Source organism: Erithacus rubecula, assembly GCF_903797595.1.
Source record: "Erithacus rubecula genome assembly, chromosome: Z".
NCBI classification, from domain to species: domain Eukaryota; kingdom Metazoa; phylum Chordata; class Aves; order Passeriformes; family Muscicapidae; genus Erithacus; species Erithacus rubecula.
In genome coordinates, this window is record NC_136661.1 from 8,419,757 (window position 1) to 8,563,935 (window position 144,179).

General features: G+C 37.7%; 3 protein-coding genes and 1 long non-coding RNA gene across 7 annotated transcripts; 3 read left to right on the forward strand and 1 right to left on the reverse strand.

Annotated features, from left to right (window-relative positions):
* The first annotated feature begins 8,304 nt into the window (after positions 1–8,304).
* On the forward strand, positions 8,305–88,886 carry FCHO2 (FCH and mu domain containing endocytic adaptor 2). 3 transcript variants are annotated; one of them, XM_079330011.1, is made up of 28 exons: positions 8,305–8,487; positions 17,281–17,372; positions 23,076–23,150; positions 24,442–24,583; positions 24,675–24,827; positions 28,674–28,778; positions 30,675–30,773; positions 31,783–31,879; positions 47,884–47,928; positions 49,614–49,686; positions 52,654–52,678; positions 59,021–59,075; positions 61,192–61,370; positions 61,935–61,949; positions 62,339–62,363; positions 63,029–63,071; positions 63,342–63,436; positions 66,702–67,211; positions 67,820–67,923; positions 70,791–70,920; positions 72,473–72,532; positions 76,172–76,283; positions 76,872–77,027; positions 77,932–78,064; positions 81,474–81,673; positions 83,706–83,770; positions 86,206–86,370; positions 86,598–88,886. In XM_079330011.1, the coding sequence occupies exons 1-28, from the start codon at positions 8,461–8,463 to the stop codon at positions 86,618–86,620; spliced, it is 3,003 nt and encodes a 1,000-aa protein (XP_079186137.1). In that variant the 5' UTR covers positions 8,305–8,460; the 3' UTR covers positions 86,621–88,886. The 3 variants fall into 3 exon arrangements, with proteins under 3 accessions (XP_079186137.1, XP_079186138.1, XP_079186139.1); XM_079330012.1 differs by lacking the exons at positions 61,935–61,949; positions 72,473–72,532; XM_079330013.1 differs by lacking the exons at positions 61,935–61,949; positions 66,702–67,211; positions 72,473–72,532 and having other exon boundaries at positions 8,309–8,487.
* Positions 88,887–92,916: 4,030 nt separating this feature from the next.
* LOC306814211 lies at positions 92,917–96,908 on the reverse strand. Its single transcript, XR_013777113.1, has 2 exons — positions 96,083–96,908; positions 92,917–95,456 (listed from the first exon to the last, which is right to left on the reverse strand). It is a non-coding gene; the product is annotated as an uncharacterized lncRNA (long non-coding RNA).
* A 5,062-nt stretch (positions 96,909–101,970) lies between these two features.
* On the forward strand, positions 101,971–116,880 carry TMEM171 (transmembrane protein 171). Of its 2 annotated transcripts, XM_079330057.1 has the most exons (5): positions 101,971–102,112; positions 107,469–107,597; positions 108,253–108,748; positions 109,783–109,924; positions 116,557–116,880. In XM_079330057.1, exons 2-5 carry the CDS (start codon positions 107,562–107,564, stop codon positions 116,783–116,785), a joined length of 903 nt encoding a protein of 300 aa, XP_079186183.1. In that variant the 5' UTR covers positions 101,971–102,112; positions 107,469–107,561; the 3' UTR covers positions 116,786–116,880. The 2 variants fall into 2 exon arrangements, with proteins under 2 accessions (XP_079186183.1, XP_079186182.1); XM_079330056.1 differs by lacking the exons at positions 101,971–102,112; positions 107,469–107,597 and having other exon boundaries at positions 108,034–108,748.
* A 3,718-nt stretch (positions 116,881–120,598) lies between these two features.
* Positions 120,599–125,504, forward strand: TMEM174 (transmembrane protein 174). The gene is made up of 2 exons (XM_079330059.1): positions 120,599–123,956; positions 125,371–125,504. The coding sequence occupies exons 1-2, from the start codon at positions 123,322–123,324 to the stop codon at positions 125,471–125,473; spliced, it is 738 nt and encodes a 245-aa protein (XP_079186185.1). The 5' UTR covers positions 120,599–123,321; the 3' UTR covers positions 125,474–125,504.
* The last annotated feature ends 18,675 nt before the right edge of the window (positions 125,505–144,179 follow it).

The window sequence follows — 144,179 nt, forward strand, 5'->3', positions numbered from 1 at the left end:
TTCCTGGCAGCTGAACACATCAGTGGCTGTGTGGGAGGGGATTGGCAAAGTTTATCTTTCTTTCAAATAGACATTCCCACTCACCTTATGTTCTGACAGCATACCGCTGTCAGTAGTTTGTTCAAGCCTTCCACCATCAGCTCAAAGCCCAATTTTAAGCCATGGCCTCTAATTTTGAGTCCGGTTATTTACTACCCATATTTTAGAATGTTAAAAGAGCGAAATACATTTTGAATAAGGGAAATGAATGTTGCAGAGCTAGTGGGATTATGCAAATTGTACATCATGGTATTTATTTTTTTTAAATGAAATTGAAGTTGTACTTGAGTGAAGAAGCATTTCAATAGGCATAGAGTGTGTATTTATGTGTTTTAGGTACCCACAGAGTGGTTGTTGGTAGCTTTTGTTATCCCAGAATGATTCACAATGAAACATACTGCATTATAAAGAGCTGATCTTTCACAAGCATTTACTCTTGTTCTTCTTAAAATGAGCAGTGTGGACTATTGAAACCTCTCAAAAGACATCAAAATGTTAATCTGAATGACAGACTTAAAATTAAGTGGTTTCCTAAAATCCATCCAATTTAAGAAAAATAGATGTAATTATGATGCACATGTACTAATACATACGTGTATAAGTGTAGGCCTATAGGGAATTACTTTTGAATTGTGGTCTTTTGGTTTTGTTGTTTTGTTTTGGGTTTTTTTTGTGATGTCAACTCTTTGTCTACCAGTGAAAATTAAAATGGAGGTATATATGTTTAGGTATAGGTGTCTTCATGTATAAATACTACTATTCAAATCTTAATTTGTAATGTTAAAATATATGGAAATATATATTTCCATACTCAAAATGTATTAAAGCTGGAAATAAAATGTTGTTATACTGAAAATTTTGCCTTTTTTTTTCCTTTTCTTAGTGCCCCTTGTAAAGGGAATGGTCATAAATTTCCTGTATTAAATATACAGGGAACTCGAAGTTTTCCTGTGTTTAAAGCATGTGTTAATTTGGATGCGTAACTGCTGCAGTGTTATTGTAACTTACACCTATATTTTTAAATTTTCCATTATTTCTCTCTACACCCCTTGTGCTTAATAGAAATGCTGAATAGAATTTTATTTCTCTGATGAAGTACACAAAAGGAAGTGAGATTTATTTACTTGTCCTTTTACCCTGGAATTATTCTTAAGCAATGTCTTTATGGGGTAGTGTATATTTAATTTACAGGTTTCTCAAGCTATCTTTTATCTTTACATTTATGTTGACTTATTGACAAGTTTCTGTGACACAGGTGTAGAAACTAAAGGGTTCTGTAGTTTGAAAACTCAAACATGGTGAAGAATACCATTTAAACAAAGATTTTACCTATAAACTAAACCACAAAAAAAAAGTGCAAAATTGTTTTACAACTAATTTTAATGTCTTATTTTCCTAGAAATGCATCTTTTGGTGTCTCCTTTTAATAAAATCATTATTTCAAATAAAGCTTTTGAGTCATTTTACATGATGGAGGTTTTTTTCTCAAGATATTGATGGTCATTGTCTTGCATATATGTTTTTCATTCTGAAATGTACATGCTGAAATAACATTTTGAAATCGTGTGTAAATATGCACCTTTTCCTTCTAGCTTTGGAAAATCGGATTAACCATGTGACAAACTAAAAATTCAAGTATTAATTTTTTAAAATTCTTTACATATCGCAGCATAAGGCAGTAAGACAGTTGCATCACTTTCTCTAGTAGTACTCTGCCATAGGAATATGTAGCCAATTTTAATTTTGTTTATCTCCGTCCTTCTTATCCTTGCACATGAAACCTGTTGTCATCATTGGGCCAAAACCAGATGGAAGCCAGCTGGAACCGTAGACCACAGCTCTAATTGTGTTGCAAGCATTCACTCAGTGGGGTAATTGATTCTCATTCCATAAAAAGGCAGTGTTTAACACAGACAGTTGCCTGATGTAATAACTCAGAGTTTAGTTATTCTAATTAAGACCCATAGGTATCTTGTATGCGATTGTACCTTTAAAACAAACAAACAAACACAAAAACCCCACAGGGAAAAAAAAACCCACCAGAAAACACAAAAGATAAACCTCAAATGTCTTCTGTGTGAGCAGACAGGAGGCCTTCCAAATCATTGCTGCCCTTCTTCAGAAGGAATTAGGCTTTAAGAGTTTTTCTTGAAGCGACATGGACAATAAAGTTCACGTTTTTTCTATTTGCTAAAGCTGGTGGCTGCCATTAGCAGGCATTAGTGTGTCAATCTATGAATGTTAAGAAACAGGTAAGAAACACTTTTACAGCTTTACTTTTGCCCAAGTGCAAGCCATTCACTGACCATTCTGTTTACACTGACAGTCTGATTTTTAATGTTCGATCCTAATACAGGATTTGTACAGCCAAATAGTTTCACTTTTTTGTGTTACGATATTTCATTAGCTGCTTTCTACATAGGCAGCTAAAGTACTTGTCCGACCAATATCTCTCATTGTTTAATTTACTGTCTTGCATGAACTCAATCCCAAGCAATTTCTTTTTCGTTAGTATAGTAATATTTCAAAGCTGTCTTTGGTTTAAGAGTGCAAGCACCGTCTATTCTTATATATGCTGTGCTAAGAACACTTTCTTGAGATACCATGTAGTGTTACTAGATTGGCTTCACACCCTTCCATGAATTACCTTTTCTGTTTTGTATTATAACAGTGGAAAAGCACATTGTGATCAGAACACAGCCATAATAGATGGTGTACTATGGAGCACTATGTAGTTACATAGTTAGAGCTTGCTCTTCTGAAGACTTTGTGTTTCTTCACTTTTCATTAAATTTCAGTGTATTAGATACTTCAGTCTTCTTTTCTTCATTTAGGTTATTTTTACTAGTTGACTGCAAATAAGCTGCTGCTCCAAGTTCATTGATTGACAGATTGCAGGTAAGTAAGCGTGTGTAATATTAAAAATATTAACGTGTCAAGAGTATGAATTCAGCTAACCATTGAATGTACTCCTTAGGGTGCAGCAGCATAATAATTTATCCTTTTAATTCCCCATCCTACATAGAATACAGATTCAGAACTTCAGTATGGTTTAACTATAGTAATGTACCTTCTGAATATATTAGAAATCTCCCAGAATTTTTCATGCACGACTGAAATGGTATAAGAAGTCAGAATTGAATCTACAACCACTCAGCTATTCTGGTTTGTTTCTGCTAATGGTTACTAACACTTTCTGAGCCTTCCATTTGATTGATGGTTGATTTGATGAGACATGCTTTTGGCAGAAGAGTTGTAAAGGTGGACCATTAACACCAAGTGACTCACTGTGAAGCAATGCTGTTGGCTTCATAACTTAAGTAATTGAGTTAATGAATGGGATACAGTCAAGCTTGGTGTCCAGATCAATATAAGCATGCAGTTAACTATACAGTGAGTCAGATGATACAGTGTAATGGCATCCATAATTCCGGGGATGTAGTGCCATTTAAAGTCGATGCAAATTTTCAACAAAATGCGTATTATTCATAACTTTGAAATAATTTTGATGAAATATTGCACCAAACTTAAAGAAATTCAGTTGATCTCTTACTGTAATAACATGGCTATGACTGTCAAGAAATATTTTTATTCATCTTTTACTTGGAAATAACATTAGGAGCACCCATCCTACCCAAAGCTTATATAGGCCATAATCTCAGCAGTGTTCTCTCATCAGACTACATTTTCAGTTTATGCGAAAATTTCAGAAAAGGACTTAGCCTGTATTAAGATTATCTGAGAGAATTCCCTTTGAATAAATGATTTCATGTTAGCTGTATTTGCTGCTAACTTCATAGTCTCTTTTCCCAGATTTTTTCCCCTGAGTTTACCAGCTCTAACCTTCTGCCTATGGGATTTTGTTATATTTTCTGTACAAAAAATCTGCAGTAAGTATCCAGTAACAAAGGTAATGTGTAGGTCATAAGCAAGTGAATTATTAAGCTTCTTGATTATGTCTGCAGTATGCAGATACCGTTTCTTGGTTAGAACATAATCCTGTTGGGTTTTTAATCCTGCAAGGTAACCAGACAGTACTGACCAAACAGAAACAGCTCTTGAAAAGGACTTAGCTAACGATTCACTCTGTCTTCACATCATCTTTTGTTCTCCACCACAGTGGTAAACAACTCTGACTTTTCATATCCCATTCTGCTGCTTGCAGTCTTCCAAATACACCTACATATTTTTGAGTAGTTCTTTTAGCAAAGACAATAAAGAAAGAAAATGTATTTTCAGGGCAAATTCTCAATGTAGTATATTAAATACATGTATGGAATATAAGATACCTCCATCTGCTTCTTCAGATCCTCTTTAAAAATAAAGAGTAATGTTAGAGTATGTATTTTACCTGAATCTGTTTCTTAACTCTTTTATAAAGAGGTTTAACTGCCAACCAGCTCGTTGGCAATTCATTATGACAATAAGTTCATATAATCAGTGTCATTTTTGGTAATTGTTTGGATTACTTTTTTTTATCTTAAAAGTATACATTCAATTGTACATTCATATATTAAGGATTTTACTGATTATTGAATATGGCTATTTTACCTTGAGTTTATAATTAATTTTCAGATGGCTTAGACAAATTAACTTAGTTGCTATAAGTAAAACCAAAATAAAATCTTTATTTCTGTTGAAAATATGTTAATATTAACTCTTATAAAACCGAAAGCTGGGAATATGGGAGAATGGCTATGTAGTGGTTCAGATGGCAAACTGCTGGGGTCTTTATTTTTGCAGAGGCAGAGCTCTTACTCTGGCTGCTTGATTTGGCTCTTGGCTTCTTGGTTTAGAGCCGAGGCAGTGTGAATAGAGGCTTTTTGGGTTTGCGTTCTCTTTTGGGTTTGTTTCTTTCTGGTCTCAGAGAAGCTGCAGTTGGTGGTCTTGGTCTGCCCCAGGGCAAATTCCATCCAGCAGCAGCGCCTGGCCGAGGAGAGAAGACCCCGAGCCAGCCCAGGCGCCGTGCCTTGCCTATCCTGCCATCTCCTGCGAGAGACAAGTGAAGTCCCTCCACGAGCTCCAGGGCTGTGATCTGCAGAGTGCCGGCTGGAGCTCCAGCCCTCGGAGATAAGCAGAGCAGTGAGCAGAGGGAGGACTGGCACTCTTTTTCCTTGCCCATGAGACATTATGGGTAGGGGAAAGGTATCTTGTCGGGGTGGAGCACTGTGAGATGTAGCAATATTGTATCTAGCAATTGTTTACTGTTATTCTTTGCCTGTTACTGTTCCGATTGTTAGTAAATTCTTGTTTTTTCACTTGCCTCTACTCGTATTCGTTCCTTATTGGTGGAAAAGAGTTGCTTAAGCCTATAAGGGGAAGCAAGTAATTTCAGAATGCTTTTTCTTAAATTCATTGATACCAAGACATAAAATGAAAACAGTGAACTAGTATAGCTAAGATGTCTCTTTTGTTCTTCACACCCTTCCAGTGAGGTTTCTTGTGATGGTTCTTTAACCTTACACTCATGTGGATGAGAGGAACTATTTTAAACTATTAAAAAATCAGCAGTCCAAAGAACTATTTCAATATTCTGTGAACACCACTGAAAATATGCAAGGAATTATTGTTTTATTATACAGGACTCACTGTGTATTTATGACTTTCAAAATAATATCCCTTTCTCTCTGCCTCTATTACAGAAGGAGAGCAAAAGCAAGACTGTACTGGGACAGTCTGCCTAACCTAGTATCCTATTCTTGGCAGTCAATACCTAGGGAAGAAGATAAGATTAAAGAACTGTAAATGACACTATTGCAAAGTATTCTAAAAAACTTCACTAATATGCAGATCAGGGACTTCCAGAATAAGGGATATTATCTCTGCATTTAGTAATCCATTATGGATTTCTCTATGTAGAAAAATCTTGAAATGTAATCTAGATACTGATCATGATCCATATCAAAGTGTTTTTTCTATATAACTGTACCTATGGTGGGGCATGCCTTAACATTGAGATTGTGCATTTCACTCAAATTTATGTGGAAAGCTGTTGAAAACCTGAGGGTGAGTTTGATTTTTCTGTCACAGTAGAATGCTGAAGAACTGCAGCAGTTGCTTCATGTATAGCAGCACATAAGGGAGAACTGTATAGTTTCGAAAATATGGAAGACAGGAACATTTCTGTAGAAAAATGTAGAAAATAATGTAGAAAAATGTAGAAGTGGACCTGAGACTCCTTTCATCATAGCACAGTATCTGTCCCTATGAAAGGTGTATTGCTATCTGCTGGATCTGCTAGAAAGCTTCAGCTTTGCTCATGCAGCATTTATCTATTGTTTGTCCTTGCAGATTGCATTGCATATTGCAAAATGTACTATAATTGTGTCTTTTTTTTTTTTCCCAGATGAGATCATAATGCAGACTGTTTACTTATATTAAGTAAAAAGAGGACTAAAGAAAGTTTTCTTCAAGTGTAGTCCTATAGTGTTACAAACCAGAGCAACACAGTCCCCAGGCAGCTGCAAAAGACAACTCTTTTGTTGCAAAAACCAGGCCTTTTTAAGCAGTTAGCCTTTTATCAGATACATACTTTTGAAATACAGCAAACATCATCCAACCAAGCACCATACACCATGAACCACAATGTGAACATGGGAGGGTTACATAACTTGTTTTTCTGCCTCTAATTCAGCTAAGTTGCTCCCAGCATCCTTTTCTACTTAGCTAAAGTAACAGGACTGAGCCATGATTTCACAAGGCCTTCCTTTTATAAAGTTTTACCTATCCACAACACTATAGTATGCTATTACTGTTTAAAATGACAGAACACATGCTTCTCTTATCAAAAGAGAGAGATCGATTTAACAGTCTTGGGACTTTTGAAGAAATTTGTACTGAGAAAAAGCTACAGAGGTTTTCTCTTCATTGACAAGTTATCAAGCCTGACATACATTGAATCTTTGGGAGAACATTGCCAGAAAGAGAGGAACTTCTTAACTTACCTTGGAGCTACAGAAGTGATGGACTAAAGCTACAGCCATTTATCAATAACTGTAATACCATTTAAGAATGATACTGCTAATTTTCAATAAAAATATCTCTAGTAAAGGTAGACTAAATTATTTAGCTTTGTAAATTTCTCAACTATTTTTTTCCTAACCGTTTTCTTTTGTGAAAGTCTTTACTCAGCATGTTCTTGATACAATTTGGTGAACTCATCAGGTTCTGAGGGATGACTTGAATGTTCTGCTCCATGCCTTGCCTAATAACATACAGAACCAAGTATGAAAACCATTAGTGTCAAAGTGAAAGAAGGTGAGTTTTTCACACCAGAACTAATAGGGTTTCCATAAGGAGGTAGTGAGCTCCTTGAACACCCAGTTGAGAATATCAGCTTCTTACTTTTCTGTTTTGGATAAAACTTTGTGCCGACAAAACCACAGGTCAAGTTGGAATAAAGTGCTTACCACATGTTTTCATTGGGCAATGAGCTGCAGCTCTCACATTGCTACTTAGACCTGGCCCTCTATTTTTAGTTGATAATGAAAACCTGACTGCTGTCTTGGGTAAGGAATCACCCTATTATGCTAGAACAGGAACTCTCTGGGGTCCCAGAAAAAGTCCAGTGGTGGTGACTCTGCCACAAAGAATACAGACTGGCCACACCTGAGCGGCCCTGTGTTCTGGACCTGTAATTGCCATCCCCCCCTCTGGCTAATAGTCTGTATAGAGTCAATGAAGGGTCTACAGACTGAACCGTAATTGAAGAAGGTGAAGACCTGAATTAATCAGTTTCTCCATACTCTTTGGCTTTAGATGAGGTGTACCTTTATTAGAAGCATGCCAATGGGACTGTAAAATCCTGTGGGACAATGCTGCTGGGAGGGCAGACTATGCTCTATCAGCAAAATTCCCTGCAGGACTGAATATCCATCATCACCTTCTTCCAGGGACCTTACCCTACTTGGCTGAAATGAGACTTGGCTGTGAAGCCACTTTACAGTCACAGAAGATTCTGAGTCGGAAGGGACACAAGAATCATCGAGTCAAACTCTTAGCCCCATGAAGGACATCCCCAGGAATCTCATCGTGTCCCCGAGAGCTTTGTCCGAAGGTTTATGGAACTCCGCCAGGCTTGGCGCTCTAACGCCTTCTCCGGGCTCTGGCGGCGCTCGGCCCCGCTCCGGGTGAATCGCAGCCCGGTCTCCTCCGCGCCGCCCGCCGCTCTCAGCAGCTCCGCCCGCGGCTCCCGCCATCCCCGCCGGAGGGCGCCCGCCACCCCCAACCTTTGCCGCGCCTGCGCAGTAGCGGCGTGAGCCGAGCGCAGGCGCGGGGCCGGGCCGGGGCGGGAGCGGCGGCAGCGGCTGCTCCGTCACGGGAAGGGCGGAACGCGGCGGCGGCGCCCGTTTCCTCCGTCGCGTCTCGGCGGCTGCGGCGGCCGCGGCCGGGCTCGCCGGTGGCCGAAGCGGCGGAGGAAGGATGGCGTTCTTCGTGGAGAGCTTCTGGGTAGGCAGCGCCGCGGGCCGGTGACGCCGCGCCGCGGGCGGAACGGACAGGGCGCGGCGCGGGGCAGCCGCGGTCCCCGCTGCGAGAGCAGCCTGGGCTCTTACGCCACCCCCGGGACTGGGCCGGGGCCTTGTGGCGGCGGGTCCGTGCCCGCCGCGGCGGGGCTGGGCCGCGGTGAGCGGGGTACCTGCAACCCGCGGCGGGGCAAGGGGAGCCGCCGGCCCTGCCCGCGCCGCCGTGCTCGGGCTCCGCTGCGGACAGACGGCGGGAAGAGGGATGGGGTGGGATGGAATTGGGTGGGATGGGACGGGTGTTTGCCGTGAGGCGCTGGGCCGAGGGATGCGCGGACGCCGCTCTGTGCACGGGGATCCGGCGCTGGCAGTCGGCGCGGTGGCGGGGGCCGCTCAGGCTGCAGCGGGTCTTGGCGCTGTACGGGAGCTGCTGTGCAGCTTCACATTTGTTTCGCTCGAAGGCAGAGCCGCCCCTCGGCGCTCCTCGCCTTTGTACCGGTACTGGTCTCCGTGTGTCCGTGAGGAGCTGCACCCGAGCGGCAGCCGGCTTAGGAAAACAACACGCTTCCCAGCCTGCTGTGGACCTGCCATCGTATAAGGCATTTCTGCGCAGATATCTGTGTGTCTATGTTCGTAGATATATTTCGATAAAAAGTCACATTACGGATTTGGATTGAATTCGTGTAAAATGCAACTAGTTGTCATTGTGACCTTTGCTAGTTTGAAACATTTAAATAAGTGTTCTCCTGGTTACCGGGCTGTTTACAAAGTTACCACTCTTTTAATTTTCCTAGGCGCCTCTCTATCAAGAAGTAGGAAACAGAAATTGTTGTTGCTTGAGGCTGAAGTAAAAAAGAGACAAAATATCTTTTAAACGCCAGCTTTTTCAGTTCTGTGCAGCACTCATGCTTAAAGTTTAGGAAAATCTAATTTCACAATTACACTGTTCTTGAATATAAGGCATAGATCAAGTTTATGTTTTGTTTGCAGTCATGTGTTTAGTTTTTACTCCTTTGCTTTCAACATACTATTAAAATTTAATGGCCTAATTTAATGATCTAATGATACTAGATTTGCTCTCTTGCCATACAAATCTGCTGAATTTGAAGCTTCAGTGAGATCTCTCAGGGAGGTCAGTATTAAGCTAACGTGGAAGAACTTTATCTTTCATAAAAATAAGATTAAAATTAATATAAAAGGATGTATTTTCTTTGGAAAACTTCTGTCTTCTAAGATTAAAGCAAAACAGAAGTTGTTTATTCAGCTATCACAACTGACATACTTTTCTATTACAGTTTGTTATGTACTGTGGTATATTCATTTAACTGTCTGATCAGTTGTGGTTTGTTTTGTTAGTAAGTCGGTTATATTGGTGAAGGCAGTGGGCCATTCCTGTGCATTCTGTTTCCATGTCTTCACAAATGCTTCCAGCAAATACGAGATAGAAGATATCCACCTCAAATTCCTGTTCTCTTTTTCTGCTTTACAGAGTCTCTGCCTATAATTTTGTTAGCAAAACCCCGAGTGTGGCTTATCAGTGAGTGCCAAGATAGGGATGATTCCTTCTGTTAGTACAGAAGGATGTCCAGAAATGGCACAAGGTAGAATTTTGTTCTTGTGTTTGTCTTCCGGTGATGACAAAGACGTTAAAAAGGATCTTAACTTGCAAAATTTGACTAAGAAACTTTTGTAATACCATAGGCAGGGTTTTATTTTGTGTAGAAGTAAATTTAAAAGGAATAGTGAATGCTCCTTCTTTACTGCTGTGGGTGAATATTTTTCAAGATTAACTGTAATGTTGGATTTGTAATATCTGAAAATATTGAATTTCTGTATATCCTCAAAACAAAGCATAAATTATAGACTGGTGCATTTTAAATCATTAGTCATCTTCATTTGCACTAACATTTCAGAAAAGTTATTGTTCAGAATTGCTGCTGCTTTGGAAGACTTGGGAAACAATCCATGCAGGCTCTGAATTGTGGTGAGAAAGTTCAGATGGGAATTAGAAGATATGTGAAAATGCACTGGATTCATGACTAAAAATAGTGAAGAGTAATTTGTAAGGAGAAAGGAAGGTCAACCTATGTATGACTTCTGTGGAAGATGAACATATGTAGAACTTCAGAAGGATTGTCTTGTATTTATTCCTTGTCCTTCTACCCCAGACAAAATATTTTTGGAAATATGGAATAGGATAGTTATGCTTTTTAAAGTACTGATTTGAAAATGTATCTAAAACATAATTAATATTTAATTATTTGACATAGATGCTGTAATAAACTTGTGGCTGAAATTGGCATTGGAAATGGAAGTCTGGATCTTGAGCTCTATGATGCTCTCCCTTGATTTAGTAATTTGCTGTAAGTAATAGGAAAAGGGTTTAAAGGACTTGAATGATTTCTCCAGAAAAGCGGAGTGACATGTGTAGGAGTGTATCATATTTCTTCTGAGTTCCTAAATGTGCTCATGTAAACAAAACAAATCTTTTCTTCTTTGTTGCAAGTCTTGAAAATCATCCTAAGGCTTTCCTCTTCTGCTACTTTAGAAAGTGTTTAAATAATTGCACATTTTGGTTTTATTGTTGTTAGAGGATGTAAGAAAATTGGATGAGCCTGCTGTCTCTCCAGTGTTCTGTAAGAGATCAATGAGAGATAAGACTGTTTTCAGAATGTGTAAAGGTGAAGTGCTGGAACTTCTACTGTCACTTTAAAAAAATTCTATCACTTGAAAAATGTACTGGTCTGCTAATGCAACGTGGCATTCTAGAGCAATTTTCCAGGCCAGAATTTTATTTTTGGGTATCAAATTTATGAACTAGTAGTACAGGCTACAGGTGGCTTTGATTCTTGTGACTGATTTTTAGGCGTTCAAGTCACATGTCCAAACATTCCCAACTCTTAATTAGAATTGTCATAAGACATTGTATGCTTGCTGCTGTGTATGTGCTACATCAAAACAATGTCTTTAATGGTAATACCATCATAAACTATTTCTGTTAAACATAGCTACATTTTGTCATTTCAAGTTCACTGTTACTGGTACATAAAGTACCAGTATAGAAAGTATTCTTTATCATTGACTTACTGTTTTGTTAACAGAAAACATTGCTTAAACTTTGACATTGTATTTAAATTGACCAGTGTCGGTGATTCTTAAGACATAGTTTAAAAGAATAACTGTTGACAAATCAAGAAAAAAAGCACCCTCCAAACCAGTCAGTGATTGTTTATAAATTGTTTAAAATTAATTTGATTAAACTATTTGGAGTTCTATGAATAGTTGTAGCTGGTTTCTGTGCAACTCTTTGTTTGGTAATTCTGGGAGTTCCAGCATACAAAAACATACTTAAAAATTTGTTTTTAAAAAGTTTTAATTATTTTTAAAACTTGATTGCTTCACTTATAGCTTTTGAGAATGGCTGTGTTTAAGATTCCTTTTTTTCCTAGATACTTTTGTGGGGCATAAAGGTTGGCAGTATCCTGGTTTAGTAATTGTAGCTTTGTGAAGAGGCTTGCTCTGTTAAGGGTAAGGTGTGTTGTCATACAAACTTGTGAGTATATGAGTGGCATGAAGACTTGCCATGCTGACATCTGCCGTTATATTCATATTTTTATGCAGCACTGTTCTTTTGCTGGGCATACAGCTGAATGCTCTGTTTCAGGAGAGCTCTTGTGCAATATTTGCTTAGTACCCTCTCTATGTGTGCACCTAGCATCAGTTGGCAGCCTCTCATCTGTTAGTTTAAAAATCATTTTTAGTTACCTATATATGATGGGAAATATCTGTTCTTCCTCATATGCATAGAGCTTTTCTGGAGCTGATCTTTATTTGATATTTTGGAATGGAAAGGTGGAAATTGAGGTTGACAGGTTGCTTTTGTGTCCAATCTTCTCAAACTTTCAGAACTGAAGAAGCTGCACTACCTGTGTAAACATCAGGTGACTGCTTATCTTTCACATTTCAATGCTCTCAATTTACTGCAGCTGTTTCAGACACTCAGGAATTGAAACTTATGGACAGATAATTCTCAAAAATGTAACACCATAATATTAATCACACAAATATTTTTATCTATTCAGGACCGAATAAATTAAATTACTTTAAAATTATTTTTTATTAGGTAGAAAGCATGAAATGCATGTTATTTATTTGAAACTGTAACAAGGATCAACAGTTTATAGAATATGACAGCAGTGTTTGCCAGAACATCTGAAATGAATTTATGTATTTCTGAACTTAGTATCTGGCAAGTCAGAATCACCATAATATAACCATTTATTTGTACTGGGTAAATAAAAAGGAGCGTAACAGAGCATAACCTTTTTATACTAATAGATGTTAATGTTGGAACAGTTTTAATCCAAAGAAGACAAAGCTTGCACTCAAATAATTGATGGGAAGTATAGAAAATAAATGCTGTTACAGATTGCCTAGAAATTTCTGGCTATTTTACTAAATGTAGATTTTAAATACAGAATTCTTTTAATTACAACAAACAAACATTCTTAAAAACTTGAAGTATTTTAAGTAGTTCAGTACCGTAGAGTTCCTGTAATCTGTTTCCTGTTATGCACAAGTCATGGAAATGCTGATTTCTGACTACACATTTGCTGACAGGGCTACTTTCATTTCCATGAGGAAATCTTTGCAACTAGTTCTTGATGAAGGGAAGGGGAAGACTGGGTTGCTCTTGCTTTCCATGATTTAATTTGGTTTGTGTACAAAGTTGGTGAATAATGTTTCATTGTAGGCTTATTTAAGTGTTTGTGTTTGAAGTCTTGCTTTCTCTAATGGCTTGCTGTCAGGTGACATCTATGCTCTAGATACAGAAGATTGTTTTTACAGTTGTATAGAAAAGGAAATCTCAGAACAAGCCCCATCTTCTGAAGAGAGTTTTGTTAGCTCTGGGTAAGAAGGAGAAACCTGCTAATGGACTTCATAGGAATTAAATAGTGCCTGTATGGAGAGAGGGTCACTTACATTTTGCATTCTCATACACAGTTTTACATTTGTTTTCTATTGAATAATGACAGGATCACCCTCAGCAGATGGTGGTTTAGCAACAAAATGACATTCAGAATGGTCTTTCAAACTGATCTGGAAGTCTGTTACCTACAGCCTGATGTTATACATGACAACAGAAGATTATCTTTCTCTGCTATGCAACCTGTAGAAGTAGAATCTGCATGTAACTTCACTATCTCTTATATCAGTGGATTGTAATTGTTTGTGAATGAAAGTAGAAAGTTTAATCAGTTCCCTCTACTATATGCTACGTTAATTTATTTTTAAGTAGGCCGGTATTGGTCTTCCAGTGATCACAGATAATGCTTCTGCCTCTAGGAAGGAGCAAGTAAAAACACCCAGTGAAGAAAAAGTGTCTAAGACACATAATTTACATGTACAGAATTCTATACAGTATGTGTGGGAAGGAGAAATGCTGAGAAAAAACAACCGAAACACAAAACAGTGTTGATGGCATATGTGCATGTAAGAGGATAAATTGAAGAACTTTTCCACCTAGCCACCACATACATCTGTCTCGTTATGCCAAATACAGAGCCTTAACTGATTGCTGCTTTTCCTGAATGTATCTACTGAATGGAGAAGTTGTGGAATTTTAGTTGTGGAATTTTGTAGATTTTTCTAAAGCAGGAAAGCATCTCTCTCTGCATACAGACACCACAATTTGGTTTAGGTACGCTGATGTCTCCAAATGTGAGCAGAATTGTCATCAGGTTAGTTGTCAGAACTGTTGGTCATGTGACGGGTTTTGAAGTCTGGATGTTTATGCTTTTAGGTAGACCCTGATATAGGTAATATAGGTTGTACTTCACATTATATTTACAAGTGAAGACATGTTATTCAGTTAGGCCAGACTTAAACCACATAGGCCCTCAAATCTGTGGGCCTGCTTTTGACTTGCTGCTTTGTTTAAACTTTAATGTATTTTGCACGTAGGCTCCTAACCTCTGGTAACTATTGATAGTGTATAAGAGATGAGGCTTTCAGGGGACTCAATAAAGGAAAGTATCTGTTCTGTTTCTCTGTCATGCTTTCTACTATTCATTGTGAAGTGAGGAAAAAAATTAGGACTGATTAGAAAACCTAATTAAAGTGAAAATATTATTTCCTTTGCAGCAACCTTCAGTTACAGTTAGAGAACAAGATAATGATGGCAGTTGGTTGTTCAGGCTCATTCCATTCTCTAAAGATTTGCACGGTTACATTTCTGACGTTTTATCAGGAGGGCTGCAGCCAGTGGCTGGTTCATGGCTGTGCTACCCTTCCTGCACTTCTAAATAGGCAGGAAGTTTATGGAACTCAAGTGTAGAAAAAGCACCTTTAAAAGCTTCCATTATGAAAAGTTTAGAAGCAGCCTATGTTCAGCACATTTTGATAAAATGTTGTTTTAGCTGAAAGAAACACCTTAATGCAAAGAACATTTCACAAAGAAGAATATTATTAGTTTTTTTACTTATTTATCAATATTTATCTATAAATTTGAGTACAGTAACAACTTCGGAGAAGTTAAATAAGAATTATATTCCGTATTCTAATTGGAAATACCGGTGAAGTCTTAATTATAATGCAGTGGCATTCAGGGTTTATATTTAGTAACTACAAAAAGTTAATAAGTTAGTGCACCAGTATTCAAAGTTACTGTGGGCTTTAAACTACAAAGCAAAATTGTTTAGATAGGGCTGCATGGGGAAAGTAATTATTTAGACTGGTACTTGAGTAGGACAGCATTCAAAAAAAGTTGCATTTTCTAATTGGTGTTCTTATCTTGCTTTTACTTTTCAAGTTTGTAAAAGCCTTGCTCTGAGAAGAGTCCTTTTACAGTTTGCTGTATTTTCATGTGTTCTGTTTAGTTTTGCTTGTACTTTTTGCAGACTGTAATTGCACTTTTGCCACACTAATCTGAATTTGCACTTTTTCAGGTGCACTTTTAAAGCTTACTTGCAACCATGGAAACTAAGATTTTATAGGGGTTTTTTTTCCATTGGTTTTGTTTTTCCAATGCTTGGAAGAAGTAAAGCAAATAATCCTGGCTAGTGATCTATATAAAATTGCCTTCAGTTTTCTATTATTTGTAAATTTGTGTATCTGTGTGGTGTCCTTTAAGGCAACTTGAAACGTAGTGGAAGTGGACTCTAATGCTGCGGCTACTGTGAAGTTTTTCCATCCACCCATGACTGCTCCTCCTTATTTAAGACAGCAGATCCCTGCATGCCTTCTCCTCCTAGCCCCCCCTTCTGCTGAGCAATGCAGCTTGTTTGTGTCCTTGCAGTGATCTGGATCAGTGATTCTTGCTTTTATTTGCCAGCTTTATTTTTCAGCTGTATAATTTCCCTGATAAGGTTTGCTTTATGGCTGCACAAACAAATTTTTACAGAACTGAACAGGCAGAAATGTTTGGAAGGGTATGGAAGCAAATTCTCAGGCTTTTGCTGGCGGTATAGAGCTGCCTCTGTTAAAAGTCCAGTATTTTAAGAAGGATGTGAAACTGTTTGAATGCATCCAGAGGAGGATAACAAGGCTGGTGAGGGTGCTGGAAGACATGTCCTGTGAGGAGCCACTAAGGGATTTGGGCTTGTCTAGTTTGGACAAAACGAGACTGAGAGGTGACCTCACTGCTCTCAACAGCTTCCTGAGCAGGGAAAGTGAGGAGGACAATGCTCATTTCCTCTCCCTGGGACCTAAAGATAGGACATGTAGGAATGATTGAAAATTATGTCAGAGAAAGTTCAGATTGGACACTAGGAAGCATTTCTTTACTCTGGGAGTGTGGTCAAACACTGGAATGGGCTTCCTAGAGATAGTGAGTCAGTATTTAAAGGACATTTTTGACAATGCCATTAACACCATGATTTAACTTTTGGTCATCCCCAAAGTGCTCAATCAGTTGGGCTAAATGATTGCTGGAGATCCCTGAAACAGTCTATTCCATTCTATACTATCCCATGCTGTCCTTCTTTCCCTTCCACTCTGAACGTGCATGCAGTTTTCCTGAGGGCACACTTTGCACCTTATATAGAAGCAACAATATGGATCTGAAGCTTCTGTGAAGGAGAAGGGGAATGGACAGTCTGACAGGAAAACTTCAATAGTATCACTGCTATTATGCCATGCCTTGCCTTCCTTTCATTTCTGTTGTTGCTTTTTGCTGTCAGGAGGAAGTTCATCATAATGCCAGATGTCATAAGCTGGTTGAGTTTATTAATCAGTGCTTAGAGCGGTGTCTCAGTTTTAATAGTGGGGTGTGCCTTACTCTCTGGAAAACCTCTTAAAACTAAACTTGAGAATAGACAAAGAGAGGCTACTAGTGAGAAGGAAAAGATTAGTGATTATTTTGTTAACTAGTTTTGCAAAAAAGCAAGGGAAGAGAAATGAAGTGTGAAGGATTGAGGAAGTAGGATATCAAGTAATCCTAACTGAATTTCGTTCATGTAAAATAATGAGAGATATGAGAAGATAGAGTACAGCATTTAGAATGTGTTTAATATGATGGGAAGTGAAAGAATACAAGACACATAGAAATCTACAACAAAAGTATCTTTGATATAGACTAGAAATACTTAATAGAAAGGTGGTGGTAGCAGCTGAGGTGATTTTAGTTTACATTGGATTCATGGGAACTAACGACAGTTGCTAAAAAGCGGAAGCATTAGAAATAATTAACTTTCTGATGAAGTGATAAAAATGAAAAGCAGTTTTTGAAATGCATAAGCTCAGCATGTTGCATTTCATAGCTCTACCTTCTGTTTATCTTTAGGGAGAAAGGAACAATGGCTTTGATGTCCTCTATCACAATATGAAACACGGACATTTGTCAACAAAGGACTTAGCAGATTTTATTAGAGAAAGGTAAGTGTTCATCCTGTATTTTTAATATAGTATCTGTGGATTTTATTGTTTTCATTGCATTTAACAGTAACATGCAAAATATGTAAACAAAATTCAATTATCAAAACTCAATTATTGTTTTAATATACCTCTCATATTCTACAAAAAATATCTATACTTATTCCAATCACTTAGAACTGATTAGGAACTCTTAAGCATCAGTTAGTAATAATTTTTCAGGTTCCATTTAAAAGATGAGAGTAAAAATCTAGAAGTGTCATATTAGGTGTCCAGCTGTTTATTCAAATTTATCCAAATTTTTTATTTTGGTTAGAAGAAAAATGATCATTTAAAGTTACAAAAATTATCAGTCTTACGAAGTTTTTACTATAGATTTGGTATTAGGCTATTAGCAGCTGCTAGTATAAACTTCTAAGAAATTTTACTTTCAGAAAGGTTTGTTAAAGAGAGTGATACATAGGGGCAAGAAAATAATATGCAGAAAATAACACAGGTCCTCCTATATTGGATGGAAGGAAGAGGACTGAAATCTGAAAATGTGACAACTTCTAAAACAGGTGACCTAATGTGAAAGAAGACTGCTGCTGCTCTATTGAACACATGGATTTCCCTTCTGAACAAAATTACCTCTATGCCTACTTAGGAATTTTGTCTTTCCTCATTTAGTAACACTAGGTAACACATGGAAAATAGTTGCAAGGTACTGACTGAGGGCCTGTTTTAGTGCTGGCTTCTTGCGGTAGAAGCTGTAGAAAAAACTGGAATTATTCTTCAAAATTTAAGTTTTAGCCTCAAATAGATCTCAGTACTTTCAAATTTCCACTAAATATAACCACCACAAATCTGACAGATATTCCATTGCACTAACGTTAGGGTCATTTCAAAGTGAATTGGAGAAAATTACAAAAAAACTTTTCACTAAGTAGAAATGGGTGAGTTCCAGAGTCCGAATGGGATGTCTCCTTTTGGAAAGACTGCATAACACAAGGAATCTTCTGTTTTGCAAGTCCCCAGTTTCAGGGAATGCATTATGTAGCCACAAAGGGTTCTAGTGAAATCCGGAATTGGATCGAAATCCTGAATTGGATCAAGCAGATCAGACAGAACACTGTTCATGTTTAGTACAAATGATTAATGATTCACAAACTTGCACTTTTAATATTTGCCTTTCCTTATCTGTGTGAGTTCCTGAACCTTTCCTTTGAAAGCTTCTTTTATTTTTGGAATTATCTATTTTTGTACCATCTTACATCATACTTGGATACATTTAAATTTATTGGTTTTGCATCCTTTGTGTTTAGATTTACCTCCATGTTTAGATGAGAAATCATCTTGCTCTATCTTTATGTTGTATTCTTTGGGCATGCTCCATTGGTCCTAAGGTGAAAGGTCTTAAGTAAATGGGTAAAAAACAACTTGCTGCTGTATCTGAACTTGGTTTCTTTGCTTTATAATACTGACATAAGTAAAACTTGACAGTTAAGTAAAACTTGACAGTTCTTTCTACACAAAGTCCCTAGTAAAAAGAACATGGCATTCAGCTTTTTTTCCTATCTATAAGCTTCTGCAAATTAATTTTTTATTTACAATAATTCTAAATTAAATACTTATATTTATATAACTTTTAAATTCTGTCTTTGCAGTCAATAAATAAAATCTTTGGAGATTTTTATGCGTGTTAAAATGTTTCAGCTCAACTTTCTGCCAATTATTTCTGGTGTTTTAAATAACATTTAAAGGTTAATGTCTGTGGAGGAATACATGAGGATCTCCATGGATACTTTATCCTCAATGAGAGTTCAAGAAATGTTTTTTCCTGTGCATGGATCAGGATGTGCCAAAGATAAATATGCAGCCATCTTACAGCATTTTTTTTAAGATCTATGAAAAAATTCCAGTTCTCATTAACTCTCTAAGATAGACTCTGAGTATAATTTGCAATAATTATTGCAATAATAAAATATTGCAATTTACTTTATGAAGCTGCAGTATTGTTCCTTTTCAATGATGCAGACCAGCTGCACTAAATTCAGTCCTTTCCAGTGACTTCCATCAGGATATTAAACCTTCCTTGTGTATTCCTTAGCCCTGTTTTTCTGCTGCCTCTCAATAAGCCAGCCTGCAATTAACAAAAAGCAGTTGAGTAACAAATTGATACTTCTTTTCAAGTAAGGGATGAATGATCAGTCACAGACTAAGCTAATTGTAGTTTGTGGCACATAGTTTAGATTCAAAGAAATAGAGAGATTAAAATTGTTGGTGTCCTTACTTTAATTAAAATATTTGAGAGTCCATATGCATGCAGTGAAGCCCTTTGCTGCTTTTGTGAAGTTTTTGTGGGATGTCATTCAGCTTCCTGGGAAATAAAAAAGGTTCAGTAGAACATAATTTTTCACATGGGCCAAATTCTTGGTCTCAAAAAGAATTTGCATTGGGCAGTATTTTGCAGTATTTTACGTTTCAGTTGTCTTGTCCATGATCTATTTTGCACATTTGTTAATTGCAAAGAAGTTAAGAGATGTTGCACACAGTTATCTGTTGTCCTCCTCTTGCTGCAGATTATAGTCTGAATATTGTTTTACAGTTCTGTTTTCTGCTGGAAATATGTTAAGGGGATGAGCAACATGTATTAGGAGCCATCTAGATCTAGTGTTTTTATGCCTTCATTTTGGTGTACCTGATTTTCTGAACTCCTCCCTAGCAAAACTAAATTTACATATGTTTGAATTTTGAGTCTGTTCTTCCATTCCTTTTTACACATTGGCCTTCATTTTTTCTTTTTTTTTTTTTTCTTTTTTTTTTTTCCCAGAAATGGATCTATAAGAGAGTAAAAACTGAAAACTAGAATAGGTAGAGACAGATCTGAGTTGGTGATAATGGTTTTAACAAGTTGGAGTACTTACCCTTTCTAGATAGAGCAGTCATCTGGTCAGCCGGGCTTGCTGGAGTCTCCAGACTAGCCAGAAAATATACTTTTTATGAAGTGATTTTGCATGGAAAGGAGAGATGTGTCAGTGCGTTTGGATGTACAGACTGCTTTGGGCACAAAGGACACATTGCTGTGTGAAGCCCATCTCTGTTAGTTGTGCTATTCAGAATAGTGTTTTAGTTGTGTGTAGCCTAATTGGGAAGAGTGTTGCTTCCTTTTCTCCAGCCTCAGAAATGGTAATGAAAAATGTGTAAGATATGAAATAACTTTCTAAATTACTATCTTAGGCATTTCTTTTTAACATATATTGCAAAATTTCTGTAAGAACATTCCAAGATTGTGAAGTTTGTTTTCTCTGAGAAAAACAAGTGTTTGAAATGTATTAATTTGTAATAATACTGCTATGCTGTATCTGCTGTTCCTGCTTGATAGCCTAGAAGGAGTAGAGGTTTTCCTGCTTGTCTGTGTTCAGTGAGTCAATACCAATACAATTTTCACTCTTTGAATTTTGTTCTTGAGAATTTGTTATTGATCATGTACTAGAATAACTGAGAGCCAGTTGGATCTGTGGTTCAGAAGTTTGTCATCTGAAGGAGTGAGCTTTTTGGCAGGCAGTCTGCTTAATGTTGGTAAATCTTGAATGGGACAGGTTATCTATCTGCTGAAAGATTACGCACCAGTTGTTAAAATCATCAGGTCACAGAATGTTTTGGGTTAGAAGGGATCTTAAAGCTCATTGAGTTCCAATTCTCCCTGTTGTGGTCAGGGAATCTTTCACTAGACTAAATTGCTGAATGCCCCATCCAACCTGTCCTTGAATAAAGGCCATGCTTCCTTGATAAAGCATGTAGAAATTTTTGTATCTTGAACAAGTCAAAATAAGAAGATTGAGCTGCCTGCACAGTTATTTTCTTCTTTATATATGGGGAAGATTTTGTAAGTGAACTGTCATGTGTTTATGTGCATTTAAAATCAAAACTTTTTATATCTAAGAAATCACTCTGCTTTTCTAGAAAGAAATAAATACAGGAATGTGTTGTTTTTTGTTTTTTGGTTTTTTTTGTTTTTTGGGGTTTTTTTGTGGGTTTTTTGGGTTTTTTTGTTTTTTTTTTTCCCTCTGGGAGTCTTTCTGATGTTTTTTCTGCAGCAATTACCTGTAAGCATCATAGAATCTTCTAGATCAGATGACATGAGCAATGCATATGTTTCTATTTAACTTTTAACTGTTTAGGAGATCCCAGGCAAAAACACATGTTCAAATGGGTGAAAATTAGTTACTAAGAAAATCATAGTCTGTTTGTTACTTGTACAACAGAGTGCTCTGTAAAGTCATTTATTAAGATGAATGTACTAACTGGTCATCTTTCAGTTCTTAGTGTTTTTAACTGATGCAGATGAATACTCTGTGGTGAATTGCAGAGCTTCAGTTTTGTGCAGATTGCTCAGGGAAGTATGCTGTAAATTGGTTCAGAAAAAAGGGATGTGGATTTTGGTCAAAATTCTTGTGTCTAAAGAGGAAAAATAAGGCACTAAGTTATAAAATCTGGAAAACTTTCATAGCAGATATGGATGGTTGGTATGTGGAAGGAGGATGAAGTTAATTGACTTTCTTTTGTGGTGAATAACTGCAGTAGGTGATTTCCAAAATTAAATTTATCTGTTGCATGGTGCAGTTTAATCTCTTTCTCCAGAGAGATTTCCAACTAACTAACTGGATGGTTATTTTGGAAGTTTAGTAGCTTTTAACACATGCTCTTCTGCTTCAGGTGAATACCCCTACTTATTTTTTTAATATTTTCACAAGACAATTAATTCTTTTTTCTTGTAAGCTGTTGTTGTACAGGAGAGCTAAAAAATTCTGTCTCAGGTTATAGTTATGGCATAACTTGAGACAGGGATAAATTCTTCATCTGCTTTTTTTTCTTCTCTTGTGTCCTCTGTAAAAATAAAGCAGGAAAGAAATTGCTCCAAACTTTTCAAGAAAAGGCAATTACCATATTTCCTGAAATCTAGGATGCTTCTAAATCTAAGTTGTCACTACATAATGAATATTGGTTTAGGGTGAAAATTTAAAATACTGTGTATCTTTAATAAAGGAGGGTAAGGAAGATTGATAGGGAACAACCTGCATGGAGTCACTGCTGTGATAGGTGATTCTATAGCAATTGCCTCTGTGGAGGCTCTGAAATCTGTGCCAACACTTATATTTTACATCTCCAAAAGTTAAGTGTGTTTGAGTGAAGGAAAATATAAGAACACTTTCAGTATATTCTAAACTGAAATATCACTATGTGAAGAACTTAAAGGAAAAAACAGCCTACCCCCAACAAGAAGACTAAACAAGATCTCATTTTGTTTGATGTGATTGCTCAGTAAATATTGTTTGTTTATAGTAAAGTTTTTATTGCAAATACATTTTGTTTTGTTACTTTTAACATTCTCCTGCTTGGACAGAGCCGGATAATGATTGTTATGATGCTTTATACTGTCTGTTACTAAGGAAAGTTAATGGCAGTTGAGAACAGCAAGTAGAGAGGAAGGAATTGTCCTTTTCAAGCTTTGAGTTCCTGTAATGTTTTGCACAGGGTTCTTAGATTATTTTTTTAGATATACTAATGTCATTTTTTTTGTATAGCTTTTGAGAGATCATTTGAATTTAATAATTTCTAGTTTTTAGCTCCCATAAAAGTCTCCTCTTTTATACCCTTGGAATATATATTCAGTCTTCATACCTTCAAAGTTTTGATTATGCTTTTGGTGGCTTTCTTTGGCAGGGCTACAATAGAGGAGACATATTCAAGGTCGATGACAAAACTAGCCAAATCAGCAAGCAATTACACACAACTTGGGTAAGTAAGTGTACATAAGAGACAAATAAGTGACTGTATGCATGCTAAGAATCAAGTTTGATTCTGAATATTTTATTGATGATGTTGAAAGTTAGTGTAACTTTGCCACTTTTAGAAATGTTTATTAAGTCTTTAGTAACCATGGAAAAATTTGTGCAGCTATGACAAAGACAGTGCAATTCTTTGAAATTGAATAAAACATGGAAAGCCCAAATACAGATAAACTTTCTTTTCCTCTGTGTTTAAAGCTCTGTTCTTTCCAGACACAGTGACTTCTATTACATCCTCTAGAGCCTATGGAAATTATTATGAAGAGAGAACACCTGCAAATATGGCATTGAATTTATTTATTTCTATTATTTTTGTTTTTTGAGTGTTATTTGTTCTCAGAGATGTTCAGAATGAGACTTTTCCATAGGTCTATTCCATACTTAAATGGAAGTTTTATACACAGGGTATGTTTTTAAAAATTAGAATGATGAATAGTTGTTGTTTCATTAGAAAGATTAGGCCAATAAAAACTCAGACCTCTGAGAAAAAAATATATATTTTTTTAAATTTATAATAATTCAATGTAGAAATGAGGAAGGCTTTCATGAGTAGATAATTTGATAGTAGTTGTTTCTGGTCATTAAACTAACAAGCAGACACAGAACCTTTGAACATAAGAGCTTTAAAGCCTATGGCTAGTATTGATTTTTTCAGCATTAACTGGAATAGCAAGGCAGAAGTATATCTTTGGAATAGCTGGAGAAAGTCCTTTCAGCACAGAAATCTGAATCTGAAAAATGGTCCCACTCTTTGTTCATCTTTGTTCATCAGTAGATCCCGTTTAGTGGCAGATCTTCCCCATTATTTTTTCCTCCATCTTGTGGCTGCAATGATACAAGACAACTGGAAATGTAACTAACCAAAAAATACCTGATTTGTTCACACTGTTTAAGAATATACATGGCAGTACTTACTACATGTTAAATTATTGTAAGCTGTTCTTGCACTTTCTTGAGGCTTGGTATTATTGTGTGCTTATCATAGTATGAAATGAAATTTGCTGTGTTTTATTATTGGAATCAATACAAGTAAAACAAAAAACATGGAAAAATTAGTAGATAGGATGCCAAGTACATTGGGAGCTTATTTAATAAGAATTTATGACAGTTGTTGGGTGTTCTGTTTGTTTCAATTTTAAGGGGAGAATGATCAGAAACTTACTGATTATTCTTTAGCACTACTAAAAAAATTGCTAACTGCAAGAAAAATCAGCAGATTAAAATTACTTTCCTCCATCCAGGACATTTGCACCAGTTTGGGATGTTTTCAAAACTTCAACAGAAAAACTAGCAAGTTGTCACTTGGATCTTGTGCGGAGATTACAAGAGCTAATAAAAGAAGTTCACAAGTATGGAGATGAACAGATCAAAGCTTATAAAAAGGTTATTAATTCTTTCTCTTATGTATGTCCAATGACTTATTAATATTAAAATTAAAATGGTTTGGTTTTGACAACCATGTGATATTTGGCAGACTAAAGAAGATGTTTCAGGAACTTTGGAAGCAGTGCAAAATATTCAAAGTATCACTCAGGCCTTGCAGAAATCAAAAGAAAACTACAATGCAAAGTGTGTGGAACAAGAACGCTTGAAAAAGGAAGGAGCAACACAGAGAGACATTGAAAAGGTAGCTCTGTCACATCTTTCTTTAATTGTGTTAGTAATTGTCTTATATGTTCACATTGTGTTAGTAAGTGAAATGCTCAGAAAGGGTTAAATATAGTTAAAAGTTGTGACTCTTTTGCAATATGCATGGTATCGTGAATACCTAGATATGTTTTATTTACACTTACTTCCTTGTCTGTTCTTACTGTACTGTAGTTCTAATTCTTCACCTTGTAAATACCTGCATCAAATTATAGTTTTGTGTAGAGGCTTTAGCAGAAATTGTGCTCAATTGTTTGTTAATATATTTCCTTCCATGAATACTCAGTGCCATTGTTACTGAACTCAGGAGTAACTATGTTATGCCTGCAATGAGATAAAGTAGCTGAGTACCTGAGTATTTGAAGTCTGTTCAATAAATAAAAAAAAATGTCATCGACACTTTCAGTGCTGTTTTAAAAGGTTTCAGTCTCATGGACCAAAGACTCAAGTACACTTGAGCTGTACTTAGTACTGTCCTTGGGTTATGTTGGAGGCATTGATCCATTCACAAAATTACTCAGTGTCTGAGGTTGACAGGGACCTCTAAAAACTTATCCTGTCTATTCCACAAGCTCAGGCAGGGCTCTGTCAAGCCAGTTACTCAAGACCTTTTCTGGGCAGATTTTTAGTGTCTTTTAGGATGGAGATGCCACAGTCTCTCTGCACAGCCTGTGCCAGGGCTCACTCACTTCACAGGAAAAAGGAGTTTCCTGATGTTCAGAGGGAGGGAACCTTTTGTATTTTCCATTATTGCCCATTATCTCTGTGCCAGCACTGGGCACCACTGAAAAGAGCCTGACTTTGTCTTCCATGTACCTTCCCTCCAGGTATTTATATCCATCGGTAAGATGCTCCCTAAGGCTTCCTGTCTCAGGCTGAACAGTTCTAGCAGTCTCAGTTTTATCTTATTTGAGAGACATTTCCATCCTTAATCATCTTCATGCACTCTCTCCAATATGTCCATGTCTCACTTGCAATGAAAAATCCAGAACTAGACACAGCTCCAGGTGGGGCCCCACCAGTGCTGAGTAGAGGGGAAGAATCCCCTTCCTTGACCTGCTGGGGAAAAAGTTTATTTTTCCTGGTTTTGGGAATCTTAACTAATAAAACAAAGAGGTCACCTTTCCTTGTCTCTAATTATAACTTCTATTATTAAATCTTCATTTCTCTGGCTATTTCTTTTTCAATTAACTGGTCTGTGTAGGGCATTGTTTTTGTTAGAATGATCTTTTTGCTTTTAGACCTGCTATCTTGATGGAGAAGATAATATTAATTAGTGTCTTTTGACTGATGACAAGTGACTGTTGAATATGTTACAATTGTGTTATGTTGGTATAAAGCTAACTTTTTTCCCGCCCACCTTCTGTCTCAAATGACAGTTCACACTGGATTCTAGACATGGATCACATTGTTGGCAGATGTTTTCCTGGCAGTGTATTCAAAGTATAATTTTTCCTAATTCTTTAAGTAGAGTTTCAGTAGGAAAGGTTGACTTGAGGAAAGGCTTTTAAAGATGTGGCATTATCTTTGTTCATTTGGTAGCAAGAAAATGTTCAGCATGACATGAGAAAGGGGGTAAGAGGAATCACTATAGGAGGAAGGTAATTTTTTTACTGTTCTATGCCTCTTCCTTAGATACAATTATGTTGTAATTGAATGCTCTGCAAGTACTTAAAATACGTTTCCAGTGGGAGCAGGTAATTGGCACTGTCACATCTCTTCAGTCATGCCTTCAAATTTACACTTGCAATTTTGTAAACAGAATGACCAAAGATTGTATTGATTAATATTTCCTTTGGTAGGAAATAGATTTATTACTTTCAGTGAAGCATGAAAACTATTTACTAGCAAAATCACAAATTAACTGCTTGCTCAGAAAACAGGGGATCTGCACCAGTGTACTAAGAGTTTATCACAAAGCCAAATGTTTGGAGAGATACCTTATTTAGGAATCTAGCGAGGTATCTGAGTCCTTGCAAATCTCACTGTAGCTGGAAGTTAATACTAACTTGCGTAATAATTTCCTGTTGTTCTCTGACATGTAAACTTCTCTATTTATAGTGACTTAACAAAAAATAGATCCTTATTCTTTCATATACTCTAAATCTGGTCACATACTGTAAATCTGGTAAATACAATTCTAGAAATTGCTGTACCTGAGAATGGTTACATCCTGTTTTTAGAAGAGATTACTAGTTAATCATACAGTGTCCATGTGTTTTATCATCTTTCTGTCCTACTGAGTACTTAGTCTTTTGATTGCTCTTCAACATGTAATACTGGCATTTTGCTCATCATTTAACATGATAGAAGATGGAGAATGTTTTTGTTTTATCAAACTCCTTTGCACATACAGTTCAATTAAAAAAGCTTTATCAAAAAAATCACCCATTTTTGCATCTTTTAGCTTGCCATTTCCTTTCTTTTCAGCGATTAAATTTGGGATCAATTTCAAAGCAGTCTAAATTTTAAAAGCAAGATTTCATGTTGTATTTTCAGCATGGTAAATGGCAGCTGGGAAACATGATAGTGCTGTGTGCTTCTCAGTGATTCTCCTGTGTAAATGTGTAAGAGTGAGAATCATGAAGTGAAATTCAGGATAAGAGGATGATAGGTTTGTTACAACTTTTCTGAATAAACCATATTCTTCTTACATTATGTATTTTCATGTTCTATTATTGCGAGTTTAGGAGACTGTGACTCAGATCTGCTTAGGCTTTCTTCATAACTAGACAAATAACTAGTTTTGGTTCCTATTCCTTTGAAGTGCTAATGGTATACTGTTACTCATGATTATCTGTTATATTTCTTCTGGAAATTGAAGGAACTCTATCTCTCTCTCACTGGGGGCATCTTTCTGTTAATTTGTTTGAAATTAATTAATTCATTTGAACAAATAGAATTATTTAGTGATATCATTAACAATTCAGGAATACTTTTGTTTTACAACTCATGGGAAATTTCTGAGATAGTAAGCACGTTGAATAAAGAAGCCACGAAAGAAAATGGTGTTCGAGATGATTCTCATTGGCATTTAATTTGGAAATAGGTTATCAAAGGTTTGAATGATTTAATCTCATTCATCATGCTGTAAACTTTGAAAATAACTTTTTTTCTACTACAGTCAGTCACTTCATTCAGTTTTTTTCTCTGTGTAATACTGAGATTTTCCTGTGTTTTGCTTTGTGTTTTACTTAACTCCAAGAAAGAAGATTTTGGTTTATTAGCAACATATAAGGAAAAGTGTAAATCTCCAAAGGAGTGTTATTAATAACACTGACCTGCCTAAATCTGGCCTTCACTATGTTCTGCACTAGCTTCACTTTCAGATATCTGTTAATTTATTGATGTAACTCCATATTTTGAGTTTCTTTCTGCAATTCTAAGAGGACTTCACCATCATGGGGTTTTTTCCCTTGGTTCTTTCAGTATTGCACTTATAACTGCTCTGTATTCTAATTGTTCTTTTTTGCTGTCACAAATATAAACTTTTTGCTCATATTTGACAAGAGCTAATGAGTTGTCTTCAGCAATAAAAAAATTATTTAAAAATAGGTTTTATTATATATATTTTAATAAAATTTCCCTTGCTTATAAGGGGAAGGGATTTAATTGAGCGAGTTTGTTACACTTCTATGTGATTTATGTGTAGTAAAATCTCTAATTGCTCTTATCTGAGATATTTGGTGGTGAAATTTCATTATGACACTTCTCTGTTTTGGTATGCTCTTGAATAATTTTAAGAGATCAGCCAAGGTTTTCTTTTAATGGTAACTTAAAAAACCTGTAGGTGTGACATTTGACACATATCTGTATTGATTTATAGGCAGCAGTTAAATCTAAAAAAGCAACAGATACCTATAAGCTGTATGTGGAGAAGTATGCTGCATTTAAATCTGATTTTGAACTGAAAATGACAGAAACAGCACAGGTAAGTATTGCATTAAATTAGTTACTTTTGAAGTCAGTTAATATATTCTATTTAATTTCTGGAGCCATCTGAAATTAAAGATTTCGATAAACTAGTGCCCTTGGAAATTTATTTGTTTGAAAGGCAAACATTGACCATGTATATTGTAATAGCACTGTCCTTGAATGACACGGTGCAGTGGCACTCAGGAAGATGTTTTGGAGAAATTTTTGGAAGAAACCAAAATAAATTTCTGGAAGTATTGTATATGCATTGTGTTTATGTGGAAAATCCTCTGAATTGTTGGGCATCCTGAACTCATTCACGGGAGTTTTAATATTGGATTTTATTGCAGCTTTTCATTATCATTCCATGAAAACACTAAAGTTACAGATTAATGAAGTGCCTACCCAGGCTTTATTTGAGATTATGAAAAGCCTTTACAACTGTTTTAAGTTTCTGGATTTTTTTTTAAAAGACTGTATTCTGGAATATTTCAAGTTTTCAATATCAATCCATGTGCCATTTCTTGCTACATTTTAAATCACATTTGACTAATTTAGTTAGCCTTAGTTCCTTAACTGTAGCTATCCTTTTAGTTGAAATTTAAATTTTCAGTTAATGTTATAATGCACACTTGTAAATTTTCCATATCTGTCCATATTGGAAATGAAAATTGTCATTCTACGAATGTTGAATTCATTTTAAGTATCTGGTGTAGCTGCATCCACAGCTTGGTTGCACAATAGCTGCTTTAAGGTTGATATTATAGGACAAATAAAGTCCAGTCATATATGGAAGCCCACTTCTGTGTGAAGCACACCCTGTATTATCTTAATTCAGCATACATTTCACTTGAAAATAGGCTGATCAGTTCTGAAAATTAAACCAGTGAGGGATATGAATATTTGCATTTCTTTCAGTGCAAAATCAGTTGGTTTCACTTAAATCTGCCTTACAGTGTCCAGTAAAAGAAGTAAAATCCCAAGGTAGGCTACAGAGGATGACCCTATCTTCTGAGTAATGCCTACAGAAGTACATAAGTATGGCAGAAGATTAAGGGCCTAAGAAGCTAGAGATACATGTCTTGTATGTATGGAGTCATGTTTGTGAATCAAGAGTAGCAGGAGGTGCGAGATAGGGATCTTCACAGAATCCTGTGCAAATTGGAGAGAGGATTAAGTGGTACACTAAGGCTTGGACACACTTGAAAGAGCAGTTACAGAAATAGATAGAGAACTAGGAAAGAGCAGAAGTAAACAAAGATTTCAAGATTGTTATGGCTGACGGTTGGGGAGGATGAGAACATTTATAGTTCTGATTTTTGGCCAAGAAGGGCCATTCAAAACTCTGGAAGTGATTTTAAAATGGCTGTCAGCTGACAGCCTGGGTAAAAAGGAACAAACTGTAAAAATTATGTGTGATGAGTTTAAAGATCAAACAAATCATATTAAAGAAGCAAAGAACATAGATTTAACTAGAGAAAGAGTATATATGTCTACAAGGGTGTTCTAATAAGGAAGTGCAAACCAGATATAAATAAGAAATAAGATTTCTTAGTTTAGATGGAAAAACAAGTAATAGAGAAAAGAGAAAATTTGAACACCTTCTAAATTTATTTTCTTTTGGTAGAAATAGATCGGATTTTTTTAAAGGTGAGATGAAAGTTTTAAAAGCAAGTAAAAAAGTTCAATAATGATTTTGAAAGGATAGCTTGCTTTCTAAAGTGCATTATTTCATAAATCTCTGAATTCTGCACCTTACTATCTTAAATGTAATTATTATGTTTAAGATATGGAGAAAAAAAGTGGTTTATTTGGTTTTTTTTCATTTTAGTGTATTTAATTATTGAAATTTAGGATTTAAGTGTTTCACGAAATATTTTCATTATGATTAATTACTCGTATTTGTTTGCAGAAATTTCAAGACATAGAAGAAATGCACCTGCTTCGTATGAAAGAGATTATACAGTCATTATCAAATACCATAAAAGAAATTCATTTGCAAATAGGAGAGGTATTTTTATACTATATTTAGATCATGCTTTGTGTTTTTCCTTAACTATTAAATGGAATATTTTTAACTTTGTGAAATTCAACATAAGCTCAAATTTCCATGGCTTCCTGTTGCATTTTTAAGTTTAGTGTCACAAGATTAACAAAATAAGTCTGGATAAATTATGTCTTCACAGAAAACAAAAGATTAGGACAATTTGAAGAATTTTTACTGTATTTCTAAATTCTACTTTCTGAATATTAATTTAGAACTCATTTAATATAGAATTTGGATGCTACTTTTTAAATTAGAGCTAGAAATTATATCATTCTGAGTTTCCAAATATTTTATATTCTTGGATTTTATGAAAAAAAGATATTTAGTAACAGAAGCTTTTATAATATCTTTTGTTTAGATGGAATTTGGTTTAATTTATAATTTTTACAAGCAGTTCTTTTTTTAAAATTTATTTTTCAAGTCATTTTATTTGCTTACACTTTAGTATTGAGGTCTCCTGCTAATAAGTGATCATCACAAGGGTCATGTGGTTTATTTATAAAGTATATGCATATCCTGCCTTGTTGGAAAAACCTATTAACAGCTGTAGGACCAAAACAACATGTTATTAGACCAAAACTAATACAACAAAGTAATGCTTTTTACTCCAACAGGTGGGAGTTGTGATAATACAGTAGTAACAGTTCACACCCTAAACTGGTGCTGGCTGAAAAAAGACTAAAATGTCTTCCTGACATTATAGTGGGATATGTTGCTGACAAATTCAGAAAATTATATATACAAAAGTTGTTTAACATGGAAGAAATAGAAGTAAAACATAAATATGTCATTTCATTTTTTTGTTTGTAGTGTATCCACACGTGCTAATACCACAGCAAAGAGAAGGGTTTCCTAGATAAAATATGTGTTGTTTTCTCTAAGTTCTGTAATGTATTTTAGAGGGAAGGTTTTTGAACCTTAACTATAGCAAAAGCTACTTTTTAAAGCTAATCACTTTTTTTTTTTTTTGAAGGTGCATGAAGAGTTTATTAATAACATGACAAATACTACAGTTGAGAGTTTAATACAGAAATTTGCTGAGTCAAAAGGAACCGGCAAGGAAAGACCTGGTAAGAGATTAAAACTAATAGAATAGGAAATGTTAGCTTTAAAACTGGAAATTTCCATTCCTAATGAAAGGTCAAACCCATATTTGTATGTACTTTTAATATATGTTCAAGTTCTCAGTATTCATTAACTTTGATATTAAATGGTCCATAGAAATTAGTAATGCAGAATTCATTATGTGAATGTAGTATTTGTGTTCATAAAGCTTGGTGGTTTATAGTTCTATACTGCTAAACTATGCTGTTTCCTGGAACATCAGGGAAATTGGTCAAGAAGCTCTAGTTCCTTGTACAAACTACATGTTGTCTGCTACGTGTTTCTTGTACAAACTGTGATTCTGCATAAATTCTATTTCAGAACTTTATTCTGTATAAACATATTCATAACAGATGACTATAAAGCTGTTTATTGAACTATTGGAACAGTTTCATCAGTTTGTTCAACTTACCAAATTATCATTTTAATAGATATGCAATAACTATTTTTTTATAGAATGTATTTTAATGTATAATAATGTGTATTGCTTCTTTATTAAGAAGCAAATTGAATAGTACTTTCTGAAGGTACAGCTGGTTGGGTGTGGTAAGACATTCCTGGAATGACATAAAAAGGCATTCTCACAGTACTGCCTATATAGTGTCACTTTAATATTGGCATGAATATACAGTCACTAGATGTGTAAATACAGGAATTAGTAGTACTGTTTCCTTCAGCCCTGGGAGTCCTCACTAGTATCTCTGTCTTCTAGTAGAAGAACACAAAGATTTTTTTTGCCAGAGCAAGAATATACATACCAGAGTAGATAATGAAAATTTCTAATAAACTGTTAAATATTATTAGGTATCTTGCAATGTGTCTGTGAGGTGTTTTTAACATGCCATTGTTTCATATTCTTTCTGTGATCCTCTAATGCTGATATCCAAGTGGGCTGAGGTAAGATTACATCTGGAACAATTTTTGAAAATTTTCTGTGTAGTTATCAATTTTTCAGTAAAGATCAAAAAGAAAAAGTGTAGGTATCAAGTTCAGTTCGTCTGAAATAGGACAAAGACGTGACAATTTCAAACCTCTTTGATTAGCTGCTGCCAAGATGTCATGGCTAATGATCTCCATCTTGCTGGGTTTTGACTGGCTGGTTTACAAAGATCCTTCCTAATTTGCCCTAGAACATTGAGCTTCAAGTCATCCATGCTATTAGTGTGTGTTTTGCCAGACAACATTGTAATTTTAAGAGAAATAATACTTCACTTTTTAAATTAATGGAGAAATTACATTACATTTTATACTTGCTGCTTTGCAGTTCTTCAAATCCCATCTATGCTCTCTGGGGCTAAGTAAAAACTTCTTCAAATGTATTCTAAGAAAGTTAAGTGAAATATTTTAAGGAAAGATAACACATTTAGTGTGTAAATGTATGTAGCTCGAATGTTATTTTTATGGTATTAAATTATTGTATTGATATCAACTTTGGCAAGCAGTCATGGTGCAGTGAGAAAGCGTAATCAAATTCAGCCACAAAAGAATACAAATTCACAAGAAGTTTTGAAGTGTTAAAGAGTAGCAACATGGACCATTAATGATGTTAATTATGCTTACTGCTTCTAATATATTTGTTTTATTATCTTAATATCATGAAACTTTGACAGTTTGAGAGATTTGGAAGGCAAAGTGTGAGGTATCAGCCTTATGAGAATGAAAAGGAAACATCCACTGTTAAGGACTGCTTTTTCTTTATTAAACCCTTAATTTTTTGCGTCTGAGAACTCTTGATGGTGAAAAGATATTAATGGAGCAAATGTTGAAAGTCGGTGGGATGTATTTATTGATTAGGCTGAACATAAAAATCTAAATATTCAATGTAAAAATCTGGTACTGACTTAGCTTACAAAACAAATGCAGAAAAACTGTCTTCTGGATGTCACTATTGGTTCTGACCTAAATCTGTTTAAAAGTAATACTTTAAAATTCCCCCGGACTAGGCTTTTTTTCATCCATATTATTTGTGGGTTCCTATGATAAGTGAGATGGTGAATACTTTCAGATATAATAAGCTAAAAAGGCAATGCATAATGAAGTATTTTAGTTTATTTTGGTGTATTATATCTATTTATAGTTCTTTGCAGCTGAGTTCACTTGCTTTTCTTTATATTTGTAAAAATCAGAATGAATCTAAAATTAAGTACCAATGAGGACTGTTTTATTATGGAGAACTACAGACCATTTACAGTGAAGTTTATTGCATATCTGAAATGTATCTCTTCAGTGATGACCTCTTTACCAGAATATATGGGCTCCCTCTGGTGGCTTATTTCTTCCAGCACATTGTACAAGGGCATCTGAAATTCAACTTTTCTTGTACAAATAACAGATTTTCTTTCAAACAGTAATGCTTTGTGAGAGTTTTTTAATTCACTCAGGAACTTCTTTACAATGGTTCTTTTTGCATTGCTATCTAAATGACTTACCTAGTCAGCTTTATAACCTGTGTCTCACTGAATTTGTTTTAGCTTTTTCTTTTTTAAATCAGTTTAGAGTTTATAGGTTTTAATAACACAATAGTTGAAGAAGTAATAATTTTTGTTTTCTGACTTCCATTCAGTGTAAAAAACCCCAAAACTAAAGACCAAATCACTTACATTCAGTTGCAAATCTTTAATTTTAACTAAAAAGAAAGTCTCTTAGTGTAAAACACTTAAAAACAAAGCTGGCAGAACCAGTAAGGCTTCAGATCAGAATTTAATGTGTTCCCTGAACTGCCTCTAACATCTGCCAGAACCAGGATGACATCAAAGAATGGGACCTTATGTGGTCCTTATGAGATTTAACAAGACCAAGAGCAAGATGCTACACCAGGGTCAGGGCAACTTCTGGTACCAACACAGGCTGGGGATGGACAGATCAGAGCAGCCCTGCCCAGAAGGACTTGGGGGTGCTGGTGGGTGAGAGGCTGGACATGACCCAGCCATGGCACTGCCAGCCCAGAGAGCCAAACGTGTGCTGGGTGCATCCAGAGCAGAGTGGGCAGCAGGGCCAGGGGGATTCTGCCCCTCTGCTCTGCTGAGACCCCACCTGCAGTGCTGCACCAGCTCTGGGCTCCCAGCACAGGAAGGACATGGAATTGTTGGGGTGGTCCAGAGGAGAGACACCAAGTTTATTAAGACACCTCTCCTGTGAGATCAGGGTAAGAGAATTGAGGCTGTACAGCCTGGAGAACAGTATGCTCCAGGAAGAACTGATTGTGGCCTTCCATTACTTAAAACAGCCGTATAAGAAAGACAGGGGCAAGAAAATAGGGCCTGTAGTGATATGGCAAGAAGTAATATTTTTGAGCTAAAAGACAGTAAATTCAGACTAGATATAAGTAAGGCATTTTTTATCATGAGGGTAGTGAAACACTAAAAGTGTTTTACCCAAAGAAGGGGTAATTTTCCCATCCATGGAACCATTCACGGTCATGTTTGACAGGACTCTGAGCAACCTGATCTTGCCCAAGATGTCTCTGCTCAGCACAGTGGGGTTGGACTAGATGTGCTTTAGAAGTCCCTTCCAGCCCAAACCATTCTAGGATTCTATAATATGTTCCTGATGTTAGGTTTAATAGCAGATTCAGTGCCATCAGTTGGAAGATGCTTAATCATTCATATGGTCTTGCAATGTTCATCAAAACTTGCCTGCTTCTGACTGATTGGTTTCCTGTTTGTTATAGTCTGTTGCTTCATATTCCTTGGAAAATTAATTTATTGTATGGTGGAAAATATCTGCTTTTCTTCCAAAGTATATTTAAATCAATAGTGGAAGTGATATCAGAGTAATCTTATTCCAGATTAATGACATATCAGTGAGCTCTAGCTATAGATACTTAACCTTCTATTAATCTGTTAAAAAATTGATTTGTTCCAGTGTGTGGTGTTGGTGCACAAGACCAAAGTTAAGTTTAAGCTTATGTTCTTTTTAGATTTTATATTTGAAATTGTTGGGTTAGTATCAAATATCTTTTTAAAAGTTAGTGAATGCCTATATATCTGTAGTTGTAGTTTTAATTTAAGTTACTGAATTACCATGTCCTCTTTTCAAATATGGGGAACTAAATGTATGTGTTTGTTCCTGCATTAGTTTTTTGCTCACTACATAGTTCTCCCAGAAGGCTCCATCCAGCCTGGCCTTGAACACTTTCAGAGATGGGACATCTACAGCCTCTCTGGGCAACTCATTCCAGCACCCTCACAGTAAAGATTTTCAGCAACCTCAGAGTAAAGAATTTCGTTCTAGTGTTTAATCTAAACCTGTGCTCCTGTATGTTAAGGTTATTGCCTTCTTCCTATGCCCATGAGAAAAGGCCTTCTTCAACCTTTCTTGTAGGCCCACTGTAAGTAGTAGAAGGTATTCTGAGTTCTCCATGGAACCTTCTATTCCTCAGGCTGAACAGCCCCAACTCTCTCAGCTTTTCCTTGTAGGACAGATGCTCCAGACCCTCTGATGAATATAGTTGCCCCCCTCTGAAGTCAATTCAGCGGGGTATCATTTTGTGCTGGAGACCCCAGAGCTGGATGCAGTACTACAAGTGGGGTGTCACCTGAATGGAGCAGAAGATAGAATACCCTCTTGTCCTCCTGCCCACACTCTTTTGGATGCAGTTCAGGATACAACTGGCTATCTGGGCTGTGAGTGCCCATGACTGAGTCATACTAAGCTGCTTGTCCATGAACACCACCACATCTTTCTTTCAGAAGGCTGCTCTCAACCCATTCTCTGCCCAGCCTGTATTTGTGCTTAGAATTCCGTGGCCTGGAATCCTGCAGTTGGCCTTTTTGAATTTCCAGAGGTTTGCACATGCCCATCCTCTTGGGCCTGTTCTAGGTCCCTCTGAATGGCATTCCTTCTCTCTAGTGTGTCCACCATGCCACCACACAGCTTAATATCACTGGCAAACTTGTTGAGGGTACTCCCAGCTGTCCATATCACTGACAAAGATGTTACACAGCACCAATCCCAATACTGATCTCCTGAGGAACACCACTTGTCACTGCTTTCCACTTGGACATGGAACTTCTGATGGCAACTCGTTGAGTGCAACCATCCAGCCAATTCTTTATCCACCAAGTGGATCCCTGCCAATTATATGTATCTCCAGTTTGCAGAGTAAGATATCATGCAAAACACTGTCAAATGGTTTGCAAAATACAGATAGATGACATGGGTTGTTCTTCCCTTATTACAGTGATGTAATCCCATTGTAGAAGGCCTTTGTCTTCATTAATTTCTTGTGGTATCATTGTTAGTGGTTTGTTCCATTTGGTACCCTTGTTAGTGGTAGTTTGTTCCTCTGCTTTTCCCCTTTTTTCTTAAAAATATTAAAAATGAAATCAATTCTATTGTAATGCAGATTTTTAAAATGGAAAGCCTTAGGTTTGCTCTCTAGTTCTCCAATGAAACAATTATACAATTGTCATATGCAGATGACAATTACTACAATGATGACAATATGCTGTGCCATTATTTAGTTTGAGAAAAGCATTGGGTCGTTTTCAGCTGTAGTCATTTTTTAAGAAGTATTGGTTTTGTACTAGCTTGATCTGTGTTTCACAATCTGTAAGCCCATAAAAATACTTGTCTCCTTTCATTATCCATTCAGTAAATTTAAACTTTTTACAGGGCCTTAAAGAGGTTTGCATTTAAAAAAAATATTGAAAACTGACACCTGCAATTCATCTACTCTTTGATAACAATACTTTACAAAGTTTATTTTCAACAGTTGCTGTTGGTCAGCCATCACTGACTTTTGCACTTACAGTAAAGTATTTGACTTTTGTTTCTCTTGTCATTTTAGATATTATATGTATGTATACTATAATATAGTACAAATATTTTTATTAAAATGGTTATTCCATAGATAACAAGATTCAGAAAGAACAGACGTAGTATTTCTATTCTATTTCTTCCTTCCACCAAATGCAAAAATTGACAAATTGGTCAGTAACCAATACTGCTGATTAAAAAAAAAAAGTTTAGCCTGTTGATTTTTGGACCTGTTAAAGACCTATTTTATTTTATTTGCCCATGCAGAAGAAATAGTTTCAAGACTCCAGTAATAGAAAAGAGTAAGGTCATGCATGTCAAGTGGAGACATAATTTCTAAATGACAAAAAAATCCTAAATTACGTTCTGGAAATGGTATTAAGTAGACTAAGTCGATACATTTTTCAGTGAGTTAGAACTGCTATAATGTCAGGATCGCTACTTTTTCACAAGGTAGCACATACCAGCAAAAAAAATCCTGGCACTTTCCTTAGTGTGTTAGCGATCATTTTCTGTTCTGAGAGACCGCATTTGGGAGCTGTGTCTGTTAGCAGACATCATCAAGCATTGAAGCTTCAAGTTTAATAAACATCTAAACCCCAAATTTTACCTAGCCTTTAATTCAACTGATTTCTGATTCCATGAACTTGACAGAATTATTTTATTAGAGTGTTTCATGTGGCAGTCTGTTGGCAGTGGTGTTAGTGCAAAATTTGGTGTGAATTTATCACACACATGTAGGTGTTTTGCAAATGCCTATTGTGAGCCTTTTAGTCCTAAATGTCATGAGAAGTACTGCTAATGTGTTTTTCCCAAAGCAAATGCAAGAGTGCCAAAGTGAGCTGCAGCACAGGTGAAAGGTAGTGCTGATAGTGTTAAGGCATAGTTGTGCTCACTCCATATTAGTACTCCTATTAAGTTATTTGTGTTACACTGCATGTCCGGAATCTAATAAAGAAATGTACCAAATTAATGAGATCAAACAGTGAGGAGAGAAAAAGAGGGTTAAGTATAAGTTTATTACTCCTAAAAACTTCTAGAAACAAGTTAGAAACAATTCTTTCCCAGAGTTTGAGAGGCAACATCAAGTATTGATGTTTCTTTGATTAAAGCTTACTAGCATTTTGCGTAGTTAAATAATGAACTCCGCTTTGAAAGAAATACTTTAAACAGTACTGGGTGTGGCATTTATTTTTTTCCATGGGTTTGTTTGATAACATAGTAGTTCACAGCACATTTAAAAATACTTTTCTAGGACACTAAACAAGTTACAAAGTAGGTGGAAATAAACACTGAAAATGGTTAATACTGACTTTTGAACAGCTCTGCAGGACATCTTTGAGCTTCTTTTCCACGGGGAAGGGTAACAAAGCAAGTATTTATTTTATGTTCTTGTAAATTATTGTCTTTGTATTTTTTTTTGAATACTGTGAATACTTTAGTGCTGCTGACGCTTGTGGTTAAATGCATAAATAGCTTGGAGTGTCACAATTTCTCAAAGACTGTGCCCACATTCAGATCTACACAGAAGACTGACTGAGGAATGAGCTTAGTTTATCAACACCAACAGTGTCCTAGGAATTCAGCAAAGGATTATTTATAAAGAAAGACAGATTACTGGTGTATTTCAGAAGTTAATTGAAGAAATTAAGTATGAATGTCTTCCAAGGGTCTTATGCAGTAGAACTGTTTTTGATTAGGAGCTACAAGCTGGAAAGCTGTACCAACAAATGTATCTTAATTGCTGTCCTAGATATCTATTTTGTTTCGCCTGCAAAATTTGGTCCTTTCAACAAACTACCAAAGCTTCTGTGGGCTTCTAGTCTGATCTGCCAGCACAGATTTTTAATAAGTACATATATCTAAGTTGTAAACTTGTTTTAGGATGCTATTTATTTATTTTTAATGGTCTGGAGAGTTACAAAGGAGCAAGTTTTATTGAAAAAATGCTTGAATGGAAGTGGAAGAACCATAGCATTGATAAAAGTATCTTAGACAACATCAGTAGGCATAACAGGGCAAAAGCTAGATTGTGAATAATCTAGAGCACTCAGTAAGATAAAGTACTCTTGTCACACTCAAATTTTCTTTCTACAGGCAAGCAAATTAGTTGCAGCCTGACATTTAAAAGAGGTTTTTGGGACTACAGGATGCATTTCAGTAACTTAAATAAGAAGAATGTATTAAATAGATGACAGTCATCAGAAAATGCAGTAGGGTGTGTGATGGATTCTACTATGACCAGAAAAACTGAATAGCTTCAAAACACCTGAAAATAGAAAAAAACATACTGAGATATGTTTTATGCTGATAAAGTGACCTGTACGTTACTTATATAAAAACCATAAATTTTTATGTCAATAGTATTTAGGAAAGGTTGGATATTTTGAACTTATTTATTTGTGGTATATTTTCCTTTTAAAGTAGGAAATGTTCTTTGTTTTCTAATGGAAAAAAGATCTTTTTGCCTGAAAATTCTGGGTACTATGAAATATATTACCCTACTTTTGCTGCTTAAGGTCGCATTAAACATCTTAACCTCTGATGATTTCATGGGCTTAAGTTCAGAATTTCAGTAAGAAATCATACATTTCTTTGTTTACAGGGAGAATGTGTGGCTGCTAAAAAAGATGTGACTCTTTGAAGCTGTCTTTGAAAATATTTACTGACATATACTGAAAAATTTATTGACATATTTACAGTGTCTAGTGTCCCAGAATCTTAGCTGAATCTTCTTAAAAGTGAATGTGTCTTTCATCACTGCATATTTGCATGGTCTTATCTTCAGCAGGTACATCACACACCATGTAGACTGGCAAAGCCATTTGTTACCGATACTTACATATATAGACTAGAATTATGCTCTTGCTTAGTACTTTTTCCATACCTCTCCTTCAGTTTTCATAAGACTGCTACTTTCCATACAATTTGATGGAAAAGGAGAGTGTAGAAATGAGGTTGCTAGAGACAGAATTACTACTCATTTGGAGAGTCAGCAGACAGCTGAGTATGTGTTTGTATGTATTGTGTATGTTGGCCTGCCACATTGCTTGTGATTATTTAAAACCAACCATATCTCACGTCCTGTTGTTCATGCAGTCAGAGAGAAAATATGGAGTGAAGCTGTGGCAAAAGCAAGAGCAGAAAAGGACGAGAAAAGGGGTCATAATGCTCTGCATATTGGTATATTAGCTGACATTATTCTGCTGCACACAGACTCCACTTCCACGGATCATAGCTGAAACTTGCAGTGTTTATTGTCATACTCAGGTGTTGCAGCCTAGATGGATCTCTACCTTGAATCATCCCCCTCTTTGGTACATGTTTCCTGTCTCTTGAAAATTCTTGTGTTACCAGAGCAAAGAAAAATAATTTGTATCTGATGTTTGCCACCTTTTTATTTTAGAGAAAAAAAAATTTGATCTTTCCTTCTTATGATGAACATCTTAATTGATAAGAGTTATTTTAAGGCTACTCAGATTATGATCCTTTGCTGCTTTATTTTTGCTCTGTTGGCCACACAGAAATGGTGTCCCCTGAGTATAAAATACTTGCTGTATTAACATAGATTTTATGCCAAAGTACCAGAAAAGCCTGAGATGGGTAATGTTTCTTTTGATCTGGTGAATGGAGTGCAGGAATGGAAGCCTAGTAGCAGTAACAGAATTAAGGTTAAAATCGATTGTTTGTTTAGATGCTTTCATCATATGTTAATTCTTCATCTGAAAAGATTATTTCTAAGAAAGTGATGTGTATGTTGCTATGATAATTGCCATTATTTCTGATGCCACTATCACCTCTATCTTTTGGGTTGTTTCCTTAAATGAATACTATTTTTTAAAGGAATATTTGGTGAAGCATTCAACATCTCTAGATGCTGTGTTTCAGCTAGGCTGATATATCACTCTGAGGATATAACAGACTAGTTAGAAATTCAGAAATGGTGTGGTGGAACTGTATTTATTGAATTGCATCAAAGGATAAGATTTTAACAGTATTATTTCAGTATTTTCTCTCAGACTGACTATTAGGCCTGGTTTTTTTTTTTGCCCCTTATCCTCTTTGAGGCAAGGAAGAATTAATCAAATCCATAAATTAAGATTTGCTTGTAGTAGTTTGGTACTAGCATCATAACTGTATCACATGTATGAAATTTAGCTCAAAGAAAACAGCTGTTCATCTTTAGTCTGCACTCCTCCAAATAAGATGTGCTTTAATTTGTTTTCTTTTCTTCTTTTTTTTTTTTTTTTTTTTTTTTAATGTAGAATAAGAAGTCCTTTCCTAGGAAAAAAAATTTCTTATTATTTTCTAAAATAATTTCTCATGTATGAACAGTCAATAAAAATAGGAAGCTAATGTTAGAAACATTGATGTTGACAAAATATATTTGAGCTTGCTGGCTTCTGAATTTGAAAGCTTGAAATTTTTTGTTAAACATATCACAGGATCAGATGATAGCAAGAAAAAGATTGCTTGTATGTTTGTGTACATACAAAATTGACCTTTGTGATGCAGCTTGACATCTAAACACTAAAAGCAGTCATTTGTTTTGACAGCAGAATTAATTGAGGCTAAAACAGTCGAAATTCCACTTGTATCAAGCTGTTCATTAGGAACTGCTGTCTGGCTTTAGTGCTGTCAGAAAAATAACCTGTTCTGCTATGATTAAATAGCAGAATGATGGTCGGTCCACTGAATTTGAGAGAGAGGTTGAATAAACTTTCTACTGCGGAAACAATTCAGAAGTGACACGCTGCAAGGGGGGTCAGAATGTGCATTGATATCCAGCTGAGCTGTCAACTGGCACTGAGCCAGGCACGCAAAGCTTTGCCATTTGAAGCAGCATGTGAAGCATATGCAGTTTAAAAAAACTGTCCTCCTTTCATGCATGATTTACGCTCAGAACAAACTTCTGTTTTTGTCGAAAACATGAATATCATTTGTCATTGTATCTATAACTACAGGTATAGATTTATAGAGTATTTTTAAAAGATTTTGCTTGACACAGATATGTTAATGTTTATATGTGCATGCATGTGTGTAAACTGATTCCTTGGGTTGCAGAGAAAGGCAGTGTTGGGAGTGTTCTTAGGGTCTGAGTGTTTCCAGTTACTGAAAGTTAGATGCAGTTAATAGCAATATAGTGTTTCTTTCTGTCATGCATGCGCCCCTTAAGCTAGAAAGGAGACAGTTTTCAAAAGCAGATGCAAATGTAAAGCAGTTCTTATTTGATTTGTTGACTTCTTGATTTGTTTAACTTTTTAGCTCTGTGGGATTTTCCAGTTCATTGATATACTTACTGGGGGCACTTTTTCAGGGTATGACATAATATTATGTTTTCCCTACTAGTAATATTGGTTGATTTTTGGATTTGACTTGTTTATTTAAGAGTCCAAACAATACAATAATTTTTCCCCTCTCAACTGAGGGAAGTATGAATTATATTATTGTTTTGACATTAGCAAAACATTCTCCTGATGTGTTGCTCACAAAAGTTTTATGTAATGTTATGCAGACAGGCTAGAAAATCTGTATCTCAGAGGGTTTTTTTAAGTAGCAGGTATAAGATAGTGGTTATAAAGGTGGTTTCCGTACCTGCCTTGAATATACTCTGAAAGTACTGTTCCCATAGATGTGAGCTAAATATGTAGGAGATTCTGTAATATAATGTACAGTGCAATTACATCTCCTTCATTTGTCTGCCAATAAGAACTTTATCTCCTTATTGCTAGCTGTATACTCTGCCTTTAGTTGCATGAAATCTCACATACTCACAAGCCACTTGTAACAAGAGAAACATTGCATGTAGTTACTGAACAGTCTAGGAGATGCAGCCTGAGATGCAGACTCACTCACTGGTGCTTAAGTTATGAATGCATCACTTGTAAATTATATTAACAAAAATAAAAATTCTCCATTTATGCAAATTACTTTTTCTGTTCCAGCAAAGCAAAGCTTCTTCATTTTCAAGAGCCTAGAAACTGACCCAGTCCTGTTGTATTTGCTTTAGTCTCTTGTCAATTAGCAGCTGTCTGCCTCCTTGTGTTTGTGAAACCATACTCCATTTGCTTTCTCTTCTTGTCCTTATCTGTTCCAGTTGGTAGAATATTGTGAGCATTAAAAAACTCAGCATAGCTTGTGATGATGCTTGCCGGAAATTTTTTTGTACAGTTAGAGGAGCTTACTGATTTTTGACGCCTGCTTACTTTGTAGAATACTACATTTCTCATTAACAGCCAGATAGCTAGGTATATATTCTTAAGTTAGTGAAATCCCACTAGATACTCATGTCTCTTTCTGTTACAGAGGCTAACCCTACATTTATACGCTGTATTTATTAATTTTTTTATATTCTGTTTGTCTAAAGTATCAAATACATACAAGTCTATGTAGAGGTATTTGAGGTGTTAAAGGCAGTGTTACCAATGTAAGAATTAATTTAGCAGCAGGCAGAGTAGACTTTTTGAAAGTTGTGCTCTCCTTGCAACAGAACATTGATTTAGAGACCTTTGCAGGGATTGGTCGAGATCTCAGCTATAACTTTTTATTACTCAAAAAAAGTCTTGAAAAGTCTTTTTGATTTTTACAATACTGCTGTGGTTCTAGAATTTGTTTTTGTCTTCATATGAGTGCTTGATAATAGGCTTCCTTCTCAATTCACTTTATTGTCTTGTTATGAGAAAAAGATCAAAGGAAATTTTAGTGCTTTGATTGCAGTACTGCCAAATAGCAGTGTTATCAGCATTATCACCTGCACTGCACTGTGGCAACATTTAGATGGTTTTTTCAGTGTTTTAGGCTACCATATAGCATGGACTCTCTCTCTCTAGAGACTGCTTCAGGGAATGACTTCAGTCCCCAACATCAACACTACTGAAATGTGAAGCAACTGCTTTTCTTTCTTTAAATATTGCAATGGACAGTGAACTTGTTTACTTGCATCAAAAGTTTTAGCCATTGTAATCATCCAGATTTTGAGCTGAAGTCTTTCTTGGTGTTAAGCATTTGTCTACACTACAATATTTGGGCACAAGTCTGTTCTGAAAACTTTCTGCCTTATAGAGGCAATGCATCCACTGTAAAATTTTCATGTTGTTATTACAGAAGGTATTGAGATAGCAGGACATTAAGTTTGCATGTTTTGACTTCCATTTGTATATTACATCAATAACATTCTCCATTAATGACAATCCACTGGTAGTTCTTGACTGTAGCAACTTCTGACTTCTTGACTTCTGATTAAGGAATCAGAAAAATAGACATTACGGTGTTGCAGAGGAGGAAGCTTTCTAAGTTGTCAATTTTTAGAAGTTTGGGGGATTTTTTTGCAGTTCTATCGCAGCTGCTTTTGTTTCCGTGTTCTACATGGACAGTGGGCAATGCTGAAATGCTGGAAAATCCAAGGAATGCTGTTTGAAGTCCTTATTGATGCTATGCTCCCGTAACAGTATGTGCACCTAAGGCCTTCTGGCTGACTAGGAGACTGCAAGTGGTTCTAGCAGGGACAGCATGGTGACAACACACAGTGCTGGCTGAACAACAGTATTTTCACTTCTTTGGACTCAAAGACATCTGCCCACTGGAGACTCCAGCTGTTATGCAGGCTACTGAAAGCTTCTCACAGCTATCCTGTTTTCTAAATTAGTACACTAATTTAGTGTGCCATAGGAAATGTCTATTTCTGAAATGTTACTTTGATTTAAAAATACCCAAGGCAAAATATGATATTCTTTATGGCAAAAATATACGAAGAACTGTTGGGAGGTTTGAAGTTACAGAACAAAACTTGTCATAAAATTTAAAACTATTGCAAATTTCACTCTGCTCCATTTAAAAAGGCAAGCTGTATTCACAGATGTAGAAATATTCTTAGTTGTAAGGCACCCACAAGGATCATCAAATCTAGCTCTTAACTGAATAGTCCATAGAGAGATAGTAACACCAACACAACCTTGGTGCTACTAGCACTGTGCCCTCACCAGCTCAGCTAATTAGAGACAGCCACTGACATGAATTTCTGAAATTCCAAAGGAAGAAGGGCCCTGTACAAATTTTAGGAGGAAAGATAAATTACTACCAAAATAGGGTTTTGAATTTTAACTAATTGACATGATGTCTGTGTGCTTCTCTAGTAAGGAAGAATGTGTCTTCAAATAAAAATTCTTACAAAGTGTAAGAACCTCACCTTTAAAGGCAAGTGTTTTAGCCAAGCATAATGGAAAAAAATAGAGGAACTTGAATGTCTAGTTAAAGAAAATATTTTCTTTCTGCTTATTTTAGAAGTGGAAGTTAAGATACTGATCTGAAATATGGATGAGCTATACTTGAGCCTTCATTATTTCTTTTAATCATTGGTATAAAAGTCTTAAAATTCAGGGGTTCACTCTTACTAGCTGGAAAGTGTAATGCAATGGCGGAATTCTGAAAAATCCTGAGTATTTTATTCCTCTGAATATTTAAGTCTCAGTGTTTGCAGGTTTATTTCTTTTATTTTGGGTATGAGTGTGATTGTTTTGACTTTTAAAAATTTTTTTCCTAGCAAAATGAGACTATGTATAGAAACAAGAAACAGAAGTAGTTGAATCATTAGCAAAGTGATGAAAAATGAGAGGTCTGAAGTCTAGTTCTGAAGCTGTAATGGTTGTGTTCTTCAGCTTCTACATTTGATGGCATTTTTATGAATGACTTGCTTATCCTTTGAACACTAGTTTAATTTTGTAAAATAAAATGTTCATTACATCAATATGGAGATGTAGACGTGCAGTTATGAAAAACAGTTTTCCTGTCCTTTTGTTTTACAAGATACCCAGGTTTGCTTCGTTTTGGAGCATGCTGACTTTGTTTTACTGTAGCAACAGCGGAGAGCAAGGGAGAAAGGATTGGAAGACCAGCTTAAAATGCACATGTGTTTATGATGTGTAACAGATTGAGAGAGCTGTTAGGAAATTGCATCTTGTCTTGCTATACTGAATAATTAGACTTGCATTTGAAGTAATTTACTGATTGAAACTTAAAGGGCAGTTAAGACTGCCATTTGAGATTTGTCTTTTAAAATTCTGCTTTCAAGAGCATAAGTTGGAGGCCCAAAAATTACATTATGATAAGTGAGATATTGATGTGTTCTAGTCCAAAATTCTGATCCTGCTGTTTGTCAAACATTTAGATTTGTTTTTACTGACTGGGAAAATTTTTCAAACTCAGTCATATATAAATCAATAGTATATATACAGTATATATATATAGTATATATAACAGTATATATAAATCAATACTTTCAGTGTGCTGAAATTAAAAAAAAAAAAAGAAGAAGTATTTTTCCCCTTTGTCTTATCTGTAATATATCTGTATATAAACTTGTGTGCATGCTATCAAAATGTTTGCAGAAAGGTAAGTAATAACCATTGTGGCACAGTGATAGCATGCTAAACCTTTTCTTCTGTGGATATAGCTACAAGATAATCCAACATGGCCTAGAAGAAAAGACACTTGCCTGCATGTGCTCTCTGTTCCACAAGTGCTGCTATGATTCTGTCATTTCCTGGACAAGGTCCTACAGAAACTTTTGCTGTTTTCTATACACTTGCTCCCTAAAGTGTCTCATAGTGGGATTAAATAAATTCTAGACCTAGCCAGATTGAATAAATGAGGTTTAGAACATGAATTTGCAGTGGCAACTGACTGTTAATATGTGGCAAATATAATGTGTGGAATGAATTTGCTTAGATCCAGAAATTGTGGAATTTAATTGGTGTTTGCTGCTTTTTTTTTCTTTTTTTTTTTTTCTCTCCTGTTGAGTCTTGCAGATTTTTGAAAAAAAAAGCGTTATTGCTGTGTTTAAGATTTTACATGCCACTTCTAGCTATGCAGGCAATTTGCTATGGAGAGGAAATACTAGGACTAGCAATGTAGAGTGAGCAAAAGTGTAACTTTCGAAATTAGGCCTATAGCTTCTCTTTTTTCATTTTTACTTATACAACTCAAATGAACTGTAGTTAGATGATACTGGTATTTCAATTTTTCAGTATGAAAGAGTGAAAAAATGCTTTACTTATATGATTTTGCTGTATCTTTGGCCATTGGCAGAGTAGTTGTGCCTTTCAGTTACTACCAACATTTGTAATTAGATAATCTTGTATTTTCAGGAAATATTGTTGCCATTAAAATAGATTAAATTTGACCTAATGTTTGTCTTCATTGTCCTTTCTTTAAGGCCCTATTGAGTTTGAGGAATGTAATACATCCAGTGTAGCCGAAGGTGAGTTGCCATAGCATAGTTATTTGCATGGGAATGCTGTGGATAACTGCTGAACTGTGACACAAAGGGTACTCATTGTGTATAACTTTAAAATGATCTAGTAGATTAAAATGCAGTTTTTGTTTTGAGAAACAAACTTCAGTGACAATAAAACCTATAAAACTTTCATAAGATTAATACATGAAGGGCAGGCAATTTTAGTGTTTCTTACAAGTATGCTTTGGCTAAGGCTTGCCTTTGCAGAGGTTTGGGTTTTATTCACTTATGAATGTGTTGTAGCTTAATTTAAAAGTGTAAAAATATGGCCTGGGCTCTTCCATCATTACTGTATCTGTTAAACTAAGGCTGATGTATGTTATGATTGCAAACTCTTTATTGGTGCAGCTTATTTTGCTTAGAGGGTTGTTTTCAGTGGTTAAGAACTGTTTTCTTTCCATAAGCTGTATCTTTACCTGTGGGACAGAGGAGTCAGCAGCACAGCTATAGCATCTAAAAACTTTTAAGTTGCCAAGACTTCAGCTGAGACTTAAAATCTCTTCTAACTGAAGCAGAGAAGATCCATGTTCAGCAACTGCTCTCATGCTCCGTTTGCCATTGTTTTGGGCTGCATAAGGCAGAGAAAAAATAAAGCCCAGACATTTAAAAATAATCTTGGAGAAAATTTTGTGCCTCAGTATATATTACTGACTCTACAGCTACCTGGTTTGAGAAGTTTGGACTTACTGAAAATTTCTAGGAGCAGAGAGGTTCCTTATGCACTGTATAAGGTATTTGTGTAAAGGTTATAATAGAGTGCTTAAATTGGCAGTGGTTTAATTTTAGAAGCCAAGTTATTTCTACCACTCTACTGAAAAGAGAAAAGCATGCTGTCGATAGTATCATGCATCAAAACCAAACTGTAGACTAGTTGGATCAGATGCTTGCATTTAGTCATTTTGTTTGTCAGTCTGCATTGCCTCAGCAAATATTGTGAAGAAGCAGATGTGGCAGTAAGTCAGAGAATATTAAAGTGTGTTTTAGTTTTAGTACATTAAATGGGAATGAAAGCAAACTTTTTTCAGTACTGTAGCTGTATGTATCCAGTTCTAAAAGCAGGGATGAAACAAAAGGGAAGAAGTATAATTCCAGAATCAGTGAGTATTGGAGCTGGACATAGTGCTGTGAAATCATCAACTCACATCAGCTGGAAGGCCAAGAAACAATCTTGTTTTTAACAGGACCAAGATCCTACTTTTGAGAAAGGAAAGGAGCTTATAGCTCCCAGGAACACACAGGGAAATAATGACAGGGTGTTGAAGTGCTGTGGTTGGGGAAGGCAATGTTCAGTTTCTCATCCTTAGCTTTCCAGGATCAACTGGAGCAACAGCTCCTGTTGAGTTTCTGTGAGCAGAGACCTCTTCCTCAAAACTGTCTATTAAAAAACTGTCTGTATACCCAACTTGGGGATCCAAACTATTGTTTTTAAGGATTTTGTTACTAATGTGTTTAACCCTATATTGATTTCTTCTTTTTAAATTGCTATTTTACTTAAGGCAAATTGGAATAATGTTACCTTAATTTGGCTCCATATCTATTTCCACTGCATACCTGTGGCAGCATTTAAAAGATTGGCATTCATATGCATCTGTGTTACTAAATATGCATTTATCTCTCTGATTGGTAAATGAAGAGTGTTTGTTCCACAGGGATAAAACCACGGAAAAGGAAGCCTTTTGGCTTATCAGGAATAATGAAAAAGGAAAAAGATACTGAATCTGTGTAAGTATATTTCCACTCTGAAGCCTTGTCATGTATGAAAACTAGCAACGGGAATAAAAATTAGCTGATATTTAAGCAAAAAAAAGTGTTTAGAAAAACATCACAGTTATTTATGACTTTTGTGACCAAGGATTTTATCTTAAATAAAAGCAGGAGTGTATTCATAGTAGTCAACTCATGTTTTATTCTTTCCTACACAGGTAAGTAGTTTTCTGTTCTTCTACATTTCAGCATTGTATATAATGTAACTCACATTAATCCTAATCCTGTACATGGTAAAAGTGGATGGCTGTGTTTGCAGCATTAAAGCTTCAGTTATTCTTCTGGGAGAAGAACTTCTACCTATACTGTTGAAGGACAGAAAAATGCAGTCTATCATGAGTGCACCCCAATCTCAAACACTATCATTCTAGCTCAGGATTGATGTCCCAAATATACCCTTTGCCATATTCTTTGCATGTGCTCAGTCTCCTAGCAGTTAAATATCTGTAAAAAGTGAGTTTACATATAAGTTCTGAGGTGAATTAGTCACATATTAGTCTATATTAGTATTTATGGTCAGTATATTTTTTTCATAATTTCTACATGTATTTTCTCAAAAAGTTAGCTTACAATTTGACGAACTTGACAACATAGAAATACTCCCAGAGGCAACAGCTGCATACATACTTTTAAAAATTACTTTTAAAGTATTTTACAAGTGTTAGTTTTTTTAACATACTGCTGAAAAAATTCATGACCTAAGAACAGCAGGTGCTAGTAGTATTTTGTTTCTATATTCACACACTCTACAAAACTGATTAGATTCTGAGATCAGAAGGAAAAATGTATAATGGAATGATATCCATCCTATGTAATATTTGCCATAGGCTTTTACAGAGATTCTTGCATTAAACTATACCTACTAAATGAACTAGAACATCACAAATAAATAACAGAGGATTCATTATGTGTTTACATAATATATCCTGATACTTCTTTTATTATCTCTTTAGAGCTATACATTGCTGGTCTGTATTTTTTTGATTTAATTAATCATCTGATGATTCTGTTAGGGACTGGAAATTATAAAAATGTCATCAGAAGTTTCTCTGCACCGAGAAGTCAAGTCCTCCCTTGGTATTGTGCTTTATTAGTCTGTAAGCTTGTTTAGTTTGTGTAGGGCAGGCTTTCCACATCTAGAAAATCTCTTGTAGTTGGAAGGCTTTTCAGTTTGTCGAGAGAGTTTTTAAAGTCTTAATTCCTGCACTGGTGGTGTGTCTAGTAATGGTTTAAATTCAGGGAAATACCCCACAGGGTGCATTCTCTTACATATCACTCTAGTTTAGCCAAGGCTTGCACTTCTAACCGCTGCTTTGCATGATTTGGTTGTTTCAGTTTTTATCTACAATCCTTAAATTCCCTTATGTTGCTTTATAGCATAAACACGACCCATTTCTTTAATTTTAAGAGTGATAAATCTAGTGATTTAAAAGTACACTTGTCTACAGCCTGATGTCCTCATTTACCACCTCAGCAACGTTTGTAGCATACTGTGTTTTCATTGCATCTATAGAACAGATCCTGAGAGATGCTGTTAGTACTCCTCTGAATGATACTAGATCTACCATTTCTGTTTGAGATCTCTTAGCTCATTAATTTTAGAAACCTTCATTGTGGGCTGAATTATATTCATTCATTTGCCTCATATTTCACATTTCTCAACTTTTATGCACCTGAGGCTGACTTGTTTGCATACAGACACTTTTTGTAACCACATCTCTCAAGAAAAGAATAAAAATCCTTTGTCTTTCCAAGAAGTTAAACATCTTTCAGAACAGCTCTATTGCTATCGAAGTTGTAAAACAAGTAGAAATTCGGTGGCATAGATCCTCTTTTGTGTGAGGCCTTCCAGAGAAGATGGAATCCTTTATCTCACTGTCATTTCCTTAACATACTGTACTGAATTTTGTATTAATGCTTTCATGTTAGCAAGTTTTTTGCACGTGTTTTTAACACACTTTAGTAAAACCTATGGGTTTTGCCTTTAACCCAATTATTTTTTCAGAGAAGATGTTTTAGATTGCAATACATTTTATTTTTTTCCACATTTATTTTTCTATAAATGCATGTTTAGGATATTTAGATTAATGATATAAAAACACTCTTGTTCAGTTACACTATTAGTATTTGTCAGGGTGCAAATTAGAGAGGACTTGTATGCTACTCAAGTATTCCCACGTTCTGTAAATGTAATTGCTTCTGCTTTCTGAAGACATCAGAGAGAATCAGTGTCATTCATTATTTTAAGTACTACTGCTCAAATCAAAGTTGCAGTGGAGAAGTTTGACACTTGTGAATAGTGTGCTTGCAACCACTGCCTTTCTGCAGACAACTTTCCAAAAATATTTTGAAGTGCTTTTTAGGAGGGCACTCAGTTATTAGTTCAGCATCTCCTAGTACTTGACTGCAACTGTGCTTGACAAACATCAACTATGAATGAAACACTAAAAGAAGAAGATCTGAATTCCTCTGAAGAAAATACAATTTTCTTTGTGAACTGGTTTTTGTCCAATACATTTTTCACTTGCGGGTAGGCTATTTCACTGCAATTGGTGACTTTGACTTATTGTACACATCAAGCATGAAGACCTGAAATTTAAAGTGTATTCATCCAGAACAGTGTTGTAGTCCTCACTTTCCTTAATTTTTTTGTTATTATTTTAATTGTTTTCACTAATATGCGAGCTTCATTTTTCATAATTTCTTTTGACTTTTTCTTCTGCAGTTTTTTCAGCATAAATTGTCTGCCGTTATTTAAATCTCATTGTGTTGAATGTGGATTATTTAATAGTCTGAGAGGTAAAAGAGTCAAATGCTCTGTTTTAAATTAATTGATAATATTGAAGGGGAAATTATGTGAATAAAATATGCCGTGTATTTTATAATTGTAAATTTTCTTTTTTTTTTTTTTTTTTTTTTTAATAGGGAGTGTCCAGATGCAGACTCAGTTGTAAGTAGACTTATTTCCAAAATAAATGCATATACTAATACTATCAAACCCTACAATCTGGTGAAATTTAACTTACATACAGTCCTTGCAATACATAATTTATCTGATAGAGGATTTAGTGTTTTCATAGCATACTCAAAGTGTTAATTTTGTGCAGTACATGATCTTCAGCAGTGTGTACAAAATAAGTGTCAGTAATATATTTTTGTTTCCAAATAATTTTAGTTTTTAAGCAAGGTGTTTTCACTGCAAATATATGTTACTTTATTTTTCAGCTTATAGTTTTAATTCCTTGGCTATTGATTCTAAGAAAGAAAAAGGTTTAGTTTGTTGTGGACTCAATTTTTTATAGACATATTCCTCTGCTTATTACTGTTTCTTTCCTTCTAGTATTGATTGGGCTCTGCTTTACCACTACCAATAGAGTGTAGGAATATACTGTTTAAAATATGGCTTTAGATGCAGCAGCATTTCTAGATGCACTTTATTAATGATCTAGTTTTCATTACTGTTAGTTAGGTCTGTGATATGTCTTACAAGTTTTTAGTTAATTCATGTAAGTGATCATTTCAAATTAAATTAAATATGTTCATGATTTTTTTATTTTCTTAATTTAGTCTTTTCTTTTTATGCAATCATGTATGTTCTCTTGAATTAATATATAACAAAGATTACAACTCCCTATAGCTGTATTTGGAAAAAATTTACAGAGTAATCTGAGTTATTTTCTGTAGATCAATTTGTTTCTTGTTCATTCATTCATTTAGGTGGCAATTATATTATGCAATTTAAGTTTTTGAATTCACTTATTTTGTGGATTTCTTATTTTTATTTGGTAACTGGGAGATTTTAGTCTCTAATATTAAAACTTGTTTTGAGAAACTTGATTTGAAACATCTAGTAAAACTATCCTTCTAAATGGGGAAAAGTAAATTTTGCCACATAAGAGAACTAGATGTGTAAGACCAAATGTGTCATTCTTGCCAAGACAGTTCTTTTATATTTAAGTAAAATAACATTTTCTTACATTTAGAAGAAAGTAACCATCCTTATAATTATCAAGCTTCTTATGGAAGTAAAATCATTTGACAATTCAAGTTGAGTCATTAGAATGAACCAGAACGAGATTTGACTTGAAATGTTTGGTTTTTTGCTTATTTTGTTCTGCATGTTTTTCGAAAACAGTTATTTTGAAAGATTCAACTTGGTTTCAATTTGGTTTGAAATTCTTTCTTGCTGATGAAAAAATTTATATGAGATTCATTTCACCCCTTACAAACAAGCATTTCAAAGTGCTTTTATGTTTTAAGGTTGGAGTCCTCTTCTGAAAGGTCTCATATGAAATGTTTGTTATTTTTCTTGGCTTTTACTTCTTGACTTGGTTTTTGTTTAATTTTTCAAACCTGATCTAAATATTTTAAACAGTCTCTATCATCTCTAGGAGGATTTGTTTTATATGGATAATTGCAATAAATTATACATTTCAAGATATTGAACTTGGAAAACTATAAACAGAAAAAAATTAAAGCAGCTGTAATTTGTGTTTGATTACTAGGAAATACTGAGGAATGGCCCTCAGAAAATTCAATTTATCCCAGTTATTTTGTCAGTTTTGGTCACTCGCAGAAAACCTGTCCAGCATATGTATGATTAATATGATAATTTTTTAAAAGGTGGCTTTTGTTTATTTGTCAATAAATTTAATTGTGTGAAAGGAATGTAAGAGAGAACCACTCCTCAGTTACATATAAATATAAGCACCGAGGTAAAAACATTGCAAATTTTTGAGGTAAGGATGTAGAAAGACTGATTTCTATGCATGATCTACCAGTTCTGTGTTCTACTGTGCATCTTTGAACATTTTATGTAGTCAATATCATGAAAGACTCCTCACTAGTCTAAAATGTGTATTACAGTCTATCAAACTTGTATTCTCTGTTTCCAAATACAAAATGCTGAGATTGGTCAAAAATGTCTTTCATCCCAAAATGGATGCTCTCAAATTTATCTGTGGTAAGACAGATCTGCTTATACTCCTCTTTTTTGTAGCTGGCAGATTATATATATACTGGAAAATAAATTAATAAATTGTTAATTCCTGTTAGTATTCTTTTGTAACTGCTGTAAGAGGTTTTCTCGTGCCCATGAGTAGGCAGCTATGGACTGAGAACTGATATTTTTTAAAAAGGTTGACCACTTCAATAACCAGTCTCTGTTCTAATATAATATCTCATGAGATTTAAAATTCTTGAGTTTTTTATATGTCAATCTATAGTGTAACTTCCATTATGCTAAACCTTGGTAATTAAGAGGATTGGAAAGTTTGTAGTAGAAAGTGTATGCACTGGAAAGAGATAGCAACTAAAAACTGACTCTGTATGGGGGTTTTCCCTTAGCCTTTCTAAAGGCTGAAATGTCTCATTTCCCATGAGTTTTCCGTGTCTCTAGAGATGTTCTCTAGGAAGATATGAGGTCTAAAATTTTTATTTCTGAGGAATATTTTACAAGGATCTACTTGTGTCCAGCAAGATCTAAATTGGGATTGCAACCCTTCCCTTGGTTGGGGTGCTTGCCGATCTTCTTCTTCTACTTCATTGCCTATTTTCATGAAGACTGTAGTAATGTAATTATCTTTGAGTTCTCTATTCTTTCTGCCAAATCCATTTGAAATTGTCCAGCAAGTTCAAAAGTAATTAGGAAGGGAGTCACAGATGTACAGAACAACATGGTGAAAGTTTTTTTCATGGGAAACTAAAATGCAAATGCATATTAAGGAATCCAAAACTTTTCATTAACTTCTTCACATATGAGTGTAGCATAATTGCAGTTATATAAAATTATAGACCATTTTTATTTTTGGGGACTGGCTGAATTTGAAACCATCAAATTCTGAAAAGTGCAACACAAGTATAACCTAATATTTAGTGAAGTTCAAGTATTTTTCCTTATTTGCATTTCACAGCAATTTGTTCTGGCATATTTCAAATAGCTGCTATTGAGGACAAGGCTTTCTATCACAGCGCAAGAGAGGGACACTTTGAATACCCATTTTCCTTTCTGCATTTCTAACAATAGGAGAAACTGACTGTCTACTCTCTTCTTCTGTGTCTTTTGGGTTAATAGGCACCCTAAGGAGAAGAAGCCAATATTATGCCTCTGTCTTAACGTAAGGATATGCCAGAGTCAAATTTACATCTCAAATATGTCAAAAGTGGAGAGGCTTTTTGTTCTCTTGTTCTAGCCTATGAGCTTCAGCTGCTTATTTGGAGTCCTCATCTGGATTACAGGAAGCCAGTTGAGTTCTGGTAGAAAAAAATAGAGTGGTCTGTTCAGCTGCACTGCATCTTGAAGCATACCCTCAAGAAAACTTGCTAAAGAGCTCTCATAACCAGTATTGTTAACCCAGGAGAAGAGAAAATAGAAAGAAATCAAACTAGAGCATAATGAAGGTTCTTTGCTTCTTGGCTGATGACCAGCCTGTCAGCAGCACTAGTGTTGCAAAGGAAGGGCCAAATGAAGTAGCTAGGCTGCAGTGCTCCATATGTTCCTCCCTTGTCCTTTGTATGTAGCCCCAGAGAGACTAATGACATGGTGATGGTGTGGCTTATTCAGTCACTTTTGGATGACAGATGGGACAGAGCAAGGAAGCTGAAATAAATTATTCAGATTAAATTATCAAATTATTTAGTTTACCAAAACTGAAAAAATGTGTTTTGTTGATAGAAGGCATAGTCCTCAAGGTTCTTATACAGGAAATTTTATTTAATTTATCAAGGCCTTATATTTTATTTCTTTGAAAAATTATTAACCCCAGAAAGCTTGTAGAATATGCCAAGGCAAAGACAAAGGTAAACTATCTAAGTTTCTGGCATATGTTTAAATCTATGTAAGATCTCAACATGCATTATGTCTGCAAACACAGGAAAAACTTTTATAGCTACATGTTTAATTGTTTTTATAGCTACAACTTTAATTGCTTTAACAGAACCTCAGAAAGGCTTTCTGGAAGTCCACCTTCCCAGTTGCTTCTGCAGAGTTCAATTCACATGCATAATGAGGTTGTTGGGAGTTTTTTGACTGCAAAGGCCACTACACATTTGCATAGGGGACTAAAGCAGACCTCCACATCCCCCTGTTTACAAAGATCGTCTTGTGTGTTGAAGTTCAAAAATTATACATGTATTCATGTAGGTTGTGAACTTAACCTCTGATTAGCATGGTAGGCAAATCAGGTCTTAATTGTATTGCGTGCCTCATAGTTAAGATACACGGTTATCCATACCATAATATATAGTTCTGTAATTGTAGGAGTGTGGAAAAGGGAGTAAAAATTATTCAAATAGATGTAAATGTCTTCTTTAGCATCAGATTCATGTGTATGTGTCTCTCTCAGGTTGCTGTGTTCCCTACCACTTTTATTAAATGTAGATTTGTGAATGATATATTGGTATTTCAGAACGCAAAACATTCACCAGTTCAACCATTCAAAATACTGAGAACAGTATTTTGAAATTACTACTCAACTTTACGATTGTTAAGTACCATTTTGCTTGTGTGTGACACAATTTGCCTTTCTCTATACAAAGGTATATCAAATATCTCTTCCACCCATTTTTTACATTGGTTTACACAAAAATATAAATTCAGTATCTAATTAATTAAAGCAGCTGTTAAGAATGATCATAAATTGGCACAAGAATTATCTGAATTACTGACATAGCTGTAAATACAAAGCAAATTATTTATGTGTGTATATGCTGTTTAGAGTCAGATGTTTGAAATTATATGTATTTAAATTTTAGATATAGGAAAAAAATATAAATTAAGTTTTCAGTACAGGGTTTGAAAAGTGGTAAAATAGACTAGCTGAAAGAGAAGGAAGGAGTTTCTTCTCCTATGTTCAGAACTTAAGCTGTACATTATCCATCTCTGTTATGTACCTGAAGTTGTGAAAACAGATTGCATGCTGTTTCTGAGGAGCAGATGTTTTGAGTATGTTACCATGATCAGAGATAATTATCATGAAACTATTAAGAAAGTTAAATACTTTAATATTTTAGCGCTTTTTTTATCCTAGAGATTATTTAGTAATTTAAAAATAATATAAATGAAAATAACTTCTACAAACTAAGTTCTCTCACAATTTTATATCAAAATAGGAAGTTTTGCCAGCTAACTGTATGCTGTGTTAACCCAGTAGTAGTGTCCTTTACACATACAGTCCAGTTGTACAAAAAGTGTATATTGAAAGATTTTTATTGATTTTTCAATTCATCTTAAGGATGAATGATCCTGATCTATGGAAAATTACCTGATGTGACAACTAAATAAATTTTAAAATTCAGAATTTGTAGTATTACAAGAAAACATATTTACTCCATAGCTATATGTTTTTGTTCTGTTTACTTTGATGTCAAGTTTCATTAGTGAGTTTTGGTATATAAACAAGGTCAGCTTGAGGTCAAGCGTAGCTAAGTACCTTGATTAGAGCAAGTAGAGCTAAAGTATTGGACCGTGTGATTGTACTCTTAGTACTTTTTTTTGTTGTGTTTATTTATTTATTAAACAATTAGCAGTGAAGTCTAGATCTTGCACATATTTCAAGAAATTGCACCTATATGATATTAAGGCTAGAGAGCTTAAATGTTGTTTTTTGGCCTTAGTTTGATGCAGTATTTAATTTGGTAGAGTCTTACATCTGTACAGGGCTGTATTTCTTATACTTTTCTTAGCACTAAGTTTGAGCTATGTGTAAGTTCCATTTATTGCAGAAATGCTAAATTTAGGACGCTGTGTGGAGGAGAATGCTTCTTAGTGAATTATCAGAGGAATTTGCAAACCGTTCTTTGGCTTGCATACTTAAACATTGACGAGTACTTACAGAGGTTTTGCCTCTGTGTCATCAGAACATCTTGTGTCTTAGCTGAGAGCATAAAAATTGGGAAATTTTTCTGAGGTCAAGAGAATTATATCCTAATCTATCTCAGTACTAAAGCTAAAATAATGTTGATTTCTGTCTGTGGATTTTTGATAGAGTAATTGATCAGTAATTAATCAATTTGTAATTAATTAGTGATTGATTAATATGAGTGGATGCATTTCAAATTTGCCACTTGTCACAGGAAATTTAAAGCTTTTGTTACATTCTGTGCTGAGGTATCTTGTCACACAACTTCTGAATAACAGATCATAACTTCAGATAATTGTAATGATATTGAATAAAAATCACTTTTGTGAGTTGTTTTAATTTTAATTTGTCAATTATGTAAAATTCAGTCTGATGTAAGAATGGCATGTTTTTTAGCTATTTATCAATAGCATAATTTTTGTTGTTATTTTTAGAACTTTCCTGATGTAGATGATGAAGGATACAGCATTAAACCGGAAGCAACACAGGATATCCTTTTTACTATTATTGTGCCAAGTTATTTGTTGTTACTGCAATTCTTTGAAGAGAGGAAGTACTGACTAAAGAGTTAATGAAGAAGAGTGACATTTAAGCCTATGTTGCAACCTTGTATTTTTACATTGATAGCTTTTGTAAAATGAACCATATTTTTTCTTGGATCTGTATGTGCAAATGTTAAAGATTGGATTAGATCAGCTACCTTGGGAACTTTAAGAGGACAGTAAAAATAAAAAGCAAAACAATAGCCAGATCCAATGCAGATCCAAAATTCCATGCAGATCTCTTTCCTTGAAAAGCTCTGAGAGTTTATAAAGTTTGCTAACTATTTAAAGCGTATTGAACGGTTTTCTGTTCTATACCTGCACCTGCACATTTTTTTGTATCACTAGAAGAGTGTAGAACTAAAATTTCTGTTACTTAATGGAGTCATTACACCACATGCTTTTTCCAGTTGATTCTTTAGCTTTTACTGTCTTTTTAATAATACTTCTCATATACAGAATAAATTTTGTTCTGAGTTACCTTCATGCAGGCTCAAGATTTCTCTTTGTCATTCCCCTGTTGCTTTAGAGGAAAATTCTTGTCTACTTTTTTCCCTACCCCCACAGAGGAAAGTTCTGCTTCAAAACTTGGAATAGTTACCATAGATCTAAGCAAGCCTATGTTAGCTAATTTTTGGAAATTTATTCACTGAATTCTCTGGGAACTGCAGGTAAAAGGTGGATTTAGGCCTAAAAGTTTTTGCAGTTTATCATAATAACTTTGTTTTCATCAGCTTTGCAGAATATGCCTCTATTGCCCACCTGGAAAAGTCATGTAGCAATAAAAGCAGTTGGGGTTATCTCATTTTTACAAAATTGATATAAAAGTGACAAAATTTTATCCAGTTCTAAGAGGACTATTATTTCATGCTTTGCATGTGTTTCTGAAAGTGAGAGAGAAGTTAGCAACGTTCATGCTTATGATGCATGATTCTTTTTTTATTATCTTTTTTGTTGTGAAACACGTGGAAATGCATACATTCATTGAAAAATATCCATGAGGTCAGTGATAACTTTCAAGACAAGAAATCTTTTGATGAAATTAGAATTACTTTTCTTTGAAACTTTTTCTATAAATGCTTCATTTTGAAGGAAGAGATAGGCATAAAATGAAGATATTTGGCTTTTTCCTCACCACAACTTCTAGATCCTTTCAGCTGAAAGGAATGTGGAATGTCTTTAGGGTTCAGGTTTAAAACTTCATTATGGAATAGTTTGAAAGAATTTAAAGCAAATGTTTGTCATGTTTTCAGGTGAAAACAGCAGAATTGACTTAGAGAATGTGCACACTTCTTCCAGGTGTTACAAAACTTTAGTGTTTCTGTAGAGGGAAATTTGCAAATTTTTCTTGCCAAAATAAATGCGGTTTTAAAGACTTAGCTTGGGCCTTGCAGAGTTTTTCTTCAATGTGGCTGCTGTGCATATGAAGAGCTGTTTATTTTTCGTATTTTGGAGGCTGAGATGTCATCATGATTCCTTTTTATCCAAAGATGACAGTACTTTAGGCAGCTGACATTGTTCAGTTTGCAGTGCAGCCTTCTGTTTAACTGGCATCCTTTCTTACAAAATTTTCACTGCCACACCATAAAAGGAGCAGGAAATAGTGGATCCTGCTCGTTTCTTCCCTGTTTATGTTAGGTACCATGGACATTTCACTGCTCATTAAAGAATTTAGGCTTTTCTTTTCTATTTGGTTTAAAAGATTTCTACATTTTTCATATGTCTGTTAGAATCCCTGTTGGAGTCTTGCAAATTATAATTTTACATGCAGAAGTTGCTGCTTTAGAATCCTAAATTTAATCTCATGCCTTTTTATGCAGTTTTTCAGTTATATGGCAGATACTGCCATTCTTCAGTCATATGGCATCATGTTTTTCTGAACAGAATTACCATTCTGAAGATAAATGGAATAAACCCCTAAATTTTAACTGAGTGAGTGAATTTTGGAGTGGATGTATGTAAGTGCACCAAGACGTCACTTAATATGAGTATTTTGTGGAGTAAAATGATGAAGCAGATTGAGCAGATGACTTTCAGATATTTCCACCTTAACTGAGAAAAACATACCAAAGAGAACCATTTTTATTCATCCAGTGATTCTGACTCTGAAGATGATGAACCCAGGAGGTTCCATGTGGAAATAAAACCTGTCCAGCCAAATAACAACTCTCAATATACTATGCCTTCTTTGGATGAATTAAAAGTATCCATAGGGAACATCACTCTTTCTCCAGCAATATCTGTAAGTTTTTTGTTTCTTGTATTTTTAATGTGTAGAAAAGTGGTAAAGAAACTGTAGTGTAAAGATGTAATGTAGTGTTCAGAATTTATTCTAGGTTCAAGAATTCTTTTCTTGTGCACTAGGTCACTTTTGGTACACTTTATATGCCTATATATTTAAACTGCACTTTTATATTGCAGTATAACATTAAATATTTTTCTCATATTTAAACTTTCCCCTGAGTCTTTTGAGTGCTGGTTTCTTGTCTTTGTGCTTTTGCCACCAAAAGACATTCAATTATGTCTTAGAGTTAGCAGGGTGTAGCTTTTAACATAATTTTCTAATTAGTTTGCACTAACATAGAAGTCTTTTGAAACAGATTATATAATGAGGATACATATAACATTTGCAGTGCAGCTTTATTGATTTTTCCTGCCAGTTCATGGAATAATCTTTGTATCACCAGATGATAAGTAATACAGTTTTCAGGTCAGAATAGAATTAGTTCTGATATTAAGGGAAAGAGTCCACATAACATTTTAAAATAATAATTTTTCTCTTTTTTCCCTCACCTCATTTTGAAAGCAGAGGCACAGTCCTGTAAGTAGAGAATGGCTTTTTATTTGCATTTGTAGTTAAAACTAAGTAAGTGTAGTATGTGAGGGGACTTACTGGGGAAACATGAGGAATGTTCTGTTTCATCTCTACCGTGTGATATGCTGATTCATCTTCTGTCCCAGACAGTAAAGAGATTTAAAAATGCTGCTCCTTTTGTCAGCTCTATAGTATTTATTCCTGCATTTTCATACTGGGATTGCAGGTGTGCACTGGTTACTCTGTCCAGGTTCATGTTCCATGGTCTCCTGTAAGCTTATGATGTTTTTGCCTGGCATTGAAAACAAAATATCTCATAAGAAGTTGAGTGGAAATAAGAACTCTGGGACTATTTCACAGCAGAACTTATTCCTAATTTTTTTTTCTTGTTTCAGGCACAAATGAATCAAAATTCATCCAGTAAGTGTGAATCTTTTAGTCGGTTAGTTTTTAAACATAGAATGACAGCAAATCTCTTTTTTTTTTAAATGTTGGAGACACAAACTTCTTAAATATCTGTATTTTAAATGGAACAAAATATTTTGCTTGTTAGTTTTATATAGTTCTTCCTTATGGATGTTCTTGGCAGTTGAGGAGATCAGATAAACCTGTATCTGATAGTAGTAAGGAATACATCCAGCTGCCAAAGGGGTTCCCCAAAGAAAAAACTCCTGTGCAAGTTTGTGAAACCCTTCCACCTGCTCAAGTTTAGTATGATCCACAAACCAGCAAAGCACATCATGTGTATGATGTAAAATACCAACACAGAGGATAGAGCATTAGATTTTATTATTCAGGGTTGGGGCTTTTTTGCCAGTGGGAAACCAGGCCAGATTTGCTGAAGGACAATGTTGATGTAAACTGTATAATTCAAGGAGGAAGTTTCCTTATGAAGGGCACCTATAGTCTTCTCATATTTCAGGAATATCTAAACTTATCAGAAATACTACATTTTCTTTTTTTCCATTTTGATAGTAATTTGTTTTGAACTGCCAACATTAACATTAACTATATTTTTATAATAAAAATTAAATTTTTATTCTGTATTTCACATTTTTAGTGATAATCTTGTGTCTTTTTCTTAGGTGAAGAGTTAACAAAATCAAAACTTTCTGCTCCAACTACTGAGTAAGTTAATTTAAAATTCTATCAAATGCTGGTTTGCAGGATTTTTTTTTTTTTTTTTTTTTTTTGTTCAAGGCCTGTCTGGAAGAGGCTTTAAACAACCTGGTATAGTAGATACTAACATGGTTGGAACAGAATTTTTAAAGATCCCTTCAAAGCCAAACTATTCTGCTGTTATTATAGTTAATACATTATCAAACTACTACTGAAGTTTGTGATTTTTATGAATGCATAAATCTTTCATTTCTATTCAAATTTTAACTCTTAATATAGAAAGGGGAACAGTGACTTTCTGGCATGGGATCCACTCTTCAGCACTTCTCTTGAATCTTCCTCTTCAGCTTCTTTGGGATCCTCATCCTCTTCAGGTAAAATATTTGATGGTAGAAATTGTGTTTGCCTTATTTCTGGATGTTCTACTGTTGTTTTTTTTCAGTTATTGCAAGGGTACGTGCTTTGATGCATAAATGATAGAATTTTATAAAGTAATATGCTGTCTTAGAAGTATTACAGGACTAAGAAGGCAACATATAAGTCTTTCAAGCTAGAGAGCAAGAGGGAAGAGGGAATGCTAGACACTTCAGGAAAATTCTATCTTGCTACTTCCTTTTTTTATTGCCTTCTTATATTTACTGAATAATTGCTCGCCATCTAGAATGTAATCCTTTTTCTTCAGATGGTATGGCTGGGAGATTAAATGGAGGTTGTTGCAGGAACTGTGAGACAAGCTGAGCTTGCACAATGAATAGGGATGAATCTCTTCTTTCCAGGAAAGTCAATTGGGCTATGTAGTACAAAGGCACTGCAGAGCTTTGCTGTAAGGAACTTGTTTCCTGTAGGAAGTCATGATTCCGTTAGGAGATGTGAAGGCATAATCCAAGGAGGGATAGATAAAAATGACAGGATTGAGACATGAATTAAGCTAAGGTCCTAAGATAAAGCAGCAATATTGCAAGGAAAAGGATGGTGTGTAGCATATGGGAGGTGGAGGGAGAGAGCACATGTTGCGTAGGAATTTTGGGTTGCAGAATATTAGTGTTGGTAGGACACTAGCAAGATTTCCTGAAACCCAGTCTTCGCAAAAAATAATTCTATGGTTCTTTTCAGTCTACCTGCTGTGTATCTTTGCTCCAACATCTTAATTTTCTCTTAATGTAGACACTTTTCTCCTCCCATACTCTTGAGGAAACTAAGTACTTATATTCCAAAAGTTGTCCTCACTTCTATGTTCATGATATGGCTTTCTAGCAGTTTTTTTCTGTGCTTGATCATGCAGATTGAAGAACAAAATGGAAGATTACATGTGACAATAGGAGAATTCTGAAAAACTGGTGTTATTTCTTGGCTTAAGTAATGTTCTTTTAGCAACAGTCAACATTATTTTGTGACACTTCAGATTTTAAGTAGAACTTCATCTTTCACTACAAATTCATGTTCCTTAAAGGTTATGGTTTTAACAAATCTGGCTTAGAGAATTCATCATTATTTTCTCATCCTGACTTAATCAGTCTGTAGTATTGGCAAGTGAATCCACCATGTGTGTGGTAACACATTTAAGAATAAATTCTAGAGAAAAATATATTACTGGAATATTCTGAAAAGAAATTGTGCTTTCTTAAAATACTCTGTTTTGATAGCTTTGGTCTGGTGTTGGAGTCTGCAGAGAAAGGCAGAGGATACTTAACTTATGCTGGTGCTTGCAGTTATATTTGGGTGTTTATTGTTGTGCTTGGATGGGAAGTGAAAGCAGATTAGGAAATCTTCATCCAGCTCCTCCTGGCAACAGAACTGTGGAGAAAGTAGTCTCTGGTTAATGAATAATGTCAGAGATCCATAATATCCTCTATAACTGTATCTGGCAAGGAGTCATCTACCCTGATCCTCATACTCATCTTCATTGAAATTGGTGCTACAGAGGGTCTATGGGCATAATTTAAGTTTAGATACATCTGTGCCATGGCAAACTTTATCTGATAATTATTTCAAGGACTGTAGGAGTTAACTAAGATATTTACATTAGTGAAATAATCTGTAGAATGAAATAGACAGTAAGTGTTCCAAAATACAAGAAATTCCCAACACATTTGGGGCAAAAAAAAAATTGGATCAATGTAGGTCATGTTGTTTAAATTGAGTTCTAATACTTCCTAAATTACAAGTTAGTTCTAAAAGTTTTTTAAAAATACTTATCTGATTGTATTTTCTTTGAAATCAGTGTTTATTCTTCACCTTGAAGGTTAGTAGTAAGATAGTGCTTAACATTTTTTAAAATCTCAATTCAAAATTTAAATGACATACATTAGTTGTGTGGAATACAGCATATGTCCCTTACATTTTAAATGTTTTTTGAACTAATGTTTTATAACTGTGTTAATCATTGAACACTTAAACTACCTTGGTGTTTGAGCAGACAGTGCTTTATGCAGCACAGAAGTAATCTTCGGTCATCCATGAAGAATCCCACTTTATTAGAAGTTTAAGCTAATTTTGTAATCTCGAACAAACGCGACATTTTTTAGCTATCTCTTGATATTTTAAAAATGCTTCTATTAGTTATCTTCCTTATTTTCATCCACATGTATTTTTAAAATAGTTCTTAACATCTCCACATTGTTTTTAAATAGGATTTATAGTAGTATTTTAAAGCCTTTGAATGATATTTAAAATATCTGCTAGAAAGGGAGAGCTGTGTTAAAATTTTTAATGTTTAGGGGAACTCAGAGAATGTATTTGTTTATGGCAAAAGGACCACTACAGAGAAGACAACTGTACTTTTGATCTAAATTTTTAAATGTGTTTCTCTCTTTTTTTTTCTTCATTTTGGTTGTCACTGCTGTTGCTTCTAGCTCTGCCAATCTGCAAGATATTGAGAATTGACTAACCTTGCATTTTCTGCTTCTATTGTCATCTAGAGCAACAGGCAACAGCAAGTGCAGGAAATACTTCTGGAAAACTCCTTTTTTCAGCAGTCAGAAAACCATAGGATGAGAGAGAAAAAAAACTGAGATGGATGATCCATAGTATCACTATCATCCATAGTGTTACTCACTAGACACAGATTCATACAGACAGAATAACTATCAGACAAAATCTTGTGACTCCGTTGTCTTCATTCATTCACCTGAAAGCCAAATCTGTTGCACCTTCCTATTACAAATGTTAGGGCTAAGAGGATCAAAGTCTTTGGAAGGAACAGGATAGGTTTGATTAAATAACTTTGAAAGAAATTAAAAACAGAAAGCTGTGGAGAGAAACCAAAAATGGACTAGGATGAAAGAAGGGAAAAACAAAGATGAGAAAAAGTTAAACCACAACAGGTAGAAAGTAAGAGGAATAAGCAAAGCTGTGAGAAATAGAGCCTTAAGTAATAAGTATCCTTAAGCAATAACTTTTTTTTTTAAGGTACTAAAAAATGGAAAGTGACATGGTTAACAGTATGAATGAAGTACATATGTAATCTAACTGGCATTTTCTTTCTTTTCTTTGTGAGTTTGGCAGATTACCTTAGTAGAACAGTTATTTTTCATGCTAGCTAGTAATCCTTGTGCAGTGGATATTGAATACTTTTTTGAATATTGAAATTTTTATCTTTTCATTGTCGATCCTAGTTTCAATTCTTCCCTTTTCCTTCAGCTACCCTAACAGAACACAATAGGAGCTCCTCCTCATCTACCACTGATTTGCCTGGGTGTAGAATATCTCAGTCTTTGCTTGGACACCAGACATATTCTGGGTCTACAAGCCCATCCTCACCAGGCTTTACCATTAGCACTTTGTGCCAATCTGGTGTTACAGCAGTGCCATCAGGGAATACCAGCACTTTATCCTGTTTTTCACGGTCTCAGAGTCAGTGGATTTCCTTTGCTGATGAACTTCTTGCAATTAGACATACATGCACAGACAAGAAGGAGCCCCAAAGATTGCATTTTAAAAGTGAAAATGCCTGCCTTGCCTCTTCTGCTTTGCTTGGGAATTCTTCCAACATCTGTGCTTCTGAGGATCAAAGTGACCTTTTCAATAACTCTATATGCCATGAACAATTATTCATTGAAGAAACTTGCACTGCTGCTGAAATATCTTCTGCACCATCTTCAGCACTACTGGACTATAGTGTAGTGTCTTCTTGTGCTCATACAAATAAGGGTATGCCAAGCATGCATTCTGTACTGCTCTTTGCTAATAACTGACTCCAAAAAGCAAACTTCGGATTCATTTTTCTTTTTTGCCATTATTGCTCAACTGATGTTAAAATAACTCATCTTCCTACTTAAAATATACTAAACTGCTTGTTAATACCAACTGGTACAGTGAAGTAAATATTCAGCTTGAATTAAGAAGAAAATTCAAATGATTCACTTAAAGACATTGCTTTCTCTTAACTATGCAATGTTGCTTTTGTAGAAATGGAAATGTCTTTTTGTGGGATGTCAGACAGCAATAGATCTCAAAGATTAATTAACTGTATTTCCAAATCCAATTCCTTTTACATACAAGCTTCCAAGAGTGGTTGATATAAAATCACTTGGGGTCAGTGAGAAAGTCCATGGTGCAGTTGAAGATGTACATTTCAGGGTATCACGCGGCACTATTTTAAAAGCACTTACAATTTGTGTACAATTTTACAACTCTTAAAACATGACAGTTGTACAATAGGAACTTCTAGTAGAAACATCAGATATTCTACTTGGGTAAATAACTATGTATGTACAGTGTGATCTTTCTAATACTTTCTTAACTTTGCTTTCTTTCAGCAAGGCCCACCACTCCTCTTTCTGTGGGCACTATTGTACCCCCTCCAAGGCCTGCTTCAAGACCAAAGCTGTCGACTGGGAAACTTAGTGGGATTAATGAAATAGTATGTATTGATTATTATTTTTTTTGTTTGCCATTTTTATTTGATTTCAGATACACCATTCATTTACACTGTTACAGTGGAATTACTTTCTAGCCAATGTTCAAGAAATCATATAAGCAGATTTTCAACATTGCCAAATAGGCATGGTAATAGTTTATGATAAGTATCTTATTTCAAGAAGTAATTATTAACACAAGTACAAAGGTCCAAACCATAATTTTTGCATCAACTGAGTATTTTTAATTGAGTAGATCAGTAATTTGATAATGAAAGATGCATAAGATTGAAGTTTTTAAAATGCAAAATACTAGTGAAGTTATTAACAAACCTCCCTTGATTTAGGGAAATCACCAAAGCTTTGGGAAATGAGTGGGTTTTTTTTCCAGTTGTATATTGACAGAAGTAGCCCTTTTGTGACTTCTCCCTGCACTTGGTGCTGGTTTGGGGAGAGGGGAGGTGGCAGATCACAGCAGTTGCCTGTGGGGATAGTGAGAAGTTGTGCATTCTCTGTATGTGCCTGCAGTATGGGGTACCTGCTGATAAGGAATGTGGTAAAGAATGCAAATTACCAAACAGCGTATCAGACTGGGCCATGCCTAATTTACTCTGTAAATATTAGTATTCTGCAGTTTCATTCGATTTCCTGAATTGGAAAAATGTTCCTGTGGTAAAATCCTTTTACTGACTTTCAAAGTAGCAAGATACTTTCACCACATTCTTAGTACAAACAAAATTCTCATCAGCTTTGACAGAATTGACAAAATATAATAAAACTGTTTAGCTTTTTTGTAGGATCAGAACAGAGTTAGTTTTGAAATTCTTTTTTCTTTCCAATACAGAATTGTAGTAATTGCTCTTAGCCCAAGGAGTCTGTTCTTCATGTCATCATAATTAAATATGGTACTGTTCTGCTATAAAGTATGATCCTGAACACTCATTTTGTACTGTTGCTTTTGAAATTTACTATAATCTGGATACTAGTAGATGGTTGTCAGTTGTCTTCATTATATGAAGACATTACATTAACTCCTTTTACAATTCTCCTAGTCTCTATCAAAGCCAGCAAGTACAATGGAATGGGAAAGAAAAAGTTACTGTGACATCCTGTCCTTAGGGGGAAGGAAACACCCGAGATTCACAAATAGTAGTGGTCAAAAGGAATGACTAAAGTAGAAGGTCTACAAAACTCCCAAAGCTTTTCTATTAAATTATGCACTTGGCATGAAAATTAGTATGTTACTCCCTGACCTACTATATATGCACATGACTGTGGGTTCAGAATAAAGAGGTAGAATAAAAAATAAGAGGTATAGGAATATAGGAAATAAACAGCAAGAGTGAGAGAGAAACAGAGAAAGAGTTCAGCTAATGGAATGTCCTGGAATGTCCTGGAGATATCACCTTGTTTGGGGTACATTTTTATAGACACATTTTCCCCACCTTAGAGCTAAGGTTCTTGTTTTCTATGCAAATTAATCATCATGCACAGTTAGTTCTTTTAGACCTTTCTGGAATTCAGTCAGAGGGCTTTGGATGTCCTGCATGGTCTTGATACCCGACTACAGTTCATGCTCACTCCTCATTCCTGCACTTGAACTGTACCTGTACTTGTGCTTATATGCAGGAGCCAGAACAGGATGTTTGTCATGGAAAGGTGCTGCCTACCACTGTATAGCCCCTTCTCCAGCCACATCTTGTTCTTTTTCAGTTTGTTATTACCAACAATCCTTGGTTATTATCAGCAGACCTTGCCTGGTAGTACCAATAACCCTTGCTTATTAACAACAGTCTGTGGTTATTACCAGCAGGCCTTGGCCTTGTCTATCAGTACAAAAAGTCCATTGTTATTGCCGACAGTCCTTGATCATTATCAACAGTCTTTGTCTGTTATTACCATCAATCCTTGGTTGGTGCCACAGTTCTGCAGATATCAGTGTTCCAGACATACACATTAGCCCTTTATCTTCTGGGATTCTACAGTTATCCTGCCAAAATGATGCTTCAGGGATTTCAGCACCTTTCAAATAGGTTAATTCCAGAATGATCATTAGTTAAACACCGTAACAGTTAAGCGTATCCTGAAACCATCCAGAGATTTAGAGTGGAAAAGACTTTCAATTCTCTTGGCCAACCTGCTCAAAAAAGGGCTGACTTCAAAATTGTATCAGGTTTCTCAGGCACATGCTGAGTTTTGAAAACCTTCAGAACGGGGGATTTCACAATCTGCCAATCTGGCAGCCTGTCCCAGAATTTTACTGCAAGGTTGCAAGGACTTTTTCCCAAAGTCCAGCTGCCATTTCTTTGCTGTGGCTCTTGAATCTCTTGGAAGAGCCTGACACTGACTTCTTTGTATGTCCCTTTTTACCTACCAGGAGACTGCTAATAAATCCCTTCTTAGGCTTCTGTTCTCCAGGCTGAAAAAAGCCTGGTCCAATAGTCTATTCCTCTCTCGCTCCTATATTCCAGTCACAACTATTTTAGTTGCCCTCTGGTTCCAATTCATTAGTAGCTCTGTTTTAGCTCTCTACATCTATGTTTGCCACACATATACAGGGCTGTAGTCTTAGTTTCTGATACTGTCTTGTTTTATTATTATCAACAGGCTTTTGCATATTCAAATATATTAGACTTGATTCTGTATTTGATTCTGTCAAAAACCCCTAAAATATATGAAATTATGCAATTTACTCCAATGGAAAATGCAAATTCTCTGTTTTACACTAAAAACTAGGGTAGATAAAACATAAAAGAAACCATGTTGAGAAATATTATGAAGTTGATTAGGGCATGAGGTAAGAACTTTTCTAATTATAATATTTTTTCATCAGTTTAAAATATGTCATATTCTTGTGATCTCTTTTGTTCAGCCTAGGCCGTTCAGCCCTCCATTGACCTCTAACTCAAGTCCACCTCCAGCAGCTCCTTTGGCACGTGCAGAGAGCATTTCTTCTATATCCTCTTCTGCTTCCCTCAGTGCAGCAAATACACCTACAGTTGGTAAGTTAATTAACCATTTTATCCTGAGAAACAGCACAACTCAGCCACTAGGTTGTACCTGTTGTGAGAGCCATTGTTGCAGTTAGTTGTTTCATATGGGAGTCCATCCTTTGCAATGTCTGCTTCTAAATGACACTGAGACATGGGAAAGTAGATTAAATTAAATTAGACCATAGATCCAGTTATAGAATGTTCTTTAGTGAAATATTATTCACAATTAACATTCCATGAATTCTTATTTGGTATGCTGGTATACTCATCAAGTACGACATGTTATTATATATTTGTTCAGAAGATGTTACTATATAGGTGCAGAAATACTTAAGGACACAGAAAGATTTTAATGAATATAAAAGTTCATGAAACTCAGTTCTTTTAGATTCTTTTAATTTTGTTTGTTGATCCCTATTTTCCAAATAATAAATCTAATGCATCTTTTTCTTCAAGTTAGTTAAAAATATAAGCTGAGCAGTAAAACATAACAAACAATTAAACAAGAAAGAGTAAGATGAGAAAGAAATTAGTCTTCATGGTGTTCCATGAATTTCAGAAGGTGTACTCTTGTTTTTTAAAGGAAGACCCTTCAGTTTTCATATTTGATTATCGTAAATCAAAAGGAGATTTTAGTTAGTTAGGGTTTTTTGTTAGTTTGGGGAGGACAGGGCTTAAGACATGCTAACTTGTTTATTTAGCAGTATTGAACTGTTTAATTCCTGAATACCATTACACCTTTAGCCACAAGCTAAATCAAGTTATCATTCAGTTATCTGCAAATGTTACTTTTGCCAATGCTTGTTGCCACTCAGGCTCAGCAGCTCAGAAGAGCATCTGTGCTGTGCATAGTGGGAGTTCTACAGTGGAATTGTTTCCACCCTTTTCCAAGAAAAGCTACTATGCCCTGCCCGACCGTAGCTCTTGCAGTTCAGTGTCCACCAGTTTCACAAATGCTGAGAAGCATCACAGAAACACAACTGATATTTTGGTTACCAGAGTCTACCCAGGCTCACATCCTCAGGTCTCAGCTCTGTTGTCGAGGAACCAAAAATTGGTGGCAGGAGCATCAATATCCCCAGTTCTGGGGAGATATGTGTGTGTGTTGTTGGAAACAGTGGCAGAGTGAAATCTTGAGGTGAGGCAGAAGGTAAGGAGGCGTGTGCTGACACTAGGTGTGATGTGGTTGTTATTCTGGCCTAGGAAAAATAATTAAGGGCAGTTCCATCTGCACTGATTGCATTTTCCTGGGAAAATGGGAAGGGCAGTGCAAAAAGCTGAAATACTTTGGGGCATGAGGATATAGTTTGCAATACTTTTTCTGTTCTTTTGACTTTTGCACAATCCAGTGTTATCCCCTTACCCCATTTGTGCTGAATAATGGAGAATCGACTCTGATTATCTTTTTCCAAGTGAACTTGAAGCATACGTTATTGAGTGCTTCCTTTATGTTTTAGCTTTAATATAATTTGCAAAATATTTTTCATATTAATTTTAACATCTATTTTTGCTTGAAATGTTTTGTTTTCTTGCAATGTTTTGTTTCATTTAAATGTAATAGACGATGATCTTTTCATTCGAAATCTTCCTACAATTGAAAAGCTTTGTGAGACACCACCAGGTATTGTACTCAAAGCACATTTATGTCTTAACTAATCATCCTAATAAACTACATCTAATAAAATTGTATTTCTTTTGAAACAAGTTTCTCCAGATATTTCTGGTATCTGGCACATACACGTTGCTTGGCATCTCAACTATGTAATAAGTTATATATTGCTGAAATCACCAAAACTTATGTAACTACTTCTCTACAATGTAATCTTCTATCCACTTGCCTGCTCCGTAAACAACTGAAACTTGTCTTTGCTTCTTCAGTTTGTCATTACTACTTTCTTTCAAGTGAAGTGAATATATTTTTACTTTGACTATTCTCTTTCACCAAACACAAACAGGTAATAATGTTTCTATATTTTCATATAGTACAAATCTTAGAAGACAGACATAATAAAGATAGTACTTTTTAAAATAAATTTTATTTTCATGACAGCTTTTTTAGCCAGTACTAAAACTGTCTGGATTTTTGTTCCTAAACTGAACTAAAACCATTTGATCAGCTTTATTCTTCTGCCCTTTTTATGACCAATGATCCAGTCTTTTGTTCTGCAGCTGTGGTCTGCACCTTGAAGGTGTTTGAATGGTTATGTCACTAGCTCTTGTGTCAGCACAGCTCAGGGGCTGATAGTGGTGATTAGGCTGAGGCAGGTGGCAGGATATTAAAGCCAGCTTTGCCATCACTGCCAAAGGTGATAGAGCTGGAGCCTTAATCTGGGCTGCAGCCTGAGATGAAGTGAGGTTCCTTCATGCAGATCTGTTACATGCTTCTGAAACCTCACAGCAGACACAGAAAACCCTGAAGCTGAATGCTGCTGCATTGAATTATACTGTCATCAGCCAGGCAACGAAACTATGATGTTCAGCATCAGGAAAAGCAGATATGTTTGTTTCATATGATAGAATGACAGAATCATGAAAGTTGGGAAAAGATCATCAAGTCCAGCCATTGAATGATCACCATTTTTTGAATACCTCCTGGGATGGTGACTCCACCACCTCCTGGGCAGCCAATTCTAAGTGGAGAAATTCTTGCTGTGGTCCAGCCTGGAGCTCCCCTGGCACAACGTGAGGCCATTTCCTTTTCCTGTTGTTGACTGCCTGGGACAAGAGACTGTCCCCTACCTTGCTACACCCTCCTTTTAGGCAGTTGTAGAGAATGAGAAGGTCCCCCTTATCACTCCTTTTCTCTAGGCAAAATGCCCTGATGTCCTTCAGCTGTTTCTCATATGACTTATTCTCCAGACCCTTCTGTTGTTCCATTCTACTTCTCTGTAAAGGCTCATCACCAAAATGTCTTCCTTGAATTGAGGGGCCCAAAACTGGACACAGCACTGGAGGTGTGGCTTCACCAGTGCCAAGCACAGGGGGACAATCCCTGCCCTGCTCCTGCTGGCCACACTATTGCTGGGATAGGCCAGGATGCCATTGGCCTTCTTGGCCACCTGGGCACTGCTGGCTCATGTTCAGCTGCTCTCAGCAGCACCCCCAGGTCCTTTTCCTGTGGCAGCTTTGCAGCCACTCTGCCCCAGCCTGTGGCACTGCCTGGGGTTGTTGTGACCCAAGGGCAGGACCCAGCACTGGCCTTGTTGAATGTAGACTAATCTATTTATTTTTTATTTTATTGATTTCTAGGAGAATGCATAAATTTTTGAGTCAAAGGGTGATGAATAATGAGAGCAGAGCAAATGAAAGACAAGTGATCTCATTTGTAGTTCCCAAAATAGGTCTCAGAGAAATATATATACATATGTACTCGCTTTGGTGTTCCCTAAAAAAGGGCCAAAAAAGTGTCACTATTTCTAAAAAAAATTTCACTTTTCATTCAAGTAAACAGTATTTGTCTTTTACCAATAGGAATATAATGAATATGTTGGCATTACTCTGCATAATTTTTGAAATATTGCTATAAAATGTACATAAGGCCATTAAGTAAAAGATTTTAAAGTAATTGATACACCTGTACACAAAGTAATCCTGCTCTACAGTTGTTTGTTATTCCTTAGTAAATTGGCAGAAAAAGACATTAAAGCAGCTCAGCAACTGCAGTCCCACATTCATTGAGAGTACACTTTGGTTTTAGTGAAGAATAATGCTGGAGTTCAGTACTTCACCAAACAGAATTTCTAGTTATTGATAACTCATTATTTTATTGCACATTTGCCTCTTGCAATAATTTTGGATTCCTGAGACTATTGAGAATCACAGCTTTTGTTGGTAGTTTTCAGGGAGAGAACAATCCTTGGAATCCATCTATCCAGATGATTCATCTATTGCCTGAAAAAATAAAGAAAAACAGCCTACTGGATTTTTTTTCATATTGAAAAAAAGAATAAATCAGTGGGTTTTAGAATCATAATAATTAGTTCATTTAAGAATTTTTGGTGTCAACACTTTTGATTAGTTCATTTAGATCTAAGTGTTGAACAAATGTTTGCATGGTACTGAGAAGCATTCTGAGCATTTTACTACCTTATGTGAGAAATTGTAATGGAGAGAGAGATATGAGGTAGCAGAATTAAACCAGCTCATGTCTTTTGCTCATTTTGTCACTACTTCATTCACTTTTATCTTAATTTAAGGTCTAATATAAGATATTAGGTGCTCTGTGAAGAGCAAGGCACCAGCTTCCTTTTTGTTTCTGAAAGAGCTCAGAAAGGACAGCCACTTAGAGTAAATATGTTTAATTTGCTATGGGCAAATTATATATTATATATTATATATTATTCAGAAGAACTATTTTGTCTCCACCTTATGATATGAAAGAGAATTTTTTCAATTTGTTTATGAAAAGATAAAAGTTGTTAACACCTCCTTTGTGATAGGTAATGCTATTTGATACAGACAATCTTCATTTCTTCATGGTACAAAAAAAATAATAAGATGCTCTCTACTATGCTGCTGCACTATAAAAGAAGAAACTTCCAATATTATCTTCTGTATTCCATACATGTATAGAAAAATTGTGGAAAATTAAATCCCATGACAACCTGTTCCATCAACTGTATATGTGTATTTCAAAAAGCTTTAGCATGAGGTCTTGATTGATTTTTATAGGTCTATATTGGAATTGTATTGTGTTAGCACAAGCAACAAATGAAGACTTCGCCCGCAACAATTTCTGCTTGGGAGTTGCAATGTTTGTGGGCTGAAAAAGTTAAAAGAATTTTCAACAATTCACTTTTGTGGGGTAATATTGATGAATTTGCATTTAAGTTAATTTTTACTGTAAGTGAATTCTTTGTATTTCTGTGATCATTTTATCATGCATTTTTTCATATAAAAAGCATACAGTAGGGATTTGGTTTTTAAAAAAATCATTCTAGTCAATTTGCTTTGAGTCTGTTGACTTCACCCCCATCAATAGCCATTTTAATGCAGTGTTCCTTTGTCTCATGTATTTCCTTGTGTCTGTTTATGTAATGTCATACCAATAGTCCTATCTATGATCTTAGGCTACTGAGCAGCATTTTGGTGGTACAATTGTACTGTATTATGTTTATGTATTTCTACACACTTTACAAGTAATACCTCAGATGACACTGTGATGTTGGTGTAAACTCTTGTGAAAATTACAGCTGTAGTCAACCATTCTGAAATCTACTAAGCTTTTTGAAAATTAAATTATACACTGTATGTATTCTAGGTGTTTCACGTGGTCCCAGCCCTGTCAGCCTTGGAAACCAGGACACCTTGCCTGTTGCAGTAGCTCTTACTGAATCTGTTAACGCCTACTTTAAAGGAGCTGATCCTACAAAGTTAGTTAAATAGTGAATTGTGTTGAATGTATTGAGTTATAATAAGAAAAGACACTGGGTCTACTTTTCATATTGGGGGAGGGGAATGAGTATGCATTAAAAGGGGAATTCAAAGGTTTTTCTTTTCCCTGGGTGTAAGTGACAACAGTGGCTTATTGCTCTGTAATGGCCTGCATCCTGCCAGGAGTTCATATATACCTGCTTTACAAACATATTCAGTGAAAGCACTGAGAATGGATTTTTATTGCCAGGTAGGTGTTACATGTAATTTTGTGCAGCTGAAAGCACTTCATTCCCTGTCACATCCATTACTATGCTACTTAGGCCTTGCCTAAGGAGAGCTGTGCCATGTTTTAAAATCTTGAAATATATCCAAGACTACTGTATGCTTAAGCAGTTTGTTTTTTCTTTCTTATTTCATCTTATTTCCAAGCTGAAAGTGGCAATACATAATCACATTACCCTTTGAGACCGATTTTCTGGTTCAATTAATAAGATTGTAAAATTGCAGTGGTTGCTTTAAAATTATTATTAGACCTAGGCAGTTAGTGAGTTGCAATGAAGCTGATTTTTTTTATTCTCTTCTAGATGTATTGTGAAGATTACTGGTGATATGACGATATCATTCCCAAGTGGGATTATTAAAGTCTTCACCAGCAACCCATCTCCTGCTGTGCTCTGCTTCAGAGTGAAAAACACAAGCAAGCTAGAGCAGATTCTTCCAAATGCACAACTTGTATACAGGTTTTGTATTTTTTAAACATAATTGCAAGCTACATAATTTGTAAAGTATGAGTTGTTGTATATGTAAATCAGAATTATTTGTAGTCTGGTTGATTTAATTACATATATTTTAATTTTCTGAATTAATCTTGTTCAGCTTAGTTCTCTCCACTGCCATTATTAAAAATCTCAGTGATTACTGGGCTTAAAACTTGTGCTGAGTATAACAGCCATAAAATAATTTGTAAGTGTGTCTGTGTTTTCATAGGCATTTTATAAATATTTTCTTCACACAGTAGTAATAATGGTAAAACTAAATGATGAAACAATAGGATTAAATGAAAAACAAGTAGTAGGAGATTCATATACTCTTTATTTCCCATCTACTAGTGTATTTTAAATCTGAATCACTACTCAAATCAGTTTCTTTACATAACTGTCTATCAGATGTGTAACAACATGCTTGGAAGAATTTGTAGGAAAAAAAGATTGCTGATTGAGTAGGATAATTGTTGGAATTGCACTTGGAGATATTCTTTAAAAAAACTAACAGAAAAGCTAGAATTTTTTAGCAGAAATCCATTTCAGCTGAGCAGTTTGTATTTAATTTATTGGAAAAATTATTTGAACTAAATGGTTTTAAATGCTGTATTTTAAAATTCTGAAATAATAAACCATATGCACATATCCTTTTGTATTTAATTTCCTTTTATTAGTTCATACTTAATGCAATGAATAATTAATACAAAATTAAGTTTAATCACTGTTTGACAAGACAGTTTATAGCTGAAATGTTAGCAGAGCTGTATCTAATGAAGTGAATTATACTGAAAAAGTATATTGTGGAAAAAAAAAGTTGAAATGTCTAGTTTTCTTGAATGTGTGGTGTAATATTTCACCCCTAATTAATGCTCTGTCTTTGTAGTGATCAGTCACAAAGTGACTCCAGTACTAAGGACTTTTGGATGAACATGCAAGCTATAACGGTCTACCTCAAGAAACTATCAGAGCAGAATCCATCTGCATCCTATTACAATGTGGATGTTTTAAAGTATCAGGTAAACATTTTTTTTTAATATTTAATTATTTTTATTTTTATTTTATTTTGTTTTGTTTTGTTTTATTTTATTTATTATTATCCTTTTGTAACTTTTAAAGAATTCCAACAGGTATGATATATACCCAGAAATTAAATGAATTGTTCTTTGTACTGTCGTCCCTCATCTAGACTAATTCTGAGTATGTCTTTACTTACAACATGTAGACTCCACCCAGGTTTAGCATATTCCTACTATGTTTCATGTCATTCCCTAAGATACAGGGCTTGCTTTGGCTTGCTAGTACTTCAGCCCAATCCTGCAAGCAAGCTTCAAACATGTTTTTCTTGATATTTGTCAGCAAAGTCAAATTCACCTTTAAGAGATTTGATGGGGACTGATTGCACTTTGAACTCACACTGTCTTTGATTTTGTAATTGTGTAAATTTTGGATGCTGTCACTGATAAATTTTAATGCCTGGTTCTGGCTTGCAGTTGAAAGAGAGTAGGTTTAGGTTAGATATTAAGAAAAAAACTCTGTACTCAGAAGGTGATGAAGTCACTGGCACAAGTTGCCCAGAGAAGTTGTGTATGCCCCATCTATCCCTGGCAGTGTTCAAGGCCAGACTGGGTAGGGCGGTGAACAACCTGGTCTAGTGAAAGTTATCTTTGCCCATGATGAGGGCAGGTTGGAACCATGTGATCTTTAAGGACCCTCCCAACCCAAATCATTCTGTGATTCTATCTGAGAATGTACGACATTCTGATTTATCACTTTGTAATAGAACAGGAGTAGTCAGAATGGATTTACTGAGCTTAAGTCATGCTTGACCAAGCTGATGAACTTCTGTGGTGACATGACTGCCCCTGTGGATTAGGGCATAGCAGTAGATATTGTCTGCTCAGGCTTCAGAATGCCTTTCAACACCACCTACCACAGAATCCATATAGAGAAGCTGGTGAAAAACTGGAGGCTGGATGAGCAGACACTGAGGTGAACTGACCCCCAGGGGACATATTTATTTTACAGTTTAATAGCTGCAATAATGGTTTGAATGGTGGGACAGAGTGTACCCTTGGCAAGTTTGCTGATGATACGAAAAAGGGATGGCTCTCTGGATAAAGCAGAGGGTCATTTTGCCCTCCTAAGAGGGCTCAACAGGCTGCAGAAATGGCCTGAGAGGAGCCTCATGAAGTTCAAGAAGCATACTTGGGGAGTCACCAGTTGGAAATTGTGGGAGCCCAGAGCATACCTCTGGCCTCCTTGAGGGTCTCAAAACCCCCCTGGCGAGGGTCTCAAAGACCCCTCAGTGAGACCCTGGTGTCTCAGGCACTGAATTCTAACTCCTGGGGTAAATTACCAACACAGAGGGAATGGAAACAAGCCACCAAAATTAGTAAAGAGAGGAGATTGTTAGAAGGTAGATACATAGACTTTTGGGAATATTTGTTATAAGGGACACGTGGCCAAGGTGGAGAATTTGGGGGGGTGGATACTTCTTCCTCCTTCTTCTCCCTGTCATCCATGCTGGGTGACATGCTGGCACTTTTAGATTGGATGGGGTCAGAGCTGGACCATTTATCAAGATTGTATTGTATTGGAAAATTGTTATAAACATGTAACAAGTAATTTAGACTATATAAGATAAGCCCTGCCTTCACCAGGCAGATTCCACCCTGGATGCCCAGCTGAGCAGACTGCTGTTAGCTGGGCAAAAAGTTCCTGAGATAAGAAACAATAAACAATCCTTGAAGCCTCTGAAAACTGTCTCCTGCAATCTCTTATCGGCTGCTTCGGGAAGAAACAGAATTTAAACCACTGCATGTCCTTCTGAGTTGATCTTGGGTCTAAGGAGAAACCTCAGACTGGGACAGGAAATTATCTTGGCAGAAAAGGACCTGAGAATCCTGTGGGTTAGTTAGCATGTTGAACATGAGCCAAACGCTTGTGCTGCAAAGGCACAGATGGTCTCCTGAGCTGCATTAGGCAAAGTACTGCTAGTAAGTGAAGGGAGGAGATCCTTCTCCTCAACACTGGTGACACCACACCTGGGGTGCTGGTTCAGTTCTGGGTTGTTCCTTGCAAATGAGACTGGATAGAGTTCAGTGAAGAGCCATGAAGATGATGGTGGGACTGGAATATCTGTCCCATGAATAAAGCCTGAGAGAGCTGAGATTCCTAAGCCTGGAAAAGGGAAAGTTTAAGGAAATCTCAATATGTATAAACACCTGAGAGAGGGCACAGAAAGGACAGAGCCAAACTCTTTTCACTCGTGCCCAATGACAGAATCAGAGGCAAAGGACACATGCTGAATCACAGTAGATTTCCTCTGAACAGCCAGAACCAGTCTTTTTCATATGTCAGTGGCTGAGCAGTGGGCACAGGTTGCCTAGAGGGATAGTGGAGTCTCCACTCTTGGAAATGTTCAGGAGCTGGCTTTGCATGAGCTGGAGGGTTGGACTAGCCAGCCTCGAGGTATCTGTCAACTTCAGCCATTCTGTGCATCAGTGAGATGATGTTTTGACTGTTAATAAAAAGTCTTCATGAATATTCGGACATACTCACCTCAAAGGGAGAACAGGGATTTTCTAGGCATGTCTTGAAGTATCTGAACATCTCAGACAGCTGTCTGCACAACAAAAACCTGTAAAGTTGCCAGCTGTTCATACCTGTAGTTTTCACATCTGCCTAGTGTAGTTTAAAATCCTGGCATACTGAACTTGCAAAAAGCATGTTAGGCACACAGAATTCTTGAGAAAGATGGAAAACCATTTGGTTTGCTGAAATGAGTACTGTGTATTCTTCATGTAAAAATGAGGCTTTGGCACATGGAAGCCCAGACAGATAAAAAACGTTTTGGAAAAAACCTGACCAAAAATGGCAATACCAGGACACAGGAGGTTCCTCAAATAGATTGAGAAGGTGGTTGAATGCATCAGCACAGTAGAATGGGCTCAGCTACAGAAGCAGTATTCAACCCTCCTGCAGCAGGAAAATAATGCTTTGAAGAGGTTAAAAATCATTCTGCTGGCTGCCTGTCCCAAAATGACATGTGTTGTTCTCTGGTGCTGGCTGGCTGGGTGACACAGCAAACAACTGCTAAGAATGAAGTCATTTTGCTGCAAGCATGCATCTTACATAAGGCAGAACACAACAAAAACAAAGCTTGCAAAAAGTTGTAAAAGAGCGGGAAGGTGCCTCACAAGCAAAAGGGAGTTTAAAACTTTAATTATTTTAATTTAAAATTAACATAACCAGAATTCCTTTAGGCAGCAGTCTTCAAAATTTTGTGATTAACAACTCAGGGGTCAGTTGTTCTCTTGATACTTTGTCAGCACTGAGACTTATATTAGTTACCATCATCCCCTAATTCTGCCCAAAAGGTGCATATTTTAATTGAATTGTTTTCAATTATTTATTCTTTTACAGGTATCTTCAAATGGCATACAGTCTACTCCCTTGAACCTTGCAACTTACTGGAAATGTGATGCTAGCACTACTGATGTGAGAGTGGATTATAAATACAATCCAGAGTCCATGAATGTGCCTAGTACGCTGTCTAATGTTCAGGTTGTGGTACCAGTAGATGGAGGAGTAATAAACATGCAGTCACTTCCACCTGCAAAATGGTAATATTTTTTTCAGATACATTTCAGTGTATTCTTTAGTGTCGTGTCCTGAAAAATTTCAAGGGAAGAAATAGCAAAATGTATAGTATCAGATGTCTAGATATTTTGTGGTCTAAAACAGATCATGTGCAGCCAATTCACATAAACTGAGTCAGTGAGTGCACATCCCAGTTGTGTAATAATACAAGCCTTTATCAATTTTTCAATGTTTGCTATCTTTTGTCCAATAGAATAGACAATTTTAACACAGTAATTTGAAATGGTTAAAAAACATTTTCTCTCTGTGTGTAACAATATATTTTTATAAAAGGATTATATAGAAAAAGTTGCAGAAAGGCAGTTTTAAAAAAGATTTCCTGACATTCTAACTTAAAAATTAGCTTCTAATGGAAATAGTTTTAAAACAAAGCTCTGTAACTGAGGAGCTCTCCATAAGCCAGTTAGCACTGTCTCTCAATTCAATACATGCAGATTATTAGACAAGCAGCTACCTGCTGAGCCTGTATTTACAGTAGCACTTCAAAGTGTGACATAGATAGGAGGAAATTTCGTTACAAGTTTGTGGAAACAGGCAGAGGGTAGGGGGACTAGAGAGAGTAGTACAGATCTGGAGCAAAAGGTGAGCAGAATTCATTCACCATGCCTGTATAGCATGTTCATACTTGCCCAGCTGTAATATAAATTCTATTCACAAAATGGTCTTTTAACATGAAGAAGGAAAAGAACACCAAGTTGAAGGAGGTTAGGCTTTATTAACCTTGTTTCTTATAGATCAGTTTACCTTACAAAGCAAGGTATAAAAGAAAAATAAACACCACGTATTTACTGGGTAGATTCTGATGTTTCTGTTTATTGGACAATATAGTAATAGAGCATAATTTTAAGTGGAAAACAAAACCCTTTCAGGACTGAATCCTTGTTGACTTGGAATTTCAAGGAAACAGTACTTTTAAGCAAATTTCAAGCTTCTTTTGAACAAGAACATGTTCAGTATCCTATCTGAACACAGCTATACTGTGGTGAAGCAAGTCTCCCTGCCCCAGCTTCTTCCAGAAACCCTCTATAATGAAGCTGGAGCAAAAGCAGGAACACCCACCCAGAACATCCAGTTTTAGCTAGAAAGGCTTAGGGACAGTTGCATTAGTGAATTCACTAGGCAGCTTCCAAGACTCAGAATTTTGAGCCTGGAAAGATGACCAAAGAGAAAGAAAAAATTCAATTATGTCGCAGGCAGGTATAGTATTTGTACTACCTGTACACATACTACCTGTTCCATCTAATGGATTGGGTGGTGGGGTTTTTGCCTTTTTTTTAGGAAAAGAAGTGCTTTATAGCTTGACTTCCTGTGAGTAAAAGCATGTTACTTACGTGAGCATTTCAGTCCTGCTACATCAATGCCAAGAGCAATTTCAAACCTACCAGTATTTCATGCTGCTCACAGCTTTAAGTTATTTACTTTCTTTTGACGCAACTGCTAGAAAGTCCTCCAGGAGCTAAAATTGCCTGTCAGTTTAGACACTCTCCATACCCTTTACTGCCCCTTTACAGTGTCTGAAATTAGCCAGAACAGAGTGTCACTGATGCCAATTAGTTTCACTAGAATGGAAATGAAATAAAATTCTTGCTATCAGGACTCTCAATTAGGGGAGAACAATCAATTTTGCTTCCCATTCTACCACCATCATGAAGCATCAAGGCATAGCTTCCAGAGTGCTTCCAGAGTAAATTACTCTTTAAGACTGCAGAGGGGTTTGAATTTTGGAGCCTTAGGTGGGGACACAGGACAGTGTTGAATGTGTGAAAAATTATTGTATAAAATGTGTAAGACACTCTGTTCATCTGAGCTCACTGCTCTGGAGTGATGCAGATGCACCCTTCTCTTTTCCCTCTTTTACTCCAGTAGTTTTCCACAGACTTAACTTCAAGTGTGTAAATATTTTTATAGACTTCCATTTAGAGATTTACCGGTGTAAATCAAGGAAAATAAATTTCTAAACCCAGTGCTTGTAACTACCCTACCATTCTCTTACAGGAATGCAGACCAGATGAAAGCATGCTGGAAAATATCTAGCATTTCAGAAAAGTCTGAGAATGGAGGCAAGTAGAAGTCTTTTGTTTTCCTTTCTTGTACAGGAAATTTTTAACTGTAAACAGGTGACCCTCTATGCCTTCTAACTCCTTTTTACACATTTTCTCATGCTGCATCCTGTTTACTAGTTCACCTTCTTCTCAATTAATTGCTACTGAAAGATTCCATGATGAGTGAGATGTCAAAATATAAATGTAATTATTAGCTATGCAAGGGAAAATAATGAAGTACCTTGAAAACAGTTAGTAGTTCTGAAATACTTTAGATGGGATAAGAAATTATTGCATTCATGCTATTTGGAAGTTAGCAGTTACTCAAATGAAAATAGGTTTAACATTTGTGTTTTTCCACACAGATAGTTTTAAAACATTAGAAGGAAGTAAGTGGAGGAACTGGGGGTTAAAAAAATCCAGAAATCCTGAGCTTAGATATATTATTCTTGACCAATTCTGGGTCTTAATTTTTGACCATAATGACTCCAGGAAAAAATTTAATCTATGCACATCCGCTCAGACTATAATTCATACAATATTGCATAAAGTACCAATAGTTGTCCTCTACCCAGTGCCTTTCTCTGAGCTGTAGTTGATGTCAGGACCCCTGCAGTCTTTGGAGATGCAATATTTTTCTGAAGTAGAATAGCAGCCAAAGCATCTCATCCTCAAAACCACTGCAGAGAAATGAACTGCTATTGTAAAGGAAAGGCCTTTAGTCCTGTTAAGAATTTAGTGAAGGGGACTGTGAAATCACAGATTTGCCTGTAATTATGACTGGTTTCATACAGAAACCACAAGCATGATTAGAGAAGACAACTTCTATGCCTGCAAAGTTGTGGTTATCATTCCAACAAAATCAGAGAGAATTTTATTGAACACAGGTGATTAGTCAGGTGGACTTTGTCCTTCACTAACTTCACAGTCCTTTGCTATTTGTCTTCCACTATAATGGATTAGCCCTCTTTTTTCTTTTCTTTTTTCTTTTCCGAACTCTATGGCTTCTTTTCAAAGGAAAAATCATACTGAAACACAAATGCAGTCAGATGAAGAGGAACTGCACACCTGCAGAGCATCACAGAGTTGGCTGCTAGTGATACAGCTTGCATCTTATGCAATGACAGCAGATTTGCACATATCCTACTGCTTCTGCTGTATTCCTTCTCTCCCTACCATCTTTTCCTCCCCTTTTCTTTGACTATAAACACATGTAGTTACTCACTTCAGGAGGAAGTAATACTGTGCTGATCTTGCACTTAGAGAAGCAAAGGGAGACGTTGCACACTGTCAATGTCAGGACAAGTGTCTTCAAGTCTTTTTTCCTGGTGGATAGCATGATAAAATTTTGGGGTTTTTTTTATGGTCCAACATATTATGTGATCTGTCAGCTGGAGAGAGATAAAACACAGAAAAAACTTTCAAAGCACTTGAATATATGAGTTTCCATATTTAGAACAGAAAGAACTTTCAGTTATTTCTACTTTCTTTCTTTCCAGTGGAGAAATATGGCAGACCTACTGAAGAAATTTAATTGATGTTTAGCTAAATTTATCAAGAACAAGTCACTGTTTGAAACATTTCTTTTAGTTCCTGCTTTTACCTCAGTAACATTTAAGTTACTAACTTTCCTTGTAATTTAGCAGTTCTTATTGATAGGAATAGCAAGTTGTTTTAAAGTAAAATGATTCCATTAATTTTAATTCAAATCTCATTTTCCTAGCACACTTCACAAGAACAAGAAAAGACCTGTTTTAAAACTAGAAAGTAGTAGCAATGTGGGGATTTTGCAAATGCCTTTCATTTCGTACAGAGATGTACTAAAAGTAATTTTGAACTACTATTGTTTTTATAATAGTATCAAATTGATGCCACTTTACCACTGTCTCTGAAAAAAATTCAACTGAAATTTGTGAGAAGTATTTAATCAAACCTTGTCTTTATTGGAAACACAGTAATTTCTTTACTCTGGGTACATTACTGTGGAACTGCATTTCTTCCAATGTTTTTGTTCATGTACTTTCGTCCAGACAGATCATGACAACTCTTAAATTTCTGTCATTTCAAATCTGCTAGTGAAAAGCAGGTAGTACCTCCTATCTATCAATCAGATACCTCCTACTGCAAGAGAGATGGTAGTAAGTCCTTAGAGATCCCCAAGCATAAATTATAGGGACCAATCAGATAAGTAGTAAGTGATTATCCATATTTTGGATAATCTTGCAGAAATTAATAGTGTTTTTCTTTAAATCATTCAACTAGTCATTGTCTTAAACAGACCATTGGAAAAAACAGACTTGTATTCTTACCTCTTTTGAAAGTGTATGTAGGGCTGCTGCTGGGAATAGATCTTAAAGGTCGCCATCTTAGATTCACTTCTAACTGCTAAAACTTTGGGGAGATCATTTAGTTCTTGCAAAAAAATCAGCTTCTCAATTTTGTTGTTTTTATAGGTTCTGGATCCCTCAGGGCAAAATTTGAGCTTTCGGGGGGACCCAGTAAACCAGCAACACTCGCAGTGCAATTCATCAGTGAAGGAAGCACCCTTTCAGGAGCAGACGTGGAACTTGTAGGCACTGGCTATCGACTTTCCCTTCTTAAGAAGAGATTTGCCACTGGTAAGACACTGACATGCTTATATATTCAAATTAATGTTATATATTCTCTAGTGTTGAATTCTAATATATGAAACTGTTGAATGAGTGATGTAAAAATAGTTACTCTTTATTGAAACATTTCTGGCAAGTCAGTTTCATTTTCCATGATTATTCAAACTGCTCCAAGGAAAATATTGACAAAATCTGGTTTATCTACTGACTGCAAAAAACTTACCTTTGTTTTTCAGGACGGTATATGGCAGACTGTTGATGTACCTGTGAAAGTTGTCGGATCAGGATTGCAAGAAACACACTCTGCCCTCTCTACTTTTCAAACACTATTTTAACATGCATTAATTTTTCCAAAATATTGACCTACTTTGAGGCTAAACTACAGAAAGTAAATGCACTTTTAAGAGTCATTTTGGAAACTTTTTATTACTTTACAATAGCACTGAAGTTAACTTCAACACTGTCTGTAAATGATCAACTGCAATACTTGGGAAAATTTGCTGAAAAAATTAGTAATTTTATATAGAGGAAGTCAAAATAGTAATCCACAGTTGTAATGGAAGTATGAAATTTTATGTTGTACTGTAAACCTAAATATGTAGAAGAGCTAGTAAGAAATATTTGAGCTTTTCGTAAGTAATACTCATTTTTCAGATTCTTTAATTGCCAACTTTGAATTGACAGTTTATAAAAATAGCAGAGGCTGTCTCGTAGTTCTTTCCATTCATACCATAAGACCAACTGAGTGAGGGATATGTAAAAGTAACTCGATGCCCATATATCATATATTGTTAAAATGAAAGTTGTTTTACATAGGGTTTTTTTAAACTAAGTGCAATGTGTTACAAATTGCAAAACACAGCAGAGATTTACTTCTGCAGTTAGTAAATTTTTTGGGCCTTGTGATTGTTTGAGTTAATGCAGTAGATTTAATTTATTTTTATATTAATTGCGTAACATTTGTGCCTTTCAAAAAAGCCTGTGCCTATTCAATTTGATACTCATGTGCCTCACTTCCTTTTTCAAAGTTTGGCTCTTCATCAAGAATGCACAGTGTTTGTATTATACACACAATTTAAAAAAATTTCTTTTTACTGCAATTTATTTAGAAGGCGGGTTTGCAAAAACTGTAGTTTGTTTTAAAAGAAATTTAAAACACTGAATTACTTCCTCAAGGAATAATTGCAATTAAATGTGGCTTTAGAAAAGGGAGCTGCATTATGCAGGGCTCGGAAACTTTTTCATTAAGTGATTTTAATGTCACCAAAGAGGAGAATCTGAAAAATCAGTGAAGATAGGTAAAACAAACTTCTAAAAGCAAATAGCATTACTCTTTGCTTTGCTATAAGTCTTCAGACTTTGAGTGGTTTTGGGGATGTTTGATGTGAATGTACACATAGTACTTCAGGAGGCATTTTAAAAGGATATTTTATGGTTGCAGGATGACAAATCCTGTCGTGTATTCATTTTTTTTATAACTAGCAATTTTAATATTTGTATTGTATTCTAATCTGCTTGCTACAGCCTAAGAACAGGGATGTGACACATCAGTAACAATTTTTTAAAGCAAGTCACTAATTTAGAAAATTTTCTATGTATTTGTATTACCAAGTTGTTTTTTTGTAATGTTGAAATCATAAGCATTGGAGCAAAATAATTAAATAACCTGCATGTGGCAATTTCAAATGAACATTTAGCGTACCAGTATCTATTTCAAATTCTCTATTGAAACAGTAAAACATGCTTGAGTTAATTCATGCAAAGCCAGTAATGAATTGGACTGCTGAAGCTTTACAAGAAATTATGCCTTTGTAGAAGCTGCATAAATTGTTGTGTACACTAGACACTTTTGCCGGTGAGAGTTCCATTGTTAGTACTAAGAACATAGTGTACTGTAGATTTAATTGGAAGAGTATATTTGGCTCCTATATTTTGCTAATCTTATTGATGATAAATTCACAACTCATAAAATAGTAGTTTTTTGTTGGAATTTCAAATGTAACCTGCTTTACAATCAAACTGATTAACATAATAATATTTTATTAATGAAAACCCAAACCTATTATTGCTATTTTTAATCAAGTATTACATTAATTTCTAAGTTAAATGAAGTAGTTAATGTTTTAGCACTTTTAAACTAGCCTTCATTCAGGTGTTTTTCATAAATTTGCATTGGGTGCAGGTTACAATTTTGAAGCCATACAAGTTTATATAGACATTTTGTAAAGAAATTCAAAAACAATGTAAAAAGTACGCGTAGCTATCTGATTTTAAATAAAAAAAGTACGTAGCAAGCTGGTTCTTGCTTGTGTATACAGCAATATCCATTGTAGCTGCCTCCTAAGGAAATTAATTTGTAAACACAACTCTAAAGGATCTGAATTTTTATGAATTGTTACTACATTAGACTGTAAATTAGAGCATACAAGTTTATCTTTCAAAAATTGTAAATACTCTGAATTTTCATAAAATGTAAATTTTAAAAATTTGCACCCATAATAAACGTGTAATATATAATTTAAAAACTGATTTATATTGCCTGTACTTTTGCAGTTAAGTTCTACATATCTTCTAAGCAATAAGGTAATAAGGCAAAACCATGCCTGTATCGAACATTTGAAATGATTGATTGTTAAGTGATAAAGGGTAGAGATCATTATGAACCCTTTTGTATATTTAGAATCATCACAGAGAAGGTGGATGGACAGATGACTTCTCCAAAACATTTCATCTTTACTAAACTGGAATGTCTGAGATAGTGCCCTATGCCTTTCCTAAATTAATTTGCCTCACTAATAAGTTAGATTAGGCAAAACTGTGGATATATTTATGAGAAAAATTTTGACTCGGGACATAGTCTGTTAATAGTGCTATTAAATGCTCTACATTATGTCCTCATTAATAAGCCTATATCTTCTTGTGTGTGCAGAAGAATTAGAGACAAGATTAAAGTAATTCTTTCTGATTTCTAATGTTCCATCAGTCAACAAGGGTAGACAGTTTAGTACTGCTTCAGTCTGTACGCTTTAGTCCTTCTAAGCTTTGAGTACAGAACAGAAGTTGAAACTGAACAAATGTTTTTGTACCTGTTTGTTTCCTATTAAACCCAAGGCCTTTAGAGGCTTAGTAAGTAATGACTTATTAAATTCATTTTCTCAGATGGTTGGCTATCACTGCAATAGAGGTACCATTCTTGTCATGCAGGAAAGCAATGGTCCAAGGGCTTGATTCTTATCTTCTGCTGGCAGACAGGAACAAAGAACACAAGTGCTTAGTGGTCAGACTGAATGGTCCATCTAACACAGTAGTCTGGTCTTCAATACTGGCCAAACAACAGGCTAGAGCCTTGAAGAGCTAATGTGTCATTTGCTTACTGTTCCCTCAGCACCTCGTTTATTGGTTGGGGATGTAAAAAGGTGCTGCTCAGTTCTTCTAGTAATCATTGAACTTAAAGTGTAACAGATCTGAGAGAGGCTGCTCTGGCACATCTGTTAACACTTGACTGGTACCCACACACTGCTCACAACTGCTGCAAACCGGATCACTACTGTCCAAGCAGGTTTGTGATTATCTAAGTACATGATCAGGTAGCTTTTCAGGGAAACCTATCTCTACCACTGCCAAATAAAATTTATGTAGGGTATTTGAAGTAGCTAAGGTATTTGATTATGAACTGGAACAGCATGCAAATTACAGCTGTGGTGAGTTTTGCTATCTAACTAAAAAGCAAGGTCTTGCATCATGGCAAAAAGGATTACATTTCAAGTCTTGTATGTTTGCAAAGCTTAAGATACACAGATGTTAAGATGCCTATCTTTAGTTTTGCAATTGCTAGATAATTAGTTTCCATTTCAGTTGTTTTGAAAGGGGAATTGTACCTTAGGGCATGCAAGGAAAAAAGTCAGGAATTCCTCCAAGCATAGCATAAGCTAAAAACAGTTCAAAGTACTAGAGCATCAGATAACATATCTACTGTTGAGATACCCTTGACTGGACTGACTACAAAGTCTCTCAACTGAAAACATAATTTTTACCTTTAATTCTACATATTATTACACCAATAAATATTCCTCCTCAGCTCACTTTGACCTCCATATTTACTGACATGTTGATTTTTGGATTCTCCCTTAGTTCATTCAATACCAATATAAGGCATGCAGGCTTAAAAGAATAAGATCATCTTAAAACATGAGAGGCCTCTTCTGGATTACTTCTTGAACTATTTAATACTCTAATTCTGCATTTTCTGTAACTGCTTTTTTTCACTTCCTTTGGAATTGTAATTACTGTAACCTAAAATATTATTTTTGTTTGCCATTATCCCAGCTGAATTTATTTTTAAAGATCTTGTTCTGTAACTTAGTTACTATTACTCAGGAGGCTTTTAAAAAAAATTAATAATCACAAGCCATAAATCATGCCAATTTTCCTACTCTGATTATTCAACTTCTTTTTTCATCATATCCCAACGTGTCTTCTTGAAGTTCTCAGCTCTTTAATCATGTTTTCTGCTCCAGAAAGTTAGCAGTAATGTGTTCAGCAATGACTCAAATCTTTCTCCATCCTGGTTAAGGAAGCAGCCCATTTTTATAATAATTGCTGATTCTTCCTTCCAGATGTCCCCTCCTGCATTGCTATTTGATATGCTCCTTATATAATATCCACAGCCTTCCCTTCTGTTTCCCACTCTTGTCATTGGTAGGTTACACAAGTAGCCATCACTAATACAGAAATGTTAAGGTTGCCCCAGTGTTAGTATTGATGACATTGTGTCCAGGTAAGATTCACCAATGCAACTAGGGATGGAAGAAAACCAAAACCCAACAGTGTAAGGTCAAAACCATTGTTGACCTTCCCTCTGTGTTGAACTGTCTGTCACTAGCACCTTACAGGACCATGGATTTAGACTGAGAATTAAAGACAAAGAACAGACAGAACTTTTAGTCCTAAGCCCCTGATATCATTCTTCAATGAAAGTTTCTCCTTCACCAGTGAGAATCCTTTGGCCTGTGTGAGTGCATGAGTCCCTTCTCACTTCTGAGCAGTTCCTAGATTGACAGCATACTCTAAGTGTTCCAGTGTGTGAGTAAAGGGGTGTTGTAGTCTGTGATCTGCCATCTCTGTAGATGACATCCCTCTGAAGTCTTACCAGTCTATTCCCATGGGTGGGCCAAGTGCTGACAAACCTTTTCCCCTGCTGAAATCACAGTTCCATGCACTGAGTCACTTGATTACAAACAGTAGACTGGATGTCTGCTCTAGCGAGATTACAGAATAAATTTAGTTTTATTTCAGGACTAAAATGCAGAAGTAAGAGTAGTAGTTCATACATTTCTCAATGTCAAAACTCCATCCTGTACATCTAGCACAAGAAACTTGGCTCTCAGACAACTATTGTTAGTTTGGTATAATTTCTTTAGGTAGTTTAGAGGTAGTATAGAGCAAACATTACACTCATGGCAGAAAGAATAAGGAAATTACAGGGGAAAAATGAATGTAGGCACAAGTGCTCCCTATAGATTAAGGGGAAGAATATGTGTCTGCCACAGCTCTCCCATAGAGGAGTTGAATATGTAAAAATAAATTCAGGATGATGGGCCATTACAGCTACTTTCTTGGCATTTTGCAAGATACTTGAGAAGACCATCAAACTTCTCAAAATAGTAGTTGTATTTTCAATATGATGTGATAACATGGAGGGTGTCTTCTCTGTCCACCTAGCTATGAGCTAGAACTTGTCACTACTCCACTCACCTAAGTACTAGCCTTTGCTTATATGAAACAGTAAGTTTCCCAGTGAGAGAAATATGGAACCTGTACCCCCATTTTTCTCAGCTCTGACCTTTTCAGATTCCTTAAGGTAGCAGTGCTCTCGTAAGCAGCTCCCCCCTCCCACAAAAACATGCATTAGAATTCAAGAAGGTTTTGGCACAGAGTATTTTCTATTCACTCCTCCAAGTGACTCTCCAGCTCAAAACAGTTTTGATAAAGAAGCGTGAAACCATAATCTGTGTTTCAGGAAGGAGCTCATCCCATCCATAGGCAGCAACAGTGCAGTCTCTGGCATTCCATGCTACTGACAATTAGGAAAAACCAGTTGTAAAAGAAGTTTTCAAAAAGGTGTTGCACTGTTCTTGAAGTGGTAACTGTTATCTAAGCATCAGTTTATAGGAAAAAAATGTTCTGAGTTGTACCTGCTAAGAACTCTTCTGGGACCAGGAACATAGACTCAACTATACCTTCTATCTAGAACATCAGTAAAGGTGTTTGTACCTTAACACAGCAAGAGTGGTAGTATCCAGAAGTTCACTATTTCAGCTACTGACAGCAGTCTACTCTTGCCATTATTCTAGTGTGTGGAGCAAAAAGACCTTGTGTAAATGACAAGCAGCACCAGTGTCCTGCTATGTCCTCTTCACAGAAGCTGTAAAGTATTCACAGCATATAGTGCTATACGCAATAGAATCTGAACAGAAGACAGATTCCTGCATCAACCCTGTAAAAGCTGTGATAACTTGCAATCTCTTTTACTTCATTCAATGATCTTTTCAGCTGTTTGGTTTTTGTTTTTTTCCTGGAATTGTAAAAGCAATAGAATGTTTTTAAGATCTTGGTAGGTGTTTGTAAGTAACAATGTCTTACTCATCTGTTCAGTCAAAGATTGGTTATACAGTTGTTTTTAAATACTTGTTAAGTCTCTTCTGGACAATTGCCTTTAGTTAAAGGATCTTCTATTCTCTTCAACATTTAAAAGTGTTCCATACTTTTTCTGTATCTCCATTAAATTTAGGAAGCCCTTCTGTGTGTCTTTCAGCCAAGATAGTGTTTTAATGGTTTTACTGCTACTATCTATATTCATAGGCGTCTGAATTCTACGTTTGCATCATATAAGCAATCAGATCTAACCAGATGTTTTCAAGTAATGATTCAAATGACTATTAGAAAGTATATATGTATCTGCTTGTAATTCAACTTACCAACCAAACAAGTGAAAACCAGAAAACAAGAAAATTCTGTTCTAAGTTAAGCCAACTGAACCAGCTTGCAGGAGGATCTGGCAAATAGGGATTCCTGACCTAGGGGTAAAGATGGGTTAGGGAATGAGACCTCTCAATTTAGACAACACATCACCAGCCCAGGCCTCCTGTTCACTAAATCACAGAGACTAAAAACTGGCTCCAATGATATAAGGGAAGACTTCTCTTAATAGTGGCTTTAAATCCTGAAATTATAAACTATACAAGATTGATAAGAAAAGTAAATTAAACACAGGGGTAGGAAAGTCCATGGAGACTGAGGGTGACAAGTAGGTGTTTGCTCCAAGAAACAACAAAAATATTTAACTTCCACTGTGTTATGGGATCCATACTAGCTGAAATGCCAGAACTGTAAAAACAAAAAGAGTGAGAAAGAAAAGGATTCAGTAAATATTTTGCTGCATCTCTTAAAGGTTATCTAGATCATGTAGTCACATGGTGAAAATACTTTGCAATCCAAGAGTACATAAAGAGAGATATTAATACATCATCTACTAAAGCTAAATATTTTTAAACGAGCATATCAGATAAAAAACATCCAAGAATTTAGGAAGTTGAATAAGCTGTACTATGGATCATTAATTTTTATTTCAATGATTCTCAAATACTGGAAAATATTAGAAGATTAAAAGAAAGATAACACCATTACAGAAAAAAAAAAAAAAAGAAAAAAAAGAAAGGTGTTAATCCAAATAACTCTAATATAAAACTTGGTGAGAAAATTAAAAAAACATTTAAGATAATTAGTGTCAATCATGGGCGTACCAAATAAAGGTCTTAAACTAATTTAGGATTAGATTGAGAATCTGGATCATAAGAATAACAGGGTCAAATGAAAAAAGGATTTATGTAAGATGCTTGATTTAGAAGTACACAACATTTGGTTTATAACTAGAGCAATGCAAGAACAATTTAAAAATTAGTCTTAAGATGTAACTGAAGAGGGAATAAACTTTAAACACCATTTTGGTGGACTCCTGCACACTTCATAATGTGTAATATTTTTCCAATTACTGATGTTCAAAAACCTGAAGCTTGAAGATGACGAAAAGTTGGAGGACAAAAAAATGAGCTAGATCTGAAGTGCAGTTTTTAACTACTGCACTATCATCCAAAATGGCAGGAAGATGCCATAGTATCGAATAAGTAGGGACAAAATAACATCCCTTTGGGATAATCAAGGACTTTCCTGAACTATTCTTAAAAACTAATCCAGCGCTAGATCTTGTGAAAAGTCTGCAGACCTTCATGGGATCACAAAAGATCTGAGGTGATAGGAAAGTCTGATCATCATCTAGCCAGTTCCCAAGCTCAAATCAGGGACAAATACCTGAAGTTTTACCAAACTTCCTGCAATCTCCACCCATATTTTCCTGCATCCATGACAGATCATATGAGACCCTTAAAGACAATTAAGATGTCTGATATTATTCAGGTACTTATTATGGACCAAATCAAATATTCTTTTAATAAGAGCTCTACCACAAAGCTGAATTCTATACACTATAATATAGTCCCGTCCTGCACAGAGAAGACACAAACCTTGGTGGAGCAGTCTCCTTCTTATGTTTCTTTCCTCAGATAAATCTTTCCTCAGATAATCCAAGATGTATCAGTGATTTTCTATTTGGAATATACTACAAAAAGGGAAATGGACCATTTGTCAAAAAAAAAGATATTATCAATATTCAGAAATTCTTCATGGCACATAGACCAATCCTCTCCCTTTGTGTCTCAAGGCTTTCTGAAATTACTTCTGGCTACAAGTTTAATGAATAAGTAAGAGAAGTCTGAGTTTGAGAGAATTCAAAAACCTCTAGTGCCACACAGACATTTAATATCTTTTAACATTGGGAAGCAAGTATCTTAGGTGTGTGTCAGTAGAATCCCATAGGTACTGTTACTTAAAGAAAGGTTTTCAGCTCCAGTGCCTGAATACATCCATGCACAGACAAGCACCCACAACACTAGAAGAAACTAACCTGCCTTACTTCTGTGATGATGAATTACTCAATATGGGAAAACAAACTTTGAGATTGCATGGAAATTAATTATTATCTATAACATAAAAATAAATAGAAAAAGTAGACAAAACATTGCTAAAAAATCAGCTTAGACAAGCTTCCCTCCCCTCCCCCTCCCCCCCCCCCGCAAAAAAAAAACCCAGAACAACCCAACCAAAATACTGCATTTACAATCATGGGTGAAAGTACTGGTCATGAATAAGATAAAAATCCTTGTTTATTTTTTCAGGTTTTTATACAAGATGAACCAAAATGTTAAATGCAAAGGTAGAGAAAATTAATCTTAATATTATTCATTTACCTGCCTTTAAAATCAATATGCAGACAATTGGGGAAAAAAAAAAAAAAAAAAAAAAAAGCAGTGATATTTGCAAAACCAGTGGATTTAGTCTATTTAGTCTATTTTATACTGTCAAAGCCTAGGAGTTACTTCATCTCAGCTGATATGAACCAAGGTAGAAAAATAATATTCCATGTATGGCAAAAGCTCTATTGTCAGAAAAAAAGTTGTCAGAACCTTTCCCTATGCCCTACAGAGCCAATGCCAGCCAGCTCTGAGATAGACCTGCTGCTGGACAAGGCCAAGGCCATCAGTGACTGTGACAGAATCTCTAGGGTAACACACTTACAAAGGGAAAAAAAAAGTTATTGCACAGATACAGTTGCAGCCACGGAAGAATGGAGGATCTTGAGATCCGCAGTCCTGTAGGACTTGTGACTCCATGGAGAACCCACACAGGAGCAGCCCATCCTTGAAGACCTGCACCCTGTGGAAGAGGGACCCAGACTGCGCCAGTCCCGAAGAGCTGCTGCCTGAGGCATGAACTCACACTTGTTATGTTCGTGGAGAACCGTCTCCTGTGGGAGGGATCCCATGCTGGAGCGGGAGAAGGACTCCTGCCTGGGGGCAGTAACAAAGTGTGACTGTAACCTTCAACCCCCACCTCTCTGCGCTGCTGTGAGGAGGAGGTAGAGCTCAAGGGGAAAGTTTTAAGATTTGTTTTACTTCTCATTACTCTGCTCTGATTTTGGTAATAAATTCCATTAATTTCCCCATGTCAAGTGTGTTTTGCCCATGACAGTAATAAATAAATAAATAAATGATGTCTCCCTGTTCTTATCTCAAACCACAAGGCTTGTTTTATCCTCTCTTCCCTGTCCAGTTGAGGAGGGGAGCAGCTTTGGTGAATGCGTGGCTTCCAGCCCAGAAGTGAACAAAATATTCATCAAGCCAATAATGTTTGGCACACAACCTCAAAAAGTTCTGCTCTACACTTTAATAGAGATATTATTTTCTATTAACATGTCAATCCAAGAGGGCCAAGTACAGATCATTAGCTCTGATATAGCACACTGATGGCAAAGGGTGACTATGTCTCTTGTATAAACACTGATCCTTTCACTAAGATAGATGTAAACAAGCACATTTTGACCACTCAATTATATTCAGTAGTGCAAAAATCAAAATGACAGATCTCGTATACTTCCAAATAAATCCTCACCTCCCAGCTGGAATCTGTTCTTAGTCTGAGAATTCAAGGTCTCGCTTTTATTTAAACTATAGGCAAGCACAAAAGCAGCATCTACAGCTCTGTAAAACAGATTTGGGTGGGAGCACAAAAGCATCCAGATGCAAATCTCTAGCAAAACAAAATACAAATATTCAGGGCACACAAAGTAAGTAGTCTGACCTTGTAGCCTAGATGTGAGCAATCAGTCCCTGGAGTTACAGAATCACAGAATTATTTAGACTGGAAAAGATTTAAGGTCATCTAGTCCAACCACTAACCCAGCACTGGCAAGTCCACCACTAAACCAAGTTCCAAGTGCCATGCCTGCATATCTCAAAATTTCCTGCAGGGATGGTTTCTCCACTATTTCCCTGAGCAGATCATTCCAATGCTTGCCATCAACTGAAATAGCTGTCATGCCTTTCTCTTAAAAATCAAATGCAAGCAGAATAAGCAAACCCAACAAATTAAGATACAGATTTGAGATAAGGATCTACTTCTCCTGGCCAAAACAAAGTTATTTGATTTTTTATGAGGGTTAATGCATAACCTCTCTGAATTCCATTAATTTTTAATCACTTCTCTCTCACATCCTTTCAATACTTACAGGGGGTTTATTAAAAAAGGGATCCTATTGCCTCCTGTTGCAATAGGATGAAGGGTAATGGCTTTAAACTGAACTAAGGATAGATGTAGAGTAAGTGTAAGGAAGAGATATTATATAATGGTGATGCAGCACTGGAACAGGTTGCTGAGAGTGGTGGTAGCTGCCCCATACCTGGAACCATTCACAGTCATATGTGAGAGGGCTCTGAGCCCCTGCTCATTGTAGGGAGGCTAGGATAGATGACCTTGAAAGGTCCCTTCCAACCCAAACTGTTCTGATTCTGTGATTCTATGATTTACTAACAGAAATACTGAACAAGTCTGTTGCATTTACACACTTTTTAGATGGGTGAAGCAGAGATCTTGGGAAAGATGATTAAGAAGAGACAGTGACTGTCAGCCAAGCCATGGACACTCCTGGCATGCCCAGGCTCTGAAGAGAGCAGTCAACTTGGTCTTCTTATTGGGTCTTTCTCTCTTTCTCCTGAGAAGGGATCATCACAGGTGGCTAGGATGCACTGCATGAGTGTACAAATGCCACAGACCCAGGTGGCTGCTGTTTTGTGGGGAGGGTGTCAGACACCCAGTTATCATCCCTTATAGTATAGCCAGCAACATCCTCTTTCCTATGGTTCTTTTGTAGCTATCTGCTGAACTATACAGAGTAACTATTTCAGGATTAATTGTTTGGTTCCAACGCTTACTGAATGTTAGCAGCAATGCTTTGTCCTTTCTAAGTCTATAAATTGACAATTTTAATAAAATAAATGTTTTATTTCTAAGTATAGGTCTTTTGAGTCTACCAGAAAGAACCTAAATAACCAAAACACACAGTTCTTTGTCATTCAGTTGAGCTTTGTACTTTCTGTGCACACCAACTTCTTAATGTGAACTACCTGCACAGAACTTGGTGGGAGTTGTAAAGCTGGGTGACTCCTGACTTCTGCATCATCATCTTATTTGTACCATAACATCACAGCAAGCAAGTAGTGATTATAATATGAAATTTACCATGCATTTCCTCCATGCACTGTTCAGCAGCTCCTGCTTCAAAGTATACCAACAAAAGCTTGGCTGTCATTGAAACAAAGCAAGTAGCATCAAGCTTGATTTAAGGAACTTCTACAAAGCTTTAAAATATGCTTCAAAGTGTGAATAATAAACACTAGGTATTTCTATAATGGTTACATTTTCACCAGGACAGTTTAGGACAGTCTGGATTCTCTCACTGGGTTTTCAAACATCCAAAAATCTTCTGCAGATCACGCTTAATGTTTCGAGCTGAAGCACAGTCTTAGCACATGCAGTATTTCAGATGTCTAATTGCAACAGCTGTGTTTTTATCAATCCATCTTTTATTGCACACAACACATTAACATCTCTTCTGCACAGTGAAATTTTAATCTAGAAGTGACCAGCATTTAATCTTATTTACTGCATTTGTGCCCTTGCTCCTAGAGACTATCATCTTCAGACAAACAGTTCAAACTGGTCTTTCACATTTATAAACACTTGCTAAATTTAAAAAAGCAATAAGAGGAGTAGCAAGTTAGTAATTTTCATTTATATTTAATCAGATTATTGCTATAAGTAGTGGCTTCCATCAAAATAGCCTCAGCTAATTCCCAATCAATAAATCATGAGCAATTATATTTCTCTGCTCACCACCCCAAGTGGTAATCTTCTTGTCAGTGTCTTCATGAGTGTTACTGACGAACTCCAGAAATAATTTCAAAAGCAGTGACTTTCTGGTAGCTCTGGGTTCCCTGTCATACCCCAGCTGTGAATGAATTGCATTTTTTCATAGCTCTCGCATTGCCTTCCATGCCAGTCAAAAATACTTTATTTTCTCTACTAGCACTAACATCCAGAAACTACTGTCATACTATGTCCAGTCTTTACACAAAAATATCTCCCAACACCTTCCTACATGGCAAAAACTAATATGACTCCATTTTTACCAAATACTACCACTTACAGTGTAGATTTAAAATATCCATTTCTTGTAGTTCAACAGTTACTATTCTAAAACCTTAAAAAATGTAGCTAAAAATAATTCTTATCTTAAATCACAGTATACAGCTCAAGATTAGTTTTATGACTGCAGTCCCATGGCAGGAATCAACAGCCACTTAATGCATTGAAAACTCACACCAGGCTGAGTCAGAATCTCAAGAATTATATTCTTTAAATCCCTTCTTTCATCATGGACGTCAAGTTATTAAGCCCAAGACTACAGGAAACCGAGGTGGTGGATGGAGGGGAAAAGCTGATGACAGGCTTTGTAGACAAAAGTCATTTTTATGTAGATGCTAGCCAACAAGCTTGTTAATTGTCATGACTGACCTTTTTTTCTTTTTTTTTTTTAAGTGAAATTCTTGATATGTTAGGTTTGGTACAAGAAGTATTTACATAAAATAAAAAACTATTTATATAACAGGAAAAAAGAGCATATATCACAGCAGTGGTCCAATAATTTACTAGTGTCAGAGAACCAAAGAAAGCTTAGCCTGACAAAATACTTCATACAGAAATGTGCACCACAGAACTGTTTTATGAATCATTTAAGCTCTGTGTTGAAAAAATAACAGGACCAGAATCAGGTATTAGAAAACTGACATATAAACATAACTAAATCTCCTTGTATCATTGTTGTCACATTTCACAAAATACTATAATTATACCTTTGATGCTTTTTTTCAAAATTTTCAAAAAATTCTTCATTGGAATACTTCCCTCATTATACAACATAACATACAACATATACAACATTATTACTTTCCAGTCTCCTTACCATGAGACCCTTCACAGTTATACTGTGAGAGTTATATTCCTGAAGCCCTTCCAGTCAGTGGTAGGACACCAACACTCAGGAACCTACAGTTCTGGAAACCTTGAAGCCTTTTACCCCATGACAAGCTCCTTCCTACACCCAACAAATATTTTCATACACTTTTTGGTTATCAATCCAATTCCAAATTTCCCTTGCTCTCTACCCAAATGCAGTGTGCCTATGGAAAGCCACATAGAATTTTCACCCAAATGTACTGTCCAGCAAAAGTATCTCTCTGTCAAGCAAGACTTCAATCTCTCTCTTGCCTCCTGGCATCACTCCATTCCTGTTCTGGCTCATCTTGTTTTGACTCAAATAAACCCAAACACCTCACTGGCTACCAGGCTGCAGCTACCCAGCTGGGCAAACTTCAGACACATTGTCTTGGTCCTGCCACTGCTAGGCACTTACAATGGCCCATCTTGATTTTCCTTCGCTGCCTCCTTGTCTGCTCACACAGCTGCTTCTTGCACATCACAGCTCTCTCATCTCAGCTACCAAAGTCACCTTCTTCCTCCTTCCACTGCTTGTACTTGGCAAGAAAGCATCTTCTTACATTTCCACCAGCTAAAGTGGCTCGCCACTGAAAAAGATCTGTCATATCTAGGCTCAACCTGTCTTTAGATTGCCTAACAAGTTCCCAAGCACGTGGAGTAATGCAAAGTGTTGTTAAGGGTCTGCAACACAAAGGGCTCCTGAAATAGAGCCTGGTTGTAAGGCTGTGGGTGCAATCTGTGTATGGGCATTGGAAAGATGCACCCGATTAGGACCGGTTCCTTTCATCTCAAGAGTATTCCGAGATTCTGTGAAATGGGAGATTCGGCACCATCCTGAGGGGGGCTGCTCATCCGCCTCAACTCGAAACCGCGGGCATTTCAGGGGCACGTTTGACTTTGGCCACGTACACTCGACTCCAGAGCTGCGTGTCACAGCTGTGCCCTGGGAGCTGCGCCGACACCCGGCCCAAGCGCCGGGAGATCTCCCAGTCGGGCAGCGCCGCTGCCGCCCCGGGAGCCGCAGGGAGCCGCGGGCAGGCCACACTCAGAGCCGCAGGGAGCCGCGGGCAGGCCACACTCAGAGCCATAGGGAGCCGCGGCAGGGCACACTCAGAGCCATAGGGAGCCGCGGGCAGGCCACACTCAGAGCCATAGGGAGCCGCGGGCAGGCCACACTCAGAGCCGCAGGGAGCCGCGGCAGGGCACACTCAGAGCCATAGGGAGCCGCGGCAGGGCACACTCAGAGCAGCAGGGAGCCGCGGCAGGCCACACTCAGAGCAGCAGGGAGCCGCGGGCAGGCCACACTCAGAGCCGCAGGGAGGCGCGGCAGGGCACACTCAGAGCCATAGGGAGCCGTGGGCAGGGCACACTCTGAGCCATAGGGAGCCGCGGCAGGGCACACTCAGAGCCATAGGGAGCCGCGGCAGGGCACACTCAGAGCCATAGGGAGCCGCGGCAGGCCACACTCAGAGCCATAGGGAGCCGTGGGCAGGGCACACTCAGAGCCATAGGGAGCCGCGGCAGGGCACACTCAGAGCCATAGGGAGCCGCGGCAGGGCACACTCGGAGCCGCAGGGAGGCGCGGCAGGCCTCGGCCGGGCGGGGCGCCGAGCCCAGGGGGCGGTGCTGCCGCGCCCGCGCTCCCCCGGAGCGGCTCGGCTGGGCCTGGCCCGGCCCTGTGCCGCGCCGCCGGCCGCCGGTGTTTAAATAGCGGCGCCTGCCGCGCTGCTGCGTCCTTCGCCAGGTAAGTGGCTCGTGCCTGGAGCTCTTCGCCGACCGCGCTCTCTCGCCGGCGCTGCCGCGGGCCCTGCGGCTGTGCAGCCGTGGCGGGGCGGGTGGGAGCGGAGGGCGGGCGGCCCCGGCCGGTCCCGCGGGGGTCGGGGCGGCCCGGGTGCGGGCGGGCGCTCATCCTCCGGCTGCCGCCGCGGCCGGGCGGGCCGCGCCGCGTCTCCCCTCAGCCGCCGCCATTCCCGTGTTTTTAGTCTTGCCCAGTGTGTGTGGGAACCGTCCGGGATGTAAGTGTCCTTGGAGTCATGTTCTCCCTGGAGAGCCCGCCGCTCCCTACTCTGCTTCCCCAGTGCGACCTCTCGCCATCCCTGAGGGAAGATGGAGTATCCCTGAAGGGGTTTCTGCAGTTATTCTGGCATGCAGTACTCTCGTGGCTGATGCTGGCGCGCAGCTGGGACGGCACGGCTGAGGAGGTTCAGGTGCTGCCCTGTCTCAGAGAGGTGGTGGAGAGGTTGCCCTGCGTCTCTCCTTGCTCCGGAGATGCATGCCAGGTTTTGGGGCATAGTTCATTTTCCTGAAGGTCTTACTGTAACTTAGAATGGACTGTGCCTGATGGGCTGGTGCATGAATACTGCTTTCCCTAGATAGAGTTTAATTGCTTGTCTGTTAGATTGTCTGGCTTAATGCCCCAAGCCAGGAAACTGGGACAGGATGGCTTTAGATAGTTTTTGGACCCCTGCATCTCCCTGATGGTCACCGTGGCCTATCCTGTGGCCAAATATCTGTAAGTCTTTTTGTCTTGTGCCTTTTGCTGCTTTGAGATACATTAGCCCCCTGGGACAGATCTTCTTGCGAATTTCCAGATCTGGTCTGTCATATGTTACCCGTCTGATAAACGTCTGCTCTGGTGTTAACTGTATCTGTCTGCTTTCTCCCTAGTCTCCCTGCAGGTCCTCCAGAATATAGGAGCTGTTTTGCCACAGCTCTTGTGTACCACTAGTGTGTCATGTAAAAAGCATCCCACCAACATGCATGGGACCCTTCAGAGCTCATATTTGAATCAAGGTGCTGCCTTATTTGCCTGCACAGCATTCAGTCAATAGGTTACCAAGCTCTGCTTTGCCAGCTCCTCACAGTTCAGACAGACTTTTGTGGTCCTCCTGTCCAGCTGTGGTGTCAGTATTCTTCCTGGTGAAGTGAGAGAGGAACATTTGTGGACTGTCTTTCACTGTAGCTGCTTTTGCTTTGCAGCCCACAGGGACAGGAATTGGCAGCTTTGCAGAATGTGCTTCTGTCTGGCACAGTGAGAATCCCTGACAGTGCTGATTTGTGGTAAGGCACATATCTCTGGAGAGTGGCAGGATTCATCCCACTTTCTGGAGTTTCCTACTGCAGCTGCTTTCCAGTACATCTCCAGGTGGCTCCAGCACCATCTGCAATGATTGTAAATAACAGCACAGCATTACTCTTCTTATACTCTAAGCTGAAACAATAATTTTGTTGACCCATATGGGCAGAGTTCTTGTGGCATCCACTCCCAGCTTAGGATTCTTTATACACACCATCTTGAAACTTTTTATGAAATCTGTGGTCTGTGAGATAAGAGCATGTCAGGTACTAATTAATGACTGCATACATAAGAGAACAAATTGCATGTATTTTGCATCTCAGACCTTGCAGTTTTGTTTCTTCAAAGTAGAAAACAAAACGTACATTTTGTTGGGCATTTCCCACCAGCTCTTAAAATAAGTTGTTAAAAACACCATGGGGAGGGAAGTGTGTTGGAATGAAGGTTGCGCATGACAATTTAGTTTAAACAGCATACTCATGAATGAGTGTCTCTGCATGCCAAGTTAAGAGTCCAGTCCGGGGGAAACTGAAATTTAGTGCACAACAGAAAATTATTTGGGTACAGAGGCAGATATGAGCAAAGATAGAAGTTCAGACATAGGGAGCCATTCATGTTTTGATAAGGAAGTTAAACTGGATGAATTTGAAAGCATTTTTCCTTGTAGCTTGACCAATAAGGAGTCATGGTTTAATTTGAAACCTGGGAGGAAAAAAAATCACAAAACCATGCAGTGGCAACTTCCTAGTAGTAGTTCAAAACTTGGAAACATAATGAAAAAATGGAAAATCTAAAGTCCTTGAAAAGGATGGCTTATAAATTCTAATGGGATTGCCATTGTGGACTACAACACAGTATTAGGGTTTTTGAAAGAACACAGACTAGACCTGAACCTTCTGCATTAAATTGTTTTTGTGATTTTGCAAGCAAAAAAATGGGGAATGGGACCTACTCTGGGAAGGATAAAACCAAGGGACAGCAGGGTTTTAATTCTTGCAATGCTTTTTTTAAATTCTGTTCCTGAATTCATAATATCTGTATGAAGCTATCAAATTTTGTATGAGTAAGTATAAAAAGAGTAAATTCATAACTCTGGTGTTTGCAGTGGAAATCTTGGAAAATATGAATTCTGAAGGCTCAAGAGAAATTGCAGTAGAAGTATTTTTAGATTCTTGGAGTCACCCATAATATAAAAATTGTAATACGAGTGTTACACAGAAAAATGATAAGAAGTTATTTCCTATTCTGGCATAGGCTTGACTTATAAAAAAGTAAAATAATATATCATTTAAGTTGAGCTTATAACCAGACTTCCTTTTTAAGTTATGTTTCCCATTCCCTCTTCCTGACATACTTAATGGCCTCTACACTACTGGATTATATTCTAATTGTTTCTGACCTACTATTTCCATGTCTGCTTTCAGACTTGAGTTTAATATCAAGGGAAAATTCCTTTACATCAATATTCCTGTGGAGATATGAGATCTTGTGGAAGTGTTTCAAGCACATAGACAATAAAAGACTTGTCTCTTTGTTAAAATACTTTTTCTTAAAACACAATAAATAAATTTAATCTTTGTGTTTTCTGTTAAAATTTCCTGGTAGTGTAAGTGGAAATTAGTCCTCCCTTGGATTTTCTACCATAAAATCTATGTCTTTCATCTTCAAAGCCACAACAGATTGTTCTGAATGTTCCTTCTTTTGTGGCCTGAAAGAATGAAGAAAATAGGTACATGCTTCATTTCTAATGTAATTAATCTAATTTCTAATAGCTTAATCTCATAACAACAAGATTGGTAGAAGAGAAGCAGGCACTGTGTTGGAGTAAGGAGGACAAATCCCTAGGGTTTTTTTTTTTTGTAATGGATATATATTTGAATTAACTTTTTTTTTTTTTTTTTTTTTTTTTTTTTTTTTTTTTTTGCCTTCACATTATTTTATTTTCTTCTAATTTGCTTGTATTTAAGTCCATGTTTTCTTCCCTAGAGGGAACTGCAAAGAAAGGATTCAGATTTCTCTCTAGAGTGTTGGTGTTCTAATGGTTAAAGTGCCTCAGCAGAAAAGTGTCTCAAGACAGTTATGTCCGAAACTGGGCTTTGCTGGGATCTATTTATTTATATGTGTGTTTCAGAGGTGTTTTACTCAGCTTCTTATATTTGGTAAGTCAGAAAATCTGAGCCAGCTCAGATAATTTGAGAATGGGGCATATGCAGTTTTCAGAAATAATTTTATTAACTTAGCAAAGACCACTGAAATCAAAGGAGTGACCATCCCAGTCTGTTTTTTTCTCCCCAGAAGTAGAGCCTTCAGACTCAGGCAGTCTGAAGTCATGCATGACTTCAGCTCATGCAGTATGTACAGTGTGCTGAGCTGAAGGTCTTCAGTTCAAAATTGATCAGGATACATTTTTTGGTTGATTGGTTGGTTTGGTTTTTTTGTTTTTTGGGTTTGTTTGTTTTTTGGGGTTTTCTGTGACATGCTGTTATATCTTATGTGCTCTTTATAGCTCTTTTTCTCCTGGAGTGAATCTGACTCCTCTGCTACTCAGTTAGCAGTTTTTTGAACTGATCTTCTAGAGGGTTTTCAGACTGAATTCAAAACACTGAAGAAACTTAGCAGCCATGGTTTGCAAGTTAACTGCTTGCAGTAATGGAATGCCCGAAGGGGTGGTCCCTCAGTTTTGCTGTTGAAGGTGGCCAGCTAGGAAGCTTAGTTGCTTCTTGCAGTGCCCTTCTTGCCGTGTTTCCTTGCCTCTTGGATCTTGTGCTTATTGACCCTTTTACCTGTGGGATGTACTCTGCTTTCTCCTGTGCTCTTGTGGGAGCCTGGTTTGATGTCCAGCAGTAAAATGTGTAATAACTTCATCATTTGTGTATCTGCTCAGCCCGTTCTTTAATTGAGTTCTACTTTTAAAAGTGGTGGAGTAGTGACTCAATAGATTGCCTTGCACTGCAGGTAAATAATTATGTGTTTGAGTCACTAGTGGGTTCTGTGGTTTTGTTTTCATCCCAGTGGGGCACTGCAGTTTCTGGGGAGTGACATAAACCTTGTGGCTGACACATGTTTAACCATTCGCTTCCAGAAATCACATAATACATTGTTTTTCTTGTGGAATAAGTGTATCAGAGGCATGTTGTAAGGAAGATCCAGTCTAATTTGATGTTTTATTTTCCAGTCATCTGAATTAGTACTAGGACAGTAGAAGCTGTTAGAGAAAAGGGTAAAGGTTAACTAACAAACAGTAAGAGCAGTAAGTAAGCTGATTCCCTGCTTCCATCCATGACAAACTCCACCAGTCCCTATATATCAGTCCTTATATATCCAAGACATAGGAGAAATTGCCTGTCATAGGAGACACATGATGATTGATGAGGAGAAGAGGGCAGTGTCAGAGCACTGTGGCACAAGCATGCTTGAGTACTTCCTATGCTTGATAGGGAACAGCTTTTTGTGGTCTCTCCATGAGACTTGTTATTTCCATTGTCTGAACTTCCTCTGTATTTCAGGCTGGCTTTTGATGGACGCTGGCCAAGATCTTCATGGTTGCTAGCCACTGTGTGGTGGCTGGTGTCCATCTAGCCCTGTAGGCATAGAGTGTCTGAGTAGCAGTAACTTCCTTGTAGGTAAACAGTAGAGTTGTTTGGTTTTTTTGTACTAGAGCTCACTGACTGGAATTCTGTTAACTTTCAGTCAGGCTTCCCTTGGCCCAGTAAATCCACGTCCTGCTGATTTGTTATCCATACTACCATATGGGCTGTTATTAGTCTCAAAACTGTTCTCTGTTTTCTTCTATTTTACTTCTCAATGTAAAGTCTTATGGGCTCAGAAGCCTTCTGGGAGCCACCTTCATTAATTTATTTTTAAAGATCTTTCTAGCAAAGACAAAATATTCAGAAGTAGGGGGAGTTGAAAGGAAATGTAGGAGTACTAAGCTTACCAACTCTAACTATCTAACTGAAATCAGTGGGACTTGAAGCTCTTTAGAATGTTTTTTTTTAATTTTTGTTTTGTTTTGTCATTTCAGAACAGAACTAAAACCCATCTCAGTACTTGCTTTTGACACAGCGTAGGACAGGAAGCTTATTTAAAGAGAGAAACAGAAAGGTCTTTACTGCCTATGGAAAGAGAAGCAGGATTTATATGCTTTGAGAAGGTATGTAGCAGAAGATTTGCTTGGTTAAAAAGTCCAATAGTCATTGCTCATTTGCATTAAGGTACTATCTCTCACAACCTTCACTTCCTGCAGTTCAGCACAGAAATAGCATTCTCTTTTCAAGGGGAAAGCTAACCTGTCCTCATTCCTAATATTCAGCATTTCAAAATAATGTCCCCTTAATCATAAGACTGTCTAAAAAAAAAATTAATTTAGCTGTGCAACAGCAATGACGGTTGGTTTAAGTCAAACTGTAAAGCAAATTCTGTCTTTTCTTTGGCATTTAACATCGGTAAACCTGAGTAGCCTGTAATCCATAGTGGAGGTAGTGCAAAACAGAAAATACTGATGCATGTACAATAAAGGCTGAGTAGCATATTTGAAGGTAAGAAATAAAACATAGGTATTCTTGCTGGCTTTTCTTGTTCTTTTAGCTTGTGTATTTTCATGTTCACAGATCTGCTGTAGTTTGCTGCCATTTAATTCTAACAACTCATCTGCTTGAGGAGATTCTGTAGTAATGTATCCAGTGGCTGTTCCTGCACCGGGAGGTGAAGGAAGCAATGGACAACATGGGAAACTTATTTTTTTCCTTTTTGTTTTTGGAGCTGTGTTGCTCTGTGCTGGATTCCTTCTTTCCGTTTTTATTCTCCAGTCATGTCCATCTGGAAGCTTCAGTGACTGTAATGACGTCCTTAAGGCTGCTGGGCCAGTGCTGGCTGTAACTGGACTGGTTTGTGTCTTACTGGCACGATCAAGGGCCAGGATGTATATAAGACAAAGACAATTGCAAAATGAGCAGGTGTACAGCCTTGTTTTTTGTCGTGGGAACTGTCAGTTTGCCCAGTTTCTTATATTTGGATTCCTGTTTTTAACTAGTGGAATGTTAATTAGCATCCTGGGCATTTGGGTTCCTGGTTGCAGCCCTGGCTGGCATGTGATACAGCTCAACCACACTGGCACTTCTGACATGGACCTCCAGGGCTGTGGATTCCTGTCACTTCAAATCATGGGACCTTTGATTGTGCTCACTGGGTTGTGTTTCTTCGTGGTAGCTCATGTTAAAAAGAAGCAAAACTTAAATCTCAACCAAGAATCCTGTGAAAGTGAAGAACATGCTCACAGCCCTGAATCTTTTCAGGTTACAGTAGGTGAGTAAAAACTGTTGGACTTTACACTGGGAATTAGTGGGGTTTTTCCCCACTAATAATTTACATCTGGATATTACTTATTTGAGCTCTAAGCATGTCCATTCTGCCATGTCAAGATAGCATAGTGTCAAAATAGAATAATGTTACTTTGTCTCCTATGGTTTCTTTGTGGTCAGTTAGTTACCTTTCTCAAAAAGGCAGAGTCTCTTTGGCATGAAAAGTCTGACTATGTCAAGCAACATAATTTGACACAAATGAGTCTAACCTTAATTCTATTCTGAAATGGTGTAATTGACACTATAGATCACAGCCTTTGGTGACTATATTTAAGGTTTATTTTAGCCTTGAGCTCTGACACCTTAAACAGAAGATTCTGATTCATAACATCCTAGGTCTGTCAGAGGTATAATTACAAGTCTTAAGCTCTTCAGTTGTGGAGTGGTAGATTTCTTGCAATTAATTTTATTATTTTTTATTTATTTTATTATTTCTTACAATTAATTTTAGATTTCTTACAATATATTGAAGTAGTGAACTATGTATCAATAGTCATCATTAGTGTACCTTGAACTACAAGTAAGTTAGTGGGGAAACTGTCACAACACACAAAATCAGTCCTCATCCCATTAATGACTTCCATTATAGCACTGCAGTACTTATGGAGAAACTTAAAATTAGCTATGTTGTGTTTGGGAGGGAAACTAAATACCTTCCTGTCCTCCAACAGTAACTGTGTTTTGCACTTCCACTTCTTGTAGACAGTCAACTGTATTTGTGTCTCTTAGCTAGATAAACACTTCCCCTTGTCAGCTGTATTGTCTAAATGAAATCCTTCGTTTATAAATGTGCTGCATCTTTATTTTGGGATTATTTAGGTTTCGGATGTACCTCCAACCTGCTCCAACAGGCCAGAATCTATCAGTTCTGTATGTGGGATCATTTATCTTAAAAGCTAGGCAAGTAAAAATTATAGGATGCTGTTAATATAACAAGAGGTGTTCTTCAGAGGTAGTAATTGGTGTTCTTTCCCCTAGGTGATGCTGTGATGGTGTTCCCACCCCCACCACCTTCTTATTTTGCTGATCCTATGTCACCAACTGTGACACGTTGTCTTATGTCAAGTGTTTTGCCTACAAGTGAAAGTCCTCCACCGTACCACTCTATCTTCAGTGATGGGTAAGACCATGTTCATTCTGACTTTAGAAATTTGAGCTGTTTCTTTAGGTATCCAAGACCTTGTTCTTATATAATCACTGTGAATTAACTACTAGATATGACTTACTTCAGATACTTTTCCTAAATTGGCATTAAAATACGGTAGTATGCTAGGGAAGCTGCAAACTGCAGAGTGCCCTTTGAGGATTAAATTATTATTATGGCTGGAAAGAACTTCTGAAGTTCTTATATCAATGGCCCTTAGTAGATTTCTTTCACAGATTGTCCAAGAGCATTGCGTTAGTGACTTGTTATCCATATTGCAACATTTTAGGAGGCTCTGTAGAAATGGAGCAGCAAGTATTTTATAAAGTCTACCCACAAACCCTGGGAATATTAGTTTATCTGCCAATGTGTTCCATTCTGTTGTGTCCCTTACCTCTGCCTTGAGGAAGTGGGACCTTCTGTGCTGGTTTCCCTTGTTGCTGCTGTGACCATGTGTCAAGACTAAAGGATTCCTTGATATCACAGAAGGCTCCAGCATGCTGATAAGAGAGGATGCAAAGCCAGTTTCATTTCAAGATGTTGTACTTTATCCTTGCAGCCATTCCTTACATACATGGATTATAACAGAATTGCCTGATATTGACACTACCATGTTCAGGGATCAGGTACCGCCAAGTTACCAAAGACTTGCCTGTGTCACAATAACTTTGTCACTATTTATCCACTGTGGATTACTGCCTGTAGACTGCTAACTTCAGGGTAAAAAGTTGCTGCAAGGGCCTCATACTAGAAGTTGGAGTGAGATCTGGCCAGAAGAGCTAGGTGTCACATATCTAAATTCCCTAACTTACTTTCTGGCCCTTAATTATTCAAAAATGACTTGATTTCATATTTTTACAATGGTCCTACATCAGCCTGGATTTGATCTGTCAGTCAGTATGGTGCTATCATTTAATGACTTTAATTACAAGACTCTGTGTGCAACATGGTGTCACTGAAAACCGGGAAATAAACTCTCCAACCACTTTGCTAGGTTACAAAGCCAGCCTTAGTTTATTAGCAGTTCTGGAGGCATGGGGAATTCTCCACAAAGAATGTATGCTCAGTAACCTAGCAGGCCTGGTTATATTCCTAAAACTTAATATATATTCATCACATTTCCTGAGTACATGCATACATGCTAATTATTTCCATGGACTTATTTGGTTATGGTTCCAGATCTTGTGATTAATCTCTTCTTCTTGAGAGTATCTCAAATCAGTCATGCGGTCGTAATGTACTTCTCTTACCATTCTTTGCTCTGACACTCAGTCCTTGTTCTCAAAACTAAGATATCAGCTACTGCATATTAATCACTGATACAGGGAAGCATTAACTGGAGCAAGACTTACTAGTCACAGATGTAGGGAATTAACACAAGGCCTCTGGTACTTGTACTAAGCACTGTATGGGACAAAACTAAGCATTAATCATGAATACAGGGATAATACACTTATTAGGCTAAAGCTCAAACATCTTCCCCTACTGCTGCGTAGACCTCTTACAGAAATATAACCTGTTGGGTAACAGTTGGAAGCACCATCACTGCCATTGCTGATATGTGTCTGGAAAGTTGTCTAACACGAAAGGACTTGGGAATGGTGGCCAGCAACACCTGAACATGAGCCATCAGTGGCCAAGATAGCCAGTTGCATCCAGACTGGCTGTATCAACAATAGTGTGGCCAGCAAGATCAGGGGCACCTAAATCCTCTGTTGAAGGGGAGGGCAGCAATAAGTGGTTTGTTACTGACAAACTGTGGGATGGGGAGCAAAGATTAGGACAAGATGCTTACAGGGGTCCTCTCCTGAATCTGGAATGTGCTGGCCACACTGGAACACATTGGTAGTCTTATGCAATTGAGCCAAGGGCTTCTAAGGCAACAGAAGCCAAGAGGGAAACACTGGATAACTATCTCAAAGGAACTAAGCAATGTTCTTCCAGGAAGACAACATGGCCTGCATCTCAGTTAAGGTGTCTTTACACCAATGCTCATAGCATGGGCAGCAAACCCAAGCAACTGGAAGCTGCTGTGCTGTGGAAGCCAGTGACCTTGTTGCCGTTCCTGAAACTTTGTGGGATGAATTCTTTTTCTGCACTGTGACTTTTAATGGCTGCAGGCTGTTCAGAAGAGACAGGGAAAGCAGTAGAGGCCAAGGGATTGCTCTTTACAGCAAAAGGAGGATTGAATGTGAAGAGCTGTCCCTGAAGAATGCCCATAAGCAGGTGGAAAGCCTCTGAGGAGAGGTCAGAAACAGAGGCAGCAAAGGACACCTTGTGACTGGGATCTGCTACAGCTGTCTGAGCAAGGCGAGCCCATTGACCAAACCTTCCTGCTCCAGCTGCAGGAGTCCTGTCCAGCTGCATTGTGCCTGCAGGGTCTGGTTCTGTGGGGGGAACTCAACCACCCCAGCAGCCTTTGGGAAAGGAGTTTGGAGCACTGTAGGCATTGCAGGAGACTCCTGGAATGCATGGAGGATAACTTCCTGAGCCAGGTGATAGACAGCCCTGCCAAGGGAATGTGTTACAGAATCTGTTGGTCACCAGTGCAAGTGAGCCAGCTGAGACACCAAGAGTGGAGACAGCCTGGGCTGCAGGGATCATGCATGGGTGGAGTGTGCCATGGGTGGAGTCCTGAGGGATGGGGTCAGGTAAGGGATTAAAGTCCAGTTCTTGAACTTTAGGAAACCAGACTTCCAGTCCTTTGGGAACCTAGTCAGTGGGATCCCCTGAGAAACTGTGCTCAGGGACAAGGGAGTAGAAGAGAGCTAGCAGATCTTTAAGCAGCTCTTTCAAGAGCAGATGAGCTGGCAGGAGCGAGAAATCAGACAAGGAGGGCAAGGGAACATCAGGGATGAGTAGAAACTTGCTGGTCAAAGTTAAGGGAAAGAAGCAAGTGCACAGGCAGTGGAAGCCAGGGCAGGTGATCTAGGAAGAGTTTAGAGATGAAGTACAGTTGTGTAGGGAGGCAGTGAGGAAGGCCAAGGCAAAACTGGAATTGAACCGGGCAAGGGGCACAAAGAATAACAGGAAGGGCTTCTCCAGGTGCAGTACATTAACCAGAAATGGAAGGTCAAAGAAAGGATACCCCCTGATAAACAGTGCTCTAAAAGTGGTGACAGTGGATGACAAAGCCAAGGTATTCAATAACTTTTTACCTCTGTCTTGAATGGCAACTTCTCTTCCCAGTCAGGGATAGATGGACAGCAGGGCGGGGTCTGGGGGAGCAAAGTCCCTCCCAGTGTGGGAGAAGATCAGGTTTGTGGCCATCTGAGGAAGTGGAATGTACATAAGCCTGGGACCCAATGAGCTGCATCTCACAGTCCTGAGGGAATTGTCTGTAGATGTCAGTCAGATGTAGTTTCCAAGCCACTCTTCATGATACTTGAAAAGTCACTGCAATTTGGGCAAGTCCCAGGTGACTGGAAGAAGGGAAAAACATTGTACCCACCTTTAAGAATGTTAGAAAGGAGAAATACTGACCCAACAGCCTCACCTCTGCCTGGGAAGATCATGGAACAGATGCCCCTGTGCTTGTGCAGGGCAGGGAGGTGATTCAAGACAGACAACACAACTGCAGCAAGGGCAGGTCCTGCCTGATCAACCAGTGGCCTTCTATGATAGGCTGATGGCAGTGGACAAGGGAAGGGTTACAGATGTCATTTATTTGTCACTTTACTGTAAAGCTTTTGTCATTCACAATATCTTTCTCTCTAGATTGCAGAGTTGGACTCAATGAATGGACTGTTCAGTGGATGAGGAACTGGTTTGACAGTCACATCCAGAGGGTAGCAGTCAATGGTTCAGAGTCCCAGTGGGCTTCAGGGACAAGTGCTGTCCCTCAGGGCTCCATATTCAGACCAGTGTTATTTAATATCTTCATTAATGACATGGACGAAGGGATTTGCAGATGACACCAAGCTGAGTGGTGTAGTTGTCAGACATCAGGTATGGGATGCTACCCAGAGGGACTTGGACAAGATGGAGAAGTGGGTTTATGGTAATCTCAGGTGTTTTCACAAGGCCAGGTGCAAGGTGCTGCACCTGGATCAGACAGTCCCTGGTACCAACACAGACTGGTGGATGTACAGATCAGAGCAGCCCTGTCCAGAAGGGGCTGCCAGTGGGTGAGAGGCTGGACATGACCCAGCCATGGGCACTGCCAGCCCAGAGAGCCAAACGTGTGCTGGGTGCATCCAGAGCAGAGTGGGCAGCAGGGCCAGGGGGATTCTGCCCCTCTGCTCTGCTGAGACCCCACCTGCAGTGCTGCACCAGCTCTGGGGTCCCAGCACACAGGAATGACATGGAATGGTTGCAGTGAGTCCAGAAGAGGCCACCAAGATGATAGAGGTTTGGAGTACCTCTCCTGTGAGGAAGGACTAGGAGAATTGGGTTTGTTCAGCCTATAGAAGAGATGGCTTCAGGGGGATCTAATTGCAGCCTTCAATACCTGAAGGGAGTCTACAAGAAGGAGAGGGACTTTTTACAAGAACATGTTACTACATGTAACAGGACAAGGAGGATTGGTTTTAAACTGAAAAAAAAATTAAAGTAAATATTAGGAAGAATTTCATTACTGTAAAAGTGGTGAGACACTGGAACAGGTTGCCCAGAGAAGTTGTGGATGTCTCATCCATGGAATTGTTGAGTGCCAGGTTGAATGGGGCTCTGAGCAACCTGGTCTAGTGAAAGATGTCCAAGGCATGGGAGGTTGGAAATAGATGATCTTTAACATCACTTCCAACCCAGCCTATTCTGTGGTTCAGTTTCGGGTCCTTCTCAGTGAGATAGACACTGAGATTCTGAAGTGTGACAAAAGAAGATCAGCACAACTGGTGGAGACCTAAAGCACAAGTCATGTGAGGAGTCTCTGATGGAGCTGGAATTTTTCAGTCTGGTGAAAAGGAGGCTTGACCTTATGTTATCTTCAATTGCTGGAAAGGAAGTAGTGGCAAGATCGGGATTGACATTTTTGCTACATAACAAGTGACTGGACAAGGAATTGGCCTTAAGCTGTGCCAGGAAAGGTATATCTTAGCTATTAGGAAGAGTTTTTCTGTGGGAAGGTTTGTAAAGCATTGGAACAGGCTGCTCAGGAAATTGGAGTCATCATCCCTGGAACTGTTGGAAAATCATGTGGATATGGTTTAATGCCTGTGTGAATTTCTCTATGTTTGAACATATGTACAAAAAGAGGGAGTTTGTTGGGATAGGATCTGGTGGAGTGGATAAAACATCTCAGGCTTGTATGTACAACCCAAAATGCCTGACCTCGGCCTGTGGTGTTTTCTGATGGAGATTGTCTAGCTGTTGCCCTTCCATACTTCCCAGTGTGGGAAGATACCCATGGAGCTGATACCACCTCTGGGTTTTTCACTCAATCCTGCTGTCTCATGGCACAGCATTTGCTGGCAGTCAGAGCATCTTGACTAGTGCAAAACGCTTCCTGAGCACTTTCATGGAAGAGAAGCAGTGGTCTCATTTGTTCATAATGGTGCCATAGTTGAAGATCCCAAATGTGGCAGGGACACACATTTCATATGTTGGTGGCTACTGGACAAAGGTGATTTGCCTCTTTGATCCATTGCTCAGCGTTCTGTCAGCAAGCAGTGTGCTGCAGCCTGTGCTGGATGAGAGAGCTATTAGTAAGCTGAGTCATGGTCTCATCCCAGAATTTCTTTCATTTTTCCTGCAGTCTGTTACATAGCACCTCAGCATTCGTCTTGTAGTATTTCTCTCTACTTTAAAAATGCTCACAGACCAGTAATAGCATTGAAGATGAGGTGACTGTACTCTGTATTTGTACTCCTCACTCAGTATTGGTATGGATACAGATGTATGTACAAAAGCAAGAATCAGCTCTGGGAGTAAATCATGAGGAGCAAGGAGTTCTTCCTATTCCTTGGGAAGCAGCTGAAGCAATATGCTGAGGGCCAGCTCCAGGGTGAGATGAGCAAAGTACCAGAACAATGTGGGTTCAACCAATTTTGTTCCAGCTATGATGGTTAGAGGAGGACAGGGAACACTTAGCTGCTCATCTTGAACATTACTGGGATCTTTGCAGTCTGGTCATGTCCAGTCGCTTCTGTTTCTCCAGCTCTGAGTGGACATGACTTCTTATGCCTGTCATGGATTGCTGGAATACCTAATGAAAGTTTGATTGCCTTTCATGTAAGATCTCAGAAGGCTAGGGATTCTGATGTTTTTTTCATGCAGTTCTAGGTCTAGTAACTGTCTTTCATAAAGGACGGGGACTGTGTATGTGATACACTAAAAAGGGTAAGATACATTAGGAGCTAAGGATCAGAAGAAGATTTAGTAAGATTGTGAAACAGCACAGCCAGAAGCAGCTAATACCCTTAAGCCAGGCTGTGACTGGTGATCTGAAAGGGTAGAAGGGAGCTTGTTTTACCCTTCCTCTTTGAAATGATAGAATTTTGATATGTCATAATGTAGCCCACAGAAAGAAATTCTAATGCTTATGCAAGTTCTTTGCTTCAGGGATTTTTAGGAAGTGTATGCATATGTGTATGTTTATGTAAATCAAGTAAAATTTCACTCACTATAGATAAATGAATTATGCTAATACACAGTTTTGTGTTTTATAGAGCACAGCTTGCTGATGATGAAAGAACAGTTGCTGTTAGAGACTATGAATCCATATATACAATTTCTGGAAGCAGCTCACCTTCAGATATTTTACCAATGCTATACCTTTCTTCTGAATCACCACCAAAATATGAAGAAAAAGCATCAATAACAAATAATGAATATTCGCCATCTTCTTCCTCATCTTTTTCATCTATTTCCTTAGCCACATCTGATACCAGCTTGTAAAGGACTGACAGTTCACTTAATTTTTAATTGAAATGTACACAGAGATTTACAATTTTTGAATTTATTTACATTTTGTAATAAAAGCAATAATGTTGGCTGTGCCTAATTTTTCATCAGGAAGAATAAACAATGAACTTTCAAGATTTCAAGAATATTAAAGATGTCTGGGCCTCTGCTGAAGTAGTCTGAAGGGTGCTCACTGGAAGAACAGTAAATGCTCATCTTGTTCTGTTACAGCTTCAGTTTCTATTTATAGCTGTTCTTTTTATAATGAAACCACTAAGTAGAAATTATTTTAATTAAATCTGTTTGGAGCTTCAAAGAAAGAAATAATTAGGAAGTGGTTTTATTTCTATTTTTGCATGGCTTTTGTGGAAAATACTTATTTGCAAAGTTATAGTCTTTACAAATACTTGGAGAGCATTCACATATAGGGATGCTAAGGTTGGTACCAAAGATGCTATGAAGAGCTTCAATGGTTACCTTTTGTTCTGCCTGGTAACAAACACTCCATATTTAGACTATCTCTGGTTGTTATGTAAGTGTAATCCCTATGAACATCAGTTTTAGCTGCAGTTAAGAGCCCAAATGCAGCCCTGAGAATAGTTAATAGGCTAACAGTTTAACTGTGGTAATGACTGGTTTCAGGGGGATTATTCTGCTGTTTTATATCATCATTCATGGATTATACAAGGAGTGCTTATTGTGTGAGAGTGAATGCCACAAAACAATGATATCTTGAAAGTGCAGGCATCGCTTATCAGCAGATGCAGGAGAGGCAGTTTTGTGGAAACCCATGCAACAGCTGTCTTTAACTGACATGGCACCTGACAGACCCTTCAGAAATACAGCCTTCTAAGTTCTTCCATCCCTCTGCAACCCCAGGGCAGTGGTAGTGGCCTGCCTTCAGGATGGAGTTTCTAATTCTATTTTGTGTTTGTTTATACCTGTTCCCAAACTGAAGAATTAGCTTGTAGTAGGTAAAGATAGTTACGAGGAACTGAGTTGCTGCTGATCTTTGACTCTTACAACTTGCTCCAAATGCTGTTTGAGAAAAACAGACCAGATTCTGTGCCCAGAAAAGTAGCAGGGCTGCACTTTGGGCTTGGTTCAGCCTGATGGATTTGAATTGTTCCACTGAGTCTCTGAACACCTGTGTGCTTTGGGACCTCAGTTACACCTCTGCTTGTCATCTACCATGCTGAATTTAGAGAACTTGGCTGTAACAGAATATCAAACTACGTATTAAGAACTTCATTTCCCTCCTATGTCATTGTTCTATGAGCATGCCTCTCACTGCTGACTGCTTTAGTGAGATGTTCAGAAGCTCCTGCATTTGCCATGTATTTCCAATTCAGTGTTGTTCCCTCAGTTATGCTAGGACAGCTCTTTGTGCAGCTGCACAAAAACAAACCAGTCAGTGAGGGAGGTATATTTAGCCAGCAGTAGAGCTGAGGGGCTTATGCACGCAGAGTAATGAGCAAACACGGCACAGAGGGGGATTTAGTATGTAGGAGCTGATTAAACTGGCGTGACTCAGCCATGGGAAATATCTATATGAAGAAAGGGAATCCACAAAAGCCAGTAGGCATTTTTTCCTCTTTTCTCTCAAACGTTTTTTACCTAGTGAGTTTTTCAAGGATGTTTCTCTTTATAGGCAATCTGCAATACAAGCATAGTTTCCATCTTGTGATTATTTTTTTAGGCTTTTGCTTCTACTGTTTAAACAGTGGGGCCTACTGCTGTGCATGATTCATGCATACAAAGCTTTGCATTTGTCTAAGGAGCCTGTTTCTCTCTCAATTTATACTTTTATAATATAACAAGAACAGAAGCTGGGTTATTTTACTGGAAAGATCCCATGCAACAAAGCCCATGTTAGCTCTATGCTGTTGTTCAGAGCACTCACTTTCTGAAAAGGCTAAATATCAAAACATGTTTAAACAAATCTAGAAATATTTCACCATTAAAAAAAAAAAAAAAAAAAGGCAGTTGCATTTAGTGGTAAACTGAAAAAGTATCAACCTTTTCTGCTGCCTTCCATTTGCTCAGTTGGTTGTTCCCAAGATGTTCCCAAGCGACCAGATAAGTCATGCAGAATATGTTGACTCATCTGAGTTTTCTCTAACAGAGACATAATCTTGGTTTCCTTCAAGGTTATTGTATTTTGATCATCTATAGTGCAGAATCTTCAGTGTGGATCACTTTATTTCTAAAAAACAGTCTTCACAGAAACCATAACTCGGAAAGTTGCTGACCTGACTTCAGACTCAGCATCTGAGTTTCCTGGGAAGGAAGGATAGGTGTTACCTCTGAAAACAAGGATTGAAAACTGAATTTATCTCTATAAATTTGAGAAGATGCTTAGGAAATAGATCAATTTACAGCTGTATTAGCATCTTCTATTTTTGACTTAGAAAATTGTTGCTTGGAAACTCAGTAGATGTGCTAGGTGCATCTCCATAAACTGCTCAGCACTGAAGTAGTTAACATAGCTAGGGCAGCAGTATTTGCTTTCTGTGTTGTTGAAATCTGTTGCAGCAAGGTCAGAAAATGTGAGTAAGAGGCTAGTAGGTCTGCCCTCACCACTGAAAGCTACCACTGGGTGGACTGCATTAGAGGGAGGAATTTTTGATGTGGGGAGTAGGAGTGAAATGTCTGTATTAGAAAGGAAGCAACACCTTGTAAAGCTATAAAAGTAGCTTAAAATAATACAGAATAGCATTTTTATTGAGGAAGTGAGATACTTTACTGTCCTACTAATGGTGCTATAACCCTCTTTCTACTCTAAGGTTAGCTTAAGTGTTTGACATACAAATGCTAGGGAGCAGATCAAGTTGGTTACTGATTCACACTTTCTTAAACAGGCAAAGTGGGAGGTAAGTGTTGCTTGCCCTCTCTAAGTGAGGTTAAGGTCTCTTCCTTGCTGCCTGCACTGACATTGCTCTGCTTCTAACTGCAACACTGCTATCCTTTGCATATGAGAGGGATTCACAAAAATAAAAATGTATGCCTTTTCTCTAGGAAAAGTCTTTCTTCCTGCATAAACAGCAGCTATAAAAATGAACAGTTAACTCATCTGAAAAACTGAGATTGCACAGATCTTTGCAATGTTTTTGTGATAGCAGCACTTGCTGGATTGCACCCACCCCATCTTTGCCCTTTGTAGTTTGTGTTGCTGTATCCATTTATCCGTTTGCCATCCTGTCTCTTCAGAGTCATGACTGGTAGTGCCAATACCTCCACATTTCTGCAGTGAGCATGCCAGAGTTCATCTAGATCAATGCTCCTCCCTCAATCACACATGTATGCATCTCAATAATTAGGCATGGAAAAACCTTTATTTTGGTGTGCATACTCACAAGACAACATTCTCCGGAGCATAGGAAGCCACCTTGCTGGTGAATGCAGTTGTGGGCAGCTGTCTGAACCTGCTCCTCACAATTTATTTATGCTTTGAGGCTGGCAGTGTAGTAGCTCAAGGGTGAAACCCCACTCACAGTGGTTTTTCATGCACTGCTCTTACATGCGTAATCCGTGTTTTCTCCTAAAGACACCAGTTACCTTCCTCTAGGAGAAGGTCCCACTAACTCAAATCACTGGCTCCTTGATCACCCTACATTATGGAGTTGTAATTTTTACTTACTCATTTTAAAACTAATTAACGTGCAGTACCATGTATTGTGCAGCTTCTTTTGTATGTTCTTTGACTAAGTCCCTGCTCATATAACTGGCATGTAAAAAAATAAAACCTTTTTACTACAGGCTGATAAGTGAACAACTGTGTGAAAAATAGGTAGCATAGGAGTTCACCAGGGTGACTCTATAAGCAGGTTAGAGAACTGAGGGGATGCAGAGCTCCTGCTTCCAGCAGCAAGCACTGCAGGGAAGGTCTGCACTGGTAATAGAAAATTAGGTGGAGGAACAGAAAGCAAAACAGTGCTTGTGTTTAAGGGCAAGGTCTGAAGCAGATGAGAACAAAACTATTTAGATCTGAAAACAGTACTAGTTCTGAAAAACCTCAATGAGCAATTTTCCTTAGTTTCACAAAATTCTTTTGCTTAGGAGTCATATCAGGTAAAAGGGATGTACTTAGTAAATTGACACTTTTAAGTGAATCCCCCAAACATACATTATTGGCAAAGAAAAGCTCTGGTCTTAAAAAAATCAGTGTTGCCCAGTAATCTCTTAAGACTTTGAGAGCTGCCTGACTGCAGCATTATCACTCTCTGGGCAAATAGTTGAAGAAATATGAGGAGACATAGGGGAAAGTGTCTTCAGAGAGGGAACGGTTTACAGGGAAAAGAATAATTTTAATGTGTATCCTAGCACACCAAATGGTAGGGTGTTTTCATCCTATTTTAAAAGTTCAAGTGGCATGTAGCCTTGGAAAGAAAAATGAAGTTTGTGTTCTCCAGCTCTGTTGTGCACTAGCTCAACAATCCTGAAGTCATGTCCTTGACCAGAGGCAAAGAGACAGCTGTGGGATGACATAGTTTAGAAACTTAGAACTTAGAAAATCCTGATTCCAGACAGGATCTAAGGACCATTCTGTGGGATTGAGGAGGTGCTCCAGCACGATCCTGTTGCAAATAGCAGTTGCAGAGTTCTTGAATGAATGAAAGGAGCAGGGTGAGACTACATCTGTATGAACTATTAGTTAGACAGCTATTATCATATAGTGTTGCTTTTAAAAGGATGTTAGAAAGCCTGAAAGATTCAGCAGTGGCAAGGATGATTCATGGTATAGAAAAACCTGACTTGTATAGAGCAGTAGCCATTCATTCCATTTATATAACTATCATTAAGTTTAACAAATATAAGGTTAAAGATGACTTAGACTTTGGCTATAATTTCCAATGCAAGGACACTTTATCTAGTATTTCAGCACTTTCTAGATTATTGTCATCATACAAAATCACTGCATTTCAAGACTGATCTCTTTGCTCAAGAGAAGCAAAGAATCCTGACCAGGCTTAGTGTTGTGGGAAAGGCTGAATTTGAGTGTATTTATCAGAAATTTTGTTGAAACCCTGGGTAACAGGGGCGACTTAATAATGCTGAGTTTGGAAGCTTCACAGCTGTTTTTTTAAGGAATCCATTGCTAAAATTCCTCAAGGTCTATGCGCTAAAAAATGAAAAAGACATCTGCAATTGCATTCAGCATCAGTCAGAAGGGACCAAATTTGGTGAATTGCCCTTTCCAGGAGGGAGCTGTTGTCACAGTGTGATGTTAATGCACAGTAGACTAAAGGCACTTTTACTGACTTTGAAGAAGTAATCTGAAAGGTAAATTTTCTAGTTCTAGGGCTACTTTTAATCTTATAAATCTCAGGATAAGCTTGCTTCCCCATAGCTGCACGTAGCAGGAAATATCATTATGTGTTCTACTGCCTGAGCAGTAATCAATATCCTGTGTGTAGTACCCTCCCATGCTAGTCCAAACACACAGGGTAGTCAGACATTTTTCCTCCTTAAGGAATTATGCAAAGTCATTCTACCAGAAACCTCCCAACAGCAATTACTTTAGTGAGAAACTGTTAGGAAACAAAAAACTTCACAATTCAATAGTCTTTCTGTTTAATCTATGAGACATGAGTTCAGCAGAACAATTCATTGTGATATGAAGAAGTGTCCTATGTACCTATTAGTACAGGATAAGATTCCTCACTCCATCAAGTTTAGCATTACAGAAGATGCTTTCTTATTTCTGCAGTGATGTCCCGTCTGGGGTATTTGGGCATTATTCTCTATAAACCTTAAAACCCACAACAAAAAATGTCCAAAATTAAGGGGAAATTATAAGGTAATTATGCTACCTTTAGCCAGCTGGAAAGCTTTGGCTGTCTTGAAATAATGTTTATCCCAGACCAGTAGCTCTCACAGACTTTTCAGCGCTTACCACCCAGTTGCCACTTACCATCCTACTCACCTACTGGTTACCCAGAAAAATATCATAAAGCCTACTTTGGTATTTTTTTAATTCATGAACTGCAAAATAAGCTGCAGCAGAGGTCCAGGCATGGCTAAAAATGTCATGCTTCAGAGCATGGAAAAGCATTCCTAGCAATGGCTGTGTGGAATTTTCCTGCAGAAAATGGAGCAGGAAGTGGAGAGCAAGGATCTCCTTAGTGCTGTTGACTAAACATATGCTGTCCATATGTTGGATGCATCAGCTAGCTGGGGTAAGGAAAAGCTGCAATTGCTCCAGCTTGCTTTTTGTGCTATCCAGAATGAGCACACTGTCGTGGGTGCTAAGTTAAAGAAGAAATACAAAGAGAGAGGCAGTCATGCAGGGATGAATCCATTCCGGAAGTGATAGTGATAATTCAAGAAATCTTTAGTGATGGCTTCAGGCTTCACTTCCCAGACCTTTGTTCTTCCAAGCAAAGTTTATTCTTTCACATGATGGACTCTGTTAACCATACACACACAAAGTTCTTGTATAACTAACCTGAACCTTCGCCTTTAAATGCTCTGCCAAGTCCTTTACAAGCCGCCTTTCTCTTGAAGAAGAAGATACATTATACTCTGTAATGGAGCAAAACAACAACAACAATGTAGAAGATTTCTCCTTGAATGTCTTTTCTGTAACTCCTTGTCAGCCATACAGATCTGATGCCGTGGTGTCAGATGGGGATAAAGCTGGCACCACCCTGCTCTTTTCAGGTGTGTTTTTGGGACTGGTGGGGATCACTTTCACTGTGATGGGATGGATAAAATATGATGGCATTACTCACCTGGAGTGGACTCAGTTACTAGGGCCTATTCTGCTGTCTGTCGGGGTGACTTTTATTCTGATTGCTGTTTGTAAATTTAACATGCTTACATGCAAGCCCTGTAAAGAAAGAGAGGAAAATGCATCGGAACTTGACCAGACTGCAAGCAGACAGTCCTTTGTCTTCACCGGCATTAACCAGCCTATAACTTTCCATGGTGCCACAGTGGTACAGTACATCCCTCCGCCGTACCCATCCCAGGAAGGCGCTGCTGTGAGTCCCAGCTACCTTCACCCGGTGCTCAGCTGCTGTGGGGCTGCTCCCCCCAGCACCTCACCAATTCTCACCCCGAGGTCTCCTCATTTCTGCCCTGCCTACGCCCTGGATAACCTGGCTTTTACTGGAGATGAGAACTGCACTGCTTATCCTTTAGAGAATTCTGGGAATCAGAGGTACGTCTTCTGAAATGTCTTAGTGTGTTTGGACACAGACTTCTAATATTTTAAGTACTGTGTGTGGTATCATAAGAAACTACAGCTAGTCAAGAGTATTATCCTTCTCAGACTGTTTTTTGTCGTTGTTAAGAATTCTTCTTGAATGAGGAAACATACTTTTCCTGGAAATTGTTTTTATACAATGTAAATCCACTTATAAATGCCTTTCAATTTTCAGTCAACTTAATCTCTTGTTACTTTTTAAGATATATGTGCTCCTATTTGTGGAGGTTGCTTATGTTTCTCTTGCCACCTTTAGGTTATTATGTGTATGATGCCAAGATGATTTTTTGCCTTTTATATACCTTTCATGTAACTTTTATATATCCTCAGTATTCTTAGCAGGCATTCCTTAAGTCTGATAACTTAGCGTATCCCTAATATTTGGTTAGGCCAGGAGACCAAACATCCTAAAGGCCTCGTAGCAGGAGGCTGGAAAACCCTACACTGTCTTGGGATACCAAGGTTCTCTCTAGAACATAGCCTGTAAATTGGAGATTTGGCTCAGCAAGGGGGGAGTTCCTGAAATGGGGGAATATCGTGCCATTCATCCAGGCCTCCCACTGGGACACCCTTGTTAGATGTGCTGATTTGTAAGGTCTGTAAATTGTGTACACGATCTATTGTGTGTGTGTGCACTGCATCACGTTCCACCTGGCAGAGTGGCCAGTAAGGACCCTTATTAAAGCACTGAGGTAGAAACCCCTTATCCCTTAACCGTGTCTCACTCCCATTTTTTTAGGACCAGGAAAACGCATAATGTGGAGTCAGAGGCTTCCACTCAAACACTATCACAACATACGTGTCAGCACACAAACAGCATTTCTGCAACAATGCAGGAGTCAGTCTGGTACCAGATGCTCTCCCTCCTGAATACGCCTGGTCACAACATGCTGCTCTCCCACTGTAACAACCTTCCAGCTCTTCCTCTTTTTCTAATTTTGAGGCATAAACAATATCACTGATGTTGCACAGCAGTATGGAGCTGCTCAAATTGTACAAAAAAATAATTTTATATAGGTCTTTCCTCTAAGGAAAAATATTATAATTGTAGGAATTACTCATAATTATATCCTTTCTACAACACAAGTCACTGTTAGTTCCTTTTTCAAAGTCTTTTTGAAAAGGTGATGGCTGACCCATTGTCCTCAGCAATACAGGTCACAGGCATAGGCAGGGTGAAGACAAAGGTCACCTCCTCACCCTGGTAAACTTCATGAAAAAACAGCTGAATCTCAATAAAACTTCATCACATAGCGTTTTCTCAAGAAGCCAGGGAGTACTTTTCCCATATAAGGCTGGGAGGATGAAACACTGAAATGCTCTGTGTTTGGTAAATTCTTTTTGCAACTGTTCCTCTTCCTCTTTTCAGGTCAGAAGACAGTTCTGATGAACCAGAAGGACTGCTGGAAGACTATGCCCGTAATAACTTGTCACCTCCACGTTATGAGGAAATATACCCTCTGTCTTCATAAAATTATGATGGGCAAGAGACAACAATCCTAAGAGATGCCAGCAAGAGTCCCAAAAAATCTTTTCTTTAAACACGTGTGTGATAAGACAGTGTGAGCGAGATCTTGGTATTTATATATAGTTCAGTATCACTGAAGATACTTAACTGATCCCTTCCTTTTTCTCTGTCAAAATTTGTTAGCCCTTTGCAATGCAGCTTAATAGCAAAGCTATTAATTATTTAACAGCTAAACTATTAATAGCAAAGCTATTAAACTCAAGGATCTAAATCCATATTAGGATTCCCCAACAAGAAGCTTGGTTTTCAGGCTTGCTGAAACCAGTGTGAACTCTGAATGCACAAGTTGTTTATGGAAGATCATGATTGCTCCTGGACATTCAGCATCTTTAGAAAATACTTGATTTCTTCTTGATGTATTTTCATTCATTTTCATTTTGATTTCATTGATTTCTTGGGAAACTTCAAAAGTGCTCAAGTGTCTGATCCATGAAAGTATATTTTATGTCTTAATTTTGTCTGATTCTTTGGAAGAGCTTACTTAGTAAGTACAGTCTACAGATTAGATTTCCCCAGCTTGCTTTTCCTGGACAACCCAGTCCTGTAGGAAAATTTTGGAGCATCCTGCTTGAACCAGAGCATCTCAGAACAGAGAAAACAAATAATGACTTCTGTGACTTTTACATAGATCTCTAAGACATCCCGCATGCATCAAATTCAGTTCCTTCCCCACCTGGTGGAAGGCAAAGCACGGTCTCCCACCAGGAGTCATAATAATTATGAGGTTAATGTCACTAAAGAAAAAGGCATTTTTCTGAAGTGTCGACAGAGATGTGTGATCCTACCACTGTGAAGGACTTCAGCAATCACAGCTGCTGCACCCCCGCTCTGTAGGAGGGCTGTGGTGAAACACCTCTGCAGTCCCTTCCTATTTGAATGTGTGTCTTAGGCACACAACCTAGGCTGCAGGTTGCCCCCAGTATGTAGACACTTGGGCTGTAGTAAACTTTCCTTCTCAAGTTCAGCTTGTTTCCATGCATTGCATCCACAAAAGTTTGAGATTAGCTCATTTGATTAGAGAATGGCATTGCTGAACAATGAGACTGGGTTTGATCCCTCTATGTGCCATTCAGTTTGTACTTGGACTTGATGATCCTTGTGAGTCCCTTCCAATTAATAATATTCTGTGTTTCTGTGAGATGTATTTACAACTGTATTTAACAAAAGATGAAGCATATTAGCTCTGAAATTTGGCAATCCAGAAGGAAGACCCAAAAAGCCTTTGCTCAGGAGCTTTTTCAACCTCAGAGCTATGGCAATGTTGTCCCTAAATTTTTATTTTGTTTTTCCACATATGTTTCAGGTTCTGCTTTTGAATGTGCCTAGAAGTGTGCCAGAGCTGGACAACCAGTATTTTTCTATGATGATCCCATTAGGTTTGGTTATCTCCTTCAGAGGGTTCAAACCAAAAGCTGATCTCGGCTCTCACCACAGCTCTCATCACTGTCCATGGTAACCAAGCGGAGCACTGCTGGTGTGCCTGTGGGTCATTCTCCTGGCCTGGCACAGCACCAATAAAAGCAGGTGTCCAATATGGAATGCATACTTTCTCTTACTCAACTTTCTCTTTTCTGCTGTTGATGCAGCTGTCTCGGCTCTTGCCAGATTTCATCCACCTGTGATTGGTCTCATTCCAGGGGACTGGAGATGTGTGGCATCTTGGCATCTGAGCACAGTCAGTTGCACACAACCTGATGAGCCTGACAGCTGGAAGTCTTGGAGTTTCTATGCAGCTGGTCTAGCAATCAGGAGAGATAGCTCTGGATGGAGATGGGCAGAACATTGTCCAGCTGCATGGACCTGCAGGTGCACACATCCCTGTCCTGTACACTTAGAGGTTGCCAAGAAATAAAGCATTTGGGGGGACACAAAATAACCACTATTCTCCACAGTGATGGACAAGACACTGACAGAGGTCATATTTAGGATCCAACAGACTCAAAGCTGCATTAGCACCTGCAGCAGCAGCTACTGAACAGTGGCTGTGAACTTTGTGTGAGGCTTTTCTCATTAGAGAAATATGGGACACGCTGTTTTTCAGCAGTGATGACCTGGTGTTAGCAGGTAGTTGGAGAAGGGGAGGCATGCTGTATTCAGCATGATCTCTGTGGAATTCAGTGAGAGAACAGGGGATCTAAAAATAAATGCAAGTTTCTCTTATGGAAGTGTCTTGCTCCTTTTCTGGAATTTACACGGAGGTGAACTCATCCTGCCTCCACAGCAGGAAACTGAATGGTCCCAAATCCCAAGTTAGTTCCACATGTGCAGAGCCCTGAACTTAGCATGTAGTTCTGCTGACTCCAACAAGCACTGCAGTAGTGCAGAGGTCAGGCTTGATGGAACCAGTTGCAGCACTAGGGTGAAAATTTCTGCCCAGTCACCCTCCCCCAACAGCAAGAGAATTCCTTTAGTCAAACACCACAGATTTTTCCTGCTGCTCTTTCCTCTTCCTGCCCCCATCCCCACCCCTCAGCATAAGTTTCATGAGGTAATAATTTTATTACATCAAATAATACGGATAGAGTAAATGGAAGGAAACTCTGAAGGTTGCACTGTGGACTCCATATTGATTTTAAAATTTACTTCTGGCGACACTTTATTAATTTAAAAGAATTGGAAGAGTCCTGGGTTTCTCTTTAAAGAAAAGATTGAATATTAAGTTTAAATAGCTGAAATTATTTTAACCCATCAGATGAATTCTGGCTGAATTTTGTTGGAGTCTTTTCATGCTCATCAGATATTTGAGAAACTCCGGGGTGGTGATATTTCCTTGCTGTACTGAGTGCTGATCATCGATTTTAAAAACCGAAACAAATTCTATAAAGGCTTTTTTTATTTTTCTCTCCCTTTCACCTTCTGCTTTCATCCTTTTTTTTCTTTTAAAAGACTCTCAATGGGGATTTTAATGTCAGGGTTTGGCGGCGTTGCTGGAGGTGTGTGTGTGTTTTCTTTGTTTGGATTTTGGATGTTGTTTGTTTGTTTTTACTGTGATATAACCATCAAATGAATTCACTTCTTACCATTAAGAATTTGTTCTGCCCTGTGTGAGTGAGTGGAAGAATAAACCTTTTTGGCCAAGCCTTCAACCAAGGTGAACTGTCAGCCCTTCTATTATTATACTGATGTATAATATACTGATGTAACTTCACAAAGCACATGGAAGATTGTATTTGAGATTTTGGTCAAAGCATTTGTAATTTAAGATGGTGCGCTTTAAGCAAAATTGCATTCTCCCACCTTGCCTTCAGTGCTAATGCAGACCTGCAGAATATTGGGGATTTAATAGATGTCTTGCATTTTAGTCCTAGTGATAGAATGTTGCATTTATTTTCAGCTATGTAAACCTGCATGGGTTCGTGGGATTTTTCCTAATACAACTTTATTTATAAGATATTGATCATAAACTGGTTAACATATGAAATCAGTAGAGACATGTCTGTTGATATGGAACTGAGCATGCTTCATTCATTTCAGTAAAAACTCTGCACAGACCTTCTCTAGGATCAAAGAGCTGTTTCCAGACATTGAATGATACATGGTGCAGCGTGCGAATTTCTTCTCAGATTGAATGCAAAATCTGCTTTTTAACACCGGCGCTGCCGGTTTTGCGGTCGGTGCGGCAGTACAGCAGGCACGGCTCGTTCGCTGTGCTTTATTTAGCAGCACTTTCCCCCAGCAGCCGAATTTCAGCAGCTGCTGCCGTTCCTGACACCGGTGCTCCCGCTCGAGGGATGGATGCTCCCCAGCGCAGAACGCGCACGGGCGGGGGCGCTGAAATCCCTCCAAGAGCTATTTTTAAAACGAATCGGGATTTAGGAAATCTGGGTCTCGGGGAAAAAAAATAAACCTGTAAGTAGGGCTCATTCCTCTCCAGAGAGCCCTAGTGACGCACACGGCAGGCCCTCAGCAGGGCCGCCCCTCCCCGTGGAGAGGGTGCGAGTCCATCCCGCTGTAGCCGAGCCCCGCGGCCTCGGGGCCGGGTCCCAGCCGGGCCGCGCTCTCGGGCTCCCCGCGGGCCGCAGCGGAGCCTGCCCGGCTGTCCCGCCGGCCGGCAGCGCCAGAGGGCGCCGGGCCCGCCCGGCACGGCCGCGATGCCGCGATGCCGCTGCGGCGGCAGCTCCGCCGGAGCCCGGTCCCTCCTCTGCCCACCCGCCCGGTTAGAGCCGTGCGGGACTGGGGAAACCTGATCCCTACTGACCCGACGGGTGCCAGAAGTGCAGAGCCGGCAGTTTGTTACTGCGGGCCCCTCGTTGTGAGACACCCGGCATTACTGCCCAGGGAGCCGAATCTTTTCTCTTTTGCTACGAATACTAAAAAAGCCGTTGAAAAGTATCCCGTACTCTCTCATAACCGAGAGTTGGCCTATGCAAAAAAAAATTTAAAATAATGATAATAATAATAATTTTAAAAGCCCCAACTCGTGGTGAAAGACCCAGTGAAATCGCCGAAGAACGAGGTACCCATCCCCTCTCTCCCAGCAGGACTGCCGCTTGGGGATAGACACTGCACAGTGCACTCACATGCACCCCCGTCTCCTCCTTCTCACCGCTGTGACCTAATGGGACAGGCTTCTGTCTGCATGAAGGAGCAGGGGGGAGTCCAAGGGTCATTTGCGAAGAACTAGGGCATGCTGTTTGTATACAGCACCTACGATAATCTGTGCCTGCTGCAAGTATCATTATTGGCTCCACTTTAGCTGTCAGGGTGAATAGACATCAACAAGATGTACTGAACGTCGCTGTTGCTGCCCCATCCCCAACGTGAATCAGTGTGTCTGTCAGAGAAGCATACAGCAGAGCCAGGTGGGATCCCATGGGATGTGCATGTGCCTGCATTAGCTGAGCAGTGATGCTCAGCGGGAGAGGGTCTGAAAGGGAAACAGCAGGTGCAGAGAACCTGGTGACCACATGCACTGCGTGTTGGGGAGGTTTATATCAGACTTATTGCTGTGGACTTGATGCTGATTAGCAGTTGAAACACGCATTGTTCTCCTATGGTGTATTTTCCGGTACAGCTTCATCCAATAGAAATTATTCGTCTCGCATCTGTGATGTGATGTGAAGATGAAAAACCTCAAAGGGCAGGTGAGGAGTGTAGGGAATTTCTTCAATAGCACCCGGTTTAGAGGCACTTGTTGCCCAGCAGACATGGGATGACATGCAGCAGCTGCAGGATTTGCATGTTGTAGAGCAGAGAGGCTTCTCTCAGCTTCCTAACAGCAGTGAGCTCGTGGGAGAGCCATTCCCAGTACTGACAGAGGTTACTTTGAGAGATCTCACAGTGTAGACTCAACACCTCCAAAGGTACATGTAGTTCTAATTTTGAGATGTAGCAGGCTTGTGCCTTCCTGAACAATAATTGCAAAGTGATGAAGAAGTTTTCCCATGGGGAACAGTAAAAATTACTCCCTAGCTCTTGTGTTCTTGTTCCTCATTCCTTATGTGATAACAGCACAGGGTCAAGGGTAAATCAGTAATGGCATGATTGTTTGTATCTGTGTCATGTGTGGCATCTCTAATGAGCAATTGATTATATCCACACATGCTATTTAGCAAACACCATGGGACATGCTCTAGCAGAGTAGCTGCTGTACTTCTCTTATAAAATCCAGGAGATTGTTGCTCTCCTGCTTGGGTTATATAATTTTATTATATTTTATCTTATTTTATTTTGCTTTTTTTTTTTTTTTTGCAGATGAATCGTCACTCTATATGTCAGATGCTGTGCTTGCTTCTTAGAGAACAGGACATGCTGTTTAACAACTCTGGGTGGATGACCTGATAATTTCATGTTTTGCATAGCTGCAGCATCCTCTTTACTTACAGTTCAGTGAGTCTGCTCAAGCGCTTAGCTCTAAGGTAAAGCTTCATGCTCTGTCAGCTGAAGATATACCTAAAGAAATACAGAACAATAATGCAGTCCAAGGTCATGACTTTCAAAACAAACTGACAAACAAACCAACAAACTCAAAACAAAGTGGTGTACATTTTAAATTTCTAATCACAAAATTGGTGGTAGCTTCCGTGTTAATAGAGACTGCTTAGGGTATCCTTCTTGTTTTTCTGCTGGTCTGCAATCCAAACCCAGCCAGAAACAGTCAACACTGGCATTCAAGGCAGCATTGACTTGTCACATTGCCTTTTGTCCTCAGGCACCTGCCACACATCCCCGTGGTCAGCTGATGGAGCTTTGCCTCACACAGAGGCCTGGCTAAAACTGGCAGTTTGAGAAGGCTGTGATTTACACCTCTGTGCTATTTTTGTTTGTCACCATTTGTTTTTCAGCATTAAACATACGACCTTCTGGATTAATGTAGAGCAGGACCGCAGTTGCCACAGCGCATGCATCATGAAAACAGTTTCATTATCTTTTTCAAAAAACACATGCATTAGACAACCATTTGGCCTCACTCTGCTTAAACCCTCTTCAGGGAGGGGAAAAAATAAACTAAGACTTCAGCATAAATTATCTCTTATGAAGTCTAGAGGTGCTGTAAGATTCCCTTTTTTTGCCACAAAACAGCAGTTCCCTGCAAAATCTTTCATGAAAACGTACAGAAACAGACCAATTATTGGAAATATCAATATGTAACCCATCAGTATGTGATTTTAATTATTTTGATAAAATATTAAGATAAATACTATTTTTCTTGTAGCAGTTCAAATAAGGCCTTTTTCTTATTCTATTCCACTTCCTCAGATTTTTGCTCTCAAATCAGTGGTACTTGAGTGTCTTGCAATGTGCCAACACTGTGCTGTTGTAAAGCTTTCTATGTTGTTTTGCAGACTGACAGATGCTTTGTCCTCCTGCCATCCACACTGACTGGACAAGGACTGATCAGGACACGTACAGACAGCACTGTGCTGCCAAAGGAGCAAACATAGATGCACATGAACCCAGCACACATATGCAAAGAGTAGCATGACTTGTTTAAAATCAACTTGTGTAGGGCTGTGTCAGTGGGAACTGGACTAATGTGCCGATTGATGAGAGAGTGCAGCACTGGGATCATCAAAGTGGAAGAGATTTACCCGACTCCTGCTGTGGTCGGCAACTGAACAAGCCCTTTCATAAATTGTTCAAGCTCCATGTTAGAATTAGTTAGGATATGGCCTTGCCCTTAACTGAAGGTAGCAAAAAGTCAAGAATAGAAAGAAAGACTTGACAGAAAAGAGAAAGGCAGGTAATGGTTAGGGGGGCAAAAATAAACTCCTTTTATGTATTATGATACTTGTTTTAATGCCTTTGCCTTCTCAGTCCATGCTCTGTATGTTGCTCTTGACAGCTAATCAAAATCAAGAAACAAATGTGTTAATCTTTTATGTTTACTTAGCCATACAGACCAAGGTGGTGACCCACAGGGTAGCATTACTGAGATGGTTTTTTTACATTAAATGTTTTAGTATTTTATATTACCTTCCTGTTATTTTCACAAAAAACAGCCTCTCCTCCATCTGTTTAGGAAAAAAAAATCCAAATGAGCTGCAAAACTACGTCCCTGCTCCCAAACAAGTAGTGAAATCTTAATGTGAATAAACATGCCATCATAATCAAAGCCGCGTTTGTGATCTAACATAATAATAATTCACTTGTAATATCATCAGCTCAGAATGAGCATCAGCATAAGTATTGTTGGTGCAGGTGTAACTTAATGAATTCAGGCTCATTTTATCTGGCACTTAGTTGCTTATATTTGTGTTGGGAGCATTAGGTCCCCCAATTTTTCATAACGAGCAATGCCATTAAACTGTCACAGAGCAACATAAATCAGAGATTTTCCTTAGACCCCATAAAACAACTAACAAAAGTGTTATGGTTGCCAGACTCACTATGTGCTTTTACACATCCAGCAAACAGAACTGACTATAACCCTTTCTCTCCGGCTACTATTTTTTGCTATTGCTTCAACAGTGTATGAAGATCTATGTGAAGATATAAGTAGACTGGCATGAAGAACTCACTGTCAAAAGCATAGGAAGTGATAGCAGGTTCCTAAGCATAGCACAGAATCTCTGCTTGTGTTCTGTGCTACACTGGGCATATAATTTAGTCAAGTTAAACACACAAGCAATGAGGTCAGAAGAAAGTGTGTAATTGCAGAATCGTGTCACAAGCCCATTTAGAGCATCTGTGGTTGTATGATTGCATGTAATTGATAATCACAAGCAGACATGCCTAAAATGCTCACATCTTGGCTTAACCTATTGACACAGGTCTGTATTAAGTCACTGAACACTGAAAAGCAAGAGCAGAAATACTAGGAAAAAGTATCCATTGGTATTTTTCAGAAGGTGATGTTATTGTTCATTATCAGAGGATTATTTATTTTCATTGTTAATTTAATTGGTGTCACAATACATTTTATAATAATATATGTAGAAGTATTTTGTAAATTGTATCTTGCAGTTGAATTTTCCATATTTCACTTACTGAAGAACCACCTAATCCTAATTTGGCACCCTTCAACAACAGAATATTATGTTACACACCTCTCTTTCCTCTCACCATCAGGAGAGTAAACTGCCTGACCTGCCACAGAAAACTGAGAGAAATACATCTGCTTCAAAAGTGACAAATTACACACTGCTTTTCATGCTTCATACATTAATATGTTTCTTCAGCCCTCTGTAGAAACATCTAAGATGCTCATTATTGGCAAAACTGGAATAAATTTAGCCATGGTTTCATAGGTACAACTGATAGAAATAATGTTACTTGCCCACAGTTACACCAGACTGACACAATACATCTGAAAAATTATTACCTTCATATCAGATATTTGTTGTCATTTGCCAGCTCACTATAAGACCTGAAGATTAATGCTTCAAGCCAGCTTTAATCAAATAGCTGCCAGAAAATGCCTAAAACAGAAATCTTCACTGCTTTAATAAACACTTTTTAATTAACATATGAATAAATCGCATATTTGAATTTTCACCAACACAACTGTTTCCCCCAGGAAATCACAGTTAAAAGCTGAAGTGAATGTTCCTTTAGAAAGTGCTCTTTGTTTATAGAAATAGTCTTAGCAGTTAATGGTTGGCAAGGCTTCAAACTTAGAATTACATTACATTGGTAATTTTAACTTTGTCATCTTAAATAGATCCAGTTTGGATGTATGAATACAAGCAATGTGGGACAGCCCTCAAAGAACTGCCTTTAAGCAGGCTTTATTCTATCCCATGAAGCTTTGTAATTCCTTCTGTTATTATTAATAGCTGTTAAGTGCTGACAGCATGCTTGGCACTGAATGAAACGCAGGAGCAGACATGGTTCTTGTTAAGGGTGGCCCTCGGGAGGTCATTTACTGTGTGTAACAACAACAACAACTTTATTGGAGTAGTAACCCACTAACACAGCTGCAGCCTAGTTATCAGGAGGTGTCGCTGTTTAGACAAAGTAGTGTTGTGTACATACATGCAGATATAACTCCTTTTGCATATTAATTTTTTCACATCTAACAAGCTATCAGCTGAGCAGATAAGACTTTTGGAGGTAGTCAAAGACGCTGAATGCCATTTTGCAGGGTTTCATGCCTGCAGCCAGGGGGTGTGCAAACTGTAGGGACAGGCCAAGCAGTTGAGGATGCACTGGGGTGGAAGGACAATCCTCTGCTGCTAGATCATATGTCAGGTTCAGACACGAGGTTAAAGGAAATGGTAGAAAAGAACATGCAAGAATTTCAGGCAGAGGGACCTTGAATGTGCCTTGTGTAGATGGCTTTCTTTTGAGCTATTGAAAAACAGTGTTGGAGGAATGGTGTGGAAAACAACTGCAGACCCTGACTCCTAGAGAGACAGCTCCTGAATCCCTGAATCCTCCTAGAGGGACCTTGAAGCACCAGAGCAGAAAACACTTCCTGCTCTTCTGCTGCAGGTGAATCTGACATGCTCAGCAGACACCATCTGCTGCAGTCACAGAGACAATGCCCAACTCCTGACCTTCAAAGTCCTATCAGATGCCAGTTTTAGCTAGGCCAAGATGAGAGCTCTACTGCATCATCACCTATGGAGGGTAGGAGAGAGGGAGGAGAGGAAGTAGCTCTAAACTTCACCAAACTCACACTCCAAGATGCATGTGAGCCAGGAGCTTTACAAGTGATCTGGTAATGTGCCTGGCAGTGCCCAGAGCAGAGGAAAAGGTGACTTTGGGGAGGTGACTCCTCCCCAAAGATGACTGACTCCCCAGCAATGTCACTGAGCCTCCCCCCTCAGTGTGAGTAGTGCTCACATCCACCAGTGTCTGACCTGACACATAAGTGCCACAAAGGCAGGATTGTCTGTCCTCAGCTGTCCTCTCCTTTGGATCTGCACTAATATTTTGTACTAGTGTCCAGGTAGTACTCTTGATGTTTGCAGCGGGGCTCATGTTTTTGTCTTCTTCCCCAGGGCTCTGCTACTCCAGCTTTGGCCACAAAACAGCCTTACATCAAGTAAAGCTCACTGGGGATTTCTGACTTGTATCAGGAGTGATAAAGCTCCACAAAAATAGATGCTGCACTATGCAGAAGGTAAGTTACCACTAGGTGTACTGATTCTGGTCAGTGATATTGGCAAGAGAAAGAAGGTCCAAACAGGTCAAATAGTTCTCTCAAAACTGTTTGTCTTAGTTTCATTTTAATTGCCTGGCTGCCTTGTTTCCTGCTGTGCAAAATCTTCCCACCCCCTTCAACATCACCTACCCTTGAACAAATACTAGCAAGCCTCTTCCCCTCTTTGTTGTCTGCCTCCTAACACTAACTTCAGATGCATCTGCTCTTTGAGTACCTCTGCTGCAAGCAGCAAAACTGCCAGAAAATGCTCAATAACATTCTAAAAATGCATAGCTTCAAGGTCATATAGCTCGGTACTCAAAAAAATACTCATTTAAAAGTTATTTGTCACTTGTGGCCATTTGAGCTATATAATATATTAATCAAATGGGTATTTTTAACTTCATAAGGAACAGCCTTGCTTTCCATACACTCATATGCAGTGTTCTCAATGTTGTTAAAATCTGCTTTTCTGTAAACCCACTGATTCTGTTGTATTAACACTTGAGTGTGCAAAGACTGTTCCCTGCACAGTGTTCAGAGGCATTACACCCATTTAACTGTGATGTACTTTTAAAAAGAGCGTTGGAGCGGGTGGCACAGGGGGAATGTCTGCAGGAGCTGTATAGTGACTGCAGAATGAGCTGGTTTCTGTATCATTCATCTGCTGGGAACGTGCTCTCAAACCTCACAAAAGAAAGTTGTGACATGGTGATTTGCAGACAGCCACCACGAGGTTGACATTTTCCAATGCACTGGAGGGGTCTGAGATCATAAATATCTTGTCCAGATTGCTGGCCTCTGTGACAGTATTGCAAGAAGGAGAAGTTCCAGCAAGGCTAGAGCTGGTTTCCTCAGGTACTCAGGAAATCTTGTAGAGGGAACAGCATGGAGGGATGAACAAACTGTTTGAAAAGCTAAGTAAATATTCAAACAGTTCACCCATGATGCTACAGCTGGACTACAAAAAGTGTCACAGAATTTTTGGCTGTGTTGCATCATGTTTCAGGGGCTATTAAACAGATCTCCCCCCAGCTTTTTGCACCAGTATGGTGCAAATATAATCTTAGTCTATGAAAATATACAAAATAGAAAATGGCTGTCAATCCAAAAGTGTCTTGTTTTCCAGGAGATTATGATTTCGACAGCAGTAAAAACGTATATTTTACAAGATACTGAATAGCAAGCATTTCACAGAAGGGACTGTTCTCTACATTTTAATCAGCATTTACATGTCCACAGTTTCTCCTTTACTTTCAAATAAAAATCTAAACTAAAAATCTTGTGAATGTAGAGGATGTCTTCCTTCCCCTCACTGTTTACTACTGTTTACTGTGTGTCACATACTATTATTCTTTAAACCCAAGGCCATACCCTGTCTCCCTCCTCAGCCACACATCCACTTGACATGTCACCTCTCATTGCTCCTTGTTTCCCTCTGAACTTCAGCACAGAGTATGCTTGGTTCAACTGTTTTTTAAACATTAACTCCTCCACCGTCACAAAGAAAAGAGCAACTTTGTGTATCTACCATAATAATAGTCTCTTTATTTTCTGTTGTGTTAGTAAATCAACCAGCATTTCACTTTTCCAATGCCATAGCAAATAAGATAGTCATAAAGGCATTTTCAAGCAGGCTTTGAGAAGAATTAAACATAGAGTTGCAAAGCATCCTAATTAAGGCACAAAATAAGCCTGGCAATCTTCACAGTACTTAATATGTCATCTTCTTCCTATCTCTTAAACCCAATAATCTGCAAACCACCACTATATTGGAGCATTATATCTGCTATAACTTATGTCAACTTGGATCACACACTCCCCTCTTTCTTAAACAATGTTTGGCAGCCAACAGAGTGTGGAAACTAGACTGTTTTACATTAGCCAGAAGTACATTTAAATCATTCTTACTAAATGATTTACTGTGGATTACAAATTCTTATTCGGCATTTTAAGTTAATGATTAGACAAAGTAATATATCACTAAAATGATTGGGTGCATATGTATTTAGCTTCTATGATTCTAAATTTCTCTCTGATTTGGAAGACTTCCTTGCACTTATTTTCCCCAGTTGAAGGGGAAAATAAAAGGAGAAAAGGGTAGAAGAGTCTAACATTTTTGCCTGTCTTCTTAAACTATTGATTAAGGTGAGAGAATTTTTGTCCCTGCAGAAGGGTCAGGTCATGAGGAAGCACTGGAAAGTTGTTTAGTGCTCTTCAGGCAGATATTGGCAGGTGTCAGTATTGCACAGCATTTCCTTGCCCTACTGTGTCCCAGTGAGAGGAGGAAAAGCTGGACAGAGAACAATGAAGACATTATATCAAATGAAAAAGTAAATGAACCATCTATAAAGACAAGATGTTGTGGCAGGATATGTAAACTATCTCACAGGAAAAATAAAACAGGAAAAAACAAACCAAACAAAGCCACTGACAACAATACAAACAAACAAACAAAACTGTACTCATTCTCCTTGCACAGGCTTTTCTGTGGAGTTCTAAAAATTGTAGGGATCCTATGACAGTGGAAAAAAGGCATTTGCTGACTCCATCTAGCAAGTGGACTTTGAAATCCAAGCAAAACAAAGGTAGAACACACTAATAAATGTTTGTTACTTTTAAATCTGTTACACCAGATTCTCACAGGTGACTGGAATTCTTAAAAAGAAACAGTAACACTATAAATTATTTGTTTAATTTATTGCGGGGGTCGAGGATCCTGCCAGTGAAGAAAGATAACAAGCAACTTTTCATTTACAACATGCATGAAATAAGGAAGACAATTCTCTCTGCTGCAGAGGTAATAAAAATAAAGGAAACCATTCACCAGTGCAAAGTTGCTTGTGTGCAACTCTGTGCAAATGAGGACTTGTGGCCCTCACCCTCTGATCTGTTGCATGCAAACAGCTGCCCTGTTGGTTTCACTGGTGCTATATGTGGCTGCAGTGATTATTCATACGAGCCTTGTTCTTGGCACAGCAAAACCAATCCAAATATGCATTGCAGAGTCATTTTGGCATCCATCATATCTTTCATCTGCAGTTTCAGATTGCTGACAAGAAACAGACAGGATTACTGCAATATTTATTTAATTTATTAATGCCCTTAGGTCTTAAAAGCATATAGGGAATAAAAAAAGAGTAAGTGCCTGATATGAAGGAGTGATCTGATATCCATTATCAACTTCTGCTTGGATTTCCTTAGGCACTCCTCAGGTTTCCAACACACTCTGTAACATATCAGCCTCTGTACAGCTTTCAGAGAAGTCTACCACAGGGCACACCACAAGGGTAATTTCTGCCATCATGGTTCTTCACTAAAAGTGTTTAGAGAAAGGCACTCTCTCTCCTTGCAAAGATGTCTTCTTTCTCAGCCAATGCCAACACTCAAAAGGTGACATGAGGAGAGAAGCTGGGACAAGATTTCAATTCTTCAGACTAGGCCAGTGCTACCTGTTGGCCCTAGGACAAAACTGAGAACCACTGCCAATCATAAAGAATAAACACAAAGGTTTTTGGTGGAGAAGTAGATTGAAATACATGATGTTCAGTACAAGTGTCCAGAAAGAGGATTCAAGTGAAATCTAATTCTGAAGTGAACAGTGCAGGGATACATAGCAATGTGCAGCCTACTTGGGGGAAATGAAAATCACAGCTTCTCACACCATAAAATCATGAGACTGCAACACAATAAAGAATGAAAACTGACAGAAGCAAGGGGGACAACAGTCTGTCTGGACTGAAATCTGAAATTCAGCCTAAATAGTCCAGGTTTCCTCTACAGTTCCTGTGCACCTAATAAGAGGAATAAGACAAGGACCTAAGCAGTTACAATATGGGAGCATGGAAGGAGGTCACAAAGAACTCTAGGGACAGGGGAAATCCTATCCAGCCTTTTGCTGTTTAAGCACCTGATGGATATATCTGTAGGAAGCTGTCTTCACCTGCATAGATAATATGGCCCAATACCTCCTTTAGATCATATTGTACATGCAGAGTATGAAGTTACCTCAGGTGAAGAAAATGTTATCATTAGTTATATAGTAAAAAAACAAAACAAAACAAAATCTAAAGAAACAAATTACAGAATTTCCTCTGAAAGTAGGAAGGATAGTTTAATTTCCTTAGCACAGTGACTGGTGGCTCAAACCTGCATCTGCCTTATCCATTAAGCGCTGACATTCTCTATTCTAGCAATCTGGAGTGAAGTATGTAGGTTAACACAGTGCATGGGCACTGCTCCACCTTCATAAATAGCATCACATGGAAGGCATGGAAGTTCTGGGGCTTTGAGTCCCCTTCTAAGATTTTAATCCAAAAGCATTAAATTAGAAGTATTAGCAGAACAGGATGCAGGTACCAGAAGGATAACTGAATGCCTGAAAATAAAGGATCCAGAGCTGTAGTCCCCTTGCACTGGCAGTGCAGGTCACATTAAAAGGGGCAATGGTTTAGATATTCTCATGACAAATTGGAAACATAGATTTCATTTAAAAAATTTCAGCCTCTGAGACTAGAAGGACATTGAACTCAGATGTCTAACTTCTGTCACACTATTACATATATAAAGGGCTCCATAATTCAGTCCTGTATTTCAAGCTGGCATCTAGCAACATACTTCATCCAAAGTCAGGTCTTTCTGGTGTCTCCTAGATGAGCTTAGAATTCCTCTGTTCACATAGGCCACATAGGAAAGTGCTGGTTAGGGACAAAACTGACAAGGATTTATATTAATATTTCAGTTTGAAACTGAAGTCTCAGGATTGCATTCATTAGCCCCTGAGGAGAAAAGGAAAATGACTGGGTAGTAACCTTTAGCAAATTTACATAGTGGTGCCCTCAAAGCTGGCAAGTCCTCCTACACATCCAGTGAAGCCTGGTATTGACCTGGACACTCAAGTTTCTGGATTTTCAACAAACTTTTGTAAGAGTGATGGTCTTAGGGAGATTTGTAGTGGGTATGTATATTTCTAGAGATGTTACACAGCTGCCTAGTCAGAATTTTGTGAGACCCAGTGTGCATTCAGTTCTTTCTCAGCCCTCTCTAAATACTATTGTATACTACCCCAAGAGATCACATTAATTGTCCAGTGTTATGCAACAGGACAGTGATGGTAAGACAATTCTAAGCATTTAGTATGTGTTGCTTCTTCTTTCAAAAAGGTGAAGTCTGGGACATAAGAGTTTTGTATGTACTATTTCTGAGCTAGAAGAAAAGCTATCTTTGCTAAACCATCTCCTTATAAAGACCCAAGATATAATCATCATGGAATTTATTTTTTCCTCCCAGCTAAGACAGCAAGATTGAGCCTTAAAGTATCTTTGTTAAACTAGTTAATAGATTATCGTCCAAAATAAACATATTTCAGTAAGTGCAGAACTGTTTTTTCCTCCCTCTTTCTGTCTTTTGTTCAACTTCAGCTCAGCTATTTATGATTCATTTCATGAGCCACTAGGTTTTCTCTAAAGGCACTAAAAAGGGCCAGAGCTATCAAACAGTTTTAGTGACTAGTGCCAACAAGGAACTGTTTTCCTCCATGCTATAAAGCAGGCACTGTCAATAGACTACAACCGGCAATAAACTATTAAAAAAGGAATTTATGATGGCTACTTATTATCCTCCTGAAATAATGTTGTTACAAGGCTGCTCTTTCCAGTTCTCCACGAGGATCACATGGCAAGTGCCTAACAAAAGGAAAGGCCCAGATCTGCAGGGACTGTCTGCAAAGAGCCCAGGAATTGCCCCATGTTACGTGGGCAAACACACCACACCAGTGTTGCAAAGCAGCAGAGAAATTGTCCCACACTGGACTTGGGCTTGATACACATGAGCATTTGATTTAAGGTGGGGCCTTAATTAACTTAGATCTAGAACATGTTGAATTGTTTTAAGAGGCTAAATATCAAATTATGAAGGAATGTCTATTATTGTTTAGTGAGGAATTGGTAAACCACAAGGATAAAATAAGAAATGGCAAAATCTCAAATGCAATCAGAGCTGCCTCTTATTTTAGATTTGTAAAAACCCCCTCATTCTAGTTCCTTTCCCTTCCTCTCTGACCCTATAACAGGCTTTCTTCTTGCTGAAATATCTGCCTGTTAAGTTAACATCTGACTATGACACTGATCTGTAATTGCTATGAATTGTGGTACACCACTTGCATTAATAGAGATGTCCTCTCTTACTCCAATTAATGAAATGTTGCCTTCAATAAATAGTTTAGAAAGAAAGAAATTATATAGTTCAAACTTCAGTTTTATTTGGCTTAACTCCTCCTGATGTGGCCCTTCATACAATGTGCCCCTTGAATCCTCAGTGTGTCACACTGGAGACATACAGGCTGCAGCCAAGGCTGAAGCCACTGCCCTGAAATTATGTCTCCTAATAGCAAGTGGCTCTCAGGAATGGCAGAGAGGGTCCTAAGGGTGTGTAGAAAGAAGAAAGGTGGGGTTTGAAGAGCTTAAGAGAAAAGAAACATTTTCAGCTAGAGAAGGAAGGGCTGGGTTGAGCTGAGAAATAGAACAAAAACTGAAATGTGGCAAAATGTGGTGGAAGGACAGCATTACTGAGATTTGTATTAAAAAACAAAACAAAGCAAACAGACAAAAACAACAACACAACAAAACCGAAACCACCCAACCAACCACAAGAATACATTTGTACCATTAAGATTTCTAAATATCTTGATCATTTGAGGTAGAGTTATTGGGAAGGGGCCAGGGTTTCTCCTCTTGCCCATGTTACTGCAAAAGAGTAGTTGCCTTATGCACGGTTTCTGAACAGTGCAAATGGAGGAGAGAGGTTGTTTAATAGCAGATTTTATTCTGAGAACACAACACTTATTCGCAGTAAGGGACTATTTTTAAATGCAGTTTGTAAATTTTATTAACTCCAAACAAAGAATGCACACAGCAGAAAAATCATATGAGAAATTTTTACTAATAATGTCTGTATGGTAAAAGCACAGGTGAGCAAGAGTTAAACTGCAGCTGAGAGCGTAACACTGCGTTTGCAATGTTTCCCTTTATTATTTCTCAACGAAAGAGACAGTCCTGCCTTGATTGTCTCTCACTGGCTTCTTGACTTCATTCAATTATGATTGCATCTCTACAGTGAGAGGAGCAGCAATTAAAATACCAAATGCATGAGAAGCCATAAATCCTGCAAAACCACTGAAGCTGCTCACTTCAATCGCTGAATGCCTGTTTACATATAGTAAGGAGAAAAAGAAGAAGAAGGGGGAGAAGAAGAAGAAGAAGAAGAAGAAGAAGAAGAAGAAGAAGAAGAAGAAGAAGAAGAAGAAGAAGAAGAAGAAGAAGAAGAAGAAGGAGGAGAAGAAGGAGAAGAAGGAGGAGAAGAAGGAGAAGAAGGAGGAGAAGGAGAAGAAGGAGAAGAAGGAGAAAAAGGAGAAGAAGGAGAAAAAGGAGAAGAAGGAGAAAAAGGAGAAGAAGGATTATTCACATTTTGATTCCACAGCACCTTCTACCCCTTGGGACACTCCCATGGTCTAGAAGCAGCCACCCAGAGAGCCAAGGCGTGGGGGGGACCACAGCCTATTGGCTGCACGGAATATTCTCCACTTCCCTGCGAACCCCTGCAGTGAAATAAGGTTAGTAATTATTATTTGGCTCTTTTTTATCAGTGTATGAATGGTCTGAAGTGAAACCATCACCTTTCACTGAGCTCTGAGAGGACTGCAAGAAAAATAACAAGATCCTTAAAATTTATATTATGGCAGCATTTTTTATGCAAAGGGCTTTGGAGGCAAGTAAAAAAGAAAAGTGTTTAAGTGTGCATGAACAGAGAGAACTATTTAATTAAAAGCATGAAAGAAGACTAAAGGGTATGTTTATTCCTGCTTTTTAGTAACATATGCCTATCCTATAATTACTGGTAAATGGCCACTGCAAAAGCAACTCAGATTAGTGGGTTTTCTGGAAGAGAGATGGAAACTGGTGAGTTCAGCTGTTGAAATCCTACATGAACGAGTGCTGGATGGGGACGGGGCGGGGGACGGGGCGGGGGGGAGGTGGGAGCAGGGGGAAAAGCGAGGCGGTGGGTAAGTGAAACTAAAAAAAAACCAAAAACCAAACCAAAACCAAAAACCAACTGCAACGAT

Coding starts and splice junctions, on each gene's coding strand:
- FCHO2 (XM_079330011.1), top strand. CDS start 8,461: ATGGCGTTCTTCGTGGAGAGCTTCTGG. Junction 23,151..24,441: donor AGCAATTACACACAACTTGG/GTAAGTAAGTGT, acceptor TCCTCCATCCAG/GACATTTGCACCAGTTTGGG. Junction 63,072..63,341: donor CTTTCTGCTCCAACTACTGA/GTAAGTTAATTT, acceptor CTCTTAATATAG/AAAGGGGAACAGTGACTTTC.
- TMEM171 (XM_079330056.1), top strand. CDS start 108,118: ATGTATCCAGTGGCTGTTCCTGCACCGGGAGGTGAAGGAAGCAATGGA. Junction 108,749..109,782: donor ATCTTTTCAGGTTACAGTAG/GTGAGTAAAAAC, acceptor TCTTTCCCCTAG/GTGATGCTGTGATGGTGTTC. Junction 109,925..116,556: donor CACTCTATCTTCAGTGATGG/GTAAGACCATGT, acceptor TGTGTTTTATAG/AGCACAGCTTGCTGATGATG.
- TMEM174 (XM_079330059.1), top strand. CDS start 123,322: ATGGAGCAAAACAACAACAACAATGTAGAAGATTTCTCCTTGAATGTC. Junction 123,957..125,370: donor GAGAATTCTGGGAATCAGAG/GTACGTCTTCTG, acceptor TCCTCTTTTCAG/GTCAGAAGACAGTTCTGATG.